This window comes from Marmota monax, unplaced genomic scaffold (assembly GCF_021218885.2).
Source record: "Marmota monax isolate L192 unplaced genomic scaffold, Marmota_monax_Labrador192_F-V1.1 WCK01_AAM20220418_F8-fsc00170, whole genome shotgun sequence".
In the NCBI taxonomy this organism is placed as follows: Eukaryota; Metazoa; Chordata; class Mammalia; order Rodentia; family Sciuridae; genus Marmota; species Marmota monax.
In genome coordinates this window covers 3,773,406-3,917,584 of record NW_026692395.1, presented here as the reverse complement: position 1 = coordinate 3,917,584, position 144,179 = coordinate 3,773,406, and the positions used below count along the sequence as shown (strand labels likewise).

At 39.8% G+C, this 144,179-nt stretch overlaps 3 protein-coding genes, 1 non-coding gene and 3 pseudogenes across 9 annotated transcripts; 3 read left to right on the top strand and 4 right to left on the bottom strand.

Moving 5' to 3' along the window:
* Positions 1–22,729: 22,729 nt before the first annotated feature.
* Positions 22,730–63,636, top strand: Znf157 (zinc finger protein 157). 3 transcript variants are annotated; one of them, XR_009226646.1, is made up of 6 exons: positions 22,800–22,905; positions 25,209–25,396; positions 51,224–51,350; positions 51,630–51,725; positions 52,651–54,598; positions 58,091–63,636. XR_009226646.1 is itself a non-coding variant. In XM_046442578.2 (5 exons), the coding sequence occupies exons 2-5, from the start codon at positions 25,319–25,321 to the stop codon at positions 53,874–53,876; spliced, it is 1,527 nt and encodes a 508-aa protein (XP_046298534.1). In that variant the 5' UTR covers positions 22,730–22,831; positions 25,209–25,318; the 3' UTR covers positions 53,877–56,530. The 3 variants fall into 3 exon arrangements, 2 of the variants coding, with proteins under 2 accessions (XP_046298534.1, XP_058434697.1); XM_046442578.2 differs by lacking the exon at positions 58,091–63,636 and having other exon boundaries at positions 22,730–22,831; positions 52,651–56,530; XM_058578714.1 differs by lacking the exon at positions 58,091–63,636 and having other exon boundaries at positions 52,651–56,530.
* LOC124091509 (eukaryotic translation initiation factor 1-like) lies at positions 56,482–57,057 on the bottom strand (annotated as a pseudogene).
* A 17,624-nt stretch (positions 63,637–81,260) lies between the features above and the next one.
* On the bottom strand, positions 81,261–130,435 carry Znf41 (zinc finger protein 41). 4 transcript variants are annotated; one of them, XM_046442573.1, is made up of 6 exons: positions 130,299–130,435; positions 109,778–110,022; positions 97,406–97,495; positions 92,657–92,783; positions 92,301–92,396; positions 81,261–85,359 (listed from the first exon to the last, which is right to left on the bottom strand). In XM_046442573.1, exons 2-6 carry the CDS (start codon positions 109,853–109,855, stop codon positions 83,306–83,308), a joined length of 2,445 nt encoding a protein of 814 aa, XP_046298529.1. In that variant the 5' UTR covers positions 109,856–110,022; positions 130,299–130,435; the 3' UTR covers positions 81,261–83,305. The 4 variants fall into 4 exon arrangements, with proteins under 4 accessions (XP_046298529.1, XP_046298530.1, XP_046298532.1 ...); XM_046442574.2 differs by lacking the exon at positions 130,299–130,435 and adding an exon at positions 129,530–130,031; XM_046442576.1 differs by lacking the exon at positions 92,301–92,396.
* Positions 94,660–94,730, top strand: Trnaa-cgc (transfer RNA alanine (anticodon CGC)). Its single transcript has one exon. It is a non-coding gene; the product is annotated as a tRNA-Ala (tRNA).
* On the bottom strand, positions 114,614–115,061 carry LOC131424125 (thymosin beta-15A-like; annotated as a pseudogene).
* On the top strand, positions 130,225–141,429 carry LOC124091486 (PRELI domain containing protein 3B-like). Its single transcript, XM_058578713.1, has 4 exons — positions 130,225–130,378; positions 132,692–132,783; positions 138,661–138,769; positions 139,495–141,429. The coding sequence occupies exon 4, from the start codon at positions 139,609–139,611 to the stop codon at positions 140,200–140,202; it is 594 nt and encodes a 197-aa protein (XP_058434696.1). The 5' UTR covers positions 130,225–130,378; positions 132,692–132,783; positions 138,661–138,769; positions 139,495–139,608; the 3' UTR covers positions 140,203–141,429.
* Positions 141,430–142,095: 666 nt separating this feature from the next.
* LOC124091508 (developmental pluripotency-associated 5 protein-like) lies at positions 142,096–142,441 on the bottom strand (annotated as a pseudogene).
* Between the last annotated feature and the right edge of the window lie 1,738 nt (positions 142,442–144,179).

Here is a 144,179-nt window from a genome sequence, read left to right as displayed (position 1 = left end):
TTGTAACCAGTCATTGTTAAGTGTGCCTATAGCTAGTGCCCCTTACAGCTCCTTATCAATTGCAACCAGACAAGACTAAGAATGCCTATGGCTGCTGTTCCTTATGGCCAGTGAGTCAGTGAGTCCCAGCATGTCTATGGCAGATGATCCTTACAGGCTGGCTTTGAAGTCCTGATCCTCCTGCCTCAGCCTCCTGAGCTGCTGGGATTATAGGCGTGTACCACTAGGCCTGCACCATATTGTATTTTAAATTTCAGTTTCCATATGTTTATTGTTAGTATATAGAAATGTGATTGGTTTTGCTTGTTGGGTTTATACCCAGCAACCTCACTGAATCCTGGTTACTTCTAGGATTTTTTTGGGGGGTGTTGGGGATAGAATTTAGGATTGCTTGTGTATGCTACGCAAGTACTCTATCACTGAGCTACACCCCCAGCCTCCAGGAATTTTTTGCATTGCTGGGCTTTGCATATGCTAAGCAGTGCTATGCCACTAAGCCAAGTCTCCAGCCCTCTAGAGATTTTTGGGTCATTTTAACATAGACATGTCATTTACAAATAGGGACAGTTTTATTTCTTCCTTTATAATCTGTATGATGTCTCTTTGACATACTGATTTTATTTTGCTTGGCTATATATTGTTGGACTACATGATAATTCTCTTTTTAATTTTTAAGATATATCCTTATCATTTTGTCTATTATGTTAGGAAACTTGGGGTCCTATTTATTAATTTTCAGTGCTGGATTGAACCCAGGGCCTCACACATGCTAGGCAAGTGTTCTACCACATGCTATATCCCCAGCCCTTCTGGGTCCTATTTAAATTCCTAATTTTAGCAGGCAGTCATCCTGTTTAGGTTTAGCATGCAGGTTTTGGCCTAGTTTTTTGTGCTGTGGTTCCAATGGCAGTTTCCGTCTTAGAGACTTTGTGGGGTTATTTTTGTCGGCCTGGTCTATCTGGTGTCTTTCTGACTCCCACTTGCTGAGTGGTTGGGGGGAATTTCTACAGGCCAGGCCTTCAGGTGCTTCTTGATGGTGGAGGGTTGTGATAGGATCCTTCTACCATGGCCTTCCTGCTACCCATGTGTCTAGGCAGACATCAAGAGTCTCAGCCACACAAGGTCAAAGAGACTTCCTGTCAGGATGTTTGTTTGTAGCTGGGTCCCTTCAGTTGGTCCTTCCTATCTCTCCCAGTATCTCTTGGCAAGTTTTCTAAATCAGTCCATCTGCTGAGGTTGGGTCATTTCTTTCACCCCAGCCCTGTGCCTCCCATTGGGATAAGGAAGTCTCAAAAGTCTCATGTCTTCAAGGCTTTGAAAGTAAGAGATTTTCCAGGCCTGGCCTCTTGCTGTGGTTGAGTTCCTCCTACAGGTTCTGTCTGGCTGCCTGGGAACCCCTGCTGGGAGAGGAGAGTTTTGAGCCTCTGCGGGAAAGCAGACCACTTCCTCATGGCCATTTCTGTTTTGGGCTCCTGTTCCATCTCCCTCCCTGTTGGTGTTGGATTTGTCTCCTGCTGTCAGAGGGACCTCTACTTGACCTAGGGGAGAATGGGCCTTTTGGGCTGCTCTCTGTTGCTAGGATCAGGGTTGGCAAATGCTGAGCTTGAGTTGCCCTCTTTGGTCAGTTGGTGGGGAGTGTAAGATAGCCTACAGTTTTAGTGTTCCCTCAGTCCTAGGATACTAAATGAGTTCACATGTTGCTATTTTTGTGGGTCCTTTAGCTCATGCAGGATAAAAATTAAACAGAGACAGGTGTGGCAGCACACATCTGGAATCCCAGGGACTCAGGAGGCTGAGGCAGGATAGCAAGTTAGAAGCCAGCCTGCATAACCTGTCTCAAAATTAGAAAAAAAAAAAATTAAAAGGGCTGGGGATGTAGTTCAGGGGTGCAGAACCCATGGGTTCAATCTGCAGTATAAAAAAATAATTAAACAGAGCTAAAAAAGAGAGGCTTATAAAGAATCACTTATTGAGGGCTGGGGTTGGGGCTCAGTGGTAGGGTGCTTGTCTTGCATGCATGTGGCACTGGGTTTGATTCTCAGCACCACATAAATAAATAAAAGAAAGAATCACTTATTGAATTGATTAAGGTGACAAGGTGGCTATGCCATAAGGCAGAGTAGCAGGGAAGTCAGGGATGAATAGCACACACATGTTTGGGGGCTAGACATTAACATATTCATAAGTATGGGGTTACCTCTTACTTTGCCTGCAGTCTGCATCAACTTACACACTCAAAAATGTTTACAGATTTCAAAATGTGCCTAAAATTGTACTGGGTCTCCCCCTTGGGCATATCTTTTAACATGGAAATAAATGCATTTAAATGAAAGTGCCGGGCTGGGGATGTGGCTTAAGCGGTAGCACGCTCGCCTGGTGTGCGTGCGGCCCGGGTTCGATCCTCAGCACCACATACAAAGATGCCTCAGCACCACATACAAAGATGTTGTGTCCGCCGAAAACTAAAAAATAAATATTAAAATTCTCTCTCTCTCTTTAAAAATAAATAAATAAAAAAATAATAATAAATGAAAGTGCCCATTACTTTCTCTCAGGGGTTGTGGTCAGATCTACTTGCATCTGCTTAATGTTTTCTTGTTGTTTATCTTGAATAATAGATATAGTCAGAGGCCTTTTTACCATTCATCTTAAGTACAAAGCATGCAGGGCTTTCTTTTAAACATCTCCAACTTAAACTTTATACTCCTGTCTCTAACAATTATCTTTTTTTTTTTTTTTTTGGTACCAGGGATTTGTGAGAAACACATTCACCTACCCAAATCCAAAGAATGGGCTCGGAGACATAGGTACAGGGGGAAAAAAAATGAGACTTTAATGACGGTGTTGCAAAATAGAATGCCAGGTGGTCACAGACCCCAGAATGGTTACAATCAGCACGTTGTCCCCCAGTGCACAAGGTCCCTGCCTTGGTTCCTCATTGCCTAAGTATTATGGGGTGCACAGTCTTCCCCAACATAACTTAGATTTTACTGTCTTCTATTGGGTTATTTATAGAAATATACCTTTGGAGCTGGGGCTGTAGCTCAGGGGTAGAGTGCTCACCTAGCATGTGTGAGGAACTGGGTTTGATCCTCAGCACCACATAAAAACAAAGAAATAAAACAAAAGGTATGTGTCCATCTACAACTAAACAATAAAAAGAATATACCTTAAGTTGTTCCCAACTTCCTTTGTTCTTTTGTGACAGGAAAGCCTACTTGGGGGAAAGCTTTCTTGGGGTGAATGTATTTGGACATGTACACAGCTCTACTTTACCAAAGTTACTGTTTCTTAACAGATATTTCTGTCTGTTGGTTAGGCCAACTCCTTCCCCCACCTCTTATTTGTCAAGGAGCTATTCAGGTGCATGGACTTTGGATCTGCCACATCTATAGATTTTAGTGCTATTGTGTGAGTTAACTGCTTACAACATTTCATTCTGCTCTATTTCCCCTCCAGGCTCCTTCCTTACCATCCTAGTTTTATGTGTTTTTTTTTTTTTTTTTTTTTTGGAGGGGGAAGGGTGTACTGGGGATTGAACTCAGGTGCACTTGACCACTGAGCCACATCCCCAGCCCTATTTTTTTTTTTAATATTTATACTTAAGTTTTAGGTGGACACAATATCTTTATTTTACATTTATGTGGTGCTGAAGCTTGAACCCAGTGCCTTGTGCATGCTAGGCGAGCATTCTACCACTGAGCCACAACCCCAGTCCCCTATTTTGTATTTTATGTAGAGACAGGGTCTCACTGAGTTGCTTAGCGCCTTGGTTTTGCTGAGGCTGGCTTTGAACTCGTGATCCCCCTGCCTCAGTCTCCTGATCCTTGAGATTACAGTCATGTGCCACCGCAACCAGCTTCTGCTAATTATCTTAAGCACAGCATATGTAGTGCATTTCTGTTAAACATCACCAACTTGTTTTTTTCTTTTTAGTATTAGGGGTTGAACCCAGGGTGCTCTATCATTGAGCTACACCCGCAGCCCTTTTTATTTGAGACAGGGTCTTGTTGAGATCCATCCATGGGCTGTGTGTGGACTATATCATGCATCACAGCCTAATGAATAGGAGAATCTGGTGTCTGGGAACTTCCAGTAGACATTTCCTCTGGATGACCGCCCAGATGCATTATGAGCCCTATTTAGCTCTGCCTGATCCCACACAGCACTGGAGATGGGGTGACCTGCTATAGCTGCACAGTCCCTCAGAGATGGGTGTGACCTGCCAAGATGCCAATAAACTTGCTGACTACAAGACCTCATGAAGCAAGACTCTACCCCTGAAACATTATCCCTGCCTTTGATGTATCCCCTTAAATAAACCACAGGAGCCATTTTCTTTTTCTTTTTTTTTTTTTAATTTTTTTTAAACAGGGAGAGAGAGAGAGAGAGAGAGAGAGAGAGAGAGAGAGAGAGAGAATTTTTAATATTTATTTTTTAGTTTTCGGTGGACACAACAACTTTGTTTCTGTGTGGTGCTGAGGATCAAACCTGGGCCGCACACATGCCTGGCAAGCATGCTACCGCTTGAGCCACATCCCCAGCCCACAGGAGCCATTTTCTAATTGTCTAGCTCCAGCTCCTTTGTGGACTGAACCTATCAGGCACTCCATTCTTTAAACCTAATTCTGACTTTGTCTTTTGTTCTTCACTAATTATTCTAGACTTAAATTTCTTAGGTGGCTTACACCCTCCTTGGCAGGAAGAACTCCCTAATAAGGCGCTGGCTGCCTCGCCCTAGGGTCTTGCTAATTTGCTTAAGGCCAAGTTGTAGAGGCTGGCCTCACATATACAATCCTCCTGCCTCAGCCTCCGCAGCTGCTGTGATTACAGGCATGTACCACCACGCCTGGTACCATCACCAACTTTCAACCCCATATATCCTGCCTCACACCATCTTCTTGCCACTTGCCGCAGTCTGGCTGGGCACAATTCACAAGCCACTTGTCAAGCAGAAACGAACTTTATTTTTAGAACACACATGCAGCACCACAGGAGCTCTTCAGGAATTCCCCCAGAGCCCAACTGCCACCACCGGCTTCCAGCGAGCCTCTCAACCCCCACTCCTCCCGCTCTTGAGGCCAATTGGCTGGGTCATGTGGGCGGAGCCAAAAGAGTATCCCAATGAGCAGCTCCGTGGTCTGAAAGGGCGGGGAAACAGCCCAATGAGCATCACCGCAGAGGAGCCAATCAGCTGGTAGCTGGAAGTTTGCTGGGGCCACGGTGAGCCAATCAGCTGGAAGTTTGCTGGGGCCGCTTCAGCTGTGGCTCTCAACAGCCACTTTTCATAATGTTCCTTTGTGTGGGAAGCCATCCTGACACGTGACTGGGCGACTCCCGTTAAGGGTCTGAGGCTTCTGGCTGTGTCGGAATTTTCCCGGCCCTTTCCTGATGAGAGAACCTGTCTGTGTGGGGGTGTGATTGACCACTGACCCCGGGGGCCCAATCACTGACCCTGACCTTGGAGTGCAGTCCACCCTCAACCTTCATTGGATGGAATTATCCCCTGAATTTCTTGTTCCCCAATAAAAGGCTACTCCCTGGCGTGTTCACTCTCTCTCTCCTGCTAGCCCTGAGTAATCCTTGCTGCCCTGCTGGGCGGTTAGAGGTTGGAGCCAGAGAGGGGAGCCGTCTTGGACCTGGCAATAGAAATAAGGTAACTGAGTCTGTGTGTTTTATTTCGATCTCTTCTAACTAACTTTATGCCAAGAACCTCATTAATGAAACCATTGGGCAGGCCGCGTGGTAGAATTGGCGCCCAACGTGGGGCATTCTAGATTAGTTAGATTGAGTGGGAGCGCGCTATAAAGATAAGGATAAAGATAAAGATAAAGGAAGAGGTGACAATTTGGGTCACAAAAGTACCTGGAGCTATTGAAGGAAAGAGACGTTAAATTAATTAAAATGGGAAATTCAACTTCTACGGATAAGGAAATATATCTGACTATTTTAGACAGTATAATTAATCAGAAAGGAAAACAGATAAAGAAAGCTCAGTTATTACAATTCTTAAAGATTGTAGGTGAATATTGTCCTTGGTTTTGTGAACAAGAGTCTCCAAATTTATCTACTTGGGAGAAATTAGGAAGAAAGTTACAAAAGGTTTATTTTTCTAATGAACTACCTGGAGGCATAGAAAGTATTCAGAAAACTTGGACAGCTCTAGAAATTTGTCTTTTTGAATATATGGGTCAAAGTTCGTGGCCCCCTGAAGACCTGTTAAAAGGCTTGCAAAGGGCTATTAAGTCTATTCAAATGGAAAATTCGCCTGAGGCTAAGTTAATTCCTTTTCCCTTAGGCCGTTTAAAAACAAAGATGCTAGGGGCCAAACCCAAGGTTAGGAATGTGACTTTAAACTCGCAGGACTATACTAGCCCGCAGGGAGATTCTAGGGACGGATATCATAGAGAAGAAACCTCCAAAAGCCCTCTGGAAGAAGTAGAGGATCTTCCCACAGAGGAAAATCCGGAAGAGATTCCTAGAGGGGCTCAGAGTTCTTCTCCGCCACGTGGTTTAGAAACCCAAATTCAAAATGGCGATAGTACAGAGTCTGACCATGATTTGCAATCTGAGGGAGAAGAATCAGACATGGAAATTCAGGACTTACAGAGGAATCTTAACAGGCTGCGTTTAACACCGCCTGTCCAGGCTATTCGAATTCGGCCGGTACCTGCTAAAAGGACAAAATTTAACAGGTACGCTGGGTTAACAATGCCTTTTCTTACCCCGTTCCAGCGAGGTATTAAGAAAGCACAGGAAGATGGGGAGGATACTAGCGGTTTTCAACTTTTTCCAGTTTTTGAGCAAGTTAATGAACAAGATCAGAGAGTTAGAGTTCATGCTGTAATCCCATTTAAAACCATTAAGGAACTAAAAAGTGCATGTGAGACATATGGTCCAAATTCCCCTTTTGTACAGAGCCTGATAGAAAATATTTGCTCACAACTCCTTCCTCCTAGTGATTGGATTTCTTTAGCCAGATCTTGTCTGAGCGGGGGAGATTTCTTACTTTGGAGGACTTACTGGACTGATTTCTGTACTGAACAGGCAGAAAAGAACAAAAGACAGGATATAGAAACGCCAGTAGAAATGTTTCTTGGGACAGGTGAATTTACTGACCTAGAAAGACAGTTAAATTATGATTTTGTAGTGTACAATCAAATAACTGATTGTGCGAAACGCGCCTGGAGACAAATTGTCTCCAAGGACCAGTCCAATTTAGTTCTTACCAAAATCAGGCAAGGTGCGAGTGAACCTTACTCAGATTTTGTAGCCCGGTTGTACCAGGCTGCAAACAGGTCAATCGGGGACTCGGGAGCGAGTGAATTCATTGTTAGGCAATTGGCATTCGAAAACGCAAATAAATACTGTCAGGATATTCTTAGACCGCACCGTAAAAAAGGGACAGTTTCTGAGTTTATTCGCTTATGTTCTGACATAGACTCTACTCATTTACAAACAGTGGCCCTAGCTGCAGCAATAAAAGAAACCTTGAAAACCCCGGATTTAGTATGAAAACCCCGCGGAAAATGTTACATTTGTGGGAGAAATAATCATTTTGCGCGGGAGTGTCGCATGCGCAATTCTAAGTTCAGGGCTCCATCTACTGACGATAATAGATATTGCAGGGCTCAGCCCCATGCGGCGGATCAAGATGGCGCGGATGAGCCCGCCTTCTTGTCATCATTTCCGCCTGGCCGGAACACAAACTTCCGGTCAGCCCGCCCCCGGGCCGAGAATGAGGAAGTAGGTAGTCGCGCAATGTGACGTCATCGCGCCGACCATGGGGGCCGCCATCTTTAATTTTACCGGAGCGAAACGAACAGTTTCCGTACAAACCCCTAATGATTTTCAAGGCTTTTAAAAGATATTAATTGGCTGAAGCCATCCCTAAAACTAACTACTTCTGAGTTAAGTCCTCTATTTCAGATATTACAAGGAAATCCCTCTCCAACCTCTCCACGTCAGCTAACCTTAGAGGCTAGAATGGCTTTAAGGAGAGTTGAACATGCAATTAAAAATGCACAGCTTACTAGAGTTGATCCTAAAAAAATAGTGTATTTATTAATATTTCCAACTGAGCATACCCCAACAGGAGCCATATGGCAAAGATTAGGAGTTATTGAGTGGATTTATTTATCCCACTCTCCTCAAAAGGCATTAATTCCTTTTCATGATTCTATAGCTCAATTTGTAATTAAAGGTAGAACTAGGATTTTACAATTAATTGGATCTGATCCTGATATCATAATTATTCCATTTTCTATTCAACAGACTAATTGGCTTTTTCAAACTTCTAGCTCATGGCAGATAGCTTTTGCTGATTTTCCTAGCCAGATAGATAGCCATTATCCTCGTGATAAGATTATACAATTTGCATCATTAACGTCACTTATTTTTCCAAAGATTGTACGTGCACATCCTATAGATGAAGCTTTATCAGTGTTCACGGATGGTTCTAACTCAGGTAAAGCAGGTTTTTATAGTCGTGTTCACACAGAGGTAATACAAACTTCTTATACTTCTGCCCAAAGAGCAGAGCTTCAAGCTCTGATTTGTGCCTTAAATTACTTTTCAAATGAGCCTATTAATATTTATTCTGACAGCTTATATGCAGTCGGAGTTACTAAAAATATTGAAACTTCAGTTATTGGGTATACTTCATCACAAGAGTTATTTGAGTTATTTCATAATTTACAAAAGACAGTGCTAATGCGAAAGTACCCATGTTTCATAGGGCACATACGGGCTCATACTAATCTTCCAGGACCCTTAGTTTCTGGTAATGACAAGATTGATAAATTAGTAGCTTTTTGTCAACAGATGTCTTCATATGACTGTGCACTAGCTTCCCATTCCTTGCATCATCAAAATGCTTCTAGCTTACGTAAAAAATTTAATATTACTAGAGAACAAGCTCGTCAAATTGTAAGCCAATGCCCTAAATGTGTTATTCACACTCCATCTCTGCCATCAGGGGTAAATCCCCATGGATTAAAACCAAATCAAATATGGCAAATAGATGTAACTCATATTCCTCAATTTGGTAAACAATGTTATGTACATGTCATAGTGGACACTTATTCTAGATTTATTTTTGCCATAACACGTACTAAGGAAAATACTCAACATGTAATTTCTCATTGCTTAGCAGCCTTTTCTGTTTTAGGGTGCCCTATGCAGATTAAAACAGATAATGCTCCAGCTTATGTAAGCTCTTCTTTTCAACAAATTTGCCAAAAGTTTAAAATTAATCATAAAACAGGAATTCCTTATAACCCTCAAGGCCAAGCCATTGTGGAACGAGCTCATTTATCTATTAAGCTTCAATTACAAAAATTAAAGGGGGGGAATAGGTTTATGACTCCCCAAAATAGCCTTAATCATGCCTTGTTCGTTTTAAATTTTTTAAACTGTGACGCAGAAGGTCACACTGCTGCTGAGAGACAAATGTCTCCCTCAGTAACAGGCCCTTTAGGCAAAGTTTTGTGGAAAGATTTACAGACTGGTCAGTGGAAGGGTCCAGACCCAGTGATTATGTGGGGGTGGAGGTCATGCTTGTATTTTCCCAGAAAGCTCTTTTCGTCCTATTTGGGTGCCTGAATGTGCTATGAGACATGGAAGAGATAGAACCCAGATTCAAGCGACTGAGGATCGACCCGGAGGAGCCCCTATCCAGAAGGAGGAGATATCGGAAAAGGATGAAGAAAGACCGGATTGACCCAGCCAAAAAGCTGATTTCATGGGAAGACGTGAAGAAGCTAACAACCCAGGCTTCCCGAATACTTCGACACCTAGGAGAAAACAGGACCCCAGTGATGATGGTAGCAACAGTAATTGCCCTGTTGGGCTGTCAGGTAAAGGGGGATCAAGTAGACACTTACTGGACATATTTCCCAGATCCACCCCTGGTACACCCAGCTGTGTGGACTGGAGAATCTATTCCAGTATTTACTAATGACTCATTCATGATGGGAGGATTTACAGATACTCATATTACTCCCAATCATGTGACTAGATTTAATTATTCTGGCTACAGTGCCCAATTACCTTTGTGTTGGTCACACGATAAACATGCTGGCTGTCTGAAAGTATCATTCGAAGAAAAGACAGCGATTGGTAGACATAGACTGACAAATAATTCTTTTTATGGGGACTTAAGACCTTATACTAGATCAGTAATTAAGATGGGACTTTCCCATAACAAGCCAGTCATTTCTGCAAAACCTCCACGGATGCCCCACTGTCCAAATAGTTCTACAATTGAGATTGGCACCTTTCCTAGATGGATGGATTGTGTAAATACCTTTCCTGTACAACATAAGGTGTCTAAAGATAGTGGGTATATTTTAGACTGGTCTCCAAAAATTGATAAAAGACAATTACAAAGAAATTCTGCTATGACACCTGCAGGATTTGTTAGTAATATTTTGACTTATAGTAAAGGAGGTGTTCAGAAAGATGTTTGGCGTTTAATTGCTGCCTCAGAATTCTTACATTTTACAGATAAACCTTTACCAAAATTTGTTGGCAAGAACTGTAAAGAGGGATCTTGCTATGGCTTACGAGCCTGTGTCCAATCTCCTTATGTTTTAATTATTGGAAATGTAAAAGTTAAATGGATAGATGACAGATATATTGTTACTTGTAATAAATGCAACCTAACCAATTGTATTACTAGGTATAATGGAGGAAAAGGAGTGCTGATACTTCATCAGCCCTCTTTCGTTTTATTACCTGCTAATATTTCAGAGCCATGGTATGCTGATACTGGTTTACAAGTCTTACAGCAAATTCATGCCCAGTTAGCAAGACCTAAACGTGCTATTGGAGTTATAATTGTTGGTGTTTTGGCGCTAGGCTCCTTTATTGCCTCAACTGTCTCTGCGTCTCTGACATTGTCTCAGAATATTCAGCATGCAAAATTTCTTAATAATTTAGCTCAAAATACTTCCAAGGCTCTGCGTAATCAAGTAAATATTGATGAAAGGATTGAGACTAAATTAAACGCCTTAGAGGCGACTGTTATAGACATAGGTAATGAACTTTCAGCCTTAAAATTTAAGGAAAGGCTTAAATGCCATGCCAATTATAAGTATGTTTGTGTTACAGCTGCCAAGTACAATGCTTCTCTCTGGGATTGGGAGAAGGTTAAAAACCATTTATTAGGTATTTGGCAAAATAGTAATAATAGCTTGGATATTCTGGAACTTCATCACCATATCCAAGACATTCAAAATAATAGAGCTGAATTTTCAGATCCTTCTTCTCTGGCAAACCAAATATTAAAGGAGTTGAATGGATTCAACCCTGGAAATATTCTTAAACACTTGGCCTGGTACATTATTGGATTATTCTCTTTGCTGTTAATTCTCTTTTGTGTTGTAATTATAGGATGGCGAGTCTTCGGGACAAGAATACAGAAACTCCAAAGAGTGAACCGCCGCCTCTTTTTTAAGAATAGAAAGGGGGACCTTTGGTTGTCCCTTGTATTATTTCCACAGTTGATACTTGTGCTTAGCAGGAAGGAAGAGGGAGAAATGGGTCCATGCTATCTTTTTTGCATTGCTGGAGAATGAACACAGGGCCTTGTGCATGCCAGGCAAAAGTTCTTCCATTGAGCTACACCCCTAGCCTGGGTCTGTGCTATATTGTTTGAACTACAGGCCTCTATTTTTAAACCATTGATGCCTCTTAGGTCTGACCTCATACCCACACCTCTCTCAATTCTTTCACCATTAACAATATTCTGGTCTGCCCTTGAATATAGGCTTCCGTCAACAGTTTACTACCAGTTCCCAACTCTTATATTTCTTTTAACTCTGGCCTCTATTAACTCTTCTACCATCATGGCCCTCTGGTCTGCAACTGAAGACTATGCCCCTCTCAGTCTGATGTGATATAGGAAAAGCCAAAAGCACATTTCCTACTCTCTCTTCTCTACTCCCACACAGTCACTAAATACTTCTCTGCAGAAGGTTCTCCAGTGAACAATTGCTACATGTCCTCCAATTGAATCCAATTCTGACACCATCTACCTGGAGAGAGCATAACATCCCATAGGTTGATGGCTCAGTTCCACAAGACTGGCCCCTGACTTTAGATGTCAATCACAAGCCCCATATTATTTTATTTATCTATCTATTTATTTATTTGCCATACTGGGGATTGAACTCAGGGGTGCTTTACCACGGAGCCACACACCTAGCACTTTTTAAATTTTATTTAGAGAGAGGTCTCACAATGTTGGTGAGGGCCTTGCTAAGTTGCTGAGGCTGGCCTTGAACTTGAGATCCTCCTGCCTCAGTCTCCCAAGTCTCTGGAATTACAAGAAAGTACCACTGTGCCTGCTTCTCATATTGTTTTTTTTTTTTAATATTTATTTTTTTTTTTTAGTTGTAGGTGAACACAATATCTTTACTTCATTTTTATGTGGTGCTGAGGATTGAACCCAGGGCCTCACGTGTGCTAGGCAAGCACTCTACCACTGAGTCACAACCCCAGCCCTCATATTGTTTTTTTTTTTTTTTTTTTGAGAGAGAGAGAGAGAGAGAGAAAGAGAGAGAGTTTTTTGATGTTTATTTTTTAGTTTTCAGCAGACACAACATCTTTGTATGTGGTGCTGAGGATCGAACCTGGGCCGCACACATGCCAGGTGAGCGCGCTACCACTTGAGCCATATCCCCAGCCCCCTCATATTGTTTTAACTGTGCTTCTGACTGACCAGGTACAAATCTGGTTTCCAGGATGCCCTCCTAGCATTCATTTAATCTTTTAGAGCAAGGGGGTGGGGTGGCATACATCTGTTAGTCAGTGACTTGGGAGGCTGAGACAAGATGATTGCAAGTTGGAGGTCAGCCTGGGCAACTTAGCAAGAACCTGTCTCAAAATAAATAAGAAAAAGTCTGGGGATGCAGCTCAGTGGTAGATGCCTCTGGGTTCAATCCCTAGGACTGAAAAATAAATGAATGAGTGAATAAATGAATAAATAAAATAGCTAGAGTATCTCACAAAACTCAGGGAAATACTTATGCTTACTCATTTATTCATTTAAAAAAAATTTTTTTGTGGTGCTGGAGACTGAACCCAGGGACTTGTGTATGTGAGGCAAGCACTCTACCAACTGAACTACATTCCCAGCCCCATTTTTATTTTTTTTTTAAATAATGTTATTGTATTTTTTATACCTTTATTTTATTTATTTAGTTTTACGTGGTGCTGAGGATTGAACCCAGTGCCTCAAAAATGCTAGGAAAGTGCTCTACCACTGAGCCACAACTGCAGCCCATCATTTTAAGATTTTTATTCTTTGTGGTACTGGGAATTGAACCCAGGGGTGTTTTACCACTGAGCTACATCCCCAGCCCTTTTTATTTTTTATTAGGGTCTCAGTGAGTTGATGAGGCTGGTCTTGAGCTTGTGATTCTCCTGCCTCAGTTTCCTGAGTTGCTGGAATTAAAGGTGTGGTCTATGGTACCTGGCTTGCTTACTCATTCGTTATAAGGGATATTACAAAGATACAGATGGGGCTGCGGATGTAGCTTAGTAGTAGAGTACTTGAGTGGTATCCAAAAAGCTCTGAGTTTAAATCCCAACGCGATACACACCAAGAAATTATATAAATAAACACCAGATTAAAGAGATGCACCTAGCAAGACACAGAGCTTCTGTGTTTGCTCTAGAAACCTCTATGTGTGCAGCTATCTGGAGGCTCCTGGAACTCAGTCCTTTTGTGTTTTTATGGAGGCTTCATTATATAAGCACAGTCAATAAATCTTTGGCCAGGGCTGGGGATGTGGCTCAAGTGGTAGCGCGCTTGCCTAGCATGCATGAGGCACTGGATTCAATTCTCAGCACTACATTAAAAATAAATAAATAAAGATATTGTGTCCACCTAAACAAAACTAAAAAATAAATCTTTGGCCATTGGTGACCAATTTATCCTTCAGTTCCTTTCATCTCCTAGGAAGGTAGGGAGGGGTTGAAAGTCTCAACCCCCTAATCCTGCCTACATCTTTCTGGTGACCAGCCCCTATCTGAAACAGAGCTAGTGCCCCCAGCCTCCAGTCATCCCATTGGCATACAAAAGATACTTTCACTAATTTGGAGAATCCACAGGTTTTAGGAGCTGTGTGTCAGGAAATAGGGAAAAGTCTGTCTCTCCCTCTGGGTATAGTCTGCATTCTCCTGTGAATGATTTTCTTCACTTTACCCCAAAGGTGTCTGTGTCTTGAGACTGCCCCAATTCTTCCTTGTATATGTATTACTTTCCTAAATAAACCTCTGTCTGTGCCTTTGACTGGTGCATACTGAAATTATTTTCCATCACGTCTGCCAAGTATTAGGTCCTTAGGCCAAAGTAAGTAACTCCATTTTGAAAATCAGCACCTGCCCACCCAGGCATGACCTTCTCATTTGGCCGCCCCCAAAGAGTCCCTAACTACCTAAACTATTTTTTAACTGCTCCATTGTACATGACTATATAGTTAAGAGGCTTTTTTTCCCAAGCAGGCTGCTGCGCCTTGCAAAAGGGCAGCCTGGCAGATATTCTGTCAGTAAACCTTTGATGAACTCAGAGCTGTGTCTCATGGGGCTATTTGCACCATCTACCCTAACACCAAGATCCCTGCAGGTCCAGAGTCAGGTTCCCCCCTCTCTCCAGGAACTCCTCGGGACCAGACCCTTCTTTGGAGACATCTCTTCTCTTCCGATATTACCACCGGTTACCAGTGTCGAGTTCTGCTTCCCTGGAAATGCTGAGGAAAGTGGAGAAAACAAGTTTCTTTTGTTTTGGTTTTTACCTTTTTAAATTTTATTTATCAATTTTTTAAAATGTGGTGCTGAGGATCTAACCCAGTGCCTCACACTTGCAAGGCAAGTGCTCTCCCACTGAGCCACAGCCCCAGCCCAAAAAGTTTTATTTAAAGAATAGTAACACAGACTTCCCCACAGAGCTGAGTGTCCATGGGAGTGGGTGAATCTTGTCCTTCTTATAATTTCCAGTTTTTTTTTTTTTACTTCTCACGATCCCTCCCTTTATCCTCGCCCAGGTGGGCAATTCAGGGAAAGCTGTCTGGGGAAAACGCATTAAGGGACAATTTCCCCAGAAGGTGACTTTCTGGTTAGTGGTTGCGGGAGGGTGAAGGGTCAGGAAGGTATTAACATTCCAATACCCCAGAAGCGGGTGACTTTGGCCAAGAGTGAGGGGGATGTGTCCGGAAGGTATTAACATTCCATTCCTCTTCCTTTTTCCCAACCCTATTCAACTTCCTTCTTCCTGAGCTGACCCCATTCATCTATCTACAACTGCCTGACCTTTGTTCTTGCTTTACTGACTTGCTGTTTGTAAGAGGAAAAGACTAGAAACAACATAGAAATCAGATCTGTCTTTGGGGGAATTGTATGGAAACATTGTATTAAGGCCATTCTGTGAAATGTCTTCCAGGATTTAAAATAAATGAACTGGAACCCTGTGCGTGGATGTGGACAAGTTGTTCAAACTGAGAAAATGTCCAGTTGGAAAAGAATAAGTGTATGCTATGTGCTGTTCTGTGTATTAAGGTTTATTTTATTGATTGATTGATTGATTGATTGATACTGGGGATTGAACTCAGGGGCACTCAACTACTAAGCCACATCCCCAGCCCTATTTTGTATTTTATTTAGAGATGGGGTCTCACTGAGTTGCTAAGTGCCTCGCTTTTGCTGAGGCTGGCTTTGAACTCCCAATCCTCCTGCCTCAGCCTCCCGAGCCGTTGGGATTATAGGTGACCACCACGGCACCCGACTAAATTTTTAAGCCTGTAAAGGAATACTTTCCCAAATATTGGGTAGTAAAAAATTAAAAGATGCCTTAGAATATGAACTGTAAAGTGGTAGTTACTCCACTAGAGGAGGAGAATATATATATGTATGTATGTATATATATATATATATAAGAAAATAGGGACAAAAACTAAATACATATTTCACAGTAGCATATATGACCAACATCCATGGCATATTGTCATGAATTGTATTATGGAATCCAGCAGACACAGCATCATATGTGACTGTTGAACATTTGAAATGAGGCTATTGAGATGGAAGAATTTAATTTAAATGTTCATTTGTTTTAATAAATTTTAAATACTCAATTCAATTATTGCAAAACTTTTAAAGTATATTTGGATCAATTTTTGAATGTAAATTTTCATTTTCAACTGTAAATTTTATGAAATTTAAGTACAGATGAAGTATTTCTGATGAAAATTATGCATGCAAATTGGGGTTCACCACCAGTGAAAAACATACATCTAATTTCACAGACTCATTACCACAAAATTAATGTGAGGTATCTATGAATTAATTTTGAAATAATGTGTTGGTTATGTAGCTTAAGCAAAATATATTAATTTCACTTGGTTCTTTATCTGTTTCTCTTTAATGTATCATCTGTCTGCAGCCCCACATTGAATCTCTTCCAGCTCCTCTACCTGGGTTGAAAATGGAGGCTGCTGCTCTGCGTCAAAGCAATTTAGAGTCTCCAGGCAGGAGATGTTTCATTTTTACTGATGTACAGTTTTCCCTTGGTGACTGCAGAGTTCATTCCAGGAACTCACCCCCCCCCCTCACAACTCACTCCCCCATACCAGAATCCCCGGATGCTCAGGTCCCTTACAGAAAATGTGGCAGTAATTTCTTTTCTTTTTGCATTTTCTTTCTTTTTTTTTAACTTTATTTTATTAATTTTTTATGTGGTGCTGAGGATCAAATCCAGTGCCTCCCGCATGCGAGGCAACTGCTCTACCACTGAGCCACAAACTCAACCCGTTGGTAGTACTTTCAAATAATCTACATGCATCTTCCTAGATATTTTGTCATCTATAAATTACTTATAATGCCTAATCAGTGTAAACACTATGATTAGTTGTTAAACTGTATCATTTAGGGAATGATAGCAAGAAAAATATGGTACAGATGCAGCATTTTTTTTCCTCAAATATTTGATCCGAGGTTGGTTGAATCCATGGTTGCAAAATCCATGGCTACAGGAGGGGAGACTAATTTGGAACAGCAAAATTATTTCTGCCCAGTGATAGGGATGTCAGCACTTCATTGGTCCTAGAGACTACAACCTCTCTCCTACATAGAGCCATTGGCCAGCTGTGCCATCCATCCAATGCAACTTTAGGCTTTACCCCACCCACTTACCCTTCCCTCACCCTGGGCTTGGCTAACTGGGCTATCTATCTGTGCCCCTTCAGGCAATGTCCTGCCCCATCCCTGCATGTGACAATGGGGACCTCTGCCGATTTATAGAGCAGGGAACTTCATATTTATTGTGAAGACAAGAATCAGATTTCTATACTCAGCCACTAGCAGCTGCGCCTTCTGTCTACAGCTTCTCAGGCTACATTCTGGCTGCCTCACTTCACATGGCAACAGGGGTTAGTTTCTACTAATAGCCAGCTATTACCTACTATAGGCTGAAGAGAATGAAGCCCAACTTCTGCAGTCATTGGCTATTTGTAGCAACTCAGGCCCCTCCACATAGCAACAGGGGCTTCTCCCTAGTAACAGACTGCTGCTTCATCTCATTGGCCACCAGAAACCAGATCCCACCTCCCATACACAGCCATTGGTCAACTGCATCATCTGTCCTCAACCCTTTAGGGTCTAGACATCAGATCTCAAATTGCTGGTTTCTATTAACTCTTCCATAACCTCTGCTCACCTGGTTAGCCCTTGAACTTGACCATTTATTACCTAATCCACTATCAATGACTTCCTTGTCAAAATCTAAAATCTGGGTCCCTGTTAACATTTCTACCACCTTTGGACCAACTTTAAATCCCATGTTGCTTTAGTCTGACCTCAAATCTAGAACTGCTCCAATAACATTTCCACCATCACATAATTTCTGGTATGACTTAGCACTCAACTTTCAATTAACTATTCCCTCACCAATGTCTCTCTAATACAGAATCAGATCCAGATGTGTTAATTTTTCTACCATCAATGTATACCAGGAGTGATCTCAAAATTGACCTCTATTGCCAGGGTTCAATCCTCAGTATATATTTTTAAAAAAGACTCATAAAAGAAAAACTGAAATAATCATAATAATAATAAAAATGAGGTCAGTGGCACATACCTGTAATCCTAGCTACTTGGGAGGCTGAGGTAGGAGGATTGCAAATTCAAGGCCAACCTCAGCAACTTAGAACCTAAACAATTTAGTGAGGCCCTGTCTCAAAATATAAAATAAAAAGGTTGGGGATGTAGCTCAGTGGTAGAACACCCCTCAGTTCAATCCCAGATACCACATACACATAAAAAAAGACAATGATAAAAAAAATGTTGACCTTTGTGAGTTTTTCCAACATTAATGACCTTGATACCACCAGGGTCACATACATAGAATAAATAAAATGGGCTTATTGGTCTGCTGCAGCAAGGGAGACCAAACCTCACAAAACTGGGATGTCTCATCTAGGATGACTAATTTTTTTCCAGTTTGCCCAAGACTTTCCTGTTTTTAGCATTGAAACTGACCTTGTCCAAGTAAACCCCTCAGTCCTAGGCAAATAGAGATGGTTCATACCTTAGTGTCACCAAAAAGAAATGGGATTACTATAGAGTGTAGGAGTGCTTTAAGCAGATATAGAGTTTAGGTAACACTTAACTGAAGCAATATTTTCAATGAGCCCAAAATAAAACAGTTTGGTATGTAAAAGTGTCAATATTAGGTCTAGGATGTGAAGTAGACTCAAGGTCACTTCTCTTTAGAAATACCAAAGTAGCCAGGCATGGTGGCACATACCTGTAATCCCAGTAGCTCAAGAGGCTGAGACAGGAGGATTGCAAGTTCAAAGCCAGCCTCAGCAAAGGCAAGGCACTGAGCAACTGAGTGAGACCCTGTCTCTAAATAAAAATACAAAATAGGGCTGGGGATGGGGCTCAGTGGTCAAGTGCCTGAGTTCAATCCCTGGTACAAAAAGAAAAAAAAAGAAAGAAAGAAAGAAAAAAGAAATACCAAAGTAAAGCCAGATATGAAATATTGGCTTCAGTTATCCATTACCAGAAGCTCTGTACCTGGGTTGAAAATCAAGGCTGTTTCTCTATATCAAAGTGGATTAAATCCTCCAGGCAAGAGTGGGATTTTTTTATTTTTACCAATCATTTCACACAGGACAATATATAGTCTGTGATTTTAGACAGCAAGTGTCCTGTGCTAGGCTCACTAAGACTAGAGAGAGAGAGGAAAGTGAATTTATGAGTGCAAAATTTAAAGATATTTGAAGCAATATTTTCAAAAGTCAAAATTAATGCAGTAAATTCTTTTTTAATAATTCTTTTTTTTGGTACTGGGGATTGAATTAAGGGGTGCTTTACCACTGAGCTACATCCCCAGTCCTTTATTTATTTATACCTTTATTTTATTTATTTATATATGGCGTTGAGGATCGAATCAAGCACCTTGCACGTGCTAGACGAGCACTCTACCACTGAGCCAAAACCCCAGCCCCAGCAATAAATTCTTAATGAACAAAATACCAAGACTTTAATGAAACAAATACCTATACTAGCTATCTATTGCTGCATAACAAACAATCCCCAAACATAGAAACTTAAAACAACAAATATTATTATCTGTTTCTGTGGTATAAAGAATTTGGCTTACCTGGGTGGTTCTGTCTTAGGGTCTCTCATAAGGTTTTTCACTTCTAAGCTGCTTTATTTGACTAGCTATTGGTGGCTGGGTGTGGAGACTGAGACAGGAGGACCAAAAGTTCAAAGCCAGCCTCAGCAACTTAGCAAGACCCTAAGCAACTCAGAGAGACCCTGTCTCAAAAAAATAAAAAAGGCTGGGGCTGTTGCTCAGTGGTTAAGGGCCCCTGGGTTCAGTAGCTGTTATAAAAAAAATGCTGTTGGCTAAGGGCCTCAGTTCCCTACTGGCTATTAACAGGAATGTTTGGTACAAGGGCCTCTCCAAAGGCCCTTTGAGGTCTGGGAATGTAGTTTGGTGGCAGAACGCTTGCTTAGCATACACATGGCCTTAGATTATATCCCTACCACAGAACAAAAAAGCCATCTGAATGGCCTTATGACACAGTGGCTGGTTTACCCTGGAATGGGGATATGAGAGAGAGAGAGAAAGAGAGATACAGACCTAGGCTGATGTATCATAATTTCTGACCTTGAGACCTGGGGCCTCCAGTAACTATGCCAAGTCTATATTCTAAGAAAATATTAATTTTTCACCAGGTGCCTTGGCACACACCTGTAATCCCAGTGACTCGGGAGGCTGAGATAGAAGGACCACAAGTTCAAAGCCAGCCTCAGCAACAGAGAGGTACTAAGCAACTCAGTAAGACCCTGTCTCTAAATAAAATACAAAATAGGGCTGGGGATACGGTTCAGTTGTTGAGTGTCCCTGAGTTCAATTCCCAGTACCAAAACAGAAAAGAAAATATTAATTTTTCCATCATCAGTCTCCCTGGTTTTGTCTATAAATTTCTGTTAATGATTTTTCCAGAAACCATCTTGTTTCATAGGTAGCAAACATAGACCTGTAAGAAGTCTTCTAGTATGAATACATTTTTACTGTTAATGGCTCTCTGGGCCAGTTCCTTACCCTGAGCTTCTGTTAGTTTAAAAACATCATTGTCCCTCTGGTTTGAACTTTAACTCAGGCATTTGTTAAAGTGATGGGTTTGGATATCTAATCAGAAGGACTTTGATGGCAGAAGAATTAACCCTGGCTCCATAGTTGAGATTTAGAACACAGAGGCTTTGAGAAGGATTGTTAGTGGAAAATTAATAGATATCTAGTCTCTCAATCTATAAAAGAAGAGTTAGCAAGCAGAAGTGTGGTAGTCAGCCTTTTGTTGCTTTGGCAAATATTTAGAAAAACAACTTAGAGGAGGAAAGATATATTTTGGCTCACAGGTATAAAGGTTTCAGGGGTGAGAGAGAAGATAAATCTTTCCAGGGCACGACCCAAGTGACCTGATTCCTTCAACTAGTTTCCACTTCACAGTAGTCCATTCAGCCATCAATGGATTAATCCACTAATGAGGTCAGAACTCTCATGATCTTGTTATTCCCCCAAAGCCTCACTTCTGAGCACATGCAAATTTGGATGGCCATTCCAGATTCAAACCATAACAAGAAGCTTGGATTTGGCTTGTTACAGTGATACAAGCCTGTAATCCCAGCAACTCAGGAGGCTGAGGCAGGAGGATCACAATTTGTGGCCAATCTGAGGAATTTAAGTGATACCCTGTCAGAGAATAAAAAATAAAATGGCCTGGGGGCATAGCTTAGTGGTAGAGTGCTTATGAATTCAATCCTGACATACATACACACACACACACACACACACACACACACACACACACAGACAAGTTTGGATTCAAAATGAAAATGCAGGAATCATTGATAGACATAGGTGTTGGGGAGTTAATACATTTTTTTTTTCTTGTACTGGGGATTGGACCCAGGGCACTTAACCACTAAGCCACATCCCTCCCCTTTTTAAAAATACTTTATTTTGAGACAGGGTCTCTCTGAGTTGCTTAGGGTCTTGCTAATTTGCTGAGGCTGGCTTTAAACTCACTATCCTCCTCCTTCAGCCTCCAGAGCCTCTGGGATTACAGGCATGTGCCACTGTGCCTAGCCTGATCCATGTTTAAGATCAGTTTACAGAGGCATTGGTGGTGGATGAGTTAACAGAGTCCAGGGTTTGAGATGTTGAGCAGAAGTCACAACAACAATGAATTTGGGGAATTTTTGTAGAAGTGTATGCCTTATAGCAGTATTCTCACAGATGTCATTGTCTTTCTTTCAACTCACCAATACTGCTAGACGGACAAAGAAAGTGGGGGTAATGATGAGCTACGGCCCAGAGAGAGGATTTAGATGTCTTTAGGGTGCCAGTTATCCATACCCAAGCTAAGCCATAACCTACCTGCTGGTTCTGAAACAACTTCAGCAGGGAAAATATCCCCCTACCTCTAATCAGGGAAGGCTTCCTGGAGGAGTATATATTTGGACTAGGTTTGGAAGAATGTGTAGGAGTTCACATATAAAGAACATCCATAATTCATTAGCAGCTTCTGAATTTACATACAGGAGATGCTAATCAGCTGTATCTTGTTGGCAGCAAGAGGAGGAGATATGTCCTTGGAGGTACATTTCACCAAAAGTATTCTTATAACGTTTTCTAAACATTTTTCTATTGAGAGTTTGTTGAAAAACCTTAGTTGTCCATGTGGAAGACTATTATTTTTATCATTCCTGGCTACCATCCTCTTATCTGGATAATGGAAATTGAGGGGGATTCAAGTCCCCTCTACGGCAATTGTGGCACATTAAGAGGAGACTTATCACCCTGATTCTTCCCCCCTGTTCTCCAATGGTATCGCCCATGAGGGAACCTGTACCGCTTTAACCTGACTTCTCCTCCTCATCCCAGTGGTAGCGCCAAGAAGAGGATTGTACCATTCTGAGTCCTTTCCCCTCTTGCTCAATGTATCTACTTGGGAGCTAAGGGTACACACCTCCCTATGCTCCCGGAAGGGAAGGCAACTTTGTTTTGCTAAACTTTGTAGCGATCTACAGAATCCATTTCCAAAGTCTAGCGTCTACCGGAAGCTTGCCTTCGCCAGGCTTCTACACCTGAACACCCCCCTTGATCCCGCCTTCTGTGGAACAGCCCGCTGTACGGAATTGGGCGCGAATATGGCGGCCCTCATGGAGAGAAGACTTAGCGCGGCCATGTTGATCTCCTGATAACGCCATTCATGGCCAAAGTCTCTGCCGATCCGTAACACCTTGTTCAAGTGTGAGTAGACTGCAACCTCTCAGCCCTTATGATTGGGTGCAAAACCAACAGTCCTAGAAGCTGCAGTGTCTGGGGTGAGGACAGGAAACGGAAATGGTCCTCAGAGGCCATTTAAGTCTCGGCGCGCGGCACTAAAGCCAGTGCATGAGGGTATATGGCGTGACAGTCTCTCAGGTGGTTTTGAGGTGATGGCTTTGTTGTATTTTGAGAAGGATAAATTGGAAGGTTTTGTGTGCCAGTTGCTGGTGAATTAAAGAATCCAGTGAATGGGAGTCTGTGGGGGTCAAGGTTAGGAGCCTCTGGGGTAGTCTGCTTTCAGCTCCCTTGAAGCATCATTTTTTAAAATTGTCTTTTCTCTTCCTGGAGATTGAACCCAGGGTGCTTTACCACTGAGCTACGTCCCCAGCCCTTTTTATTTTTATTTATTTATTTTTTAAATTTTGAGCTACTGCCTCACCATCTTGTAGATACTGGTCTTAAAATTTTGATCTTCCTGCCTCAGTCTCCCCCATATCTGGGATAACAGATGTGCAGCCATATTTGTCCAGGTTTCTAAACCATTTTAATTGTATAGGCCCAGCTCCTCTAACAAGTTTATTCTTAGATGTTTTATATGTTTCCTGCTATCATAATTATTAATAGATTTTTCTTCCATTTCCATTTGCTCATTGCTATTATAGGGAAAAAGTATCTGCTGTTATCATTTTATCTCGAATCCAGCCCCTTTTCACTGTACCTTGTGAATCCTAGTAACCCTTTAGCAGTCTGGTAAGTTTTCTATGTATAAAATCAAATCACTGGCAAAGAAAGCTACATTTTCATTTCTTCTCAATGTTTACTCTATTTCATCTAGAGCTCACAAAACAATTTTTGAGACATAGCGGGAATCTATTTTTTTTGTGTGTGTGTGTGTGTGTGCACATGCACGTGCTAGGGATTGAATTCCATGGTGCTTTACCACTGAGCTACATTCCCAGCCTCTTTTATTTTTTGAGACACGTTCTAAGTGGCTGAGGCTGGCCTCCTGCTTGTGATCCTCCGGCCTCAGTCTCCTCAGTTGCTGGGATTACCTGTTTTTCTTTTTTGTTTTTGTGATGCAGGAGTGGAACCCAGAGTCTCACATATGCTAAGCATGAACTCTTCTACACCCTCTGCCCTTTTTACTAATTTCAATGGCAATAGTTCCATTTACTTTTTGGTATAATATTTCAGGGCTATGTTTCAATTTCATAAGTAATTTTTGTGATATTTAACTTATTTTCTTCTTCCCTAATTTTGAGCTTTTATTAGTAATGGTTGTTGAACTGTGCTAGATGCCTTTGGGGTATAAATTAGTAGCAGCATGTCACCCCTAATTTGCTGATGTAATAAATAACAGTATTAATGTTTATCATCTTCTGGAAAGGAGAGACTCAGACTCCCCTGTAGAAGAATTTTTTTTAAAGAGAGAGAGAGAGAGAGAGAGGAGAGAATTTTTAATATTTATTTTTTAGTTTTCGGCGGACACAACATCTTTGTATGTGGTGCTGAGGATCCAACCCAGGCTGCACGCATGCCAGGCGAGCGTGCTACCGCTTGAGCCACATCCCCAGCCCTGTAGAAGAATTTTTAAGAGAGTTTTTAAAACATTTTTTTTCCAGTTGGTGTGGTGATGCACACTTGGAATTCTAGTAATATGGGGGGCTGAGGCAGGAGGATTTCAAATTTGAGGCCAACCCCAGCAATTTAGCAAGACCTTGTCTCAAAATAAAATAAAAAGTCTGGGGATGCACATGTAATCTCAGCAGTTTGGGAGGCTGAAGCAGAAGGATCATGAGTTCAATGCCAGCCTCAGCAGTGGCAAGTTGCTAAGCAACTGAGTGAGACCCTGTCTCTAAATAAAATACAAAATAGGGCTGGGATGTGGCTCAGTGGTTGATTGCCCCTGAGTTCAACCCCTGATACAAAAAAAGAAAAAATAGAAAGAAAGAGAGAAGGAGAAAGATTTTAAATGTTAAAATGGAAAAATAATAAAAAGTGGCAGAAGAGACTACCCATTCATTTTCACTGAGATTGCTAAGTCTCCTGTCTTCAGTCACCTACCAGGTCCCCAGGAACAAGTCCCTTCTCTACCTACCCTTTGGAGTTTCACCATTCTCTGGCCCACTTCTACCCTCCCTTCAAACCCAGATCTGGAATTGAAGAGTAGGCTGGCTTGTAGAGTGTGAAGCACCCTGTGGAGCCACTCAAGGATAAGGGACTCCAAGTCCATTAATTTGATCCCAGATTTCATTATCATTTTCATAATCCATGCTGAATAATACTCAGAATAGAGGTTGTTGAATTTTGTGGGGTGAATGTGGAACAACACTGATGACATGGATACTGTCCCTTTTAGGATTTCTTGATGTCTCTGTGGAGCCATTGAGCCTTGTACCTTACTGGAGGCTGCAGAATTGTCTGCATACGGACATCTCCCCAGCTTTGGAAGGGGGACTGAGGTCCAGGATGAACATGCCAGCTAATGGGAAATCACCACAGAGGTTCCCTGCACAGATTCCAGGAGAACTTGGAAGACCATTTGAGGTAAGGAGGAAGAGCCTACTTTTTTCTTAATTTATTTTTTAGTTCTCAGCGGACACAACATCTTTGTTTGTATGTGGTGCTGAGGATCGAACCCGGGCCGCACGCATGCCAGGCGAACGGGTTACCGCTTGAGCCACATCCCCAGCCCCTACTTTTTTCTATGAAAGAAATTTCATTATTTCTCTAGTTCGTTTTTATTTTGAAATAATTATAGATTCAATTGCAATGTACTGTTTACCTAGTTTCCCCTAATGGTAACATCTTATTAAACTTTGGTACAAGATCGTTACCAGGATATTGACATCCATCCCACAAGGATATCTCATGTTACACTTTAATAGCCGAGACCACTCCCCTCCCATCCCCACTCCCTCCTTAACCTCCGGCAACTACTAAACTGTCTCCTAATACAATAAATAATTTTGCCATTTCAAGAATGTTATAAAAGGCTGGGTACAGTGGTGCATGCCTGTAATCCCAGGGGCTTGGAAGGCTGAGGCAGGAGGACCACTAGTTCAAAGCCAGCCTCAGCAAAAGCGAGGTGTTAAGCAACTCTGAGACCCTATCTCTAAATAATATACAAATTAGGGCTGGGGATGTGGCTCAGTGGTCAAGTGGCCCTGAGTTCAATCTCCCGTACCAAAAAAAAAAAAAAAAAGTTAATGACATATATCCCCAGCATTCCAGTTTCTTTTTTTAAAAAAATTTTTAGTTATGTGTGGACACAATATCATTATTTTGTTTATTTATTTTCATGTGTTGCTGAGGATTGAACCCAGTGCCTCACATGTGGGAGGCAAGCATTCTGCCACTGAGCCACAAACCCAGCCCAGCATTCCAGTTTCGTTTTTTTTTTTTTTTTTTTAGAGAGAGAGAGTGAGAGAAAGAAAGAGAGAATTTTTTTAATATTTATTTTTTAGTTTTCGGCGGACACAACATCTTTGTTTGTATGTGGTGCTGAGGATCGAACCCGGGCCGCACGCATGCCAGGCGAGCGCGCTACCGCTTGAGCCACATCCCCAGCCCCTCCAGTTTCATATAAGCAGTGTCACCTGTGCTTCAGCTTTTCCTCTTTCTGCCCAAATATCTTCCGGCAATTACAGATGATGATGATAATGATGATGATGGTGGTGGTGGTGGTGGTGATGGTGATGATAATTTGGTACAGGGGCTATATCCCCAGATGTTTTTACTTTTTTAATTTTGAGACAGGGATTCACTATGTTGTTTAGGGTCTCACTAAGCTCAGTAAGTTGCTGAGGCTGCCCTCGAACTCATAATCCTCTTCACTTAGCCTCTCAAGTCACTGGGATTACAGGTGTGCACCATCACACTGGGTCAGATTATTTGTTTGTCTATAGTTTTTTTTTTTTTGTGTGTGTGTGTGTGTACTAGGGATTGAACTCAGGGGCACTCGACCACTGAGCCCCATCCACAGCCCTATTTTGTATGTTATTTAGAGACAGGGTCTCACTGAGCTGCTTAGCGCCTCACTGTTGCTGAGGCTGACTTTGAATTCTTGATCCTTCTACCTCAGCCTCCCGAGCCACTGGGATTACAGGCGCACCTGATTGTCTGTAGTTTTTACCTTTTCTAAAATGTCAATGTAGTTGGAACTATATACTATTTAGCTTTCTCAGACTGGGTTCTTTTTTGTTGTTGTTGTTTATTGATTTTTTAAAAAAATAAGTGACAGTGGAATGCATTACAATTCTTATTACACATATATAGCACAATTTTTCATATCCCTGGTGTATATAAGGTATGTTGACACCAATTTGTGTCTTCATACATGTACTTTGGATAATGATGTCTATCACATTCCACCGTCCTTGCTAATCCCTTGCTCCCTCTCTTTCCTTCCCGCCTCTAAGACTGGGTTCTTTCACTTAGTAATTTATATTTAAGGTTCCTTCATATGTTTTTGTGACCTGATAGTTCATTTCTTCTTACCACTAAGTAGTACTCCATGGTATATATGTACCACAGTTTGTTTATCCATTCCCGTATTGAAGAGCTTCTTGGTTGTTTCTAGGTTTTGGAGATTTATGAATAAAACTTCTCTGATAATTCATGTGCATGTTTTTGTGGACCTAAGTTTTCAACTTAACTGGTTACACAAGTAGGAACATAATTGCTGAGTTATATGGTAAGATTGTATTTATTTATTTGTTTGTTTGCTTGTTTATTTATTTATTTATTTATTTTGGTGCTGGGATTGAACCCAGGGCTTTGTGCATGCTATACAAGCACTCTACCAACTGAGCTATATCCTCAGCCCTATGGTAAGATTTTGTTTACTTTTGTAAGAGTATTGCCAAACTGTCTTCCAGGGGTTTTCAGCATTTTGAATCCCTTCCAACCACAAATGAGAGTTCCTGTTCCTGAATATTCTCATGAGCATTTGGTATAGTTGGTATTCTGGATTTTAACTGCCCTAATACGTGTGTAGTTGTACCTTACTTTTTAAAATGTTTTTCAGTATTGGGGATGGAACCCAGGGCCTCATATATGCTGGAAACTGCTCTACCACTGAGCTACCTCTCCAACTCTCTTTAAATTTTATTTCAAGTTTCTGAGACTGGCCTTGAATTTATGATCCTCTTGCCTCATCCTTCCCAGCAGCTGGTATTGTAAGCATATGCCACCATACTCAACTATATCTTATTGTTTTAATTTGAAATTTTCTAATGATATAGTACATAATATCGAGCACATTTTTACATGCTTATTTGCTATCTGAATGTCTTCTTTGGTGAGATATCTGTTCAGACCTTTGCTTATTTGTGTGTGTGTGTGTGTGTGTGTGTGTGCGTGCGTGCGCTGTTTGTAGTACTGGGGATTAAATCTAGGGCCTTGTGCATGCCAGGTTTGCTCATTTCTTAATTATTATTATTTTCTTGGTACTGGGGATTGAACTCAGGGATGCTTAACCACTGAGCCACATCCTTAGCCCTTTCTTATATTTTAGTTAGAGACAAGATCTTGCTAAGCTGCTGAGGCTGTCTTTGAACTCAAAATCCTCCTGCCTCAGCCTTCCAAGCCATTGGGATTATAGGCATGTATTACTGCACCCAGACTTAATTGTTTTTTTACCCCCTCAAATTTATTCAATTAAAGGACAAGACACAGTTTGTTTGCCTTCTTATTGTTGAGGTTTTTTAAAATATTATTTTAGTTGTTGTTGACCTTTATTTAATTAATTTATTTGTATGTTGTGCTGAGAATTGAACCTAGTACCTCACACATTCTAGGCAAGTGCTAAGAGTCCTTAATTTTTAAATTTTTAGGCAGTGCTAGAGATTAAACCCAGGGCCTTGTGCATGCTAGGCAAGCACTCTACCAATGAGCCACATCCCAAGCCCTTAAGAGATTTTTTAAAATATATTTTGGGTAAGACTTGCTGGATAAATGTTTTACAGACATTTCTCACAGTCTGTGCCTTATTGCTTCATTTTATTAATACTGTGTTTCACAAAGCAGAAGCTTTCTTTTTATTTATTTTTTTATTGATGCCAGGGATTGAACCTAGGGGTGCTTTACCACTGAGCCACATTTCCAACCCTTTTTATTTTTTATTTTGAGACAGGATCTTGCTATGTTGCTGAGGCTGGCCTTGAATTTGTGATCCTTCTGCCTCAGCTTTCCAAGTCACTGGGATATGGGCATGTGCTATCACACCTGGCATGAAGTTTTCAATTTTAATAAAGTCTCATTTATCAAATTCTCCTTTTGTGGATCATAGTTTTGGTGTTGTATTTAAAAAGTCATTGCCAAGCTCAAGATCACATGATTTTCTCCTATGTTACCTTCTAGAAGTTTTATACACACAGGTCTATGATCCTTTTTTTTTTTTTTTTTCGGTGGTGGTGCTGGGGATTGAACCCAGGGCCTTGTGCATATGAGGCAAGCACTCTACCAACTGAGCTATGTCTCCAGCTCTAAAAATCCATTTTTGAGTTAATCATTATGAAATGTATAATGTCTGTGCTAGATTCTTTTTTAATTTTTGCATATCACGTTGTTCCAGCATAATTTGTTGAAAAGACTATTATTTCTTAGCTAAGCATGTAGCTCAGTGGTACAGCATTTGCCTAGAATGGGCAAGGCCCTGGGTTTGGTCATCCCAAGCATGGCAAAACAAACAAAAACTCATTATTTCTTCATTTCTTTTCTTTTCTGTTTTCTTTTTCTTTTTTTGGCACTGGGGATTGAACCCAGGGACACTTTGCCACTGAGCTGCATCTTCAGATCTTTCTTATAATATTTTTTTTATTTTGAGACACAGTCTCACTAAATTTCTTAGGGCCTCACTGATTTGCTGAAGCTTGCCTCGAACTTGTGATCCTCCTACCTCACTTTCCTGAGTCACTGGAATTACAGGTATGCACCACTGTGCCTGGCTTGCTCTTGCTTTTTTGTCAAAGATCAGTTGGGTATATTTGTGTGGGCCTATTTTGGGGCTCTTTACCATGTTACATTGATCTATTCATCTATTCTTTCACCAGTAATGTTACCAGAGTTTTAGGAAGAAGGCCCTGGCTCTGGGGGTCCCAACAGACTAGGCTCAGTCACATATCTCAAGATAACAATTGAAAAAACAAGCAATAGTGAAGGCAGGAAAGCAGCTTTTTTTAAATGGTATTGGATATTGATCCCAGAGTCTCACACATGCTAGGCAAGTGTTCTATCACTGAGCTACATCCCCAGCCCTTTTTAATTTTTTAAACATTTTTAGATATAGAGGGACATAATACTTTTATTTAATTAATTTATTTTTTATGTGGTGCTGAGGATTGACCCAGTGCCTCATACATATGAGGCAAGTGCTCCACCACTGACTGAGCTAAAACCCCAATTCCCTTTTTAAATTTTGAGATGAGGTCTCACTAAGTTGCCCAGCTGGCCTGGAGCTTGCAATCCTTCTGCCTCAGCCTTGGAGTACCTGGGGTTACAAGAATGCATCATGCTTTCCTAGGAAAGGAGTTTTTTAAATTAATTTTTTTTTGCAGTAGTGGGGATTGAACCCAGGGGTATTTTACCATTAAGCTACATCCCTAGCCGTGTGTGTGTGTGTGTGTGTGTTGCTGGAGATTGAACCCAGGGCTTCATGGGCAAGCACTCCACCACTGAGCAACATCCCTAGCCCCAGAACTTTTAATTTTTATTTTGGAACAGGGTCTTGGTAATTTATTTGCCCAGGCTGACCTCAAACTTGCAATCCTTCTGCGTCAGCCTCCTGAATGGTTGAATTCATGCCCAGCAGGAAAGGAGTTTTAATCAGTGTGGTCTCATTGAGAAGAACAGAAAAAAACCAAAGATCTGTCTATGAGGGACTGAGAAGAATTTTGAGGTTTTTCTAGAAAGAGAAATGAAGGGAAGGGTTAGGATTTGCCTAGCTAGGGGCAAAGCTAGATAATCTGTTCAGGTCTTGGTCTGGTTGATTATTATCTCAAGATGATCAGGCAGGGTCTTGATGAAGATAAGAAAATTGCTGTTGCCTGGATTATAGTTACTATTCTTGTAATAAGATATTTATCCATCGGACTTGTTTTTCCTGGTGTCCAAGAAGAAAATGACTGAGGAGAACTCAGAAGGAAAAAATAAACATGTCAGAGAGGCAAGATGGAGTCAGGGAGACAAATTGGAGTTAGTTAGGACAGTGACTAGAGGCCCTCTTTCAATACTGATGTCTTTATTATTTAATTGAGCATTATAGTAATTTTTTAATACTATGTCATTTATTCTTTTACTTTTCTGATACTGTGGAAGTGAAGCCATGGGTGCTTTACTACTGAGTTCCCAGTCCTTTTATCTCACTAAGTTGCTGAGTTCCTTGCTAAATTGCTGAGATTGGCTTTGAACTTTCAATCCTCTTGCCTCAGCATCCCAAGTCAATGGGATTACAGGCATGCACCACCACAGTGGCTGTAGTAAGTCTTAACGCTGGCTAGCATCTGTACTGTGAGTTATAGATGTATGTGGTTTGGGAAGAAAAAGGCTGAAAAAGCAGGGATGAGGAATCTTTGATTCTTGGTTGGTATCATGGCAAAATTATTCAGACTCTTGTTAAAAACAGCAAGGAAGACTTTATTCAGGACTTTTGGAATAGAAAAGATAAATCAAACTCAACTCTGTATGCAGTAGAGACAAACGGGGATTCATGGCCAATGGTCAGTGTGGTGAAGGAATAGATAGAAAACTCTTTTTTGAAAAATTTTTAAGTTGCAGTTGGACACAATACCTTTGTTTTCTTTATTTATTTTTATGTGTGCTGAGAATCAAACCCAGTGCTTCACACATGCTAGGCAAGTTCTCTACTACTGAGCCACAACCCCAGTCCCAGAAAATTCTTGAGAAGAACTGGGTTAGGTATCAAAGATGGAGGAAGAGGAATTTGGTTTGATTATCAATGATAGGAGAAGAAAAACTTGATTGGGTGGGCAATCGTTTCTAAATTGGTTTGTCAATATTCTTGGTAAAACTGGGTTTGTGAGTCCAGGGATGAGGCCTAGTCCAGAAGAGGGCTGTGAGGATCCTGACTAAAGTTTGGTTAAAGAGTTTGTCCTTGACAGTGGTCATGTAATCACCTATGATATTATTAGTCTGCCCTAATCTTGTATTGTGTAGGTGACCTGGCTGCATTTCTACCCTTCTCTAATTTTGTCTTTGAGGGTACCCGAAGGCCAGAATTTCCTCTTTAGGTGGGTTAACTGAAAGTAATTAGATCTAAGACATGGGAGCCTCATTCACTCAGGTACCAAAATCCATTGGTGAAATCCTAACTTGGGCTACAATTGGATTGAGAGAATATAGAAATACAAGGGTTGATAGGATTAAGGGGGACTTTATGATGAAAATTGACATGCTCAAATGGGCTTTACCTGAATGATCTATGGATATGGATATTATGTCTGATTGGGGAACACTTGCCCTACCTGGCATCCTAAAACCAAAACCTGTTTCAGCAATCCTAATGGAGCTACACATAGGAATGTAAAGGTTAATGGGATCAAGGTAAAAATGTGGGGAAGAATTGCTCTATTTGAACAGGCTTGATGACAAGTAGTGGCATCTCTTTTACCTAAATGTATTATGGAGATGGATATCATATCTGATTATGGAATGTTTCCCTTCCTTGGTATTGTTAATTCACCCTTTAAGCAGTATTACTTGAAGATAATTACTTGGAGATACTAAATGGGAACCTGTAAAATTGTTCAAGCCCACAATGTATAGAATAGAACCGGGGTACTGGTATAGACAAATTCTCTGCACAATAGCCCTGTGTAGAATATGGTCTGGTGCTTATGATAAAAGCCCATGAGCGCCTCCCAGTGGTAACTACTAGGATTTTGGGCTAGAGAATTTCCATTTGAGGGATAGTTACTAATTTGCTATCAGATAGATATTAACTGAAACTGTCCCTATGACTGAAGGACATTAAGTAATTTTGAGACCTAAAATATCCGTGATGTCTTGACTGATGGAGAAATGCACTACTTCCAGAGGAATTCCATAATAAAATGGAAATGGTTTGTATAGGCATATGCTGCCAGGGGAATGGAGTTAGCATATTTATGAGCATCAGAAAACTCTTTTTTTCTTGGAATTGATATATGATGAGGTGGCAGATTCTGTTGTCACTTGGACAGTGTCCTAGTTTTCAGCTGACCAACAAAGAGCTGCTTGGTTTGTGGGTCGTAGTTCCAAGGTAAATGGACAGTATCCTGACTTGGAACAGTACCACTGTGACTGAATAAAGTAAATGCAAATTACCTGAGTTGGGTGAAGTGCTTTATTACTTGCTAGCAATGATGAAAGAATTGAACAAAATTGAGAGCTGGCCATATAGTCAGGCAGAAGGGCAATGAAATACTGGCCATTAATGTCCCTGTGGAAATCACTATAGGAATTTGAGGGAGGCATGAAAGTGAGACACATTGATGCCCATCAGAAGATTCCCCTTCAGCATTAGAAGGTGAATAGAATCAACAAACAGATATCCTTATATGTCTGTTTGTAGTAGCCACTTGGGTCCATGAAATGAGTGGATATGGGAGTATTGCAGCAATTCAGAGATGGGAGAGAATCTACCTAGAGGAGTTGGTCCTGTGTGTACCACACATGTATGGAATCATGCATGGAAAATATTTGGAAAAAAATACATCTATACTAAACATGTATAGACTTTTTTCTTGTCATTATTCACCAAACAATACAGCATGACAACTATTTACATGGCACTTACATTGTATTAGGAATTATAAGTAACCTAGAGATGATTTCAAGAGGCATTGTATATAGCTCAGCTAGCATGTGCAAGGCCCTGACCTTGATCCTCAGCACTGCAGAAAACAAAAACACAATGGAGGCATATAAAGGATTTTTGTAAATGCTATACCATTTTGTAGAGGGATTGAGTTTATGTGGATTTTGGTATTTGCAGGGGTACTATAACAAATCCTCTAGGAATACCAAGGGACAGTTATAATTCTTTGTGTACCCCCAAAGAAAAAAACACCAATAAGAACTGTTCTGTTTGCCAACAAAAGAGACAGAGACAGTAGATATCTATGTGGCAGATTCCCCAGGGGGACGATCCTGAACATAGTTAGTTGTCAAGTCAGACCATTGCTGGTAGCCCCAAGGGCCACAAATGGGTGCAGACAAGAATAGACACTGCCTCTTGATTTGTCTTTGCTTACTCAGTGGTATGTTTAGTGCTCTCAGTGCTATAAAAGATGCACAACAGAAGATATTGCACCAGTTTGGGCCCCCGAGTCACATTTCTTCTGACCCAGGAATGCATGTATTCCTGTGCAGTGAACTGCAGCAAGCAATTGAAGCCCTGGATCTTTACAACAGGAGTGGGAGGGGGGAGATACAAACATGAAGGACTGATTTTACACTTTTTCTCAAATGTTTGCTCATCTTCAATGTAAGAGGGGGAAAGGAAGTATCCCCATTAAATAGATTCTGTTTTTTTTTTTTTTTTTTTTTGATGGATGCAGGAAAGAGGATGGTGGTATGATGACTATGCTTTTCTGTTTCTTCCCCATATCACCTTGACTCTTTCTTCCTACCTGATGCAATGTAGCAGGACTAGGGCTACAACTAGGAGTGCCACAAGCAGGGACGAATCCTAAGCAAGGAACTGTAACTATTTTTTCTAAATATTTATTTTTTATTTGTAGTTGGACACAATACCTTTATTTTATTTATTTAGTTTTATGTGGTGCTGAGGATTGAACCCAGTGCCTCATGTGTGCCAGGCAAGTGCTCTACTGCTGAGCTACAGTGCCTTTGATGGTGTTTTGATGAATAGATTTTGTTTTAATAGTTTGTATTTGAAACTATTTTAAGCTTATGTAGAAGTTGCAAGTACAGTAAAAATGCCTTTTTTTCCCCCTGAACCAGTGGGTGTGGGGGTGGGTGTCCCTAGTCCTAGCTGCTGCTTGGGAGGCTGAGGCAGGAGGATCCGTTGAACCCAGGAATTTTAGACCAGCATGGGCAACATAGTGAAACCTGACTCAAAAAAGACAGACAAAGGACTGGAGAGGTAGCTCCGTGCTAAGGCTAAACATACTTAAGTTCCTGGGTTTGATTCAGCACTGCAAACAATTTTTCTTTCTGAATATTTGAAAGTAAGTTGGCAGCCTGCTGCCCCATCATTTCTGAATGCTTCAGTGTTTTCTACGTGCAAAGACCTTCTGCATAACCCCAGGACACCAGCAAAATCAAGAAACCTACACGACTACCAGCCAGACCCCAGTCAGGTTCCACCTGTGGTCCCACTAGAGTCCAGTATAGCTAAGGATCCTGGTCAGGATTCCATTTAGCCTTCAGCAGGCATCACATTAGTGTTCCTCAATAGCTAGAGTTCCTCTGTCATTCTTGGTCTTTTGTAACTTTTTGGAGATTACAGGGCAGTTATTTTATAGAATGTCCTTTGATTTGGACATGCCTGGTACTTCCTCAGGATTAGATTCTGGGTATTTATATTTGTCAGAGATGTCACAGAAGCCATGCTGTATCCTCAGTGCATCTGGTCAGGTGGCCTCTGATCTCAGTTTGTCCCACTAGCAATGACGTTCACTGTGGTTACCTGATGAAAGCCGGTATGCTAGGCTTCTCCACCATTAAGTTGCTCTTTTTCCCTTTTAATTCACAAGTAGTTTGTGAAGAGGCTTTGAGGTCAGATAAATATCCTCTTCCTCATTAAATTTTCAATTTACTCTTTTGTTTATATTAGTATGGACTCATGGTTCCTTCCTTTCTTCTATGGATTAAAATCTTTTGTTATTATTCTGATTTTTCCCATATTGGGGATTGAACTCAATGGCAGTCTACCATGGAGCTGCACCCCAGCCCTTTTAGTTAATTAATTAATTAATTAATATTTTGAGACAGAATCTCACTATGTTGCTGAGGCTGGCTTCAACATGTGATCCTCCTGCCTCAGCCTCCGAAGTCACTGGGATTACAGGTATGTGCTACCACACCTGGCTGGTTGCTTTTTCACTGTTAAGATTCATTCATTCATTCATTTTGGGGATTTAACACAGGGGTGCTTTGCCACTGAGCTACATCCCAGTCCTTTTTATTTTTTATTTTGATAGGATCTTTCTTAAGTTGCTTAGAGTCACACTAAGTTACTGGCCATGAATTTGTGATTCTCCTGCCTCAGCCTCACAAATTGCTAAGATTACAGGCATGTGCCACCACACCTGGCATCTGTTAAGTTTGTTTTTATTTTATAAAAGTTTTAAAAATTGAAGCCAGACCAGGTGGTGCATGCCTGTAATCTCAGTGACTTCGGAAGCTGAGGCAGGAGGATGGCAAGTTCAAAGCCAGCTTTGGTAACTTAGACCCTGTCTCAAAATGCAAATAAAAAAATGTCTGGAGGTTGTAAAGCACACCTGGGGTTCAATCCTCAATATTAGAAAAGATTTTAAATTAATAAATAATAATTGTACATTTTATTGGACACCAGGTGATAGTTCAATAAATCAATACAATGTGCAATGATCAGATGAAGGTAATAGGCATATCCATCACCTCAAATATTTATCATTTCTTTTCAGTGAGTTTTTTTTTTTTGTGGTACTGGGGATTGAACCCATGGCTTATGTGCATGTGAGGCAAGCACTCTACCAACTGGGTATTTCTCCGGCCCAGACATTTATCATTTCTTTGTGTTGCAACCATCTAAAATCTTCTATACTGTCTACTTTAAAATATATAATTAATTGTTGTGTTATTGAACATGAAAAGTTATTCCTCTTTCCAGGTGTGGTGGTGCACTTCTGTAATCTCAGTGACTCGGGAGGTTGAAGCAGAAGGATTGCAAGTTTAAGGCTATCCTTGGCAGCTCAGTGAGACCCTGTCTCAAAATAAAAAATAAATATGGGAGCTGGATACAGCTGGGTACAGATGTACATTTGTAATCCCAGTGACTTGGGAGGCTGAGGCAGGAGGATCACAAGTTTGAAGTCAGCCTCAGCAACTTACTGAGGCCCTAAGCAGCTTAGCTAGACTCTGTTTCAGAATTAAAAAAAAAAAAAAATTGAAAAAAGGGCTGCGATGTAGATCAGTGGTTAGGTGCCCCTGGGTTTAATCCCTGGTACAAATAAATAAATGGATAAAATAAAATAATAAAAAGCAGGGGTTGTAGCTCAGTGGTGGAGCACCTCTGGCTCCCTGAGTTTAATCCCCAGTACCACAAAAAAAGTTATTCCTCTATTCCTTTTATCCAAATGTACCCCTATATTCATTAACCATCCTGTCTCCACCTATCCCCTACCTTCCCAGGCTCTGGTCACCACTATTTTACTCTTTCCTATGAGATAAAAAAAATTTTTTGGCACTAGGGATTGAACCCAGGGGCACTTAACCACTGAGCTACATCCCCAGTCTTTTAAAATTTTGAGGCAGGGTCTTGCTAAGGTGCTTACAGCCTCATTAAGTTGCTGAGCCTGGCTTTGAATTTTTAGTCCTCCTGCCTCAGCCTCCTGAGTTGCTGTGGGATTATAGGTGTGTGCCACAATGTCTGGCTAGGTCAACTATTTTTTAGCTTCCCCAGATATGTGAGAACATGGGGTATTTGTCTTTCTGTGCCTGCCTTATTTCACTTAACATAATTAATGTCTTCTAGTTCCACCCATATTTCTTTTCTTTGTTTTTATCTTTTTACTTTTGGTACCAGGGATTAAAGCCAGGAGTGCTTAACCATTGAGCCATATCCCCAGCCCTTTTTATTTTTTATTTTGAGACAGAGTCTTGCTGAGTCACTTAGGGCCTCACTAAATTGATGCTGGCTTTGAACTTGTGATCCTCCTGCCTCGACCTCATGAGCCAGTGGGATTATAGGTGTGCACCACCGCACCTGGCTCTAGGTTTTATTTCTGAAAAAAAAAAAAAGATTTTGGTAGCTTTTTTCTTGTTTTGATGGTACTGGAGATTGAAACTGGGTCATTCTACCGTGGAGCAACACTATATATATATATATATATATATATATATATATATATATATATATAATTTTTTTTTTGAGACAGCTTAGTTGCTGAGGCTGCCCTTCAATTTTTGATCTTCTTATCTCCTGAGTCAGGATTACAGGTGTGGGCCACTGCACCTGGATTTTGGTAGGTATTGAATCCAGGGCCTCAAAAGTGCTAGGCAAGTGCTCTGCCACTGAGCTATGTCCCTAAGTCTTCTTATTTTATTTTTATTCTTTTCTTCTTTCTTTATTGGTGCATTATAATAATACATAATAATGGAATTCATTGTACTGCTTAGCTGATTCCTCTGATCAGAGTGTCACAAAGATGAAAGGATATTGGCCAGACTGTGATCTTTTTCCAGAGCCAGGACTATTCTTCCAAGTTCTTTCAGGTTGTTGGCAGAATTGGGTTCCTCGGAGTTGTAAGACTGAGGCCATCAACTCCTAGAGGCTGCACTTCTGCATTGAAGTTCACAACTTACTTGTTTGCTTCTTCTTGATAAAATACATAATAAAATATACTTTATAGGTAGTTCAGTGCTTTTAAACACATTCACAATGTTGTGAAACTATTACTACCATCCATCCTCAGAACTCTCTTCATCTTGTAAGAGCGCCACCATGCCCGGCTGTGTATCTTCTTTGGAGAAAAATTGATCAAGTACTTTGCACATTTTTGAATTGGTTTGTTTTATTTATATCTTTATTTTTATTTATTTATTTTTATGTGGTGCTAAGGATCAAACCCAGTGCTTCATGATTGTAAGGCAAGCACTCTACCACTGAGCTATAACCCCAACCCGGGTTGTTTGTCTTTTGTTCTCAGTTTTGGGGAGGAGTACTGGGAATGAACCCAGAGGCTCTTTACCACTGAGCTACATCCCCAAACCTTAAATTTTTTTTTTAAATAGTAACACAGATTTAATTAGGGCAAGCCTGTGGAGGTGGTTCTAGTGAAGACTCTTTTTACTTATTTTTATATTATTTAAATTTTCATATGGGTTTTATTGTGTTGCCAAGGCTGGCCTCAAACTTATAATCCTCCTGTCTTAGCCTCTTGAGTAGCTAGGATTATAGGCATGCCCCACCTTGCCCAGCCCCACTCAGTTTTCATTTGATAATTTATTTACTTATTGCTTTAGTTTTTCTATGGATTTTAGGAAGACTCTAAGTTTAAATAGATTAATGTTAGGATTAAAGGAATAAAGAGGGAAGAAAGTGGAAACACAAGTTTTAGAAGGTAAGCATGCCCTACACAACTAGAAACTGTTATTATTATTATTTTTTTGTACTGGGTATTGAACCCAAGAGTACTGAGTTACATCCCCAGACCTTATTTATGTTTCACTTTGAAGTGAACATAGATTTCACTAAGTTACTGAGGCTGGCCTTAAACTTGTGATCCTCCCCATCTCAGCTTCCTGGGTAGATGGGATTATAGGCATGCACCACCATGCTTAGTTCACAGCCAGAAACTTTGAAATCTAGATTTGTCTTTTGTTCTGAGAAGACATGACAGAACAGGAAGTGCATTCAGGCACATGAATGATAATTTTCCCTTGGAGAACTCAATTTATAGTAGGCTGCTGAAATATATGATTTTTATGATTTATCAAATTATTTCTTGGGAGGCAAAAAACATGTCTACACTAAAAACAGTTCCTGGTACTGGAGGATCAAGAAATCTTTCACTAAATCATCAAATGGATGATGGAGACAATATCTTTTTTTTTGATGGTATTTTTTTATTAGAGCTTTATGGTTATACATGTAGTTGGGTTCATCCTGAGGAAATAGTATCTTTAATTAAAACTTTGTCATAAATGCTAATATAGGTATTCTGTGGCTGTTTTTCTTTTAGAAAAGATTAAAAAAATTTAGTGGTAGAGGGACATAGTACGTTTATTTATTTACTTTTATGTGGTGCTGAGGATGGAACCCAGTGCCTCACACATGCTAGAAAAAGGTTCTACCACTGAACTACAACCACAGCCATAGAAGATTTTTAATTCCATATTTAAGATTAAAAACAAGATTTTGATGAGTGTGGTGGTGCACACCTGTAATTCCAGCAACTTGGGAGGTTGAAGCAGGAGGATCACAAGTTCAAGGCCAGCTTCAGCAACTTAGTGAGTTCTTGTCTCAAAATAAAAAAGTGTAAAAGGCCTGGGATGTAACTCAGTGGTAAAGTGCCCAAATTCAATCCTTAGTACCAAAATAAATAAATAAATAAAAGAAAAAAAATTTTCTGGCAGTTGGTGAGTGATAAGAGAAGAGATGAGCATAAATTAACATATCTAAAAAAATCTGATGGGTCAACAAAAATTGCTTTGGATCTACAAATTATTCAGTGATATACCTGAATAATTAGAATTTTACAGCAAACCAGGCACACTGGTGCACGTCTGTAATCCCAGCAATTTGGGAGGCTGAGGCAGGAGAATTGCAGGTTCAAAGCCAGCCTTAGCAATTTAGTGAGGCCTTATGCAACTCAGCGAGACCCTTCTCATAATAAAACAAGGCTGGGTGCGATGGTGCACACCTGTAATCCCAGAGTTTCGAGAGGTTTAGGCAGGAGGATGGAGGTTCAAAGCCAGCCTCAGCAAAAGCAAGGCACTAAGCAACTCAGTGAGATACTGTCTCTAAATAAAATATAAAATAGGGCTGGGGGTGTGGCTTAGTGGTCCAGTGCCCCTGAGTTTAATCCCTTGTACCCTGCCAAAAAATCATAAGAGGGGCTGTAGATATGGCTTAGTGGAAAAGTGACCCTGGGTTAAATTCCCCCCGCCCCCATCAAAAAAAAGTTTTAGAGCAAACTACCTCTAAACAAAATCCAAGAACTATGGACAATGGATGTATGAAATACTGCATAAAGAAGCCCATGGAGGAAAGTTGTGTCAGGCTTTTTGATTTTGTAGCCTTCTAGCAGTGGGTATGTGAGGACTTAGTTATTTCACCTTAGATTTTTCTGAGTTGGACCATTTTATTTTATTTTGATAGCAGGGATTGAACCCAGGGATGCTTAACCACTGAGCTACATCCCCAGCCCCTCCCCCTCTTTTGTATTTCATTTAGAGACATGGTCTTGCTGAGTTGCTTTGGACCTCACTAAGTTGCTGAGACTGGCTTTGAACTCACAATTCTCCTGTCTCAGCCTTCCGAGCCCCTGGGATTACAGGCGTGAGCCACGATGCCTGGCTGAGTTAGACCATTTTAACCTAACTGAGCAGGATTAAAGAGATACTTTAGGGCTGGGGGTGTAGTTCAGTGGTAGAGCACTTGTCTAGCATGCCCTAGGCCCTGGTTTCCATCCCCAGCACTACAAAAAAGACATTTTTTAATATAGATATTATATGTTTATTGCATACACTGTACTTGTTTGTATCTAAGCAGAATTTGTATTGCCGCAGTCTGGCTGGACACAATCAGGAGCCACTTGTCAAAAGAAACTAACTTTACTTTTAGAACCACACACGCCAAACAAAACAGCTCCTCAGGAAAAACCCTCAGAGCCCCAACTGCCACCACCGGCTTCCCACAAGCCTCTCCCTCTACCACAAGCCTCACTACCTCCCCCCATCCTCCTGCTCTTGAGGCCGATTGGCTGGGTCGCATGGGCGGAGCCAAAAAAGTCCCCCAATGAGCAGCTCCGTGGTCTGAAAGGGCAGGGAAACAGCCCAATGAGCATCACCGCAGAGGAGCCAATCAGCTAGATGTTGCTGGGGCCGCTGTGAGCCAATCATCAGCTGGCAGTCTGAAAGGGCGGGGAAACAGCTCAATGAGCATCTCCAATGAGCATCACCACAGAGGAGCCAATCAGCTAGATGTTGCTGGGCCGCTGTGAGCCAATCATCAGCCAGCAGCTGGAAGTTTGCTGGGGCCCTTTCGGCTGTGGCTCTCAACATTGTATAATTTGTACTCCCAGCAATTTCATTCATCCTCACTATCATCTTTCATTATCTTGAGTCTTCTGTCCCTTATCTTATCTTCCCTCCCTTTTTGAAGTCTTCCTGTGCTTTTCCAGGAGTTTTGTCTAGCTGTTCTGTTTTTTTTTTTCTGTGTTGCTAGATTGTGCACACTTTGTATTCTTATGTTGTTCTTAAAAGAGTCAGTGTGGAAGAAGTATTACTCACTTCCCTGGTTCAATCTGGTGAACCTCCACTGCTCCCCATCCCCTCTTATTGTGAGTTAGCATTCGCATATCAGAGAACATTTGGCCTTTGGTGTTTTGGGATTGGTTTATTTCACTTAGCATGACAGTCTCCAGTTCCATCCATTGACTGGAAAATATCATAATTTCATTCTTTTTTATGGCTGAGTAATATTCCATTATGTATTTGTATCCTATTTTCTTTATCCATTCATCTCCAACCAGGTAGTTTTAATGGCCCATTTCCTGCCAGTGAAATTTTGGAAGTCTGACAGTCACTTGTCCTGTTTCTGTCCCTTTAAGTTTAAGCTGGCATTGTTTTTGCTGATGTTAACATTCTTGAAAGCCTGTGATTCTCTTGTGTACCATCCCCATTTGACAAAAAGTTCCTCCACAGATCTTTCCTGGATATTCCCATCTCTGTTCCTGTCTTCTGATAAGATAATTTAGTAGATTTGTGAGTTACATACCTAATCTTTGCAGGAAAATAAGAGTTTCCTGACACTGTGACCTTATTCTCTGCTGGTGTAGAGGTCTTATTTCCAATGAAAGGAATGTTTCTACCATGTTACACAACAGTGATTTCACTGAATTGGAAGCTAAGACTTCTGGAAGGCCACTTTGGTTTCCTCATGCCTCAAATCGACAGGTGAGGAAGGGAGCAATTTTTCTAATTTTAGCATCTTTTATAATCTGTCAAGATCTCCAAAGCTACCAGCATCAGTCTAACTTGACCTCCAAGTTTAAGGCCTTTGCATCTGGGAATCTGCCATATAGCCATCTGCAGTCTTTTTTGCTGGGAGTCAGAACAGTTCTTATTGTCATTTTATACCTGAGAGAGTGTAAGAAGAACATATCTAGATTCAGCCCATCTTTGCAATTCCCCATATCCACTCATCTCATGGACCCAGGTGGCCACCTCCAGTGAGCAATGGGATTTCTGCTTATCTATTGTAATCAGATTGAAACAGGAAACAAAAGCATGCCCAACAGTCACACAAGGTCAAATCATCATCTCCTTGACCAAAAGAACCCACATGAAACCCTTGCCCAGTCAGCAGAGAAGATCAGCATCTTGTGCTCAGGCAGACTCCAAGCTCAGTGGTGGAAGACATCTCTGCACTTTACAGAAAGCATTGAAGGGATGGGGAATCTGCTTTCATGGGACAATGGACACTTTTTTTTTTTTTGGTACCAGGGATTGCCACATCCCCATCCCTATGTTGTATTTTATTTAGAGACAGGGTCTCACTGAGTTGCTTAGTGTTTTGTCATTGCTGAGGTTGGCTTTGAACTTGCGATTCTCCTGCCTCAGCCTCCTAAGTCACTGGGATTATAGGCATGTGCCAATGCACCCAGCACAATGGACACTTCTAAAGGAAAGGATGGCATTTGACTATCAAAAATGAAATTAAAAATTAAGCAGAACCTAGTGAAGGATAATGCATGAAATGATTATAGTGTAATCTTGAGATCCCAGTGGGTACAATTTAAAAATGCAAGAATTTAAGAGCATCCCAAAATTATGATACAGAAGAGCAATCCTAAAATAACTTGACCTAAATGAGAATTTCAGTGGCTTGCACTGACTGTCTGCTGCTGCCTGGAGCTGGCCTGCAGTGGATGGGACTCACAGTCTAAAGACCCGGAAGTGGGTTCTTTTGATAGGCATTGACATGTCCTACTTGGATGCATCCCTCAAATTCCTGTAGTATGTACCCCACTTGGGTATCCATCCCTTTCATAACCAGGTTTCTATTGCCTCCCTACTTGAGTATTTGGTCAGGCCATTCACCATTGCTCATGAATAAGTAAGAGCCCAAACACAAGGGGCTTTTTAAGCACTGTTCAGTTCTTCCATCACTTCTAGGTAAACAGCATGCAGTTCAGTCCACCAAGTTGATTTATTTTTACCTTCTTCAATCACAGTGGTGACCTTCCAATATCCAGGATGTTGTCCATTCCCTTGGAACTGCCATCCATGAACCCAGCAGCTCTTTGTCAGTCAGTTGATGGCTGATTATAGGACACTGTTCTAGAATCTTGCCATTCCTCATGCTATAAATCAGTCTTAGGACAAAAGATTCTTTCATTCCCCCTGGTTGCATGTTCCTATGTAAATCATTTCCATTTTACTATGAAACTCTTTTATTTTTTTGGAGGTAGTGGGGATTAAACTCAGGGCCTTGCACATGCTAGGCAAGGGCTCTATTACTGAGCTGCGTCCCCAACCCTTCTCTTTTTTTTTTTTTGAGACAGGGTCTCATTAAGTTGCTGAGGCTAGCCTCAAACTTGCAGTCTTCATGCATCAACCTTTCAAGTTTCTGGGATTATGCCCAGAAACTTGTAACTCTTCTGGGCACTTCCCTTCTCATTAGAATTTCTCTGACATCACCCAAGACAGTGGGCATTTCACATTTTAAAATCATTTTGTGTCCTTCCATCACAGAGGTAGCTTCAATTAATGTTCCATAGCAAAGTAAGAAACATCCCTTAAGTGGAAAAACTCCAAAGTCTCAGTAGCCATCACTGGGAGGTCCTGACAGGCTCCACATTTTTTTCTGAACCAGCACTCCACTCCTTCTATTGTACATCATGTGGGCTTGGGTAATCTTACTGGTTCTCATTTAGCATGTTTAATTCATATTGTTTGTCTGATTTCTTTTGTTGTGTTGTTCTGGTGTGTGTGTGTGTGTGTGTGTGTGTGTGTGTGTGTGTGTGTTTCTGGGGATCAAACCTAGGGCCTCATGCATGCTAGGCAAGCATTGTACCCTGGACCAACCATACCCTAGCCCCCTTGTTTGAAGGGTGGGTTTACATATTTTCTGTTTTACAGTACAGATAGGGGAAACATTTTCACATTAGTCAATGTTTGGTTACTATGGCCAAAATACCTGACAAGAACCACTTAGAGAAAGAAAAGTTTATTTTGGCTCATGGTTTCAGGAGTTTAGTCCATGGTGAAGCAAATTCATTGCTCTGGGCCTAGGGTGAAGCAAAACATCATGGCAGACAGACATGGTGGAGAAGCACTGCTCCACTTATGGCCACCTGAAAGCAGAGAAAAAAAGAGGAAGGGGCCATAGGGAAGGTGCATCCTTCAAAGGTACGTCCCCAGTGTCCCACCTGCCTATAGATACCACCCAGTTAGTCCATTCAAGCTAGGATGGACTAATTAAGTTAAGATTTCACAATCCAGTCCTTTCATCTCTGAATATTCCTACATTAATACAGGAGCCTCTCTGCCACGGCCTGTGTGGGAAGGGAGTATGTACCCGTTGGAGGTATGGGCCAGCTGCAAATAAAAGCTAGGAAAGTAAGATTAATAAATGAACACAAGGGCTGGGCTTGTGGCTCAGTGGTAGATTGCTCACCTAGCATGCATGAGGCACTGGGTTTGATCCTCAACACCACATAAATGTAAAATGAAGATATTGTGTCCACCTATAATTAAAAAATAAATATTTTACAAAAGAAATAAACACAAAAGATGAGAATTATATGTATTCAAAGCAGAGGCTTGACCAGTGGAAGAAACCTGATGGGTCTGATCCTAACAAAGGGAAAAGCAGACAAATGCTTTATTTATAGTGAAACACACCAAAGGAATTTATTGTGAGGAAGGGTTCTTCAAAGGTAACAAGGAACTGAGGCTGTGGGGAAGTTGGCTTGATTGGGGACTTATCACTTGAGCAGTAATTCTTCCTCCTCCAGGCAGCTGGCACCACAGGGCCAGTTAGGCATGGGTATCTCTTTCTCCTAGGGAAGCAGGCATCTGCATTCAAAGCTATTGAACCCATAAATTCCACACCACGCATGGAATCTGCCTCATTAACAGCAGCTGCTTGCAAATGGGTGTGTCTTTCTGCACTGTTGCACTGAGAGAAGCCCAAAAGGGCAGTCTAGCTGTCCAAGGCTGCGGAGTTCAAAGCAATGATTCCTTTGTTGTTCCCAACAGGAGCCTTTGGGGGACATCTCATACCCAAATCATAACAATTTCCCAGTGAGATACAATGTTCATCCCCCCTAACAATCAGATGAAGGTGATAAAGCTACTTCACATGAAGTCTGTTCAAATATACCAACTCTCTCATTCACTGTAACCTCAACTCCATCAACCCTTACTTTCTAACTATAGCATCCATTGGGACTTTTTGTAATTCTTTGTTATGATGCTGGGTATTGAACCTAGGCCCATGAACATCCTAAATAAGTGCTGTACTGATGAGTTACTTCTCTAGTCCCTGGTTCCAGCTTTCTAATACCCTTCTTTTTTTTTCTAATACCCTTTTAAGACTAAATATCATATGTTTATGGGGTGACTAGGGGCCCTCAGCCACCAGTCACCCCATAAACATATATAAAAAAAACTCTTATCACTCTAGAAATTCCAAGGATTTTGGGAGTTATATGTCAGAAGCCAGGGACTGGAGACCAAATCTATATTTGACAATATCACAGCATCTAGTAATAGTCAAGCAAGTAATACTAAAAATAGAGTTATACAGAAGTCTTTGAGAGGTGCAAAACTATTGGATGAAAGTTTAATAAAGAACAAAATATATACATAATCTCAATATATCTCCACTGATTACTCATTTTAATTATATAGGGAGAAATGGTAACTTTATAGTGGAAAAACCTGATGGACACTATCTTTTTTTCCAAATATTTATTCTTAAGTTTTAGGTGGACACAAGATCTTTATTTTACGTTTATGTGGTGCTGAGGATTGAACCCAGTGCCTCGTGCATGCTAGGCGAGCACTCTGCCACTGAGCCACAACCCCAGCCCCTGATGGCCACTATCTTAACCAAATGATTAGAATTAGAAAACTTTTAATTTGAAAATTTCTCATAATCTCACTTTATGGAATTAACCAATCTCCTCCCACTGGGAATTGAACCAAGGGCCTTGTAAATGCTAGCCAAGCCCTCTACCACTGAGTTACACCCCAAGCCTTTCTTAATATGGTGGGTCATATTGTTTTTTTTTTTTTTTAAACGCCAGGGGTATTTAAGACCTGAGCCACATCCCCAACCCTTTTTATTTTTTATTTCGAGAGAGAGTCTCACCAAGTTTCTTAGGGCCTCCTTAAGTTAATGAGGCTACACTCGAAGAACTTGTAATTCTCCTGCCTCTCCTATTGGTTTTTAAAATTTCTGCCAGCCTTATACTCTTTGGTTAAACTTCAACTGATCAGACAGTATGTTTTTACATGTTTCTGGATTTGATTTGCTATTTGTTGAGGTTTCTTCTGTGTTTATGAGGGATATTAGACTGTAATTTTCTTGTCATGTCTTTGGTTTTACAATCAGGATAATGTTGACCTCCCCCAAAATGAGTTGACAATTGAGGGCTGGGGATGTGGCTCTGTGTTAGTAGATTGCCTACCTGGCATGTGTGAGGCCCTGGTTTCAATCCCTAGCAGAGAGAGAGAGAGAGAGAGAGAGAGAGAGAGGGGGGGGGAGGGAGGGGAAGAGGAGTTGAGAAGTGTTCTCTTCTAGAAAGTAAAAAAAAGAGGGATTGTGTAGAATTGATATATTCCTTAAATGGCTGGTAGAAATGACCAGTTAACCCATCTGGGCCTGTGAATTTCTTTTTTCAGAGGCTTTCAAGTAAGAATTCAATTTTTAGTAGATAGTTCTTTAGGTTATCTATTTCTTCTTGAGTGAGTTTTGGTATTTTATGGATTTCATAGAAATCGTCCATTTCATCTAAGTTGTTAAATTTATGTGAACAAAGGTGTTCATTTTTTTCCTCATTTCAGTGTCTAGGGAGTATACAGTGATATCTCCTACTTCTGCTATGAATAAGTGATCTCTTTTTTTTTTCTTTCTTAGTCCATCAAGAAGTTAATCAATTTCATCAATCTTTTTAAAAAATGAACTTTTGGTGTCATTTATTTCTCAATTCTTTCCCATATATTTAGTTTTGCTTGTCTTTTTATCATTTCCTTTCTTCTGCTTGCATTGAGTTTATGTTACTCTCATTTCTAGTTTTGTAAGAAGCTTAGATTGTTGATTTCAGATTTTTTTACTGTAAGTATTTCTTGTTATAAATTTCTATCTTGGGGCTGGAGATGTGGCTCAAGCGGTAGCGCGCTCACCTGGCATGCGTGCGGCCCGGGTTCGATCCTCAGCACCACATACAAAGAAAGATGTTGTGTCTGCCGAAAACTAAAAAATAAATAAAAATTCTCTCTCTCACACACTCTCTCTCTCTCTCTCTCTCTCTCTCTCTCTCTTTAAAAAAAAAAATAAATAAATAAATTTCTATCTTGGGCTGCGTTTGTGGCTCAGAAGTAGAGTGCTTGCTTAGCACGTGTGGGACCCGGTTTGATTCTCAGCACCACATTAAAAAAAATAAAAAGGCATTGTGTTGTGTCCATCTACATAAAAAAAGATTCATTCTCTCTCTCTCTCTCTCTCTCTCTCTCTCTCTCTCTCTCTTTCTCCTTTTAAAAAAATTCTATCTCAGCACTACTTTAGCTATACCCCACAAATACTAATATGTTGTTAATTTTTAAAATATTTTTTTAGTTATACATGGATGCAGTATCTTTGTTTATTTACTTTTATGTGGTGCTGAGGATCAAACCCAGTGCCTCCCTCTACTGCTGAGCCACACCCCAGCTGCCTGATATGTTGTATTTTAATCTTCTTTCAGTACAAAGTATTTTTTATTTACCTTGAGTCTTTTTTTTTTTTTTTGGACCATGCATTATGTGGAAATGTGTTTTTTTGTTTGTTGTTAGTTGTCTAGGCTGGTCTCAAACTCCTGGGCTCAAGTAGTCCTCTTGCCTCAGCCTCCTGAGTAGCACACTACCACAACCAGTGGAAAGCGTTTTTGTTTGTTTGTTTTTTTCCCAGTACTGGGGATTGAGCCCAGGGCCTTGTGCATGGACAATATCTTCTTCAGTTTCTGAATATTTAGGAATTTTCCAGGCATCTTTCTATTATTGGTTTCTAGTTTAATTCCCTTATTATCAGAGAATACTTGGAATGTTTTCAATTCTTTTAAATTTATTGAGGATTGTTTTATGATCCTGAATATGGTCTATGTTGGTAAATATTCCATGTGTACTTGAAGGACCCATCTTTTCTTTGGAGTAGAGTGTAAAGTTATTTGGTTGATTGATGGTGTTCAATTTCCCTATATCCTTGCTGATTTTCTGTCTACTAGTTCTTACTCCTAGAGAGCTGTTGAAGTCTCTAGTCATTGTTGTAGATTTGTCCATTTTTCTGTTCAGTTCTTTTCATTATTTAATTATCATGTTGCTGGGGATTGAACCCAGGGCCTTGTGCATGTGAGGCAAGCACTCTACCAATTGAGCTATTCCCCAGCCCTCACTTTTGATTGTTTTTTTTTTTTTAATTTCTAGGGCCTCTTATGTGCTAGGTGAGCACTCTACTGCTGAGCCCCAGCCCCAGCCCATCCACAAGCTTTTCCTCCTCCCACTGTAGCTCCCTGAGCTGACTACAGAGCTGGAGATATAGCGTTTCCACTATGGCACTCAGGGTTTCCCAAGTAGGTTTGCCTTCAGAACCAGCCTTTGATAGGATAGGATAAAAGTGGCAGGGGTCCTTCCCACTGTCTCTGGTCAGAGAGTAGGACTCCCTTTCCTTCAAGGTGACTGCTGTTGCTGGATTGCAGTGTTGGCACTAGGCTTTGTTGGGGGCAGCACTGCATGAAGAAAAAAAATAGGATTTCTCCTAGTGTCTTTGTCTCACAGGGGCCTTCCATTTTTCTCCGAAGATTATAAATATTTTTTTGGTGGTGCAGGATGGAACCAGGGCCTCATTTATGCTAGGCAAGCTCTCTACCACTCGGCTGCGCCTCAGCCCAAAGGTCTTCTTTTAGCTTTTAAAGATAGGCGAGATGAATGGGTGTGTTATTATTCACTATCCTTTTCTTATGGAGGTGCTGATGGTGGAACCCAGGACCTTGTGCTAGGCAAGCCCTCTACCACTGAGTCACACTATCTTAAACTGGAAATGGCACAGTTATCTGAGACTGTCTCCTGGCTTATGTTCCAAAACATCATACTTTCCTGGTTCTGTCCCTACCATTCAAAAATTTGCCTTGTAATCTTCATGGCACATTGGTGCCTCTCAGACTCTGTACTCAGTTCTTGCCGCAGTCCGGCTGGGCATGAATAACTGAGCCGCCACAAAGCCTTGTAGGTTCAAACAGCAACTACTTTATTTAAACTCTCACCAGCACTGCACCTGCGCTTTTCTGCCAACGCCACCCACGTGGCCTTCTCCCGGGACACACCACACACCAACCGGAAATCCCTCCTCCGGCACTTCCCCAACCAATGGGAACTCTCCGGGAATCCCCGCGAGAACTCCAAAGTAGCAGGCCCAGGCGGACAGCAGGGGTCTAATATACACAGCTTAACATAACCATTATCATCTCAATGGCTTGCGTCACCTCTCAACCACTCCTTCTGGCAAAAATGCCATGCGTCATTTGGACTCGGCTATGACTCTCGGCAGGTTCTCCTCTCAAACCCATGTTGTCTCTTAGCTTCCCAATTCATTGTAGTAGCTTCAGATAGTAGTGAAATAATCTCGCCTCCCAAGCCTTGCTCTATGCCAGCCTTCTGTCCTGAATTCCAGCTGGACATTTCCATTGGAATATTCCATAGACACTCCTGCTGGGTCTCAAGATCTACCTCACTTTCTCCTCCCTTGACTCATTGTCTCTCATTTTGCTGTTCTCAGCAACCCCCCCCCCTTTTATGAGGTATTGAGGATTGAAACCAGGGACACTTAACCACTGAGCCACATCTCCAGCCCTTTTTTGCATTTTATTTAGAGACAGGGTCTCACTGAGTTGCTTGTGTGAACTTGTTAAGTGCAGATCCCATGGCTTCTTCATTTTCATTTCCCCAGAAACTTGCCGAGGACCAGGCACACAGTCTCAATTCAGTAGTTTAGTAATCTTTTCTTCATGAATTAATGCATGAACACAGTAGCGTGACTTTTCAGGTTTCCTTTGCCCAAAAAAGTGTAATATCAAGTAAGATACTGGATGGGGTATCTGGTGTGCCTCTTTCTAGTGTGCTCTCAATAAGACTCCATTGAAAGGATCAGTTCTCAAACATCTTTTTTTTTTTTTAATTTATGCATCCAATTCTGATCACTGGAGATTGTTGTTGTAGGGGTCCGTGTCATTCGAGGATGTGGCTGTGGATTTCACCCGACAAGAGTGGCACAGACTGGACCCTGCTCAGAGGACCATGCACAAGGATGTGATGCTGGAGACCTACAGCAACCTGGCATCCGTGGGTGAGGATATTTGTTTTTGTAACTCCTGGGAGCATGTGTTCACTAGACCACATGCAGCCTCTGTAGAGTTTAGTGATATTTTATTTTCAGATTCAAGGGTCACACTGGCTGAACAGTTTATGGCACCAGGAAGAACTGTGTGTATTCTCACCTCCCCAGTGAAAGGTTTAAATGGGCCCCCTTCCTTGTGCAGCTCATGAAGATGCACCTTCCTCCTTCATCAGAGGCCCCAAAGCTCAGACATCTTGGCCCACGTCCTGTGCCATTTCCCATTAACAGGCCTCTGCGTGGCCAAACCAGAGATGATCTTCAAATTGGAGCGAGGAGAAGAACTGTGGATATTAGAGGAGGAATCTTCAGATCATGGTTACTCAGGTGAGTAACCAGGTGAGTTACTCAGGTGAGTAACAGACATATGGAACACAGGGGGAGTGAGATCCCAGGAATTCAGGTCAGAGGGTATCCTTGTACAATATGTTCTAGGAATCTCTTTTGCTAGGCCTAACTCTTTGAAAATAAGGACAGAAGGTTTAACTGCTTTCAATACCTAAATTCCATACCCCAACATCATGCTCACAATTCACTGTTGTTTTATCTTGATTTTTGTCAAGTTATCCAGTACTCTTTTTCTTTTTTTGTACCAGGGATTGAATCTAGGGACACTTACCACTGAGCCACATCCATAGCCCTTTTTTGGGGGGTGCCAGGGATTGAACTCAGGAGCACTAGGTCACTGAGCCACATCCCCAGCCCTATTTTGTATTTTATTTAGAGACAGGAACTGAATTGCTAAGTGCCCAGTTTTTGCTGAGGCTGGCTTTGAACTCATAATCTTCCTGCCTCAGCCTCCTGAGCCACTGGGATTATAGGCATGTGTCACCATGCCCAGCTCCCCAGCCCTTTTTATATTTTATTTAGAGACAGGGTCTTGCCAAGTTGCTGAGGACCTCACTAAATTGCTGAGGCTGGCTTTGAACTCACAATCCTCCTGCCTCAGCCTCCCAAGTTGCTGGGATTACAAGTGTACACCACCACACCTGGCTGAGCCATATGAATTTTGAATATTGTGGGCAGATTGAACCCAGTGCCTAAGCCTAGTCTAAGTGACATCTCCTGGGACTTGCAAAAAGGCCAGGGCAAAAGAGGGAAAAATGTTGAGAGGTAGTATCAGTGAGTCATCAGGGGGCCAAAATGATATAAATTATAAAGGCTCTGGTGGAGTTTAATTTTACACTATGAAAGAAGCCATTTGAAGGTGTTAGTACCTCAAAGAGTGACAGACTCTGGTTTGTTTTTAAAGGATCTCTCTCGCTACTGTGTGGCAACAGCTCTGTTGGGGCTAATGCCCTCAGGCTGGATAACAGCCTGCTTCAGCATCAGAGTCTTCACAGTTTGAATCAAAACGTTGAATATAATGGATGTGGGAAAGGCTTCCACCAGGAAACCGGCTTCCTTCAACAGAAAAGAACACACACTGGAGATAAAAGCTTTGAATGTCACGAATGTGGGAAGGCATACTGCAGGAAATCAAACCTGGTTGAACATCTGCGAATACACACAGGGGAAAAACCTTATGAATGTGGCGACTGTGCCAAAACCTTCAGTGCCAGATCATACCTCATTGCCCATCAGAAAACTCACACGGGGGAGAAGCCTTTCGAATGCCCTGAATGTGGGAAATCTTTTGGCCGGAAGTCACAACTCATTTTACACAGGAGAACCCACACAGGAGAGAGACCCTATGAATGTACAGAATGTGGGAAAACCTTTTCCGAGAAGGCAACTCTCACCATCCACCAGAGGACCCACACGGGGGAGAAACCCTACAAGTGTAGTGAATGTGGGAAACCATTTCGTGTCAAGATAGCCCTCACCCAGCACCAGAGAACTCACACGGGGGAGAAACCCTATGAATGTGGGGAATGCGGGAAAAATTTCAGGGCAAAGAAATCCTTAAATCAACATCAGAGCATTCACACAGGGGAGAAACCTTATGAATGTGCAGAATGTGGGAAGTTCTTCCGAATGAAGATGACTCTCAATAATCATCAGAGGATCCACACGGGTGAGAAACCCTATCAGTGCAATGAATGTGGGAAAGCTTTCAGTGTGCACTCCTCTCTTGGGGTCCATCAGAGAATTCACACGGGAGAGAAGCCTTACCAATGCAACAAATGTGGTTATGCCTTCTACGTGAAAGCACGTCTCATCGAGCATCAGCGAAGGCATTCAGGAGAGAAACCCTATGAATGCACTGAGTGTGGGAAGATCTTTAGCATGAGGAAGTCCCTTCGCCAGCACCGGAGAACGCACACAGGAGAGAAACCATATGAATGCAGCGAGTGTGGAAATGCCTTCTATGTGAAAGCCCGTCTCATTGAGCATCAGCGAATTCACACGGGGGAGAGACCCTTTGAATGTCAAGAGTGTGGGAAGGCTTTCTGCCGGAAGGCACACCTCACAGAACACCGGAGAACTCACTTAGGCCGGCCCTTGCCATGTGCAATAGAAAAAGCCCCTCCCTAAAGACCCTCCCCACCCCTGGATCAAGCTCCTTGGGGCATCTGATTACCAGAGCACTCAGAATACCCCTATCATGGTGTGGCACCTAGCTTGGTGGAAAGCTAGTTCCTGACCCCCTTAGGGGGCAGCTCCTTGTTATTTTCATTTGTATTTCCCCAGTTGGTGGTGAAGCTGAATATCTTATCCGTTTGGCCCTTCAGGTTTTTCCTTCCATGTATTGACTGTTCACACTCTTTCCTCAATGATTATTTGGTACTGAGAATTGAACCCATGGGCACTTTACCACTGAGCCACAGCCACAGTCCTTTTTTATTTTGAGACTGTGTTTCACTATGCTTCTAAGGCTGGCCTTGAACTTGCCTCAGCCTCCAAAGTAGCTGGTGCTCACTGTTTTCTTTTGTCTTTTTTAAAAAAATTTTTAGTTGTTGATGGATCTTTATTTTATTTATTTGAATGTGGTGCTGAGAATTGAATCCAGTGTGTCATGCGTGCTAGGCAAGCATGCTACCACTGAGTCACAACCCCAGCCCCTCTTTTGTCTTTCTTTTTTTCTGTACCAGAGAATGACCCCAGGGGTGCTTAACCACTAAGCCACATCCCAAGTCTTTTTTATTTTTTATTTTGACACAGGACCTCACTAAGTTACTGAAGGTGGCTTCAAATTGTGATCCTCCTGCCTCAGCCTCATGAGTTGCTGGGATTACATGCAGGTGCCCCTGTGCTTGGTATGCTCACTGTTTTCTAATAGGCTGTTCATGTTTTACTTCCTGGTTGAAATGGTGTTTAATATATGAGATTATAAAAATCCTTTTTCGTGTGTTATGTAATGTGTTCTCTCAATCCATGACTGATTCATTTTGTTCATTCTTCTGCTAAAGTTTTTTTTTTCTATACTTTTCTCTGCAGTTAAAGTTTCTACCAACATTTAGAATTTCAATCCACTTTGAGATTTCTTTTTGTATAGAATGAAGTCTGCAATGTATAATACTACATGGTCTTGTTAATGTTACACAGATGCTGTCACACTATAGATAAAATTTGGTGGGCTGGGGATATAGCTCAGTAGGTATAGTGCTTGCCTAGCATGCACAAGGCCCTGGGTTCAATCTGTAGTTCCACCAAAAAATAAAATAAAATAAAATTTGGTAGCTGGCTTTTTTTTTATGTGATGCTACCTTCTCAATATCTATCCATGTTGATAAAAGTCTAATTTATTTATTCCCCTCTCCATTCCCCTTGTGAAGGACATTGTATTGTTTCTGTGTTTTGTGACCTAGAAGTGGAACTGCTGATTCATAGGGTGTAGTGATGTGCCAGTTACTAAGCTCTTTTTTTTTTTTTTTTGGTATTGGAGATTGAACCCAGGGGCACTTTACAACTGAGCTACATCCCCAGTCCTTTTTATGTCTTATTTTGAGGCAAGGTCTCTCAAAGCTGCCTGGATTGCTCTCAAACTTGTGATTTTCCTGCCTCAGCCTCCCAAGCAGCTGGGATTACAGGTGTGTGCCACCTCAGCCAGCAGTTATTAAGCTCTTGTGTCCCAGCTCCAAACCCACCTTTCTAGATTATACTTTGTGAGTCTAAAAACCACATTTCTGAATTGCCAGCTTCTCTCTGCCAAGAAGAGATACTAGATGTAAATTTTAGGACTGGAGAGAGAGGGGGGAAAAAAGGGACTCGGTCCTTTTGCCCCTTCCTGTTAGCTCCTCCTTCATCTGTGTGTCCAGCCAACACTGCGTTTTCACTAGGCAGCAGAATTCCTTGTCATAGAAGCAGTTTTGTGCACTTCGAGATTTCCCAGTCCCCCCAGATTCAGCTTTATGGGACTCCACCTGCTTTGAGACATAGGCATCAGCTGGCTGATAAAACCTCCTTAGAGGCATGAGTCCCAGTCACATGGGACCCCTCTTCCACCTTTCTAATTTTTAATAATTCCAATGGTATCCTTTTGTTACTACCTAGCCTAGCTGCTTTCTACAGTTGCTACCTCCCTGAAAACTTAAATTTGTTTTCTTTTTGTCTCTTAAGTTATATGTGGGAATTCTCCAATTTTATAAGCAATTGTTATTTAAAATAACTTTTCTCTGTGAAAATAATGAGTGTGGTTTCTGTGTCTTACCTGGGCCCTGATTAATCTGCGTCAAAGTTTGTCAACTTCATTGTTTTTTTTCTCTTCTGAATTTGATTACTTTATACTGTCAGAAGTTTGAGAAGTTCCTATCATCACCAGCACTTAATATTCGTCTTCTAAAAAATTTTTTTGGTACTGAGGATTGAACCCAGGGGTACTTAACAGTGAGCCACATCCCCAGCCCTTTTGATATTTTATTTAGAGACAGGTCTCTTTTACTTACACAAGGTACTCTTGCTAAGTGCCTCGCTAAGTTACTGAGGCTGGCTTTGAACTCAAGGTCCTCCTGTCTCAGCCTCTCCAGATGCTGGGATAACAGGTGTTGCACCACTGTGTCCAGCTAGTCCTCTAAAATTTTAACAGCAACTTTGCTCATATGTGTGTGTGTGTGTGTGTGTATGTATATGTGTATATATATATATATATATATATATATATATATATATATATACACATACACACACACATACACCCACATATACACACATGTGTATAACCAAATGGTTACATTATACAAGCTGTGAGGTTTTTAAACTTATGACAAGGGACAGAAGGGAAATTCTACTTATTGCAAGGAAATTTTCACTTAAGCTTCAGTGAGCCACAAGCACTTCAAACCCATGAACCTTCAGCTGATTGCCCTTAGCCAGTCCAATCTCTACCAGGAACTGGCATGTTCTTGCGCTGGTCGCCCTGTAGCTGAATTACTTCTCCATATTCTGGATGCTCAATTACAGTACCATTGCAGGCAAATTTCTTCCTAAACACCTCCATTAGTTTCTTTTAATCGTAATCACCAGCGACTCCTTGGACAGTAGTAAGGGTCTTCCAGACGTTTCTCTGTTGAATTCTTATGTGGATCTAATCCTCAGTGCCAGCAGGAAGCAGGTCATAACCCTTGCTTGCATCAGCAAAAGAGTGGAGGTTCTGGATAGCAGAAATATGGGAAATAGGGTAGGATTCCTTTTCTACAGTGGAAATGGCCTGCAGAAGGCGGCTGCGCTGCGGGAGAAGGCGGGCGGGGGGTGGGGCCTCTGGAAGCGCAGGGGGCATGGAGCGGGAGGCTGCTGAGTCCTTGGCAGCGACTCAGTGACTGGGGATTCACGAACATTTTTATCTTATATTGGCAAGATTTTTTTTTTTTTTTTTTTTTTTTTACTCACATATTTGCCATCTTGGTTCCTCTTCTTTACTTTCTGCACTCCATCCAGGGATCATTTTCCTCTTTTCCTGAAAAATACCCAGTAGAGTGTGCTCTAGTGGGTGTCTGTGGTGAACTTCTCAATTTTGTGTGGGTTTTGTTTTGAGAAAAAACCCAGGGGTACTCTACCACCGAGCTACATCCCCAGTCCTTTTTTATTATTTTGAGAAATGGTCTCTTACATTGCTGAGGCTGTCCTCAAATTTGTGACCTTCCTGCTTAAGCCTCCTGAGCTGCTAGGATTACAGGCATGAGCCATCGCATCCAGTCTGAGAATGTTTCCTTATGATACGTTTTTTAAAGAGTTAATCCTTTACCTTTTAGTATTGGGTGGCATTATGCCAGAGTAAATAAATGCTTTGCTTTTCCCCTGAATCTCCCATGCTTATGATACACAGGGCATTTCAATTAATCCTCAGACACCCACACTACAGCATATATTGAATATATATACTATCCTTCCTGTATTTTCTATACAGCATGCCCTTACTCTGGTTTACTAAGTATTAAATGTATCAAAAAGCCATTTCATCAACTCTTCCAATCTTTATCTCACCCATTTAAAAGAAAATCAGATTTGATGTTTTAAAAATTTTGTGTTTCAATAGTTTATTATGGAAAATGTCAAACCTAAATACAGGGCATCTATAGTAACAAAACAGACCAGTGGTTGCCTCTGGAGGTGGATATTAACTCATAAAGGGTAGGAAAGAACTTCTTGGGTTGATGAAAATATTTCATATCTTGATTGGAGTGTGTGTTGATGGGTGTATACAATAGTCATCAAATGGGCAGCTTAAAATGTATGCATTGTATTGTATATAAGTTATGTCTCAATTAAAATGTGAAAACAAAACAATAAAAAGTGTTCTGTTCTCATTCCAGGAGTCAAGACTTGGGTTTCCTGAGGAAAAAAAATCAGGAATACTGGCCACTAAAGCAGATGAAAAACTTGGACAGTGGAAAACCCCCCATCCTCTTAAGGCTTTAGAAATTGTCTTTACCCCTGAATATGACCTTTTCTGAGGCCCCTGCTGGGATATGCTGACCCTCCTTTAACTATCATCATGACCAGGGCATTCCTCCACTCCACAGTGTAGATTTGATCCTCAGAAGTCTAACCACAGTCTCTTCCCAACTTAACATTAGTCTCCACCCCACTAGTTTTTACCTCCATGACTTACCATCCCATGTCTACTAACTCCCCATTAGCTCACAGCTCTGCAGACCAGAGCACAATGTCTGCCGACTGACAACTAGCCCACAAAACCTTGTTTGATCACACCCTTATCCCCAGCAGAGTCTGCCAAACTCCCATTAGCTCACAGCACCATGTCTTGCCATCCCCATGAGCTGCCATTACAATTCTTGCTGACCCCATTAGCTGACATCAAGTTTGATCAGCCCCCTGATAAGACTGGTGATTCTCCTTCAGGTTGGTTTTGTAGCTTACTGTCCTTTACATTGAGCATGGGGACAGTGACCTCCCATCACAGCCACGTGTCTTACCACCTTCCTTCAGACTAATGTAGTGTCTGTTGACCTCACCATTTTGTCCTCTGGTGCCCCATTGGCTACCAGTATGATGTAATTAACCCACTGAGTTGTCATCATGGTGTCTGCTCACCCATCATTAGATCACATCTGCACAGTGTGTCTTCCACAGTACACTTTCGTCAAGGTCTGTCTGCTGTTCCCCAGTTAGCCACCAGTATGGTGAATCTGATCCTTCTGAGTCCTGGTGTCTTCAGAACTCATTTGACCTTGTCCTTCTGTCTTCTGATTTCTCACTTGCCAAGTTTCAAGGTTTCTTAACCTTGAGGACACAGTGGTATCCATGTTCCCTATAATAGGCCCCATTACTGTGTCTTCCAACCATATATTACAGCCTATCAATGTTTCTGCTGACATTAATGTCTTTAGACTTATTTGCTATCAGTACATAGTATGACCCCCTTTAGGGCCTATCACCATAGTTTTTGTCCACATGGTAGTCCAGTCATTGTGTCTGATGGGTCTCCCCATTAACTATGGGGATTGTATCATTCGCTTCTTAAGGCCTCATCAGTACAGTCTACTGATCCCATATTAGCCACTTTCATAGTTCTGTTGATCCTCCAGTAAATAGCTATCTAGATTCTTTGATACCCATGATGCTCCAGCAATGTATTTGCTGATTGTACCCTAGCTTACCATCACTCTGTCAGCTGATTCCCAATTAATTACAAGAGCACAGACTTTAACCTCCATGAATTCCCAGCACAGTATTTGCTGAGTCCACATTAACCTCACCTTGCTGGTCATTCAGCAGTCATGAAGAATGTCTTTGACCCTTACAAAGCCCAATCACGGTGTTTGCTGACAATGCAATGATCTCCATCACTGTGCACGTTGATTCTCCATTAGCTGCTGTTAGAGTGTCTGGATGCAATGATGCCCCAGCAGAGTGATTCTGCCCTACTTCAGAGCCGGTCACTATTAGACTCAATGCTATGACTACTAGCCACTGTCTTTGCCTCATGTTTCTCAGTCACAATACCTGTCTACCCTACATTAATGCCATCACGGTGTCTGATAATCTTGGTGATAACTACAGGGTCTTTGAGCTTCATAAAAAATCAGCTGAGGCAGGAGGATTGCAAGTTCCAAGCTAGCTTTAGCAACTTAGTGAGATCCTAAGCAACTTAGTGAGACCCTGTCTACAAATAAAATATTTTTAAAAAAGGGCTGGGGATGGACTGGGATTGTAGTTCAGTGGTAGAGCACTTGCCTAGCATGTTGTGAGGCACTGGGTTTGATTCTCAGCACCGCACATAAATGAATAAATAAATAAATAAAGGTCCATCAACATCTAAAAAAACAGGGGGAGTTGGGGATGTGGCTTCATGGTTAAGCGCCCCCAGGTTCAATCCCTGGTACCAAGAACAAAATGCAAAACAAAACAAAAAAAAAACACAACAAAAAATGAAACCAGTGTCTGCTGACCCCACTTTAGCCCTTAATCACTTTGCTGATTAGCTCTCAAGCACCACTAAAAAGTAGTTTAGTCTCCATCACAGCATCATCCCATTCACTGGCCCCATCCCCATGTAGGTTGATGCTTCATTGTCCCCTGGTGCAGTGTACTGACCTCATGTGCTCCAGCATAATGCCAGAGGTGCATTGGAGGCTCTCCTTCATTAAAGCCCTTTAGGGTTTTAAATGACACCACATTAGCCACCATGACAATGTTTTGGACCCCAATGATTTCCCATAGCCATGTGTGCTGATGCTATGTCAGTTCCTATCATTCTATTAAATCCTCACTGGTCACCAGAACTGGCTTTGATCTCTATGGTGATGCCACACACTTCTGGTGACCGTATCTTAGGACCAATCAGTGTTGCCTGATCTCTTTAGGCTGGTTTATTGGCTGTTCTTTCCATCACTGTAATTGTTCCTGAAGAATTGGTAGTTCCCCAGTTCTTCAGGCTATTGTCTTGTTTCTCTGAATGTTCACTGAGCTTCAGGGAGGGTTCCTTGGTCTTGTTGGCTGTGGGGTCTATCCTCTCTGCCTCTGTCTATTTTGTAGGCCTTTGGACTGTTTTCCAAATAGAAGGACTCTTGTGGTCTCTCCAGATGTTTGACAGTCCTGCTGTTCCCCAGATCTGAAGGCTTTGCCTGTACCTCTAGCTATTTTCTTGCTTCTCTGGTGTCCCCTGAGTGCTAGAGATAGATCCTTGTTCTCTCTGGCTGCCTGCTTAGGTATTTCTCACTGTTACATAACATTTGGGGATGGTTTCCTCTTCCATTTGGTTGTTGTTATATTCTCTTTGCCTGTCCACTAACTATAAGGACTGATCTCTGGCCCTGCTGGCTATTTGATAATCATTCTGACTGTTTATATCACTACAGGACTGGTCTTTGAACCCGGTGGCTATTTTTCAGTTTCTTGGGATGTGTTCTCAGTCCTGGATTCTTCTGCCTCTTTCTAGCTGCTCCCTAATACCTAGAATAGGTTACCTTACTCTTGTTACCCCAATCCAGCAATGTTCAGATTTCATACTGATGTTTTCTGGTCTCTTCAACTATTTTTCAACCCCAAGGACTGTTGTACAATAGTCCTCTGTTATGTGCAGAGGATACAACATGCCACAATCCCTAACAGATGCCTGAAACTGTAGACCATATCAAACTCTCTATATACTGTTTTCTATTATACATACATATGATAAAGTTTAATTCATAAATTAAACACAGTAAGAGATTAACAATAACAATAAAATAGGACACATAACAATAAACTGTAACAAGCAGTACAGTGTAATATTTCATCATTCTACTCAAAATGGCATGCAATTTAAAACTTACAAATTATTTATTTCTGGAATTTTCTATGTACTATTTCCATGTACTATAGATAACTGAAAATGTGGAAAGTAAAACCATGGATAAAGGGGACTACTGTACCCACTGGATGCAACTGAGGACGTTAAACAGCAACTGAGAATTGCAGGCTGTAGAGGGAACACCTTTTTCCCAGTAAGATCCTTGCCACAGGGGAGCAATTTCTATAGAGAGGCTGCCTGCTTCAGAGCCCTGGTGTGGACTCATGGCAGGACATCTGGTGCCCTGGGGTCACTGTTTCCTTCCATTACCCTTTTAGAAAATCCATTAAAGTGAGCGCTCCCCAGCATTCACTGTGTCAGTGTTGAATCTCTGTGATAGCTGAGAGGATGTGCATGGTGGGGATCACAGGCATAAAAGGTGTGTAGCATAGGATCCATCTCAGTGGGTAACTTCTGTACCAGTCCTCCTTTAATGGGAATCACATCTCTACCCAGTATCCTTCAGATGTCTGTGCTAAGATTGAAGGATGACTATGGGATGTCTTTGCTCCTTGGAGATTTTTATTTTTATTTTTAAAAAAATATTTATTTTTTAGTTTTAGGTGGTGACAATATCTTTATTTTATATTGGTGCTGAGAATTGAACCCAATGCCTCATGCATGCTAGGTGAACACTTTACCTCTGAGCTACAACCCCAGCCCTCCATGGGTATTTTTAAAACCGAAATATGAAACTCTCATGATAAGAACTTAAACTACAATATTATTAACAGTGATTTAATTTCTAGATACTCAGTGTGGTGTAACACATAAGAATACTAAAGCCAGATCAACATTTCAATGCTGGCCCTGAATGGCTTCTTAGATGTGATAGCAAAAACACATAAAACAAAAAGTAGGTAAATGGGACTTTATCACAAAAACTTTTCTGCTATAAATTTGCAAATCCCATATCTGGTTAAAGATTTGTATCCAGTATACATAAAGAACTCTTAAACTTGGATATAAAAGCATAAATAACCCAATTAAAAATGGGCAAAGGTTTTAAGTTGATAATTTCCCAAAGACATACAAATGCCCAATAAACACATGAATAGATATGGAACATCACTAGCCATTAGGGGTCATGGCTCGGGATGTAGCTCAGTGTAGAGCACTTGCCTTGCGTTCCATTCCCAGCACCACAAAAACAAACAAACCAAAACAAAATAAAATGAGATATCACTTTATATCCTCTAGAAATGGATAGAATAAAAAAATGAGACAATAACAAGTGTTGCCAAGGATTGGAACACTTTAAAAATTTTTTTTTTGTAGTTGCAGATGGACAGAATGCCTTTATTTGTTATCTGATGCTGAGGCTCAAACCTGCCACTGAGTCACAACCCCAGCCCTTTAACACTTTTACATTGTTGATGGGATGTAAAGCAGTGCAGCCTTTTTGGAAAACAGTGTGGCAGTTTTTTTCAGAATGCTAATCATACAGTTGCCATGTGATCTAGGAATTCCACTCTTTGGTATCTATCTGAGAGAAAGGAAAACACACACTCAACAAAAACTTGTACACAGATATTCACAGCAGCATTATTCATAGTTGCCAAAAAGTAGAAACCACACAAATTCCCATTAACTGATGAATAGATAAACAGAATGTGGTGTGTGCATACAATAGAATATTAATTAGTGCTATAAAGGAATGATGGCCAGGCATGGAGGTGCAAACCTGGAATACCAGCAACTCAGGAGGCTGAGGCAGGAGGAAGTTCAAGGCCAGCCTTGGCAACATAGTGAGACCCTGTCGCAAAATAAAATAAAGGGTTGGGGATGTAGCTGAGTGATACAGCACTTGTCTAGCATGCATGAGATACTTAGTCCCCAGTACCACACACACATGAACAAGGAATGATATATAAGCATGGATGATCTTTGAAACATGTTAACTGAAAGAAGCAAAAGACTGCATATTATATGATTACATTTATATGAAATGTCCAGAATAAGCAAATCTATAAAGTCAAAATGTAGATTAGTGGTTGTCTAGGGCTGGGGTGGGGAGCAATATAAAAATGGAGAGTGATAGTGGAGAGTGTTTAAGCACCCCTGCGTTCAATCCCCAGTACCAAAAAAAAAAAAAAAAAAAAAAAAATGAAGAGTGACTTCTAATGGGTAAGAGGTTTCCTTTTGGGATGATGAAAATATTCTAAAATTCTATTGTGATGTTTGTACAACTTTGTGAATATACTAAAACTAATGTAATTGTTACGTTATAAGTGAATTTCATTGTGTGTGAATTATGTCTCAATAAAACTGTTTACAAAGAAAGATTATAAAAATAAATATCTAAACTAAGTCAGTATTTTTAAAATTTGAATCTTTGCAAGATTTTTTTGCATTTACTTAATTGTTAATAATGTTGAAAATTTTTTCATGTTTCTTGCCTATTTGTGTTTTTTTTTGGTGTGTGTATATGTATGTGTGTGTGTGTGTGTGTGTGTGTGTGATGCCAGGGATTGAACCCTGGGTCTTGTGCATCTTGCCTATTTGTATTTTTTCAGAGGTATCTATTCATTCATTTGTTAATTTATTGGGTTACTTGGCCCTTTGGGTGTTTTTTTTTAAAGTTCTTTATATATTCTGGATTAATCCTCTGTAAGAAAAGTAGCTAGCAAAGATTTTCTTCCATTCTGTAGGTTCTCTCTTCACATTATTATTCCCTTTGCTGTGAAGAAGCTTTTTAATTTAATGCCATCCCATTTATTAACTGTTGGTATTATTTCCTGAGCTTTAGGTTTTCTATTGAGAAAGTTGTTTCTTGTGACTCTATGTTGAAATGTTTACCCTACATTTACTTCTGGGAATCGTGAAAGATTTTTTTTTAAACTTTCATTAGTGCCTGCTTAAAATTTTGGGGAAAATCCTGCCCTGGCCTTGTCCTAGTTCTGTGTCTTTGGAAATCATATTAGTGTTCTATGCCTCAGTTTTTGCATCTATAAAATGGGAACAAAAATAATACCTAACTCATAGGGACAATGTGAATATTTTTTTCAGTTTATTTATTTATTGAAGTACAAAGGATCAAATCCAGGGGTAGTTTACCACTGAGTTACATCCCAAGTCCTTCGTTTTTAAAAATTTGAGACAGGGTCTGGCTAAGTTGCTGAGGCTGGCCTTGAAATTACAATCCTCCTGACTCAGCCTCCCAAGTTGCTAGGATTACAGGTGTGCACCACCACACTGGTGACAATATGAATATTATATAAAATCATATATGTGAAGAGCTTATAATAGTGCTAGACACATAAGCCAGCCCTCTGTATTAATTATTATTAGTAGTAGTAATCATAAATATAATTTAATTATTAGTTATAAATCTTATCATTAATGATTCTTTTCAGGATTTTAAATCATGTTTAAGACTAGGAATGGTATTTTACAATATCAGAATAATGTATAGTATTAGCAGCAATAATTTCATGCAGCAATTTCAATTTGACTCATGATTCTGACAATCTCTCCTAGAGGCGTTACAAACAGAATATGCTCATTTATAAAGTTTTTATTCTCATTATGAGACTTGTACACTGTTTTATAGTGTGAAAACCCCTCACACTGGCAAATACCAACATTTCAAAGACTTCCATGGACAATCACCCCTCAAGTAATAATGTTCCTCTTCCTATTTCCAAGTAAGGTCATGTTTGGAAGCCTGGTGGTTAGGACTTCAATGCCTGTTTGGTGGTAGTGGGAGAAAGCAAGCCAACCCATAACAGTTTTCCATTATGCAGTCCTCACTGAGAAAGTCCCCACATTTATAAATATTGATTGTCACCTAGACAATAGATAGCATATCCCTAAACCCTTGTTAATAAATTCCCTTGAAGAGTCCTCTGTCTTGACCCAGTTATCCTACTCCTCTGTTTATACCCAAAGGACTTAAAATCAGCATACTACAGTGATGCAGCCACATCGATGTTTATAGCAGCTCAATTCACAATAGCTAAACTATGGGACCAACACAGGTGCCCTTCAACAGATGAATGGATAAAGAAAATATGGTACATATACACAATAGAATATTACTCAGCCTTAAAGAAGAATGAGATTATGGCATTTGCTGGTAAATGGATGGAACTGGAGACTATCATGCTAAGTGAAATAAGCCAGCTCCAAAAAACCAATGGTTGAATGTACTCTCAGATATATGGATGCTAATCTATAACAAGGGAGTATAAGGAGGGGAAGTATTAAAGTTCTTTGGATTAAACAAACAGAATGAAGGGAAGGGAGGGGAGATGGGAATAGAAAAGACAAGTAGAATGAATGGGACATAACTTTCCTATGCTCATATAAGAATACATGACCAGTGTAACTCCATATCATGTTCAACCACAAGAATGAGATCAAATTTATAATGAATTGCACCCTATGCATGCGCAATAAGTCAAAATGCACCCTACTGTTATGCATATCTAAAAACAGCAAACAAAAAGTCCTCTGTCTATAATGTGCCATATGCTATCTTTCACAAATACCCACTGGCAAATACTAATGTATTGCTGGGCGCAGTGGCACACACCTATAATCCCAGCAATTTGGGAGGCTGGGGCATGAGGATTGCCAGTTTGAGGCCAGCCTTATCAACTTAGAAAGGCCCTAAGCAACTCAGCAAGACCCTGTCTCGAAATAAAATATAAAAAAGGGCTGGGGATATGGTTCAGTGGTTAAGAGCCCCAGGGTTCAATCCCTGTTACAAACAATAAAAAAAATGTATTCATTTTCTATTGACAGAGAGAGATCTATAACAAATTGCCACAAAATTAGCTTAACATAAATCATCACCTGGGCCTCTTCATCTTCAAAGCCAGCTAGGACATGCGAAATGATTCTCATGCTTCCAATCTCCCTGACTTCCTCTTCTGCCATCAGCAGGAGAAAACTGTCTTTTTAAAAGGTTCCTGTATTTAGATTAGGCTCACCTGAATAATCTCCCTATTTTAAAATCAACTAATTCATAACCTTAATTAGATCTGCATGATCCCTTTTGCCATATAATGTACTGTAATCACAGCATGAAATCTCATCATACTCAGGTTTTTACTCACACTCAAGGAGTTCATACAAGGGCAAAACATATTGTGATTCATTCTTAGGATTCTGCAAACTGTGATCACTTCTGAGCTATTTCCTCTATTCATGAATATCTTACTGACATTCCCATTGATGACTCCCATTGGGCAATCTCCCTTTTATAGATATTTACTGTTTTAGTTAACATTTTTTATTTGGTGCTGTGACCAAAAGTCCTGATGAGAACAATTTAAGGAGGAAAAAGTTTATTTTGGGGGCTCACAGTTTCAGAGGTCTCAGTCCATAGATGGCTGACCCCATTCCTCGGGGCCTGAGATGAGCCAAAGAGTGTGGCGGAGGAAAGCATTTGGGGACATAGCACTAGGAAGCAGAGAAAGCCTCCCCTCACCATAGACAAAATATACACCACAACAGACACCCTTAATGACCTACCTCCTCCAGCCACACAGTATCTGCCTTCAGTTACCACCCAGTTAATTCCAATCAGGGGATTAATTCACTGGTTAGTTTAAAACTCTCATAACCCAATCATTTCACCTCTAAACTTTCTTGCATTGTCTCATATATGAGCTTTCTGGGGACACCTCATAACTAAACCATAACACCTACCCACTGGCAAATCTTTCATTCATGAGCCTGTTTGGAGAAAAAAACCACTCCATCCAAAAATATCCTCAAAAACTTCTGATCCATGACCCCTCTGAATCTTTCTATTTAGAAATAAACACCATTGACAGAGTACCTACAGCTTTCTCTCATGAAAAATCCTGTTCACAAACACTCACTGGCATTATAACCCCTGTCAAAAATTCTTTTTATAAGTATCTCATATAACACTGTCTTAGTCTGTTAGGGTTGCTATAAAAATACCATAATTTGGGTGGCTTATAAATAGCAGAAATGTATTTTTCACAATTCAAAAGTCTGAGAAGTCCAAGATCAAGACACCAACAGATTCATTATCTGGTAGGCCCTGTTTCCTGGTTCACAGATGGAGCCTTTTATCTGTGTTCTCACATGGTAAAATGGCAGCAGCGATTTTTTATTTTGTTTTGTTTTTCTACTGGGGATTAAAACCAGGGGCACTTAATCACTGATCCCCCTCCCCAGTCGTTTTTTTTTATTATTATTTTTTATTTTGAGACAGGGCTTGCTAAGTTACTTAGGGCCTCACTAAGTTGCTGAGGCTGTTCTACAACTTGGAATTTTCCTGTCTCAGCCTCCCAGGTTGCTAGGATTACAGGTGCCTTCTGGGTCTGGGGCTTCTTTCCAAAGGACACTAATTTCTTTTATGAGGCTCTGCCATAATGATGTAATCATGTTTCAAAGGCCCCATCTCCTACTGCCAGCACATTTTAGATTACGTTTTTGTAAAGCAGAAAAGGGCACAAGAGGCCAGGAACCATGGAACAAGAATAAGCTACCATGGGGCTGGGGTTGTGGCTCAGCGGTAGAGCACTCGCCTAGCATATGCGAAGCCCTGGGTTCGATTCTCAGCATGACATAAAAAAATTAAATAAAGAATGTGTCCAACTACAACTGAAAAATAGAAAAACAAAAAGAATAAGCCACGAAAAGGAGTTTTATTGGGAAGTGGGAGCTGGGGGCACTCTCAGGCAGTTTGGCTGAGCAGGGTTTAGGGGCCAAGTTTAAGGGCTGAGTCTCTTTAGCCTGGTGAAAAGTTCCTGCCCATGGCCTCGATGGGAAGGGGAAGGGAAAGCTGCCAGCCCAACAGTTTCAACATATGAATTTTGAGGGGACATAAACATTCAGATTGTAACAAATACATATGCCATTGCTGCTTGCCATTTAAAAATCTCTACATTCTTAAATAATCAGCTAATGCCATAATCCATTTTTTTTAGTGGTACTGGGATTGAACCAGGGCCTTGTGCATGCTAGGCAAGCACCCTGCCAACTGAGCTATATCCTCAGCCATTCTATAACCAATTTATGACCTTCAATGACAAATTGCTTTTTTATTCTTTCTACATTTTTAAAAGGTGCATTATAGTTGTACATAATGATGGGATTTGTTGTTACATATTCATACATGCACACAATATAACAATGTAATTTGGCCAATATTGTAGGGTCAGGCACTGGTGATCAAAGGAGGCAGATTAAAAGCAGCTAAACAAGGCTTTATTGAGATTCACTTCCGGTCCACCCTCCAGTCCAACAGAGTGGGTCAGGGAATCACACTCAGGCTCAGCTAGATTAGAATTTTATTGGGCTTGGGACAGGAAAGTGAGGTTTTTAGAGTCCCTTCTCCTGCTGGGGTTGGTTGGGGGATCTTGATGAGCTTCATGTCCTTCCAGGATTAGTCAGGAGACCCTGCTGATTGATAGGTGGTTATGAGGCACCATCACTGCTTGTCTGTTGATGTCTGATTGGTTGTTCTTTCGTGCATCCAGGTTGCCTGGTGCTTTGTTCCCTTAGCACCTCAAACCCACCTAACAAATATTACTCCCCAGTACTTCCCACCTCTCACCTCCTGGTCCTTTTCCTCCACTCTCTTTAATTTTCATGAGATCTCCGCCACATCACCTTTCTTTTCCTTTTTCCTCTTTAGCTTCCACACATGAGAAAACATGACTTTCTGAGTTTAGCTTATTTCACTTCCACCCATTTTCCTGTAAATAATATGATTTTATTTTTCTTATGGCCAAATAAAACGTCTGTGTGTACACACACACACACACACACACACACTTTTTAAAATCCATTCATCAATTGATGGATAGCCTGGTTCCATAGTTTGGCTATTGTGAATTGTGCTGCTATAAACATGGGTGTGCATGTATCACTAAAATATGATGACTTTAATTCTTTTTTTCTCGTGCTTTTTTTTTTTTGGTACCAGGGATTGAATCCAGAGGTGCTTCTTCACCACCGAGCCTCATCCCCAGCCCTTTCATAATTATTTATTGTTTTGAGACATGGTCTTGCCAAGTTGCTTAGGGCTTTGTTAGGTTGCTGAAGATGGTTTTGAACTTGTGATCCTCCTGCCTTAGCCTCCCAAACCACTGGGATTACAGGCATGTACCGCTGCACCCAGGTACTTTTTTTAGGAAAAATACTGGGGAGTGATATATCTGGGTCACATGGTGGTTCCATGCCTAGTCTTTTTTTTTTTTTGAGGGGGGGGGACCAGGAATTGAACTCGGGGCACTCAACCACTGAGCCACATCCTTAGCCCTATTTTGTATTCTACTTAGAGACAGGGTCTCATTGAGTTGCTTAGCACCTCACTTTTGCGGAGGCTGGCTTTGAACTCACGATTCTCCTGCCTCAGCCTCCCCAGACACTGGGATTACCGGTGTGCATCACCACACCTGGCACCATGCCTAGTCTTTTGAGGAACCTCCATACTGATTTCCACAGTGGTTGTACCAATTTAGAGTTTCACCAACAGTGTAAAAGCATTCCTTTTTCTTCACATCATCTTAAGCAACAAATTGCTTTATTTTTAAAGTATCTGCCTACTGGCATCTCTCCTATTGTTCATCTCAATTTGCAACATGTGGACATCACCAAAGAAAGTCTTTATTGGCTGCTTTTTCCCTTTCCCCAGAGACTCACAACTCCTCTGTGTGTTTGTGGATTGCTTTGCATGTCTCATAATTGTTAAATTATGTTAAATTGTCTCATTGGTAGCGAATGCCAAGTTTTAGCAAATCTGCATTTCTGGATTATGATCCCTCTTTCGTTATTAATGTTGCTCTTGTCTTTCTTTCTTTCTTCCTCTCCTCCTCCTCCTCCTCCCCCTCCCCCCCCCTCCTCCTCCTCCTCTTGGTGTGTGTTTGTTTAGGGACTTGTGGGAACTATTTTGATAGGATTTATCTTCAGTGTGCAGCTGACTGATGTCTCTTGTCCATTTTATTTTATTTTGGTACTGGGATTTTGAATCCGGGGTGCCTTTTACTGAGCTACATCCCCAGCCACTTAAACAATATTTTTTGGTGGGGGGCACAGGGTCTTGCCAAGTTACTGAGGCTGGCCTTCAACTTGTGATACTCTTGCCTCAGCCTCCTTAGTTCTGGTTCTTTTTGAGTCAGGGATTGAATCCAGGAGTACTCAACCACTGAACTAGATCCCCAGCCCTTTTTTATATTTTATTTATAGACAGGGTCTTTCTGCATTGCTTATGGCCTCACTAAGTTGCTGATGCTGGCTTTGAACTCATGATCCTCCTGCCTCAGCTTCCTGGGCTGCTGGAATTACATGCATGTGCCACTGAGCCTCACTCTTTGCTCAGAATTCTTTTAATTTTTATCCCTAGCTTCCTTGCAGTCACTGGTGGGTCAGCATAGTTTAGTGTCAATCAGAGATTCAGAAGCTGTGGTTATACATGTTGAATCAGTTTGGCTTCCATTAAGGAAGTAAATGTATGAGTTTGGGAACAGAAGTTCAGGCTGTTTATAAGTCTGTGCTGACACACATTTCCGCTTGTGTAGGTCTCATATTCATCCAGGAATGAGTCAACATCAGGCCCTGTTGAGAGCCACAGCCGAAGGGGCCCCAGCAAACTTCCAGCTGCCAGCAAACTTCCAGCTGCCGGCTGATGATTGGCTCACAGCGGCCCCAGCAACATCTAGCTGATTGGCTCCTCTGCGGTGATGCTCATTGGGCTGTTTCCCTGCCCTTTCAGACCATGGAGCTGCTCATTGGGGGACTTTTTTGGCTCCGCCCACGTGACCCAGCCAATCGGCCTCAAGAGCAGGAGGATTGTGGGAGGTGGAGAGAAGCTTGTGTGGGAGAGAGAGGCTTGTGGAAAGCCGGTGGTGGCAGTTGAGGCTCTGAGGGTTTTTCCTGAGAGGCTGTTTTGTTTGGCGTGTGTGGTTCTAAAAATAAAGTTAGTTTCTTTTGACAAGTGGCTCCTGATTGTGCCCAGCCAGACTGCAGCATTTGGTGGCTCGCACGGGGAGCGACTGAGGGTAAGTGAAACTGCTCGCCCCTGAGGGCAGGGTGAGAGGATGGGTAGCCATTTTAAGATTCCTCTTTTATTTTGCTTCACTTTTGTTTTAAGTTGCCTGTCCCTGGAGATGAGTGAGACGGAAGAAAAACCGCTCACATCTGAGGAAAAACTATTTACGTCTGAGGAACAGATAGGGAGAAAGGACGGATGCACATGTCAGGAGGATAGAAAGGCTATAATGACTTTTTGTTGTTCCCTTTTTATTTCATTCTGTCTCGGTTTTGTTTGCTGTTATCTTGTTGGGTTGTATTATAGTAGAAATACGGGATCAGAAACTAGCAAAAAACAAACTGAAAGAGTGTTAAGTAAATTGTTAGAGGAAGGAGGCATCTCAGTAAAATCAAGAACAGTCAGGGCATAAGTTGATACAATACAAAAATGTAGCCCATGGCTTTTTAAGGAGGAGTTGTTAAATATATCACAATGGAACCATCATGGTGAAGATTTAAAAAGAATAGAAAAGAAAAGCCCAGGGACTCTGCCAGTTGGCACATTGCCATTGTGGACGTTCGTACCTTGTTTGCTTAGTCCAAAGCCTTCAGTTCAGACAATGGTAGAGGAAGGAGAAGACATAATGATTCAAGTAAAAGAGAAGGTCTCTCAAGTTAGTCAGACAGAGGAAAAGATTCAAGTAAAAGAGAAGGCCTCTCAAGCTAGTCAGACAGAGAAAGAAAGTGTAAAACAGAAAAAGCCATCAGGGGGAAAGTTACAACAGGAGACTGCTACTAACACCTTTCTATCACCAGAGGGTGTAAGTGTCCAACCAACAGCACCACCTCTACAGGAGACTGCTACTAACACCTTTCTATCACCAGAGGACGTAAGTGTCCAACTAACAAGGCCACCTCCATATGCTGGGAGGTCCCCAACCCCCACAGTTGATAGTTGGGATCCTGAGACAAGATCTCAAATATTAACATGCCCTGTATTTGAGGTAGGAGGGCAGCGATTTTATCAAGTTTTAAATTTCAAAACAGTGAAGCAGCTAAAAGAGGCTGTAACAACCTATGGTCCTCAAGCACCCTTCACTGTAAGCATGGTCGAATCCATTAACAACTTGAACATGACGCCAGCAGATTGGGCTAATATGTGTAAAGCTGTGCTAAATGGAGGACAATACCTGTTATGGAAGGTTGCCAATGAGGAATTTTGCAAGGAGACAGCTAGGCAAAATGCAGCAGCTGGTTATCCTCAGAGAAATCTAGATATGTTGTTAGGAAAGGGACCTTATGAGGATCAGCAGCAACGAATTGCATATGATCCTGGTGTATATGCACAAATTGCTGTAGATGCAATTAAGGCATGGAAGACTTTACAAGGACATGGAGGTTTACAAGGTCAATTATCTAAGGTAATACAAGGAGCTAATGAACCTTATGCTGAATTTGTAGATAGGCTTATTCAAACAGCTACCAGAGTTTTTGGAAATACAGAACAAGCAATGCCATTACTAAAACACCTGGCTTATGAGCAAGCGAATCGTTGGTGCAGAGATATCATTAGACCATGGAAACATGAAGATTTAAACACATATAGTAAATTATGTAGAGACATTAATGAACAAGAGCAAGTCGTGGCAGCTGCAGTAAAACAGGCTTTAGATGCCAGGCCAAGAACATGCTACAATTGTGAACAAACAGGACATTTTAAAAGGAATTGCCCCATTGGAGGAGGGTTTAACAAAACTAGGTATCAAAGGAGTAGAATACCAGGTATTTGCCCACGATGCCGTAGAGGGAGACATTGGGCTAATGAATGCCGTTCTCAAACCACCATAGAGGGTACTCCATTATCAAAAAACGAACAAGGACCAGGTGTTTATCCACGATATTGTGGAGAAAGGCATCGGGCTCCATTGCCAAAAAATGGACAGGGGGGCCCAATGCTCCGGGGCCCAAAACCACAAATATACGGAGCACTGGAGGAACCCAGCAACCCCATCAGGGTAGTGCCCAGGACACATTGTCCATCAGATCCCTCATCAGACAAACCAGAGGGAGCGCAGGGTTGGACATCTGCGCCTCCGCCAGAGCAGTACTAACTCCAGAGATGGGAGTTCAAATCATTCCCACAGGGGTGAAAGGACCTCTTCCCAAAGGAACAGTAGGCTTATTATTGGGACGCAGCTCTTCTACTCTAAAAGGACTTATGATAAGTCCTGGGGTAATTGATCCCGATTATGAAGGTGAAATAAAAATTATAGCCAGTTCTCCAAAGGGTATATCAGTAATTTCACCAGGAGATAGAATAGCACAGTTACTAATAATACCCAGCCTACATGATAAATTTTCCAGTCGTACTGTAGAAAGAGGTTCCAAGGGATTAGGCTCCACAGGTGTAGATTGGGCTATGCTTTCTTTAAATTTAGATTCTCGCCCCATGCTAAAACTAAATATTCAAGGACATGAATTTAATGGGCTACTGGATACAGGTGCAGACCTTAGCATCATCTCTCGTCAAGAATGGCCAAAACATTGGCCATTACAACAAGCCACTCAAACGCTTCGAGGCCTAGGAGTGGCAACTAATCCCCATAGAAGTGCAATGGTATTAGATTGGAAGGATCCTGAAGGATGTGAAGGAACTATACAGCCATATGTATTGGATCATCTTCCCGTAAATTTATAGGGACGAGATGTCCTAGATCAATTAGGTTTGACATTAACAAATAACATCAACCAAAATGCACCCACTATTATGACTAGACAAGGTTTTAGGAAAGGAAAAAGATTAGAAAAACAAGAACAAGGTATAGCAGCACCAATACAAATAGATCAAGGAACAGACAGACATGGGTTGGATTTTCAGAAAGGGCCACTGAGACAATAAAAATTACTTGGAAATCAGAAAGACCAGTATGGGTTCCTCAGTGGCCCCTGACTAAAGAAAAGATACAAGCAGCCCATGACCTGGTCAAACAACAATTAGCAGAAGGACATATACAACCTTCTGTATCTCCCCATAATACTCCCATTTTTGTCATCAAAAAGAAATCTGGTAAATGGAGATTATTGCAAGATTTAAGAGCCATTAATAATGAGATGGTTATTATGGGACCTGCTCAATCAGGGATTCCTCAATTGTCTGCTTTGCCAAAAACCTGGTATGTTTTAGTTATAGATATTAAAGATTGTTTTTTTTCAATTCCAATTCATCCTGAGGATTGTCCACGTTTTGCATTTACTATCCCTGCACTGAATCATGAAGGTCCTGATCAGAGATATGAATGGAAAGTACTCCCTCAAGGGATGGCTAACAGCCCAACTATGTGTCAAATTTATGTTAACAAAGTAATCCAGCCACTTAGAAATCAAAATCCTGAACTACAAATATTTCACTATATGGATGATGTATTATTAGCACACAAAGATAAAAACACATTGCTAGAATGTTATGCCACACTTACAAACTTATTAAAAAATTATAATCTAGAGATAGCAATAGATAAAGTACAATTAAATTTTCCAATTAATTATTTAGGAGTTCTATTATCCTCAACCATGGTCCGTCCACCAAAAATTCAAATACGAGTAGATCAACTCAAATCACTTAATGACTTTCAAAAGTTATTAGGAGACATAAATTGGATAAGGCCTTATTTAGGTATACCAACAGGAGAGTTGGGACCTTTATTTGATATCCTAAAAGGTCCATCAGATCCAAATTCACCCCGAATGTTAACGCCTGAAGCAAGAAAGGCATTAAAAATCATTGAAACATATATGGAAAATATGCATTTGGATAGAATTGATATAAGTTTGCCTTTATTATTTATTGTACTACCAACAAAAAATATTCCTACGGGAGTATTTTGGCAAGAAGGTCCATTATTATGGATACATTTATCTTATTCTCCTAACACTATTCTTACTAGGTATCCTGAGGCTGTAGGACAATTAATACTCAAAGGAATAAAAGCAGCAAAGGGAGTGTTTGGAATTTCTCCCAATAAAATTATTACTCCATATACTATGAATCAAATTGATGAGTTAGCTAATGAGTTAAATACTTGGGCAATAATCATGTGCAAATCTAATGTTTCATTTGATAACCACTTACCATCTAATCCTTTATTGTCTTTTTGGTCATCGCATCCTGTAATTTTTCCAAAAATGACAAGAAAAACACCTATCATGAATGCTCCAAATATATTCACCGATGGATCAAATAATGGTACAGCAGCAATAGTTACACCTGATCAAACTTTTACATTTTTAGTACCCAAACAATCAGCTCAAAAGGTACAGCTTAATGCAGTATTACAAGCTTTTGTGATGTTTAAAGATTCTGTATTTAATTTATTTTCCGATAGTCAGTATATAGTTAACGCTATAGTATCCCTTGAAGATGCTGGTAGGATTTCCCCTTCTTCTACTGTTTTCTCTTTGCTTTCCACTATACAAAGTCTAATCTGGGACAGAAAAGATCCATTCTTTATAGGACATATGAGGGCACATACAGGATTGCCTGGAGCCCTTAGTTTGGGCAATGATTTAGCAGATAAAACTACACATGACATACATATTTTCTCTACACTAGAAGAAGCTATAAATTTTCATAAAAGGTTCCATGTCAATGCTAATACTTTACAAAAGCGTTTTAAAATAACTAAGGAACAAGCTAGACAAATAATGAAACAATGTCAAAATTGTGTGACCTTTTTACCACAAGTTAATCTTGGAGTCAATCCTAGAGGATTGATACCTAACCATATTTGGCAGATGGACGTCACACACTTGCCAGAATTTGGAAAATTAAAATATTTGCATGTTACAGTTGATACTTCTTCTGGATTTTTGATGGGCTCCCTTCATGCCGGAGAAAAAACTAAAGATGTTATAGCTCATTGCTTACAAAATTTTGCCACTGTGGGTGTTCCAAAACAGTTAAAAACAGATAATGCCCCTGGTTATACTTCTACCTCTTTTAAACAATTTTGCTCAACATTTGGCATTACTCATATAACAGGAATCCCATACAATCCACAGGGACAAGGCATAGTTGAAAGAGCTCATCAAACTATTAAAATGTACTTATTAAAGCAAAAAGAAGGAATTGGGAAGGGGTATATATTCCCCAAAGATAAACTTAAAATAACCCTTTTTACTCTAAACTTTTTAAATTTGGATTCATCAGGACTTAGTGCTGCGGAAAGGCATATGTGTCCAAAAAATGTGCATAAGCCCAAGGTACTTTGGAAGGATATTCTAACAGGACAATGGAAAGGTCCTGACCCAGTAATTGTCTGGAGTCGGGGGTCTGTTTGTGTGTTTCCACAGGGAGAACAGCAGCCGATTTGGATTCCAGAAAGATTAACTAAAGCGATTTCTACAGACCAAAAAGAAGATGATTTGGCTCAAATCCATAACAACTGATATCCAAAACTCCAGTTTGGCTATTCTTACATCTGCAACAGAACCAGGATGCTTTTTTCAATATCTATTTTATTATTGCCCTTTGCCATATCATGAAGTTCTATTTTGTTTTTTGAGCTCATACAGACCTAGGTTAATGTTTTGCTGATCAGTTCTATTTTTTGACTATAGAGTTTTTAAACATTGCAATGGAGATTTCACCTGTAAAAAGTTATAAGGCCTTTACTATAATGTTATGTGTTGTATGTATTATATTATGTGTGCACACTTGTGTTTTGTGTTATATGTTTGAATGTATGTATGTCCATATATCATATATGATGAGCGCTCATGATAAAATGGATCCAAATATTTTGTTTTTTCACGTGATTTATATGGTTTAATTTAAATTGGGTAAACAACTGTTGAGGATTGTTTTAATATGTAAACAAAAAAGAAGGTTAACAGATCTGTTTGTTTACTTTCACCTTTCCTTTTCATTATATTTAATAATTCTCTTAAAGATAATGTAAATTGTTAAGAAAATTGTTTTCTTTTAGTGCCTTCTGTAATGTTACATAATTTTTTCTTTAGCCATTATTGCCAGAATTCCTATCTTCATCCCAGTGCCGGTGAAGACAATGTAAATTGTTAAGAAAATTGTTTTCTTTTAGTGCCTTCTGTAATGTTACATAATTTTTTCTTTAGCCATTATTGCCAGAATTCCTATCTTCATCCCAGTGCTGGTGAAGTCAAAGATAAAACCAATCTACAGCTTCTACAATAGCCATCACTAAACTGCTTGCAGAACTTGCCTGGACACATTGTGAGCTCACCTGTATGCATTGTGAACTATCTGTTGGTGCAGCGACTTGTGGTAGTGTTGGGGTATTTTTGCTGATGATGTCATTGGTGGTACAATTTTTCTAAAAGGAGCCGTCAATCGGCTTGGTGTATCTTCCTCCCTTCTGCTTGTCATGATCGTCCAGCTAAAATTTGGGGGCCAACAGAGGTGAGGCAAAGAACCTCACCCCCCCGCTGGTACAAAGACCTCTCCACAGGTGTGGCTGTATACTGGACCAGTAGTCAGTGACGGGTAAGATCCAATTGCAATGGTACCAACCTAAGGACCATATGTACTATTGGACAACCTAAGGCAGGCACGGTCCCTAAGCCACATGCTTGTTGTTTAAACAGAGAGGGGGAGATGTTGAGAGCCACAGCTGAAGGGGCCCCAGCAAACTTCCAGCTGCCAGCAAACTTCCAGCTGCCAGCAAACTTCCAGCTGCCGGCTGATGATTGGCTCACAGCGGCCCCAGCAACATCTAGCTGATTGGCTCCTCTGTGGTGATGCTCATTGGGCTGTTTCCCTGCCCTTTCAGACCACGGAGCTGCTCATTGGGGGACTTTTTTGGCTCCGCCCACGTGACCCAGCCAATCGGCCTCAAGAGCAGGAGGATTGTGGGAGGTGGAGAGAAGCTTGTGTGGGAGAGAGAGGCTTGTGGAAAGCCGGTGGTGGCAGTTGAGGCTCTGAGGGTTTTTCCTGAGAGGCTGTTTTGTTTGGCGTGTGTGGTTCTAAAAATAAAGTTAGTTTCTTTTGACAAGTGGCTCCTGATTGTGCCCAGCCAGACTGCGGCAAGGCCCCTTCTATATTTTGTGGTCATGCCCATGGCCTTCCACATTCCCAGAGACAGGGAAGCTTATCAATACTCACCTTTGCTGTCTCATTTTCCATATCTCCCTGTTAAGTTTTGTCTGGTGTGCTTATCCAAACAGTGTTGCAGTTCCAGGAAGCTCTGATTGTGGCCTTCCCCAAATAATTGCTCCCATTTTTGTTACTGTCTTTGACAATATCCCTAAACATAGAGCTTTTCTATAGTGCTCCGAGTCAGGCCAACCCTCTCCAGTTTCAGTGAGGCTTCCATTTCTCATAGCTACTATTATGGTTTTGATCTTAAATATTCCTGAAAGGGCTGTGTCAAAAGATCTGGTTGCCAACCTGTGGTACTGGAAGGTGATGGAACCTGCAGGAGGTGGGGCCTGGTAGGAGGTTAAGTCATTGTGGTTGCAGTCTGGAAAGGGATATTAGGACCCTAGTCCCTTCATACCCCTCTGTTGCTTCCCAGCTGCCATGGTGAGAATGGGCCTGCTCAGCCATGCATTTCTGCCATGATGTACTATGCTGCCACAGGCCCAATAGTCAAATGACCATAAACTGGAACCTCTGAAACCAAGCCAAAATAAACCTTTCCTCTTTTAAGATTTTTTTTTTAATCTGAGATAGTTTGTCACATTGATAGAAAGATGACTTAACATAGGTACCATACCCACAGAGATGGGGATGGTAGCATTTCCAAGTTTAAATGCCACTGGTCTTACTAATATTTGGTTTTCCAATCAAACAGTTTCCAATTTGATATGCCTCTGGTGAATTTCCAGTGTTCTAAAATACTTTTACAGTTAAAAATTGCTTTTACAGTTCTGTAGCTGCTTTGGGGGGAGGAGATTTGATGAGTTTGTTATGGTTTGGATAAGAGATTTGATGAGTTTGTTATGGTTTAGATAATTAATACCTTCTGTATTAATTCAGGAGTGTTCAGAAATTAAATGATTAGATTACAAGTGCTGTGACCTAATCAGTCCATTCTAGATTTAATGGACTAACTGGGTGGTAAGTGTAGGCAGGTGGGACATGGCTGAAGGAGGTGGTCACTGGAGGCATTCTCTGGAAGGATTTATCTTCCATGCAGTCTCTTCCCCTCTCTCTGCTTCCTGGCCACCACGAGTGGAGCAGCTTTCCTCTGCCATACCTTTCTGCCATGATGTTCTGCCTCCGTTCAGGCCCAAAGCAATGAAATCAGCAGACTATGGACTGAACCTCTGGAACCATGAGCCAAAATAAACTTTTCTTCCTCTAAGTAGTCTTGCCAGGTATTGTAGTCACAGCAATGAAAAGCTAACACAAACTCCTTACTTCACCATTCCAGAACTTCTGTGAACAAGTGATTTTTTTGAAAAAGTGAAATATGGAGAAAGAATACTGTTTTTAAACAAATGCTGTGGAAACATTTGGTTTTATATTCACATGCAAAATAAAACATAAAAGAACTTGGATTCATATGTCATACTATATTACACATTAACTAAAAATGGATCATAGACCTAGATATAAAACCTAAAACTGTAAAACTTCTAGAAGAAAACACAGGAAAAAAGTCATTGTGATCTTTGTTTAGGCAAAGATTTCTTAGGTACAACACCAAAAGTGCAACTCATAAAAGAACAAATTGAAATGTAGGACTTCAACAAAATAAGAAGTTCTGACCTTTTGGGCTGGGGCTGGAGCTCAGTGGTAGAGTGCTTGCCTAGCATGTGTGGAGCACTGGGTTTGATCCTCAGCACCACATAAGAATAAGCAAATGAAACAAAGGCATTCTGTCCAAAAAAAGTTCTAGTCTTCAAAATACACCACCATTAAAAGAATGAAAAGGCAGTCCAGTGACTGAAAGAAAATTTTTGAAAGGATAATGGACTGATGATGGACTTATATGCAGAATATGTAAATGCTCCAAAAGAAGGAAAAAAAATTCACCAAATTAATAATAGGTAAAAGTTCTGAACAGACAATTATATGTGTTCAAAAAAGATATCCAACATTATTAATCATTAGAACAACATAAAATTAATATCACTTTGTTCTGTAATATCTATAATAAAAAGACTGATATGGCCTAAGAGAGTAGCTCAGTGGTTAGATCACTTGCTGAGAATGCACAAAGCCCTTGGATTGATTTTTTGATTTTGTGGTTACTACAAAAAAAAAAAACAAAAACAAAAAAAAAAAAAACGAATAAAAATAAGAGTTGATGATGATGTGGAGAAACTGGAACCCTCATGTATTAATATAGGAAATGTAAAATAGTGTAGTCAAATGAGGAATATACCAGGGTTTCAGGTCTGCATATACTGGGAAGGTACTATCATAATTTGGAGAATAATGAAATGAAAACTCAAATCATACTAAGATATCGCTATACGCCAACTGTAATGGCCACAGTAAAAAAAAAAAGGAAAAGAAAATGAAAAAAGAAAAAGAAAATATTAAGGGTTGGAGCACCTAAAACTCACATACTGTACTGGGGGTGTTGGAAACTGGTTTTATAATGTTGAATATATGAATACATACCTGGCAGTTCAACTTCTAAGTATATACCTAAAGGAAGTGCATACAAATGTTCACCAATAGATAGCAGTAGTATTCCTAAGAGCCCCAAGCTGAAAATAACTCAAATGTCTACCAACAGTAGAATGGATAAATATATTGAAGCATATTCACACAATAGAATACAACATGACAATGAGTTATTTACAAGTATATGCAACAATATGGATAAATCTCACATTCATAATGTTAATGATAAAAGAAAGACACTAAAGAGTCTATAACTCATATGAAATATCAATTTATATAAAATACAAAGCAGGTGAAATGAATCCATGCTGTTAAAGTCAGGATAGTGTTTACTCTTGGTATGTGTGGAGGTCCTGGGAGGAAGTACACAGAGAGTTTCTAGAGTGCTGGTCATGTTGCTTCTTGAGCTGAGTATGTTCCATATGTCAGAATTCATTGAGCTGTACTCTTATATATGTAAGTGCATTTTCTGTATGCATTATACTTTAATAAAAATATTTTAAAAATAAAATAATATGCTAAGAAGAAAGCCTTTTTTCTTATGAGTATTGTGAAAAATGTTAAAGGGAACGTGGGAAACTGTCTATATATCAGTGCTTAAAAAAAGCAGCACTTGCTCAGCACAGTAGCACACACCTGTAATCCCAGCAGCTTGGGAGACTGAGGCAGAATTGTGAGTTCAAAGCCAGCCTCAGCAATATACCATGGCCTTGTCTCAGAATAAAATTTTTTTAAAAGGCTAGGGATGTGGCTCAGTGGTTAAGCACCTGAGCTCAGTCTTCAATCCCCAGTTTAAAAAGAAAAAGAAAAAGCGGTGTTCTTTCTAGAGAAATCTCCCAGTTATTCAACAATAAGAAACTATATCTTGGAACAACCAATTGCAATGCAATATGACTTTATCACACAGTAATTTACACAAAACCACCCTTAATGTGCATGTAGGAAGTGAATATATATTAACCAAATTGGAAGGAAAATACAATTTTGTGTATTGAAATCCAGTTTCTCAACCATTCTTTTTCAAAAAGGAATTCTAAGGCAGGCAGGGACATCCATGGATGAGGCTGAAAATCCATAGTGCTGTGGCTCAGTTCCATTGTCTTGGGGTCAATTGGGTAATAAGAGGATAAGGAGTCTTTGTTCTGAAGCTTATATAGATGATAGCTTTGGGGGAATGGGTTAGAAAGCATGTAGGGTATGATTCACCTGTGGCCAGAGGAGAGAATTAATAAGGGAACAATTGCCATCTTTAGATGTCTATAACCTTTAATGACTATATTCTTGTAACACAGGACAAAGCTGTGCCAAATTTTCCAATTCTTTAGGGGTGGGTACTGGGGATTGAACTCAGGGGCACTTAACCACTGAGTCACATCCCCAGCCTTATTTTGTATTTTATTTAGAGACAGGGTCTCACTGAGTTGCTTAGCACCTCGCTTTTGCTGAGGCTGGCTTTGAACTCGCAATCTTCCTGTCTCAGCCTCCCAAGCTGCTGGGATTATAGGTGTGCACCAGCACACCCAGCTAATTTTCCAGTTCTTAAGGTCAAAATTTAAGTTTAAAAATTCTCTTTCATTTAGAAAGAGTAGTTCTTCATGGGAATCTTTTCTGTGTCTTAACTATCAAGGATCACAAACTCTTCTGGTTCTACTGACAAATCTGCATTTTCAATAAATTTTTGGCCTTAACTTCAGGGCCCTTCAACTGGACAATGGAAAACTTCTCCTCACCTAGAAATGTGAAACAATTTGGGCCAATATTGAGTACTTTTATGTCCCAGGATACAAAGAACTGAAATGTATAAGTCCTTCATCCTAAAAATGGAACATAAGAGATGATGAGTCATCTCGTGTCTTTATTTCTACCATTTTCAAGAGTTGACAGCCTCAGTATCAATCATGTAACCAAACATAACTGTTGCTCAGATGTTCTAAATGGTCTTTCTGTGCATTTAAGAGTCTGTCAATTGTGGTGATGCTGGAACTTTTATTTCTAGTTGAGTGAAGGCTATTTGGGTTTGCCTGGCTTCTGCTCCCTCAGGTCACTGCCTCTCATTTCTACTTCCCCCTGCACAGTGATTACAGTATCAGGCATTCCTCTTTACCACTAGGACCTATCTGATGGATGTGTTGTGATTTTCCAGTTCTGAAACAGCCTTCAGTCACTGGCTTTGTAGCATTTTTCTCCACTGTGTGTTTTTTGGTGTTTAATGAGATTTGATCTGTCAGTGAAGGCTCTTTGACATTCTGTACAAGCATAAGGTTTCTTTCCTGTATGAATTATCTGATGCATGCTGAGTGTTGCTTTTTGGATGAATGCTTTCCCACATTTACTGCACTCATAGTGTCTCTCTCCAGTATGGGATTTCTGATGTATATTGAGGCGTGACTTCCAGGTAAAGGTTTTTCCACAGTCACTGCATTTATAGGGTTTCTCCCTTGTATGGATTTTCTGGTGTGTTATGAGATTTGACCGATCTGTGAAGGCCTTTCCACATTCAGCACATATATTGGGTTTCTCGCCTGTGTGAATTTTCTGATGCACCCGGAGCTGTGACTTCTTGGTGAAGCATTTTCCACAGTCACCACATTCATAAGGTTTTTCTCCAGTATGAATTCTATGATGTGCAATGAAATGTGATTTCTGGATGAAGGCCTTCCCACATTCAGGACAAACATAGGGTTTCTCCCCTGTGTGGATTCTCTGATGCACTCTTAGTGTTGATTTCTGGATAAAGGCTTTCCCACATTCCTTGCACACATAGTGTCTCTCTCCAATATGAGATTTCTGATGGATTTTGAGGCGTGACTTCCATATGAAAGCTTTCCCACAGCCACTGCATTTATAGGGTTTCTCTCCAGTATGGGTTTTTTGGTGTTTGATGAGATTAGACTGATCAGTAAAAGCCTTCCCACATTCAGCACACATATAGGGCTTCTCTCCAGTGTGAGTCTTCTGATGTGTGGTGAGATTTGTCCTATGAGTGAAGACCTTTCCACACTCTGTACATATGTAGGGTTTCTCTCCTGTGTGAATTCGCTGATGCACATGGAGCTGCGACTTCTTAGTGAATGATTTCCCACAGTCTCTGCATTCATAAGGTTTCTCTCCAGTGTGAATTCTCTGATGTGTATTGAAGTGTGATTTCTGGATGAAGGCCTTCCCACATTCAGTACACACGTAAGGTTTCTCTCCTGTGTGAATTCTCTGATGCATCCTGAGGGCAGATTTTCTTGTGAAGGCTTTTCCACATTCGCTGCATTCATAGTGTTTCTCTCCGGTATGAGTTTTCTGATGTATACTGAGGTCTGAATTCTGGGAGAAGCCTTTTCCACACTCACTACATTCATAAGGTTTTTCTCCTGTATGAATTCGCAGATGTCTAAAGAGATCTGATTTCTGGAAAAAGGCTTTCCCACATTCACTGCATTTATAGGGCTTCTGCCCAGTATGAATTTTCTGGTGTGTAATGAGGTTTGACTTGAAGGTAAAGGCCTTCCCACATTGAGTACATACATAGGGTTTCTCTCCTATCTGAACACTCTGATGTCTATCAATTTTTGGCTTCTGAGTGAAGACTTTCTCACTTTTGTTGCATCCATGGGATTTTTCTCCAGCATGAATTTTCTGATGTCCAAAGAGATCCAACTTCTGACTGAAGCCCTTTACACATTTACTACATCCGTGAAGTTTCTCCCCAGTAGGAATTTTCTGATGATCGATGAGAGTTTGTTTGTGATTGACGTGTTCTTCACACTGATTATGTCCATGGGAATTCACTCTTGTGTTAGTATTCTCATTCTTAGTAGAGCAAGAGCTGTCAGCAAAATTGTTACTATTTCCAAATATCCTCTCAAGGCTCTTTGTTGCAGTGCTTCGGTTATAATTATGTAAGTTTAAAGTATGCTTCAAACTCTTTCCAAATGTGTCATATTTATGGAGTCTTTTAATTGAAGGAACAAGCTTGGTAGTCATGTGAATTATTCTTTCAAGGTTTTGACATTCATAGCCCCTCTCCTTAATTAATATTTTGACAAGACTTAAAGGGTTCATCTGGTTTTCCTGATATCTCTCTAGTTGGTCATTCTCTTGCCACAGTTCTTCCAAAATGGAACACAATGAATCTTCTCCTGTGGGTTGATCAAATCTCTCACAGTGGAATGCAACTTCTCCAGAAATTTCCTGTTGTTGAGTTTTCCTAATATTTTCACCTAAAAAGAAAAGTAAAAATGAGAATGACGGCTGGGGTTGTGGCTCAGTGGCAGAGTGCTTGCCTAGCACATGTGAGGCACTAGGTTTGATCCTCAGCACCACATAAAAATAAATAAATAAAATGAAGGTATTGTGTCCATCTACAACTAAAAATATTTTTTTTTAAATGAGAATGACACAAAGAACAATTAGCAAAGGATGGGAGAGGGTCAAAGTAGTTCAGAAAGGATGAACACACAGAAATGGAAGTGTCTATATGACAATAATAATAACAACAATGTAATAATAAAAAATCTTCAGGACACTTAAAAGATGCAAATGATTCTATATCATTTATGACACACCAGACTGTTCCAAGTGCTTTCCACACAGTAACTCATGGACTCTTCAATGAAGTCTATGAGGTGGTTGCCACTATGAATGGTGTTTTATAGAAAAGAAAATGGAGGCACACTGAAGTTATGTAACTTGCTGAAGATCAAATCACTAAGTGGGAGAGATGGGATTTGAACCTTCAGAATTTGGCTCTGCTAGGATATCTGGATAGTGAACAGAGTAAACAGAAGAAACTGAAGTCTGTTAAGAAGCCTGGGGGCTGGGGTTGTAGCTCAGTGGTAGCTTGGCTAGCATGTGTGGGTCACTGGGTTAGATTCTTAGCACCACATAAAATAAATGAATAAATAAAGGTATTGTTTCCATTTACAACTAAAAATATATTTTAAAAAAGAGGAAGCTAGGCTTGGAAGAAATATTCCAAAATGCGTGTTCTTATTACATATCAGCTCAAAACCTTTGTGAGATCTCTGCTCTCTCTTGCTTTTCCCGCTGAGCTATTAGCAGCAGCAATATTACATTTCTATGTGACAAACACCACCACCTTTATATCAGTAGGAAAACTGCAACCCTGCCATTCTGACAGCTCCAGCTCTAAAACCAGCTGCAAGTTTTTCTTGGATTCAGGAACACAGGCTTCTAATAAGAAGTATAAAATAGAAGAGGGAAAACCATATGAGGCAGAAACTGCAAGCCTTTCACCAAGATCTCTTCTTTCTTTAGTCATAACAGAATGTGGCTAGGCCTACATTCACCAGCCTCACTTTCTTCTTACCAATGGGATTTGAGCTGAAGCAATATATATTGCTTAGGAAGGCCTAGACAGTGGGCAAATCTCCTCTTTCCTCTTTCCCCTTCCTACTGGATTCCACAGTAATCAATGCAGCTGACAATGCCTAGGAAATGGCAGAGCAATGACTTTGAACGTAGTCCCTGATTGATGGATCAGGATCAGCATGATATTAAGCTTTGTCCATGGAAGTTGCTGGAGAGGCACTGCAAGCCAAGGTGGGTTTGCTTCCTGGTTCGAGGAGTTCACTCAGCAGAACTTGTTGAACTGAACCAATTCATCTCAGAATTCTAAGATAATTTTGTTTAGCTTGTAGTTTTGTTCTTCTGTGCATTTTCAAATATTATTCAAAATAATAGCTCCAATTTCACTACTCTAGGGATGTTATATTTGCTATTAATTTTTTTGGGAGGTACTAGGGATTGAACCTAAGGGTATTCTACCATCAAGTTATATTCCAACCCCCTCCCCCCCCCCCCGCCTTTTTGAGAAAGGGTGCTAAGTTGCTGAGGTTGACCTTGAACTTGTGATCCTCCGGCCTCAACCTCCCAAGTTACTGGGATTACAGATGTATGCCACCACACCCAGCTGCCAGCATTTAATAAAGCAGACACTGTGCCACTCATATTTTTTTGGTGTGTGTTTGTAGTACTGGGGATTATGTCTCTGAGCTACATCCCCACCCCTTTTTTGTTTTAATTTTGAGATAAGGTCTCACTAAATTGCCAAGACTGGTCTCAAACTTGTGATCCTCTTGCGTTACAGGTGTGTGCCAGTGCACCTGGCAGTACCACTCATATTGATACTTGATTTGTCACTGTTTAATGTTATAAGCAAAAGAACTATTACAAAAAGGCTGAGAGTGTTAATGTTCATGCAGTTATCTTCCCTTTTAAAATATAATGCACAGTCCTCTGTATTTTTCTGAAGACTTGCTTAAAAAAGTGCTTCTCAAAGAGCATATAATGTCTGCTTCTATCTCCCAAAATTCAATAAATTTAAGTTTACTACATATATTCTACATATTTCACTTCAGGAAAATGAAGAGTAAGGGTGCCAGTTATGAATCAATTGCCTCTCAGCTCCAGGTTCACCCTTCACAAAACATGGATCTGGGTTTCCTTAAGTACTTTTTTTCCCTTTCCAGCAACCATGATATTAAACTTTGTCCATGGAAGTTGCTGGAGAGGCACTGCAAGCCAAGGTGGGTTTCCTTCCTGGTTCCAGGAGTTTACTCAGTAGGCTCCTCCAGCCAGGGCAGCTTGTCTAGCATTCCTGCAGCATGGGTGGCTTTACCATCTGGCACCTGATGCACACACAACATCCCTGGATCCCAGGTCTTGCAGTATGGGTGGCTTCTCTGAGCTCAGTGCCTGCAGCATGGATGACTTTTTCAGCACCCAGTTCTAGCAGCTCATATGGCTTCCCAAGCAATCAGCTCACACAGCACCAATAGCTTCTCCAGCTCCAAGCTCATGCAGTGCGTTTTGGTCAGTAGCACCCAGCACCTAATACCTTACTCTGCACCCCTCTCAGATAATTTGTAGTAGACTCCCTCCAGTGAGACACCTCCCTATGAAGAGTTTTCTCTGGAACCTCAGAGTGAAGATTTCCAGCAAGTTCTGGCAGTGTGGTACTACAGCAATTCTTTCACCAGGCCATAAGCCACAGCTATACCCTCCTTACAAGGTCTGGATCTCATCCCTGGGAAGTAGAGGAGCCTCTTCCCTGGGCACTTTACCTCAGACTGCTATGGGCTTGGATACTGTTTATGTGGAAGGTGACTGGGTCTCTGGGAGCACTGACCTTGGAAGGGATTAATATAGTTTTTATGTGATCCAACTTAGTTCTCAAGAGAAGATTGGTATAAACAAGTGAGACTGGCCCCTGTCTGATCTTTCTCTGGCTTCCTGTCTTATCATGTGCTTTCTCTCTCTCACACATGCTCACATCCTGATGCTATCTGCCATGTGGTGATCCAGTGAAGGGGGCCCTGACCAGAGGTCAAATCCATCAGATTGCCTGATCTTGGACTTTGTCTCCAAAACTGTGAACTAAATAACATCTTTTCTTTCTAAATTATCCCACCTCAATATTTTGTTACAGGGCTGGGGATATAGCTCAGTTGGTAGAGTGCTTGTCTCGCATACACAAAGCCCTGGGTTCAATCCCCAGTATCACACACACACACAAAAAATTATTACAGTAACAGGAAATAGATTAACATACAGCCCTGGAGGAATTGGCTTTGCCTTGTATCTGCTATTCCTTTATTTTTAGGATTCTCTTTACTAGTTAATATCTCATTTTTTCAATTGCATTACAGTTAAAAATCTTCATGTTAAACTTTCTCTGTTCAAATTAGTGTGTGGTTTTTCTCTCTTGATCAGACCCTGCATCATACAATATGAACTAGGCTTCTAATGTACACAGATTTTAAAAATCATGCATATGATATAAACAATTTTTATTTGTCAATTTAAAATTTACTGCTTAAAAAACAACAATCATCCAGGCATGGTGGCACTGGGAATGCTGAGGCAGGAGGATTGCAAGTTCAATACTAGCTTTGATAGTGGAACCTTGTTTCAAAATCAAAAATAAAAAGAGATGGGAAGGTTTCTCAGTGATAAAGCACTTCTGGGTTCCATCCCTGGTACAAAAATAAAATAAATAAGGCAAAGCTGGCTCCTAAATCTGGATACTTTCTAAAACATAGAATTAAAAGCCTCATAGTCTAAAATTCTGTACTTTCCTCTGAGCTGCTGTGAAATAGGAGATGGAAAAAATGGAGTGAGACATACATGTGCTAGAGTAATTAAGAGCTACTGCCTGGCTGGGGTATGGCTTAGTGGGAGAATGTGCTTAGCATACATGAAATCTTGGGTTCGTTTCCCAGCACCACAAAAAAGTCATTACATGGGACAGGTGAACTCTGATCACAAGATGGAAAATGTGTCATTGGGATAGACAGAGTTCAGGATGAAGACTCAGATGTTCATGGAAGACTAACAAATATTGTTGGGAGCCACTCTGGATAGGAGCTATGTACACACCTTTAAGTCCTGAGTAAAGAGATATTGAACTGGTATTGCACCACTGCAATGCAATTGAACCTTTCCTCCACTCAGATAAGAGAAGTGCATCTCCAGGAGTGGGTGTCACCCAATGGGGTTGGATTGCACCCACTTGTTTGTTGTAACTCTACCCTTGCCTCAATTTAAATGGCTTCTCCCCAATAAAACCCGGGTTGGAGGCATGCTCCTTCTCTTTCTTGCCTGCCTTGCCCGCTTTGTGGGAGCTGTGGCTGAGGAGTAGTCACTGAGCCCAATGAAAACAATACTTTCTATGTCTGTGTCTTTATTTAGTTAGCCCAAATTCACTTGGAGTGTCCCTGATTGATTTAGTTGCATATCCCCACAAAATATGATAAACATTAAGAAAATATTAAAAGTGGATTTAAGCAAAGGTTATAAAAATATACAGATACAATTCTGAATTGGAAATATGTTGTTTATCTCTTTGGAAGAAGAGTTTCATTGTCACATACTAGACAAGAGGGAGAAACTGTAGCTTTGTCTTAGCTCATGACAAAATAAACAGAGTGTTTTAGGTAATGAAATCTGTCATTAGCATTTAAAATGAACTTATAAGAGAATGAAATCAAGCTGGTCACAGTGGCACATGCCATTAACTCCAGTGATTCAGGAGGCGGAGGCAGAAGGATTATAAGTTTGAGGCCAGCCTCAGCAATTTAGTGAGACCCTATTTCAATACAAAGAGTAAAAAGGTCTAGGGATGTAGCTCACCGGAAAAATGCCCCTAGGTTCCATCCATAATACTAATATTACTACTACCAGGACGACGACGACGACGACTACTACTACTACTACTAAAATAAGAAATAAAGCACCAGACTGAGGATATCAAAGGAGGAGCCATCAGAATATCAATATGTTTAGGCCACTGGATGAACATGAAGAAAAGCCTGATGAACATTAGACAGGGTTTCCAGGACAACCCAATTTATGGGAAAAAATTGTAGAAAAGGCTAGAGAAAAAGGCAAATAATGAACTGGATACAAATCAGTAAGAAACAGACAGTTGAAGATATTCAATTGAAACAATGAAAATATTATGAACATTCTCATAGAAAGCAAACTTGAAGAGATATCAGGTAAATTCTGAAATGCTCAAATGAGGTACTAGAAAAAATGCAAAATTTGAAAATGAGGTATCACACTGGATGTAGCAGCACATATCTACAATCCCAGCAACTGGGAAGGCTGAGGCAGGAGGATTGCAAATTTGATACTAGCTTCAGCAACTTAGTGAGACCCTGTCTTAAAATAAAAAATAAAAGGATTGGGGATGTAGCTTAGTGGTAAAGTGCCACTGGGTTTGATCTCAAGTACAGCAAAAAAAGGGGGTTGGGAAAAATACAGCTTAGTGGTAGAATGCTTGCCTAACAAGATTGAGGCCCTGGGTTCAATCCTAACTCCACAAAGACAGAAAGAGACATATGGGCCACTTTATACCCACTGTTGGACAAAAAAACAAGACACTATTAGTACTATTAGACACTATGGTTACTATTACTTGTTAGCAGATACACTGGGATAACAAGAGCCCTTGTACTCTGTTGTGGGGAGTATAAATTAGTGCAGACAATCTAAGAATAATATGTGGTACTTAGTCAAATTCAGGATGAGGGACTGGTAGTTTAGTTCAGTAGTATAGCACAAGCTTAATGTGCACAAAGCCCTGGGTTCCATCCCCAGCATCAAAAGAAAAAAAAAGACAAAGAAAGAAAGAAAGAAAAAGAAAAAAATTCAGGCTGAGCATACACAATATTTAGGCAAACTCTCTTTTTCACACATCCTTGAGAAATTTTCATACTCCATAAAGGAAAATTTGTATGTACATTTATCGTGGAATTTGCATTAACTGGAAGTTCAGTGTCCACTGGATGAATGGTTAAGTAACGTGTGTTCTTGGCGTACTGCAGAATACTGTGCAGCAATCTGTAGAACAAAGCCAGATGAACACACTACAGTTACGAACATCCCTTAGGGAGGAGTGGGAAAAAAGAATAGAATTAAGATATATAGTATAATATAATTTGTATATACTATAAATATATACTCATAAACCAATACTTCAGGGTTTATGAGAATATCACATAAATTCATGGATCATGTCATTAATTGCCATCATAGAATAAGGGATGGATATGGGGAATGGAAATAAAATAAAATAGAAATTTTAAAGCATCTGATGTACAAGGGAAGAATCTAAACTCGGGGATAGGAATGGAGTAAGAAGAGTGAAAAGGTCCTAGCTAGGTGCAGTGGCACATGCCTATAATCCCAGCAACTCAAGAAGCTGAGGCAAGAGAAGTTCAAAGCCAGCCTCAGCAACTTAGTGAGGCCCTAAGCAATTTAGTGAGATCCTGTCTCAAAAAAAAAAAAAAAAAAAAAAAAATATATATATATATATATATATATATATATATATGACTGGAGATGTAGCTCAGAGGTAAAGCACCACTAGGTTCAATTCTTAGCAACAAAAAGAAAATGTTGCTTAGGGTCTCACTAAATTGCTGAGGCTGGCCTCAAACTTGCAATCTTTCTCCCTCAGCCTCCCGAGTTGCTGGGATTACAGGCATGTGCCACCATACCCAGCCCCAAAATTTAGAACTTTCAAGATCAAATCATCTTCACAACCTTTCTCAGGCATTGGCCTCTTCTAAGAAAAGTGGGGTTTACTTTTATATACAAAATACATTATGCCCCCATCTGCTGGGTCACACACCTGAACAGCTTTGACATGGAGCTTCCCCCTCCAGTGTCCATGGCCTCTCTCCTTGCTCCAACTTGTAGATGGCTTCTAATTTGGGAACTTGATATCCTATTAACAGAATATAATACAGGGTTGGGTCTAGCCAATCAGGTTTCAGGGACCTTTCAATGAAGCTTCCCATTTGCTCTTCAGGAAAGTCCCCAGGTTTGATGGAACAAAGAAATAGACAGAGGTGAAAGGGACTGAAGAATCACAGTCAAATCAAGGGTGACACCATCACACACTTGGGATGCCTCAGAGCACTCAGTGGCTGAGAATAGAAATGTCATACTGAGGCCCCTAGCCGACTCATGAGCACCAGTGCTTACCCACTGAGATCAGATGATGGTAGTTCTCCAGTGTCACATCCCAGTACAGACGTCTCTGAACAGGGTCCAAATGCTGCCACTCCTCCCTGCTGAAGTTCACAGTCACATCCTCAAATGATATGGATACCTGTAACAACACAACCCTGTTCAAGGTGACATGGTCAGCACAGGGGGATGGCAGAAGATAGAGAAGAAATTGTTTTTTAATGCTCTTTTACCATAATGTAACATATAGGGTTTTTGCTAGATTTACCTTTTATGATATGAGAAGTAAAAACTTAACTAAAAGTATTTTGACATTCCTTGTGTACTACATTTATTCATTTATCCATTATGTCATTCTACTTTAAAAATGGAGATTTAAATGGGCTTTCTTTCTTTTTTTTTTTTTTTTGAATGCCAAGGATTAAACTCAGGGGCCTTCAACCACTGAGCTGCATGCCCAGTCCTATTTTGTATTTTATTTAGAGCAGGGTCTTACTGAGTTGCTTAGTGCCTTACTTTTGCTGAGACTAGCTTTGAACTCATGATCCTTCTGCCTCAGCCTCCCAAGTGGCTGGGATTAAATGTGTATGCCACCATGCCTGGATAAATGGGTCTTCTTTAAATTCTCTAGTTAACTTAGGAACTAGACACAATATATTTAATCATCAGTTATGTGCTGGATGTGTTAGGCAATGGCAATATAAAGTTGAATAAAATATAAAATGACTTAAAGAATTTGACTAACCAACAAAGGAAGACAGAAGAGGGTAATGGATGATTTAAGATTAGGTTACACAGAGATTTTATGGTTAGAGTTATCTAGAAAGGATATGAACAAAAGTATGAACAAAAGTATGGAATAAGGAAACAATTAAAATACATGATTTATTCAGGAAATTTCAAATAATTTTATAAAAGGAGAGGAATTTATGTAGTAGATTGAGAAGGCAGTTATGAGGAAAACTGTAGAGATATATTAGGGTTAGAACAAGGAACAATCCTTTTTTTCCTCATGGAGAATGGACTGCCATTTAAACACAGGAAAAGACAGAATCATAATAGTGTGCTTTAAAACAGTAGTCAAGGTACATCATAGGAATGTTTGAAATGGTTGAGACTTGATGATCAGTGTGGAGATGCACTATAGAGTTCATGTGAGAAAAAAGAAAAGCTGGACTTAACAATGGAATGGAGAAGTTGAGGATATAGAAGACAGTTTTAAAAATATATTTATTTTTTAGTTGTAGTTGGACACAATACCTTTGTTTTATTTATTTATTTTTATGTGGTGTTGAGGATCGAACCCAGGGCCTCCCATGCACTAGGCAAGTGCTCTACCACTGAGCCACAACCCAACCTCTAGAAGACAGTTTTTTTAGTTGCTGATGGACCTTTAATTAATTGATTAATTAATTTATATGTGGTACAACTCCAGCCCCTTAAAAGACAGTTTTGATGCAATGTTTTAAGGAGGCTGAATTGTGGGAGCAGGATGCAGTGGCACACATCTGCTGGGTCACACATCTCCCCGTGACATGGGAGGCTGAGGCACAGGATCACAAGTTAGAGGCCAGCCTCAGCAACTTAGTGAGACCCTGTCTCAAAATAAAAAATATAGTTCAGTGGTAAAGTTCCCTGGGTTCAATCCCAGTACCAAAAAAAAAAAAAAAAAAGAAGGAGGAGGCTGAATTTCAGGGTGAGAAAAATAATGAATCTAAGGCAATATTCAGTGATTGGTTTTACATAAACATGTAGATCATAAACTGAGAGGTTAACAGAATAGGAGGGGTGGGGAAGAGGATGAAACATAATGTCATATTTTGAAATTAAGGTGATAAAACTTACATGGGATTGTATGACATGGACTAGGATAGAAGTTCTGATTTGGAAGTTCTCACTACAGAGTAGGGAATCAGTTGAGACTGCTCAGGAGGAGCACACAGACAAGACACGAAAGCCTACCATACAGACCATCTTTAAACATAGTGCAACTAAGTCAAAAAACATTAATGGGCTCGGGATATGCTCAGTTGGTAGAGTGTTTGCCTCGCATGCACAAGGCCCTGGGTTCAATCCCCAGCATCACACACACACACACACACACACACACACACAAACATTAATAAGTGGGATCTTTTCAAAAACCACAATTTTAAAGTTTTAAAAACATAGTTCAGTTGGGCACAGAGGGGCATGTCTATAATCCCGTGACTCAAGAAGCTGAGGAAGGAAGATTGCAGATTGAGGCCAGCCTCAGCAACTTAGTGAGACCCTGTCTCAAAATTAAAAAAAAAAAAAACAAAAACATAAAAAGGCTGGGGATGTGGCTCAGTGAATAAGCACCCTGTGTTCAATACCCAGTACCAAAAATAAAACAAAACCCTAAAAAACATAGTTCAAAATAACTGATGGTCTTAAGAAGATACAGTTGACCCTCTCTATTAATGGCAAATTCCATTCCTGTGGATTCAACCACCTGTGGATTGAAAAAAAAATGCTTCTGTACTGAACATGTACAGATCTTTTGTCATTATTCCCTAAACAATGCAGCATATCTATTTATACAGAATTTATACTGAATCAGGTATTATAAGTCATTTGCATATGATTTAAAGAACACCAGAGGATGTGCAAAGGTTGACTCAAGCATCCAAGGATTTTGGTATCAGTAGTGGGTTCTAGAGTCAGTCTCCGGTGGATACTGAGAGACAACTATAGTATAGTCTAAGAAAATACACTAGATACACCTAGAGCCAACACTAATGAAATTAGTACTGTAAGAATTTAAAGGATAATGACATGGTAATTGGAGTGGAAACTAGTCTTTAATATTCATATTACAAATGAATACAGTCCAAACTTTGATGAATTAAGCATCTAAATCAAAACATTATAAAAATGACACAGTAAACCCCAAGACAGAAAGACTAAAAAAGCAAAAATTCAATCAATTCAATGCCATCCCAATCAATGTCACAATTCAATTTCATGGACTCTGACAAGTCATTTCTAAAATTTCTGTGGAAATGCAAATGGCCAAGACTAGCCATGAGACTCCTGATTAGTAAAAACAAGGTGGGAGGACAAGGTTTACAAGACTTTAAGATTTACAAAGCAATGGAAATTTATGATATTGTGGTACTGGTGCTCAGATAATCCACTGGAACAGAACAGAGAGGACAGAAACACACCCACGTATATGATCATGTGATTTAAGCCAAAGCTGTTCAAGCAGATAGTGAGAACATTTTCAATAAATGATGCCATGAAAAAACTTTGTGTACAATCAGTGACTTGAAAAATTGTGCTCTATATGTGTAATATGAAATTAATTGCATTCTGCCATAGTGTATAACAAATTAGAATAAACAAATAATTTAATTTAAAAAGTAAATGGTGCCATGACAGGTACATACAGGAAGAGATTAATTTTTTTTAATATTTATTTTTTAGTTTTAGGTAGACACAATATCTTTATTTTACATTTATGTGGTGCTGAGGCTTGAACCCAATGCCTCTGAGGATTGAACCTAGTGCCTCATGCATGTTAGGCGAGCACGCTACCACTGAGCCACAACCCCAGCTCAGGAAGAAGTACAATTTGATCCCTACTCCACATCATATGCAAAAAAAATCAACTCCAGATAAATTATACACCTAAAAGTGGAAGGCAAAAACTTTTAGAAGACTATCTTCATGATTGTAGATTAGAAAAATAATTCCCAATGGGAAGAAGAAAACATTAACCATAAAAAAAGACTGATGGGGCTGGTATGTAACTCAGGTCTAGAGTGTTGCTTAGCATGTGCAAGGCTCTGGGTTCAATTCCTAGTACCAAAATAAAAAGAAAGAATCCTGGCACAGTGGTACACACCCATACTCTCAGCTACTCAGGAGGTTGAGGCAAGAGATCAACTGGGACAACTTAGGCAAGACACTGTCTTAAAATAAAATAAAATAATAGGGCTCAGGATATAGCTTAGTGGTAGAGCATCACTGGGTTCAATCCCCAGTACCATACACAAAACATGACTGATGAGAGTATGTTTACAATGAAGTTTAGCACTTCTAGTCATTTAAAAGACAGTATTTAAAAAGGAAGAAAGGCCAGATGCAGTGGTGCATGCCTATAATTCTAGCAACTTGGGAGGCTGAGGCAGGAGGATCCACAAGTTCCAGGTCAGCCTCCATAATTTAGCAAGACCCTGTCTCACAATATAAACAAAAAGGGTCGAGAATATAGCGCAGTGGTAGAGAATTTCTGGGTTAAATCCCCAGTACCAAAAAATTAAAATTAAAAAAGAAGAAAAAAAGAAAGCTATCACATAAAAAGATAACCTGCAGCACATATTACTAATAAAAGGTGTACAGAATTTCAAACCAGTGAGAATAAGAGTTCACCTAGTACAAAAATGGACAAGGGATTTAACGGGCATTTTACAAAAGAGGAAATCCAAGGCTTCAATACACATAGGAAAAAGGTTTAACATTTTAGACATTAAGGAATACAAATTAAAACCATAATGAGATACCACTACATAACCCCTAGAATGCCTTAAATGAAAAAAAAAAACTGACAGTACCAAGTATTGAAGAAAACATGATGCAAAAAGAACTCTGTTATTGCTGATGGTGATATGAACTGCTGCAACCACTTTGGAAAGTACTTAAGATCTATCAGTTAATGCTGAAGACATATATACAATACAGTGCACTGCCCTAATCTTGTACTGACTAGGTGACCTAACTGAATTTCTACCTTACCTTAACTTTGTTTATCTTTGAGGAAAGGATGCCTGAAGGCCAGAAGTTCCTCTTCAGGTGGGCTGGCTGCAACTGGTGTACCTGTGATGGCTGACAGAGTGACCTCCAAATAATCACTAACTTCATTATAATAAAACACATTAATATTCCTCCCCTGCCCCTTTTTTTGGTACCAGGTATTGAACTCAGAGGCACTTAGCCACTCAGTGCATTCCCAGCCCTTTTTTTTTTTTATTTTGAGACAGGATCTCACCAAGTTGCTGAGGCAGTCTAGCTAAATTGCTGAGGCAGGCATTGAATTTGATCCTCCTGACTCAGCCTCCCAAATCACTGGGATTACAGGCATGTGCTACAGCGCCCAACAATATTTCTCATCTTTATTCATCTATCCCTCCTTCTCATTTTTTACCTTGTATCTATAATCTCCTGACCACGTGGGGGGTGGTGGGGAGTTCAGTTGATCTTCAAGTTTATTGTCCACTTCCATTCTTAGCCAAGAGTAAGTCTCTTTCACTACTCAATTGGTGTAGCATCTTGTTATGGTTCCACAGAGGGAAAGTAGTAACAATTCCACTCATGGAATATATGCATATGTACAGCAGGAGACACATTCAACAATATTATTCAAAATATGTGGAATATTTCATAACAAAAGATTAAAACACTAATTTTTAAAAATTTGTGTTCAACAAATGTACAGTATCTACTGTCTTTGTAGGAAAATACTAAGGATATTTTCTCAGCTGCTTTTATTTGCATAACCTCTGAGAATGTATCTAACCTATCCACAAACTAATGAAGATGTGTGTGTGTGTGTGTGTGTGTGTGTGTGTGTGTGGTAACAGGGATGCTCTATCACTGAGCTACATCCCCAGCCCTTTTTATTTTTTATTTTGAGACAGGGTATCTTATGTTGCTGAGGCTGGCTTCAAACTTGTGATTCTCCTGCCTCAGACTCCCATAGTAGCTGCAATTACAGGTGGGTGCCACTATACGCAGCTAGACTGATATTCCATGTTAGGGGGATTTGGGAATGTATTACCTATTCAAAAAGTTAAATTAAAAAAACGCCAATAGAAAAAATGGAATTGACACATTTCTTTCTATTTCTCCTGCTAAGTATAGCTAAAAATCCAAAACATTGAACAAAGATAAGAAGACTAAAAGTTGAAGAGAAGAAGGCATTCTGGGAAGGGGCTCTAGAACCTAAGGAATGATACAACAGTGAATTCCCTGAGTTTTCTTCTGGCCTCAGATATCCTGGACTAGTGCTGGATAAGTTGGAAACCCAGAAGGGCAATGGGCTTGGATAAAAGCCCCAAGGAAAGCTTGCTGTCTAGGCAAAGATCTGAGAAAAGAGCAACCTAGCAAATCAAGAAAAAACAAAACAAAACAGAAAAGCTCCCTAATCCAGCCAAGCATTGACCCTCACCCCCATCATCAAAGGCCCAGTGGGCAGCCTAGATTTTCATCCCTGCCCTGGGGGGAATGAGGAATCTCTCCCATGCTATCAGTTTAGGCCATGTGGGGATCTCAGACTCCCACCCACACCCACTTTTCCACCAATGTGGAGTTAGAAGAGATCTGGTGGGGAGCCTGAAATTGTGCCCCTAACTGACAATAACAAAGCACCCCTCACATGAGACACAGTGGTGCACACCTATAATACTGGTAGCCAAGGCAGGAGGATTGCCAGATCAAGGCCACCCTGGGCAATTTAGTGAGACCCTGTCTCAAAATAAAATAAAAAAGCCTGGAGATGTAGTTTGTGGTAAAGCATCCCTGGGTTCAATCCTCTGTACTGGAAAAAAAAAAGTGCTTGCCCTTGCCAGGGTGTTAAAAAAAGGTCAGTGGGGATTATTAACTCCCACCTCCACTTGGCAGTAAGGGGGGGAGAGTCCTGCTTTGTAGCAGAACAGTGTCAGAGGAGGTCTTCTATGAATTAGATTTAAATAATTTCCCAGATTCCCATAATTCTCCAAAACAACTAAGATGTACTGAAAATCAGGGATCTTATGAAGAACCAGGAAAATGTGAACTTGAATGAGAAAAGGCCATTAAGAGACACCAATATGAAGATGATATAGACATTAAAATAATCTGACAAATAAAGCTATTCCTATTACTAAGTGGAAATTTTAAAGCAGCCATCATAAAAAATATCAGTATCCTAAAAGAAATGCAAAACTAGAAAAGTCTCAGTAAAGAAATAGAAGATATAATAAAAAACTAAATGAAAATTTAATAACTGAAAAATAGAATAACTAAAATTAAAAACTCAGTGGATGGGCTCCACAGCAGAATAGAGAAAAGCATCAGAGAACTTGGGAGTAGAAGAATAGAAATTTCCCAATTTGAACAGAAAGCAAAAATGAACAGGGTCTCAGGAGCCTATGAGACTATAAAAAAAGATTTGATATTCATGTTCATCAGAGTCTCAGAAAGAGAGGAGAAAGAATATCAGATGAAAAAGAATATATTTGAAGAAACAATGGCTGAAAAATTTGGCAAAATATGCCAAACTAGAGATTTAAGAATTTGAGAAAATCCCAAAAGTGTAAACCAAAGAAATCTATGCCAGGGTGCAGCATAATCAAACTTCAGAAAACTAAAGACAAAGGAAAAATTATGAAATCAGCAAGAGAGAAGTGACACCTTACCTACAGGAGAAAGATAAAGTGACAGCTGATTTCTTATCAGAAACCATGAAGGTAAGAAAAGGAAGTTGCACATTTTTCAAGGGCTGAATGAAATGAATTGTCTATCCTAAATTCTGTATCTGGCAAAATTATCCTTCAGACATGAAGGTATAATGACCAACAAGCATTATGAAAAGATGTTTAACATCAAAAATTATCAGGAAAAATGTAAATCAAAACTACAAGGTACTACCTTTCACACTCATTAGAAAGGCTAGAATCAAAAAAATAAGAAAATAGCAAGTATTGGTGAGGATATAAAGAAATTGGGACTTTTATACACTAATAGGAGTGTAAAATGGTGCAGCAGATTTGGGAAAGAGTCTGGCAGTTCCTCAAAGAATAAACAGAGCTACTATTTGAACCAGCAATTCCACTCCTAGGAGTATATACGTGAATATTTAGAATGACAACAGATTCGTGGATAAAGGAAATGTGGTATATCTATATAGTGGAATAATGTTCAGACATAAAAAAAATGATGTTGCAACATGGATGGGCCTTCAAAACATTATTCTAAGTGAAAGAAGCTTAAAGACCACATATTATATGATTTCATTCATATGAAATGTCTAGAATAAAGAAGGATATAGTGATAGCAAGTAGATTAGTGGTTGTTTAGGGGTTGGGGGACATGAGGAAGGGTGGGGAGAAGAAGAGGATAGCTAAAGGGTGGGGTTTGTTTTTGAGGTGATGAAATGTTATAAAATGGATTTTGTAAAGCTGGATACAGTGGTACATGCCTAAAATCCCAGTTACTCAGGAGGCTGAGGCAGGAGGATCTCTTGAGCCCAGAATTCAGGGATAGCCTGGGCAACATAGCAAGATCCTGTTTCTTTAAAAAAAAAAAGGATTTTGCTACTTAAATTGTCCTAGCCTTGGCCAGAGGAAGCTCTTTCAAACTGGTTCCTGTGTCATTTGAACAGGTCCCATATTTTGAGCAGTTCCTTACTTTCTAGCAGTTCTTCAGTGATTATTTTGTACTTTGTCTGTATTAGCTCTGGAGTAAGCCATTTCTCCCCAAAGCTCTAGTTCCTGTTAGTAATTATAAATCAAGGTGCACTCATGCCTGGCATGTCATTGTCTTTTCAGGAGTCAGAGCTAGGAATATTTCTTCTTATAATACAATGCCAACTTATAAATGTAGAAATGACAGAATTAGAAAAACACCATTAGGGAAACAGCATAATAATTCATTGTCACAGGTAGGAATCACTGATGTGTGCTATAATAAGTGGGCAAAAATATGAGAAATGGGGTATTTACATAGTCTCAAACTAGTCCTCTATGAAACACTTATTAATTACATTGGAAAGTGCAGATGCTTGACAGTACTTTAACCAGGTAGTCAAAGTAAACATTTTCAGTAACAGGACAAATGGATATTGAATGCCTCTCAACACAAGGCACTGAGAACATGGCGTCAATTTTTGTTAACTTCCTCTCAAAAATTGAATAATCTGAATCTAATTGTTTGCTATTAGCAAACCCAAATTGAAAGATTGTTTTTGAAACTGTCCATGTCATAAAGTCCAGAGTAAAGACTGACGAGACATGGCCACTAAATCTAACTTATGAAATGTTTTGGATCTTGGATGGGGGGTGTTGTAAAGGACATAATTGTGACACCTGGAGAAACTGCATATAAACAGTCCCAATTGATGATGGTTCAACTTATGATTTTTCTACTTTATGATGGTACAAAAGCAATCCCCACACAACCAGTCTGTCTTTCACTGTCAGTATAGTATTCAATAAATTACATGAGATAGTCAATACTTTATTATTAAACACACTTTGTGTTTGATGATTTTTACCTAACTGTAGGCTAATATAAGGGTCTGAGCACATTTGAGTTAGGCTAGGCTAAGCTATGATATTCAACAGATTAGGTGTATTAAATGCATTTTTGATTTATGATATTTTCAATTTACCATAGGTTTTCAGGATGTAACCCCATAGGAAGTTGAGGAGCATCTGTTTTAGATATTGAATATTAAATAATTAGACAATATATACTATATATTAGATAATACTATATCAATATTAAATTTCTTGATTTTGATAGTTGTCCCATCCTTTTTTGTGTGTGGATTGGGGATTGAACCCAGGGCCTCATACATTCTAGGTAAGCATCCTACCACTGAACCACATGTCTGGCCCTTTTATTTTTTTATTTTGAGACAGGATCCCACTAAGTTGCTGAGGCTGGCTTCAAACTTGTGTACCTCTGGACTCAGCTTCCTGAGGCACTGGGATTCCAGCTTTGCACCACAACACCTGGCTGAGAATGTCCTCATTGTTTTTTTTAAAATTTTTTTTTAGTTGTAAATGGACACAAAACCTTTATTTTGTTTATTTATTTTTATGTGGTGCTAAGGATCGAACCCAGTGTCTCACATGTGCGAGGCAAGCACTCCACCGCTGAGCCAAAACCCCAGCCCCAGAATGTTCTCATTCTTAAGAGATAAACATAGAAGAATTTAGGAGTAAATGGAAATTATATCTGCAAATTACTTTCAAATGGTTTGAAAAGTAAAAGTCATTTATCTATCTATTTATTTTTATTGTGCTGGGATGGAATCCAGAGCCTGGTTCATGTTAGGCAAGCACTGTACCACTAAGCCATACCCCCAGAACCCAGAAAATTAAAAAAATATATATCTGGGTGTATACATACATACACATTCACACATAAATTGAGACAATGAAAGCAAAGTAGCAAAATGTTAATGATTATTGATTCTGGATAAAGGGCATATATAGTTACGTGTACTCTTTTCCCAAGTTCTCTTTAATCTTGACACTATTGCAAAATAAGTTACCAGAGAATCAAAGCTTTAAAATTCTTAGAAAATATAGGTGAATCCAGGCATGGCTGTTCCATGCCTGTAATCCCAGCTACTTGGGAGGCTGAGGCAGGAGGATTATAAGATCAAGGCTAGCCTCAGCAACTTAGTGAGACTCTATTTCAAAAAAAGGTGGGGGGTTGGGGATGTACCTTAGTGGTAGAGCACTGGCAAAGCATGTGTGAAGCCCTGGGTTTGATTCCCAGAACCACACACACACACACACACACATACACAAAAGTTGAGTATTGGTTTAGGCACTGGGGTAGGTGAAGATTTCCTAAACAAGACAGAAGATAGTACTAAGTAGCAAAGAAAAGCTCTAATGATTTGACATAATGAAATGATAAACCTTTATTCATTATGAACTATTGGACCTTCCAGAGCCCCAGGGGTCCTCTCTTTATTGGTGACTATTCATGGGTACAGAACAGGCAGAGAGTTCCCATAATTCCTCCCCCAATCTCTTCACTCACCAATACCCTGGAGCACAAGCCCTGAGGGTTGCTGGGAGCAGGACCTGAGCCTTGAACAACACACTTGAGTGCCCCCTTCATCAACTAAAGGTGAGAGCCTTGAGGGTCATGACTGGATGCATCCTCCTACTGACCCTTGCCGGTGTGGGTGCTATGGGGGAGGAGCCTCAGTGGAAGGAGAAGTGTTTATTTCCTACCCAATATGGACATGTTAAAATATTTTAATATCTATTAAATATATTTTGCTTTTTAAATTTGATTTTATTTATTTTGATTAACATTTATTAATTGTACTATTAAACAGTTTAACAACTGCCTCTGTCTACCTGTGGACTCATAGCCTGAGATGTTAGATGAAAGATCACCCTTATCTAACCCTCCTTCTTGGGAAGTCACTAAGGCCAAATACACAGAGATCATGTACAAAGATCATGCCAGGCATTACAAGCATTGATGGATGCAAAAGGAAAACAGGCAAGGTACACTCTCCATCAATGACCCCATTTGATTCCTTATCCTTTTAAGACAGAAGTTTTGAACTCCACTATGGCTGTGAAGGCAGATGTGGGGTGGTGGAAAAGGACTGTGGTAGGATTTGGGTATGAAGTTGATGGCACAGACCCACCAGATTTCAGCCTCACTTGCCACATATGAAAATGTTTAATTAGCCTGGGCAGTTTCTGCCATGGCGGATGGTATGTGTCCCTGCCATCACAAGGACTTTCTTGTCCTAGGTAAGGACTTACATCCTGGCTCGTCTCTGCTCTCCAGCTAATCACAGTGATATCTCTCTTCTGGATGATCTGAGTCCCACCATATTCTACACCCTCACCCTGGGGATGCTCTGGGCTGCCAGGAATGACCACTTATTGCCTACTCTGTCTCTGATCTACTGACCATCTGCTTTGGCTGGGGATGCAGGCCACCTGCCTAAGACTGCTCTCACTCCTGCTCTGGGACACTTGTATATCACCTCAGTGATGTGATCCTTCCCTTCCCCTTGGCCCCAGGCCCAGCAGAAGGGGTTCTAAGGAATTTCTGCTTCTCCAGACTTTCCCCTGCTCCTTCTTCTGGTTCTTGCTCCTCTGAGTGTTCCCCATCTATTTCTTATTCTTTTTGACTTCCTTGGTTCCTGTTTACTACTCCCTCTAGATGTTTTTTGTTCTTTGCGACTCCTCCCATTGTCTTATTTATTGCTTCCTTTGGCTGCACCTGGGCCCCTCTAACTATACATATATCCTGTTTCCTGTTTTGTGTTCCCTCAGACATTTGTCCCTCCAGCAGGTCCATTGTTCTGATGGAGCCCTAGTTGATCTTACTGGTCTCTGGTTCCTAAGAGCTTTTCTTGTTCCTTCCAGTGGTTCACAGACTAGTTGCTGTTGGATTCCCTTGATTGTTTTCTAATATCTAGATCATTTTCTGTGCCCTTGGACAGTTCTTTGCTTATATGCTCATGGTTTTGGCCCAAGGACTACTCTTTGAATAATGCCAGTCTGGCTGGTTCCTTAGCCTGGGCTCTTTACCACTAAAGTACACTGATTCTGCTGTATGTTCTCTACCATGACTAGATTCTGTACTTCTACCATCTTCATTATTCACATTACCTCTATTGGCTGGTTCTTCTGGTTGTTTCTTGGTCATCACAGTTTCCCCAGGAATTTTGCTGTTTTAACACAAAAATCCCATGTCCCCTTAGTCAGCTTATTCCTGGGAACTCTGGCTGCTCCCTAATCTTTCCCTGGCTTCTTCACTGTGCCTTAACCCTAGTGATTACTGCATGGAATCTCTGGCTCTTATCCCACTTTAGTAATTTATCTTATTCCTTGTAGTTCTTCTCTGGTTTCTTTAGCTCTTCCCAAGTTGGTCAGGCTGCTACCTACACCAGATAAACATTTATTATTTACTATGCCTGCTCTACTAGATCCTCTGGTTATTTCCTGGGGGTGCTGGCTGACACTCAGAGCCAAGTACTTTTGTGGCTCTCTCTGGCTGTTTCCCAACAGAATTGATCCTTGTGTCACAGGTTCCCTGCTATCCAATGCCATTCTGCAGCCTTGCAGGCTTTCCCACTATTCTGTTCTTTCCTTGATCCTCTGCAATTGTCTCCTATCTCTGCCTATATCCTCTGACTACTAACCATTCTCAGGGTCATATTTCCCATTTCTTGTTCCCTGTTCCTTTTTGTTCCTTTTCCCTATGCCCCCCTTGTTCTCTGAACCTAGGAACTGTTCTCTGGTTCCTCTGGAAGTTGTTGGACCCTCAGGCTCACACTCAGCTTCTTGAACGTTTGAACATTTTTGCCTTTTCCTTTTCATCTGGTTTGTCACCCCTCAGGGGCTACTATCTGCTTCCTCTTTTTCCTAGTCCCTCCTCCTATTTCATGATCCTTTCTGATTTTTGTTTATTTCTTTTTTCATACTGGAGATTGAAGCCAGGGATGCACTACCACTAAGTACATCCCAGTTCTTTTTATTTTTGAGAAAAGGCTTTTGATTGTTCTTAAAACTCATGTTCTTCCCTGCTCCATGACTACTTCTCCAGTCTCAAAGACTATTTTGTAGTCTGTCTCACTGTGTCTGGTTGTCCCAGTATGCCTCCATTTGTTGTCTGTAACCATAGTCTATAATCTATCTCCAGAAGTGCTCCATGCTCCCTCCAGCTGTTCCTTCTTCCTTCTTATCCTGCCTATTCCCAATGGCTATCCCTCTTTTTCTTCCTGGCTCCTCTCCTTAACCTCCAGTTTCAGCTGTTTCTTGGTCCAACTGGTTGCTCCCCAACCCCGGGGACATTTTTATTGGTTCCTTGGCATTTCCACCTATATCCTGCTCCCTGACATCTAATGAAAAAAAAAAAAAAAGAACCTAATGAATAAGTGAACAAGTAGCATTCACCAGAGACCTGGTCATTTTCCATCTCTTCTCAAGTAGGACCAGAGATCTGTGGTTGGGAAAGAAAGGAAATGAATGGAGAATGTACCTTGCAGATCCCAGAACCATTCATCTAGACACCCATACTGATTGGCTGGACAAGAGGCCATCTGCAGGACTCAGGAGGACCACACTGTCATAGTTTCAGCCAGTGTGTCAGTGATTATATGAATGAGCAGAGCTTAGAAAAAAGGGAAGTATAACTAATATCAATATTCATACACTTACCAACTAATGCTTCTATATATTTTACTCAAAAATATAATTTCAGTGACTTGCAGCAAAAAGATCCAAATGCAGAAATTTCACCATAGCAGTTTTAATCACATTAGAAAACCTAAACTCCCCTAAATACATATTACTAGTGGAACTGATTGTGAAGAGGAAGTTAAAGCATACAAAGTTAAAGCATACAAAGTTTTTGTTAGATAGAAGGAATAAATTTTTGAGATCTACTGCATAGCATGGTGACTACAGTTAATAACACAATGCATATAGTAGTCCCCCATTATCCGCCATTTTGCTTGTCATGGTTTTAGTTACCTGCGGTCAACTATGGTCCCCAAACATTAAATGACCAGATGTGGGGATGCATGCCTATAATCCCAGTGACTCAGGAGGCTGAGGCAGGAAGATTGCAAGTTTGAGACCAGCATCAGCAACTTAGCAAGGCCCTAAGAAACTTGGTGAGACCCTGTCTCAAAATAAAAAAATAAAAAGGGCTGGGGATATGACTCAGTGGTTAACAGTCCCTGGGTTCAATCCCCAGTACCAAAAAAAATTAAATGGAAAATTCCATATTTTGAGAAAGAGAGCCCAGTTACATACTTTTATTACAAGCATATTGTTATAATTATTGTTTTACATTATTTTTTGTTATTAGTTTCTTATTGTTTCTAATTTATAAGTTAAATTTTATCATTGGTATGTATGGAAAAAAACAGTGCAGTTATGTGTTGCTTAATGATGGGGACAAATTCTGACAAATATGTCATTAGGCAATTTTGCCACTGTGCAAATATTCAAGTGTACTTAAGAAAACTAAGATGGCTAGGACACCACTAGGCAATATAATCTTATGAGATCACTACTGTGTTTGTGGTCAATTGTAGAATGAAATGTCATTACGTGGTGCATGACCATATATATAGTGTTTGGTACTCAATAGTACCTCAGATAGTACCTTCATGCATCCAGTGGGGGTCTTGGAACAAATCTCTCAAGAATAAGACGAGGCAGGCATAGTGGCATAGCCCTGTAATCCTAGCAACTTGGGAGGCTGAGGCAGGAGGATTGCAAATTCAAGGCCAAGAAACTTAGTGAGACCCTGACTCAAAATAAAATTTTTAAAAGGGCTGGGGACACAATTAAGTGATAAACAACACTGGGTTCAATCCCCATCACTGGAAAAAATAAGAAGGGACTGCCATATTTCAAAATTGCTGAGAAATTAAAACAAAGGCAAGTATGTGAGGTGACAGATGTTAATCAGCTTGACTTAATCATTCCTTAATGTGTGTGTGTGTGTGTGTATATATATATATTATATATATATAATATATATATAATATATATATGTATATATATAATATATATATATACAATTAGTATTTATTAAAAATTAAAATTAGGAGCTGGGGTTGTAGCTCAGTGGTAGAGCGCTTGCCTCGCATGCATGAGGCCTTGGGTTTGATCCTCAGTACCACATAAGAATAAATAAATAAAAATAAACATAAAAAATTAAAATTAAAAAATAGCAGACTAGAGGCTGGAGTTGTGGCTCAGTGGTGGAGGGCTTGCCTAATACATGTGAGGCACTGGGTTCAATCCTCAGCACCACATAAAAAATAAATAAATAAAATAAAGGTATTATGTCCATCTACAACTAAAAATATTTTTTAAAATGGTAGACTGGTTAAATTATGGACATCACATATGTATGAAAAAAAATTACTGCCTAGAAACTTTAAACTGCTGAGTTAAAAAGGAGGTAGCCATGGTCTGGGGGTGTAGCTCAGTGGTAGAATACTTGCCTAGCATGCACAAGGCCCTGGATTCAATCCCCAGCACAAAAGAAGAAAATAACTAAAATAGTATGATTCCATTTTTAAACCTTGGCACTATGTATGTGTGTATATATGTGTATGTGTGTGTGTGTGTGTGTGAGTGTGTGTGTGTGTGTATGGTACACATACATATTTATGGTTCCACACATATACTCACACACATACATACATGCTCATGCAAAAGAAAAAACAACACAAAGAAAATATATAGTTCAGTGTTAATGATGGTTAACTTTGGGTTAACTTTTGGATGGTTAACTTTGAAAAATAACAAGTAATTTTCTATTCTATTTGTTAACTTGTATTTTCTACAATTTTATTATAAAATAATGAAATGAGGGGCTGGAATTATGGCTCAGTGGTAGAGCGCTCGCCTAGCACACATGGGGCGCTGGGTTCGATCCTCAGCACCACGTAAAAATGAAATAAAGATATTGTGTCCACCTACAACTAAAAAATAAAAATATTAAAAAAATGAAATGACATAAACCAAAATAATTTTTTAAAGTTTAATATTATCCCAATGACCATATAACCCTGAGTCCCTGTGGCAGCAATCCCTTTCCCTAAGTGACATTATAGGTAGGTGTGAAAGGAGGGCATTACGGGCAGGGTCTCTTGTTTACACAATCTTAAAGGGACTCCAAATGGGAAACTTGGTCTCTGCTGCAGTTCTCTGAGGGGGGTGGGTATACATTCAGGGAACCTGGCTACAGGCCAGTGCTGTCACTGCCAACTTGAGAGGCCTGCATTAATCTTAAACCTCCTCAAGCCATTTTACTTATATCTGAAAGAAGAAGGAAGAACTGGAAGGTCTCTAGAGACTGTGGTAGCCTTATTACCCTGCTAGTCTCAGTTTCAAGAAAAAAGATTTTTCTTCACCTAAATCAGGATAGACAAGTCAGCACTTCCTCAGAAGCCAGGGGAACTGAGGGCTCAGGTGGGGATTAGCTGAGTACCTGTAAAGAACCAATATAGAGGAAAGGGCTGTACTGGGTTGGGGGTTATGTTTCCTTGGTCATGGCCGGTGGCTGCTCCCACCCAGACCTCAGCCTCAGATAGCCTGCGAGAGTTTCCTGACCCTCTCCCCCAGGATATGGGGTGGGCCTTCCATATCTCCTTCTCCATCAGCCACATGGCCTTTTCCACTGAAACCCATAGGGCTCTGGATGTAGTGACTTCAGACATGTGGTGCTTACTCTCAGCAGGAGGATCTAGATCTGTCTATGGGTCAGCAAGTATTAAATCTGTGACTTCCTATGACTCACCTGCCCTGACCCTGAGGCCCTGGGGAAAGGTCAGGGGTATTTCCTCACTGAATGAATTCCTACCCATGGTGTCCTTTCCCTCCTCACCTCAAGTGAGCTGCCATGTTTCTCTGCAGCCAGGGCCACGGACGACTGGACAGAATCTCCATTGGCTGGCATGTTCATGCTGGGCCTGGGCCCTGATGACTAGACTCTTCCCAGGAGCTTGAAGCTGGGCTGGCATCTGTGGGCTCACCCAGGTCTGGCGGCACAGTTGAGCCTGGTTAGAAGGAAGATCCTGCAGTCCCCACTAACCGTTCTGGTCCAGGGACTCTGCAGAGGCTCCAAGAAAGCTGCAAAGACAAGTGTGCACATGGTTAGCCACTCCCTGGTCACTCATGAATGCTTCCTGTAGGCACCAAGGGGAAGCTCACTATGCTGGATCTTTCAGAAGAGAAAAGTTCAGTAGAACCAATACCCACCAAATGATAGTATAGGATGTGGGAAAGATTCACAAAATTTGGTGTAAGATGAATGGGTGCCCGGTGGAGTGGCACATGCCTGTAATCTCAGCATTTTGGGAGTCTGAGGTAGAAAGATTGTGAGTTCAAAGCCAGCTTCAGCAAAAGCAAAGCACTAAGGAATTCAATGAGACCCTGTCTCTAAATAAAATAGGGCTGGGGATGTGGCTCAGTGTTCTGGTGCCCCTGAGTTCAATCCCTGGTACCCCCTGCAAAAAAAAAAAAAAAAAAGAATGAGTGTTGGAGTTCCAGCTTTTCTACATTCTAGCTGAAATTTGAGGAAATCATTCTAAGCTGAGTTTGCTTGTCTTAAAAAAAGATGAAAATACCTATCTTATAGGGTGTTAGAATTAAATGGAATATGTCTTTGAAGCACTCTTCGCTACCTAGCCCCTGGAATACATTCAATTATTGTTAAATATTGCTATTATTATAAAGTACAAGTCATGTTTTATTAACTACCTAATTTCACACTCATCTTAAGAGATAGGCATTACTTTTATTATCATTCCCATTTGCCATCTGATAGAGCTATTCATATAAATAAAGAAATCCTCCCCTCAAATCACCCAGGTTGAAGGGAAGGAGAGGGAGTCAAACCCAGGTATGCCTGGTTCCAAAGTACCTTTTCTTTTGGTAGTCTTGGGGATTGAAATCAGGGGTACTTTACCCTGAGCTAGATCCTCAGTACATTTTATTTCAGGAAAGGATCTCAATAAGTTGCTGAGGCTAGCCTTGAACTTGTGATCCTCCTGCTTTAGCCTCCAGAGTCACTGGGATTACAGGTGTGTGCCACAGCATCTGACTCCAAAGTGCTGTTTTTAAACTATTGAGCCATGTGGTAGTCTATATGTGGTACAGTCACAATAAACATTATTTCTGTTTCCAGTTGCCTTCAAAGTGCTCTGGCTGAGAGGTGACCATGTCACGAATGCATAAACTGAGATTCTATTATAATTCAGTATACATTTTGGGCAACTTATATAGCCCACTATCTTTTGTCAAAGATGAAAGCTTAAACTTACACTCCTACCTCACTATTCCCATCTGGGTTCTGAAAAAAAGCAGGTCTACACAGGTTCCTAAAACATCAGCCCAAACTGTCTGACAAAAACTGTCATGAATCGTGTGATCAACTGGTGTCCACAGGCTCCTTAAGTGAACACCAATATAGGCAATACATCCTCAATACAAAATTAACATTGATTTGCTCTAAGAATCAATTGAGCTTCTTGGGGACAAACCTGGCCTCCAGTAGGACCCTATAATTCACAGCCCACATATATAATCAATGATCTTCATAAAAGCCTTAGTAGATCTTCCTGTCCATCACATACCAACTTACACAGTCCTTCAATAACCAATGTGCACAGGCCCCAATCCACGACTCATATTGGTCCACCCCAAAATGACTCCCAAGACTTGTAATACCTTGATGATCCCAGGCTTGAAATCGATCACTCACCACCTTAGTGCCCTAATCAATAAACTCATGGACTGAATCAATGACTTTAGATATTTAGATCTCTAATTCTTATTAAATCTCAAGAATTTCTACAGAGGTCCCAATCACTTAACCATATATGTCTCCAATTGTTCCCTTCTAGGATTCTTCCCACTTGTCACTTACTACCCCCAGATGAATGGCAGATATAGGCCTTGGATTATCTTTTGGATCCTAACTCATTGATCCTCCCCCATAGAAATCTCCCAATCTTTGACTCCCAGAAGAACCCAAACAACCAACTCCAAATTTGGATTGGTGTTGAATTTAAATGATAAAAACTTAAAACACTTTCAGGCAGAAACAACATGTTATTTGCAGCAAAAGAGGATTATAGAGCCACTAGACTTTGTATGGCAACACTAGAAGTCATTTAGAAGAAAACATCTACAGATTATTGAGAACTGAGATCCAAGAATTTGAAACTCACTCTGACTAGATATCATTCTTCTGTCAGAGCATAAGAAACACAACTTTAGACATAAAAGCATTTACTATATAATATGCTTATTTTTCCTAACTCAGAATGCTCAAGAGAATAGTCTAATTATAAAGAGAATAGTAACAGAATCTTCAAAATAGAAGGAAAGTAGTTTTGGAAAATGACTTGCAACTGACATATACTTATATCTGAATAAAGATGATGTCATAGAGTATTTATTTATTTTTGCAGTGCTGAGGATTGAAGCCAAGGCCTTGTGCATGCTCAGCAAATACTCTACTACTGAACTCCTAGGCTTAAGCAAGCCTCCTGCTTCAGTCTCCCAGGTAGCTGGGAATACAGGTAAGTACCACCAGGCCTGGCTTGAGGGCTTTATTTGTTTAAACTTTATTTATTTATTTTTATGTGGTGCTAAGGATGTAACCCAATAACTCACACATGCTAGGCAAGTGCTCTACTGCTGAGCCACAATCCCAGCCCCTAAACGGCTTTTGATATTGGTCTGGAGTATCACCAAGGCAACTTTTAAAAATACCCATGTAATCACAGGGTAATATGTAGCCAAAGTTTGGAGCCATTGCTTACAATTAACTCTTCACACAACCTCTCAATCCTCTTAAAATCCTGAGGCAAAGAAAATAAGTTGAGGTTACCCATCAGTTCAACTAGAGAAGCAACAAAATCCTCAGAGCCCTCTTTCCATAGCACCTTGTTATCAAACTCTAGAAAGGCTCATGCAGGCTTCCTGGACCTTCATTGGTGGGCCTTTCAACTTGACTATGCTTAAAAGTCACCCAGCTTGTTTGGTGGAGCAGGGTTTTTGTAATTGAGCATTTAGAATAAATAAAACTATTGCTATTACTGAGTGGAAATTTTATTTAATTTTTAAAAATATTTTTTAGTTGTAGTTGGACAAGTATTTATTTTTCATGTGGTGTTGAGAATCGAACCCAGTGTCTTGCACGTGCTAGACGAGTGCTCTATAGCTGAGCCACAACCCCAGCCCCTGAGTGGGATATTAAATTTAGTATAATATACTGGAGGAACATAATGTTCAGGATTAATGTGGAGGTTCATCCATGCTATTGTAAATGGCAATATCTTTTTTTTTTAAGGCTGAATGATATTATTTCATTTTATGTGTGCATTTTATATGCACACCGCACAATTTTATCCATTCATCTGTTGATGGACACTTAAGTTGAATTAAGGTTTTGGCTATTGTGAAGAGTGCTACAAAAAACATGGAAATTCAAGTATCTCTTCAAATGACTGAATCATTTTTTTGTATGTATATCCAGAAGAAAGATTGGTTGTTCATATAGTAGTGTTATTTTTAATTTATTGAGGTACCTCCACACTGTTTTCCATAATGGCTGTGCCAAATTACATTCCCACTAACATGTACAAGTGTTCCCTTTTCATATATATATATATATTCACTACACTTATCTCTTGTCTTTTTTATAAACAGCCCTATCGTGAAGTGATAGCTCATTGTAGGCTTGGGATTTTTTTTTTGGTATTGGGGATTGAACCTAGGGACCTTAATCATGGAGCCATATCCCCAGTCATTTTTTATTTTTTACTTAGAGACAGGGTCTCATTGGGTTGCTTAGAGTCTTAATAAGTTGCTGAGGCTGGCTTTGAATTGCAATCCTCCTTCCTCAGCCTCTTGAGCCACTGGGATTATAGATGTGCACCACCATGCCTGGCTTCATTGTAGTTTTGATTTGTATTTTCCTGATAAATGATGTTGACGTTGATGAGTGATGTTGAGTACTTTTGCATATACCTATTGACCTTTATTTTAAAAAGTGATATTCATTATTTTATTAATACATTAAAATGAAAATAAACCATGAGAAGCTACAAAGACATGAAACTTCATGAATATTAAGAAGCAATGGCCAGGCATGGTGGTGCATGCCTATAATCTCAGCGGCTTAGGAGGCTGAGGCAGGAGGATCACGAGTTCAGAGCCAGCTTCAACAAAAGCTAGGTATTAAGCAACTCAGTGAGACCGTCTCTACATAAAAATACAAACTAGGGCTGGGGATGTGGTTCTGTTGTCGAGTACCCTTGAGTTCAATTACCAGTATGCACCCCCCCCTCAAAAAAAAAACAAGCAATGGAGGGGGCTGGGCTTGTAGCTCAGTGGTAGTGTGCTTGCCTTACATGCATGAGGAACTGGGTTTGATTCTCAGCACCATAAATAAATAAATAAATAAAGGTCCACTGACAACTGAAAAAAAATCTTTTAAAAAAGAAGCAAGGGAGGCACCTATTCTAAGTTAAAATTGGCTTGCCTTGTAGGGGATGAAAGGACTACACACACAAAGATCATTAATGGTGAGATTACTGATAGTCCGTCATCTTTAATTTATTTATGTATCCATGGGAAGTTTAGAAATAAATTTAATGGAACATTTACTACTGTTAACCTCTAAGCCAGGGAGTACAGGTAATAAGTCATATGGTGCCTAAAATTTCTACAAACACACAGGTTTACAAAAACCCAAGCCTAAAATCAAAACTCTCTGGCAATGTTGAAATTTGCTCTTGGGAGAAGATCTCCATTTATGATGTTTGAACACACTCTTTTTTGTTGTTGGATAGTTTCTTTGAGGGGAGAGTATTTTTCCTTCAGTATAGTTTTCTTCAGTTTTGATTTGTCAAACCTCTCTACTTCAGACAAGTCTAGTTTATCACTCATCGTGACTAAATGAAAGACTGAAGATTTTAAGTCTAGCATAAAGCAGTCCCTGGGTTGATACCTTGCTCACTCTGGACCAGGTTGCTGTTCTGTGCAGAACCAGGTGCTTGTAATTCCTGCAGCGGGCCACCCCCAGACCACACCCCAGCTTTCTGATTAAATGAGGGATCCCAGGCTCACGTGCTGGCCCTCCCTCCACTTTAGCCCTACAGGCCTGCATCCACTGTCTTCTCTCTACATAGAACCTCACCCCCCCATTGGCCTTTTTCGTCTTCTTTGCACGTTTTTAAATGAGGTGGGTTTTTTAAAAGTATTTTTTTTTAGTTGTAGTTGGATACAATACCTTTATTTTATTTATTTTTATGTGGTGCTGAGGCTCGAACTCAGCATCTCACATGTGTTAGGCAAGCTCTCTACTGCTGAGCCACAACCCCAGCGCCCCCCCCCCCCGGTTTTTTGTTTTTTTTGCTACTGAGTTTTGTGAATTCACTATATATTCAGTATATTAACACTTTATTGGATATATGGTTCAAAAATATTTTCCCAATCCATAGGCTGCCTTTTCATTGTTTCCTTTGCTGTGTAGAGACTGGGGACATGAAGGAGAAGAAAATGGGGAGATGTAGGTCAAAGGGTACAAATTAATAGTGACATTTGATAAATAAGTCCTAGAGATTTAATGTACAGGAGGACTACAGTTAATATTAGCATATTGTATATTGAAAATTTACCAAACAAGTAGATTTTAGGTGCTCTTACCACACACGCACACATACACATGGATAGGTATGCAAAATTGCTTACCCATAGTAATCATTTATATATATAAATGTTCAAATTTTATATTTATAAAAACATCATGTTTTACATCCTTAAATTTATATGATAAAATATGCAAAAGTAGAGGAGAAGGCAAGTTATGCATCTCCATGGGTAGGTATTGCTATGATATAATACAGATCTAGTGATGTACAAAATATAGACAACCTTTTTTATTTTTTTGGTACTGGGGATTGAATTCAGGGGCATTCAACCACTGAGCCACATCCCCAGCCCTATTTTGTATTTTATTTAAAGACAGGGTCTCACTCAATTGCTTAGTGCCTCACCATTGCTGAGGCTGGCTTTGAACTCATGATCCTCCTGCCTCAGCCTCCTGGAGCTGCTGGGATTATAGGCGTGTGCCACTGTACCCAATGGCAATCATTTATTAATGAAGGTGAAAGTAACTACTAGCAGAAATTGACAAAAGTAATCAAAATTCCAAAGTATCAAAATTCTGAAATAATGGGAATCAGAAGTCGGATTAAGAAAAATATGAGTAAACCAAAAAAGCAGGAAAAGGGAAAGAAGAAATATCAACCAAGTACAATGAATAGTAAACATAGGGGGCATAAAATAAATAATATTAGAATTCAACTAAATTGAATGAGGTGAATTCTGCTATAAAAAATAAATACTATGAAACTGGAATCGTAAAAACTCTGAAACTACTAGAAGAAAACATGGGAAACACTTCAAGACATTGATACAGGCAATGATTTTCTGTATAGCACCCTAAAAACTGACTAATAGGATGACATCAAAATGAAGATTCTGCACAGCAAACAATCAATAGAGTGAAGAGACAACCTACAGACTGGGAGAAAATATTTACTAGTTATTCATCTGACAGTGGGCTGATATCCAGAATATATAAAGAACTAAAAACCTTAACAATAAAAAATAAGTTGTTATGGGCCAGGCTATATGGGCAATGACCAAACAGACTCCATTTTATCCTGAAACCTCGTATCATGTAAGAAATGCTTCTCCCATGGGAAAGCCCCATCTCTGTACCTGTTAATAGATACTTAGCATAACATACTTGGCAACACAAAATGGCAATTCTTATACAATGTAAAATTGTTCTCTTTGCTTTCCACTTTTCTTGGGCAATGTACCTTGTTAGAGATTGATTGTCTAGTAACACTTCTCTAACTTATACTCAACTAGGGTCATTTTGAACCACTTCCCTTCTGTTTGCTTCCTGCTATGCCAACCAGGAAAGTCCCGTGGGAAATACCAATATACCCACTGCATTATCTCGCTAACTGCCCAGTTCAGTTTCTGTACCTGCTGGCTTGCGGCTATGTCAACCCAGACGTGGTTTTTGCTTTTAAATATCCTAAAATGCTCAAGCTCAGGGATGTTCTTTGCAGAGACGTTATGGGTCCTGTGGGGAATAGTCACTGGCTGGCCGGCTAAATAAAGACTCTTCAATTTGGACAAAACTGGGACTTAATGTGTTTTCTGAATGACCTTCCCCACAACAAAGTAACCCAATTAAAATGGGCAAATAATCTGAATCGACACTGCTTAAAAGAAGAAATACAAATGGCCAATAAATATATGAAAAGATGAGCAATATCATTCCCTACAATGAGATACTGTCTTGACTCCAGTTAGAATGGTCTTTATTAAAAAATATAACAAATTCTGGGGAGGATACAGAGAAAAAGGAAGCATTATACACTGTGAGTGGAATGTAAATTAGTATAGGCACTATGGAGAACAACGTGGAGGTTCCTCAAAAAAATAAATATAGAATTATCATATGATACAACTCTCCCACTCTTGGGTAAACATCCAAAGGAAATGAAATCAGCATATCAGACGAGATGGGGCATTCAGGGTGGTATGGCCATAGGCTGAAATAAGCATATCAAAGAAATGCCTGCACATCCATGTTTACTGTGACAATTCATAATAGCTAAAATATGGAAACAGGGTACTGATCAAAAGATGAATGCATAAAGAAAATGTAGTATGTATACACAATGGAATATTATTTAGCCATAGAGAAATGAAATACTTTGATTTGCAGCAAAATGGATGGATCTAACGGACATTATATTAAGTGAAATAAGCCAAGACAGACAAGTACCCCATGTTCTCTCTCATTTGTTGAAACCAAAAAGAGTTGATCTGAAAGTAGAAGAGTGATTACTAGGGATTGGAAAATGTATGGGGGAAGCATGGAAGAAAGGTGGTTGGGTATGATCAATAGGCATTGTATGCATGTATGGAAATATCACACTGAACCTCATTAATATGTACAATTAATATGTATTAATAACATAGAAAAATTTAAAATGTAACAAAATACAGTTGTCACACATCTAAAACAAAATGTCAAAGATGTGAAACAAAGTATTGGGCAGAAATATTATTTATCATTCTTTCTTTTATATTTGGTACTCATTTCTTCATTGGAAATCTTTGCCTACCTTAGGGTCATAAAGTGTTTGTTTTCTTCAAAAAATTGTATTGTCTTAGCTTCCACATTTCAACCTACTGTCTATCTGGGAAGGATTTTGATGTGTGGTGTGTGTTAGGGTCAAGATTCATTTCTTTTATGAAGATAGCAAGATGGTCCAGCACCACTTAGTAAAAAGACCATCTTTTTCTCACAGCTCTGCAGTGTCTACTGGTGATCATGTATGTGGGGGTCCATTCTTAAACTCTTAAACCAAAAAACAATAAAATCAGATAAGTATGAAAAATGTGTACACTTTCTTATATGTAGTTATGTTACAAGAAGGGTTTATTTGTTTTTGGTACTAGGGGTTATGCCCAGGGGCACTTTTCCACCAAGCTACATCCCCAGCCCTTTTAACTTTTTGTTTTGAGACAGAGTCTCACTAAGTTGCTTAGGGCCTCACTAAATTACTGGGGCTGGCCTCAAACTTGTGATCCTACTGCCTCAGCCTCCCAAGTTGCTGAAATTAGAGATGTGTGCTCCCACTCCCAGCAACATTATCTTATGTAAAGTTGAAAATCAGAGTTCTTGTCTAGAAGGTGCAAGGCCCTGGATTCGATCCTCAGCACCACATGAAAATAAATAAATAAAATAAAGTTATTGTGTCCAACTACAACTAAAATAAATAAATAAATAAATGTTTTTTAAAAGGCCATATACTGTATGGTTTCATTTATATAACATTATCAAAATGACAAAATTTTAAACACAGAATACAAACAGTCACACATGATGGTGCATATCTGTAATCTCAGCAGCTCCGTAGACTGAGGCAGGAGGATCACAAGTTCAAAGCCAGTCTCAGCAACTTAGCAAGGCCCTAAGCAATTCAGTGAGACTCTGTCTCAATAAAAAATAAAAAAGGGCTGGGGACATGGCTTAGTGGTTAAGCACCCTGAGTTCAATCCCTGGTACCAAAAAAGAAAGAAAGGGGGGGGTGGGGGGAGGGAGGGAGAGAGAGAGGGAGAAAGAGAGCAAGCAAGAGCAAATGACTGGTTGGCAGGAGTTACGAATGATAGTGGGGGTAAAGACTCTAAAAGAGTGACAGTCCTATATCTTGATTGGGGGGTAATTTAAGCAAATTTACACACAATGACAAAATTACATAGAACTATGCACATATCTTGTAACAATGTCAAATTCTAAATTTTTATATTATGATATTGTAAAATGCAACCACTGGGGAAAACCAGATGAAGGTTTCACAGGATGTCTTTGTACTATGTTGAAACTTCCTATGAATCTAATAATTATTTCAAAGTAAAAACTTTGATGCTTGCCTAGCATGCACAAGGTCCAAGGTTCAATCCCGAGTACTGCAACAACAAAAAAGTTTAAGAAAGTCATAATTATGCTGAACAAATTTATTGTATCTTTCTGTAGTAAGATGTAACAGGTAGCAAAAGAAAAACCAAAGTGGATTTGAAAAATATAATCAATAAGGCTAGTTTTAATACACATAAACTTATTGTGCCTAATGAATATATAGTCATTCCTCTATATCTGTAGGCTCTCCATTCTAGATTCAACCAAATGTGTATTTAAAATATTTTTTTTATTCCAAAAAGTAAAACTTGAATTTGCTGCATGCTAAGCACTGTACTGAAACCATATGAATGAAGTGGAGTTATGTGGATTACAAAAGCAATCTGTAAGTATAAGAAGAAAGAAAATGCTACCTTGTTGTTGACACATATTATGTAGCTATGCCAACTGTGGTTCTGTCTGTATTAAACATGTATAATACAGTATAACAACTATTTACATAGCACTTACATTTTATCAGGTATTAAAAGTCATCTAAAGATGATTGAAAGTATACTGGAGATGTGTATTCATTATACACGAACACTACGCCATTATATATTTTATATAAGGAACACAGCATCAACAAATTTTGGTGTCTACAGGGGGTCCTGGAACCAATTCCTCATGGATAACACGGGACAACTGCACAGTCTTCTTAGACTCATGGCATAGCTTATAAGCATTTTTAAAATGGGTGACAAACGGTGCAGTGGTGCACTTCTGTAATCCTGGTGGCTCAGGAGGCTGAGGCAGGAGGATAGGGAGTTCAAAGCCAGCCTCAGCAAAGTTGAGGTGCTAAGCAACTCAGTGAGACCCTGTCTGTAAATAAAATACAAAAAATAGGGCTGGGAATGTGAGTCAGTGGCTGAGTGCCCCTGAGTTCAATCCCTGGACCCCATCCCTAGAAAAAGGGTGACTTGGACTCCAAGAAAAAATCTTGATAACTTTTAAAAATTAGAATTTTGGCAGACTGCATTGACTATAACTCTAGAAAATCAGAAACATACAATAAAAAGATAACCAAACTACCAATATAGATCAGAGGTAAAGTGCTTGACTAGTATGCATGAGGTCTGAGTTTAACCCCCAGCACTGGAAAGAGAAAGAAAGAGAGAGAGAGAGAAGGTAGGGGGAAGGGAGGAAGAAGAGGAGGAGGAGGAGGAGGAGGAGGAGGAGGAGGAGGAAGAAGGTGAGGAGGAGGAGGGGGAGGAGGAAAAGGAAACCATAAACACATTAGGATTGAAGATGAAATTTTATAATAAAATTACAGAACTCAAACCAAATTCTGAGACACAGCTAAAGCTATATTTAAAGGATATGATAGTTTGGAATGTTTTTTATATTTAAAAATAAAAGTCCAAGGTAAATAAACGATTAAACCTAAGAAATTAGAAAAAGACAACAAAATGTTCATGGGAAGTGTGATAAAGATAAAGAGGGGCTGGGGTTGTGACTCAGTGGTAGAGTGCTTGCCTAGCATGCACAAGGCACTGGGTTCGATCCTCAGTACCACATAAATGTAAAATAAAGATATTGTGTCTACCTAAAACTTAAGAATAAATATTTTCAAAAAAGATAAAGAAAAGATATATACACATACATACATGCACTTGTACATACCTAAATTCGTTCAATTTTATGAATGAAAAAGGATCAATTGCCATAGGTGGGAAAGTGATCAAAATAAATTAATAAAGCATTATGCATAGTGCCATGAAAATATAAAATTCCTAGAAAACATATATTACCTTTATTATTTGTCCCAAAGTAAAAATTTACAAAGATCAGTAATCAGAGAAAAATAGTTAAAATTTATACTTAAAAAAAACAGTTCTAAGTGTGTTTATAACTGAACTTTAAAGAATATAATATCTATGCCATTTTTGGAGGGGAGGTTCCAGGGGTTGAATTCAGAGGCACTCAACTACTGATCCACATCCCTAGCCCCTTTTAAAATTTTTATCTAGAGACAGGGTCTCATTTAGCTTAGGGCCTTGCTAAATTGCTAAGGCTGACTTTGAACACCTGATTCTCCTGCCTCAGCCTCCAGAGCCCCTAGGATTACAGGCATGTGCCACCCCACAGGGCCATGTCTATGCCATTTTAACACAAAGATAAAAATTTCCAATTTCCTTTAAAAAACTGGCTTAACCTTAATACCAACAATTGTTAAATATGGCACAAAACAAGAAGACAATGAATAATTGTCTCATGATGGCAAAAATTTTAAATAAAACATTATTAACTCAAATCCAATTGTGACTCACTATAAAATTGTGACTTTACCAAACAATTATTCCAGGAAAAAAAAAGGATAGATTTGGGGCTGGGATTGTGGCTCAGCGGTAGAGCACTCACCTAGCACGGGCGGGACCTGGGTTCGATCCTCAGCACCACATAAAAATAAAGGCATTGTGTTGTATCCATCTACACTTAAAAAATAAATTTAAAAAAGTAAAGGATAGATTCATATTACATATCAATGTAAATCATACAATGATCAATTAAAGAGATAAAACCATAAGAGTATTAATATCTAAAAGGTCTCTGACCCAATTAAGAACACATTCTTAAGAAAAATACAAATTAAAATATAAACATATAAAAACACAAAGTCACCATCAAGAACGTTAAAAGAGGGCTGAGGTTGTGGTTCAGCAGTAGAGCATTCGTCTAGCACATGTGAAGCCCTGGGTTCAATCCTCAGCTCCACATAAAAATAAATAAATAAAATAAAGGAATTGTGTCCAACTACAACTAAAAAATAAAAAAAGAAAGTGAAAAGAGCTGGGTATGGTCTATAATCCCAATACTGTACAGGCTGAGGCAAGAGGGTCATAAGTTTAAGGAATTTAGCAAGACCCTGTCTCAAAACAAAAAATCAAAAGGACTGGGGATGTAGCTCAGTGGTAAAGCACATGACTAGCATGTATGAGGCCCTGGCTTCCATCCCCAGGATCATCACAAAAAAGGTTATATGACACTCAAAGGATGGCACAAAATATATACAAACTGCATAAGGGACTTATATCTAGAATATATTAAAGAACACTTACAACTCAATAATACAAATAACTCAATTTTAAAACAAATTATTTGAACAGAAATTTCTCTTAATATAATAAACAGGGGCTGGGGATATGGATCAAGCGGTAGCGTTCTCACCTGGCATGTACAGGGCTCTGGGTTAGATCCTCAACACCCATAAAAATAAAATAAAGATGTTGTGTCCACTGAAAACTACAAAATAAATTTTAAAAAAAGATAATAAACAAATGACCCTAGGTATAGGAAAAGATACTCTGCATCAGTAGTCATTAGGGAAATGTAAATCAGAATCACAAGGAGACATCATTTCACATCTAGTAGAATGACAAGAATTTAAAAAAAAGATAATAAACATGTTTTAACAAGGATGCAACAAACTGGAATAATCATATATTGCTGATAGGATATAAACTGGAACAGCTATTTTGGAAAATAGTTTGGCAGCTCTTCTAAACATAGAGGCACCATGTGATTTAGTGAAAGATTTGAAAATATACCACTCTGGCCTTACATGCTCAAGACCTCAGGTTCAGAGGTTCAGCATGCACATGCGCGCGCGCACACACACACACACACACACACACACACCCTTTCTGCCATATTGATTATTTTGAGTTAAAGGCACTTGAAAAATAGCAGGTGCAAGATCATTCTGACCTTCATTCTGTTTCTTAAAATGTAGGAGATAAGGGCTGAGGTTGTGGCTCAGTGGTAGAACACTTGCGTAGCATGTGTGAGGCACTGAGTTCGAACCTCAGCACCACATATAAATAAATAAAATAGAGGTCATTGACAACTAAAAAAAAAGTATGGGATAAAATTTCATGTAAAAACTGGAAATTTACCCCAAGGAAAGCAATATTGTTATCAACAAAGACAAGAATTTGAGACGCACAGGGTGGCACAACTCTGTAATCCAGTGGCTCGGGGAGGCTGAGGCAGGAAGATGGAGAGTTCAAAGCCAGCCTCAGCAAAAGCAAGGCACTAAGCAACTCAGTGAGACCCTGTCTCTAAATAAAATATAAAATAGGGCTGGGGAAGTGGCTCAGTGGTCTAGTGCCCCTGAGTTCAATCCTCAGTACCAAAAAAAAAAAAAAAAAAAAAAAAAAACCAGAGAATTCTGTAGATTTTGTTAAAATAATTGTTTTAAGATTCCCCACATAATTTCATTGCTTTTTCACAATTTATTCTTTGTCCAACAGAGTATATAAGTGATTAACACTAACTACTTTTTTGAGTATATCATTTTCAGTGCTGGGGATTGACCCCAAGGTCTCTGCATGCTAGGTAAGTATTCCATCACTGAGTCACATCCCCAGCCCAAGTCTTCATTTTTTAATTGGTACATTATAATTATATTATGGTACATTAGAATAGTGAGATTCCCTGTTACATATTTTTAGACTCACACAGATCATCATTTCTTCATGATAGTTCCTATGCATTGTAAAACTTACACTTACTAGATCTGTATGTGTTCTCCCTGCTTGTCTTATGTCATTTTAATTCTCAAGAATAGGCAAAAAGAAATCCTAGAAGATAAGAGGTAAAATTCTGTTTCACTCCCCTACACCAACAAAGTTCATTTCTGGGTATCCATCCAAAAGAAAATTTATACAAACACTTGTAAAAAAATGCTCAGAGCAGCATTATTCATAATAGGTAAAAAGTTAGAAATAATTCTGAACATGTACAGAGATTCTTTTCTTGTCATCATTTTTTAAACAATATAGTATAACAACTTTTTATATAGCATTTACATTGTATTAGGTATTATAAGTAATCTAGAGATGATTTAAAGTATACAGGAGGACTATGAACATTATATGCAAATGCAATTTATGTAAGTGTTATGGTTTGGATGTGAGGTGTCCCCCAAAAGCTCACGTGTGAGACAATGCAAGAGGTTTGGAGGAGAAATGACTGGGTTGTGACAGTTTTAACACAATCAGTGAACTAATTCTTGATGGGATTAACTGAGTGGTAACTGGAGGCAGGTGGGGTGTGCCTGGCTAGTGTTTCACTGGGGGCGTAACTATGGGGTATATATTTTGTATCTGGAGAATGGAATCCCTCTCTCTGTTTTCTGATCACCATGTGAGCTGCTTCCCTTTGCCACACTCTTCTTCCATGATATTCTGTCTTCCCTTGAGCCCCAAGGAATGGAGCTGGCTTTCTGTGGACCAAGACCTCTGAAACTGTGAGGCCTTAAATAAACCTTTTCTCCTGTACAATTGTTCTGGCTGGGTCCTTTAGTCACAGCAGTGAAAAAGCTGAATAAAACAATAAGGGACTTAGGCATCTCAGGATATTGATATCTGCAGGAGGTCCTAGAACCAATCCCCCTAGATACTAAGGGAGACTGTAATTCTAAAATAGTCAAACTCATGAAAACAGTAGAATGGTGATCGTCAAGGACTGAGAGGAGGACAAAATAGGGAGTTGCTGTACAATAGGTATCTTACTCCATTTTCTGTTGTGATAACAAAATACCCAAGGCTGGAGAACATATAAACAAAAAAGGTTTATTCAGCTCACAGTTTTGGAGGCTTGAAATTCCAAGATCAGGTAGCACTATCAGTATGGTTTCTAGTGAGGGCCTCATGGCAGATGGCATCACAATTCTGAGTCCATGCAGAAGTGATCACATGTCGAGACAGGAAGCCAGAGGGATTCAGGGACCAGGCTTGATCTTTCATATCAACTTGTTCTTATGGGAACTGAGGTCCCTCAAGAACTACATTAACTTTCTGAGGATAGTACCCCCCAATGACCTAATTATCATTCACTAGGCCCCACCTTCTAAAGGTTCTACTATCTCAGTACTACCACACTGAGGACCCAGCTTCCAGCACATGAACCTTGGGGGGACACATTCAAACCATATCCAAATAATAGCAATGGAAATAGAGTTTCAGTTATACAAGATGAATAAGTTCTAAAAACCTGCTATACAACATTGTCCCTATAGTTAACAGTATTGTATGGAGCACTTAAAAATTTACAAAAAGGTAGATTTCAGTAGATTTCATTTTAAGTGTTCTTACCATAATAAAAATAAATAAAATGAATAAGGTACTGATACATCCTATAACATGGATGAACCTTGAAAATAATATGCTAAGTGAAAGAAGACAGTCATAAAAAGACCACATATTTTATTGTTGCATTATTATACAGTGTCTAAAATGTACAAAACTTATAGACAGGAAGTAAATTAGTGGTTGTCTGTGGCTGGTCTGAAGGTGAAAATACTAAAACCCACTAAACTGCAGCTTTAAATGGGTAAATTTTATGATAGGTGAATGATATCAGTAAGGTTGTTTGGGGAAAAACATCATTTAGCCAGTAAGAGGTCACGCTGGGTTTCAAACTCAGTATGTGGCATGAGATAAGTACTCTATAAATGTTTGTTAAATGAATAAATGAATAAACAAACACCTTTTACTCCCAAATAAAAATGTTCAACTGAACTGGGGTTGTGGCTCAGTGGTATAGTGATTGCCTAGCACGTGTGAGGCCCCGAATTTGATCCTCAGCACCACATAAAAATAAATAAAACATTCTGTACATATACAACTAAAAATATTTTTAAATGCTCAAGTTATTTTCATTAACATTAGCAACAAGATAGCAATACCCTCTATCAAGTATTACTCAACATTGTTCTGAAAGCTATAGCTAATGCAATAGAAGATAAGATGATCAGAATAGATATTTGAAAGGAAGAGTATCATTTTTAATTTGATGTGATATGTTATCTAGGAAAATTAAGACAGTATTAAAAAGCAACTACATCTCATATAAGAATTTGATAACTAGATTGGATAAGAAAATTACAAAAGTCAACAGACTTTATGGAAATAGAAAAAAATATGCTATTCACAATGATGACAAATACAAAGGTAAAATATCTAAGAATAAACATTTTTTTAAAACATGCTAGGAAATTCACAATATCCAAATTATGGAATAAATCCAGATGCCCATCAACAGATGAAAGGATTAAGAAAATGTGGTATATATACACAATGGAGTTTTACTCACCACAAAAAATGAATGAAATGATGGCATTTGCTGGTAAATGGATGGAACTGAGTAACACCATGCTAAGTGAAATAAGTCAGACTCAGATAATTGAGGGTCAAATGTTTTCTCTCATATGTGGAAGCTAGAGAAAAATAATGGAAAGAAGGTGGTTGGGGAGGGGATCGTATACCATAAAGATATAGGGAAAAACAGTAGAGTAGAAGGAAAGTGAGAGTGAGGGGGCAAAGAAGGGAAAGGGAAAGATAAATGGAATGAATTTTACAATATATCATGTTATATTTGTATATAAAGATACCAAAGGGAATTTAAACTTTATGTATATGTAGAAAAAAGGAAGTTTAATAGAGTAGAAGAGGAAGAATAGGGGAAGGGAGGAGGGAGGAAAAGGGGGGTGGGGCTTGAAATCAAATTCCTTGCATTGTAATTTTGTCAAAATGAACCAAATTACTATGGATAATTATGATATGCTCTAATAAAAAACAAATAAATAAAAAATGATTGACTCACAGTAAAAAAAGGTGCTAAACCTATTAAAAAACTACAAAATATTATAGTTTCAATTACTATTTTTGAAACTAGATTAAATAGTTTTAACATTCTTACAAAAGAATAATTGCTCAAGAATATTAAAGAAAACAACAAAAGCCAGGTGTGGTGGTGTAAACCTATAATTCCAGTGATTTGAGAGGCTGATGCAGGAGGATTGCAAGTTCAAGGCCAGCCTCAGCAATTTAGTGAGGCTCTAAGCAATTTAAAAAGACCCTATTTCTTTTTTTTTAAGAGAGAGAGAGATAAATTTTTTTAATATTTATTTTTCAGTTTTTCGGCAGACACAATATCTTTGTTTGTATGTGGTGCTGAGGATGGAACCCGGGCCACATGCATGCCAGGTGAGCGCGCTACAGCTTGAGCCACATCCCCAGCCCCAACAAGACCCTATTTTAAAATCAAAAATAAAAAGGGCTGGAGATGTAGCTCAGTGATAAAAACCTCTAGGTTCAAAACCTCCAAACCAGCAACAACAACAAAAAATAAAACAACAAAAAAAGAACAGTGAAGAGGCTGGGGTTGTAGCACAGTGGTAGAGTGCTTGCTTAGCATGTGTGAGGCACCGGGTTTGACACTTAGCACCACATATAAATAAATAAACAAATAAATAGATAAATAAATAAATAAAACAAAGATAAAAAAATCTTAAAAAAAAGAACAGTGAAGAAAACTAGCATTATTTGACATCAAAACTATTTCCAAAGTCAAAATAATCTTTAAAAGGGAGTAAAAATACATATTTCAGAAGAACAAATTAGAGTTCAGAAATAAAACAATATAGCCAGGCAGGTTGGTGTATTCCTGTAATTCCAGTGACTCAGGAGGATGAGGCAGGAGGATCATAAGTTAGAGGCCAGCCTGGGAAATTTAGTGAGAACTTGCCTCAAAATAAAATAAAAAGGCCTGGGGATGTAGCTCAGTAGTAGACAGTATCCCTGGGTTCAATCCCAGTACCATTTGAAAAAAAAGTAAAAAAGAAAGAAATATATATTTAGGAATTTGTGTGACAGAAGTAACATTTTACTGGGTTAGAAAAGAGTATTCATTTAATGATTGGTGCTGGCAAACTGGTTATCCAAATTAAAAATACAAACTGATCTCACTTCCTGCACATACCAGAAAAAAATTTCAATTAGAATAAAGTTTAATTCTAAAAGTTAAAACAATAAAAATTTTAATAACTTTAGGCCATATATTTATTTAAGCATGAAATAAGAACTATTGGGCAAGACAAGAAACTCAGAACCTGAAAAGGAAAAACACAGATACATCTAATCAGATCAAGTTTAACATTTTTCTGATTATACCTGAGGATAACTTTCAAAAATCAAGATAAAGAGATAAAGAAATATACTTATCATAAATGGCAGAAGGTAAATACAACACAAATTAATAAGAAAGACAAATCACTTGAAGGAAATAAAAGCAAAAGATAGGAAAAAATTTAAACATATTTCAATATATTTAAGCAATAGTTGTCAGGAAATTGCATATCAAAGTAAACTAGATACCTTTGTGTTTGCCTCTCAGAATTGGGAAAATAAAAAAAGCAACAATGTTCAGTTTGAGAGCTGATCTTGAAATAAGCCCTTTCATAGATTTCTGGTGGGAATTCCAATTTTACAAAAGTTTTGGAAAATGATTTGGTGGTATGTTTTGAACTTAAAAGCATCGATCCCTGCACCTAAAACTCACTCAAATGACAGTCTCTGACTACAATTTTGAAACCAATGACAGTTTTGGGAAATCAAAATCTCATATCTAAATAACAGGGGTCAAAGAAGAAATCAAAACAAATTAGAAAACATTAGAAGTAAACTATGGTCGAAATGCTACATAGCAAAACTTGCACATATAGCTAAAGTGTTCTTAGAGAAAAATAAATGTAGCTCAGTAGCAGAGAGCACTATTAGTAGAGTTCATAAATGTAATGCTTATAATTATAAAAGAAAATGATTGAATAGTAATGAGTAAACATGCAATTAGAACAAAATTCCAAAGAAAAATAAGGAAGACAATGGCAAAAATTAATGACAAAGAAAGCAAAGATACAAAAGGGCAATCAAAGTCAAAGTAGGTTTTTGAAACAATCTCAACTCAGACATAAAGATCTGTCATTGACCCCTAGAAACTGAGGAGCTAATTCCATAGGCCCCCATTAAATAGTTCCAAATAAATATTCCCTTATCCCACAGAAACCTTAGCCACCCACCCAATAAACCCAATTCTATACCCCAATGATCTCTATCACTCAACCTGCAGAGATCCCCCATGGACTCCTCATCACTCACAGATCTCCCATAATTTACTAGAGACTCCTGCATCACTCACTCCAGGGTTCCCATCACTCATCCCACAAATCCCAGTCACTCACTCTCTGCACCTCCCCATAAGTGGCCTTAGAGAAGCCCCATCACTCACCCTACAGAGTACCATCATTGATACGAAATCCGGTCATCACAACCTTGTAATAATCTCATCTCGATGTTTAACTGGCCTTTAATCTGCCTGTTAAACTCCTGCACTCTTTAAGACCTGAAACTGTTTTGAGGGAGCCTTGAGTTTCTGGATTTGTTCTGCACATGCTCACTGTCAGCTTCGAAGCAGCCGCTGCTCCAGCGGCCCACAATTACACCCGGCGCACTTATACGTTATCGGTGCGTGAGTGTGCGTGAGTGTGCGTGAGTGTCAGAGGAGAGGCGGGCTTTCCAATTTTCTTCAGTGACTCTGTCAGGCAAGGAACATGGCTGTCCCCTTGGGATTGCCTCTATGGGGGCCTCCATCTTGGAAGGCTGGTCGTTTTGGCCACAGAGGCCGCGCTTTCCCACCCTATCTTTCCCAGTGCAATTTCTTGGGGGCCAAGGCGAAGGACCGTGGACTGTACCACCGGGCTTCTCTTCCCTCCGCCACAGCCTATAGGAGTTAGTTGTCTCAGAGACCGCTGCTGCAGGGCGCTTCACCTTAAGCCATCAGGGTACCAAAGCCTTGGTTGTCCCCCTACCCACCCACGGGAAGCCAGGGCTCCTTTAAGCGTCGCCTAGCACCACCACCTCCCCTCCCCTCCGCGGGCCGGGGAGCTGACCAGCCCCCCCCCCCACGCCCCCGCCAAACTTCTCTGAGGGACCCGGCAGCCTTTCCTCTGTGCCGGCTTCTACCGGGGTAACCAACCCTGGCACCCTTTCGAGCCCACCTGGTGGTGTCTGTGTCACAAACTGACTCCGGTCTCAGAAAGGGTCGGTTGGTTGCAGCGTCTCGGCTGTCACTACACCTGTACGGTTGCCTGAGGCGGGTGTGTGTGTGTTGGCGGAGGTGGGATGGGGAGGCGGGGGTGGGGGGGTGGGGGTGGGGTCGTACATGTCAGACTTAGGCCAGGAAGCGGAAGTCGCCGGCAGCCAGAGTTTAACCTCTGTGGGCACTGGGTGTTGTGATTCCGCGCCGGGAACTGTGGATCTGTGGAGGGAGCAAGGGGATGTGGGTGACATCCGTAGTGGTGTATCTTAGCTCGCTTTCAAACTCCTTTCTGATTTTCTTATACTGTCATGAACACTGAGTCTGAATTTTCTTCTGAGGATCCAATAACTCCCCACCCCCTTTTGATCCCTGAATTATTTAGAAGGCCACTGTCATAACTTGCAAAAATTCCCCCCAAAACAAATGCCGAATGTTTTCTCTGATATAAGGGGGGTGACTCAAAGGGAAGGAGAGCATGGGAGGAAGATTATTTCTAGATAGGGAAGAGGGGTGGGAGGGAAAGGGAGGGGGAAGGAGATTATCAAGGAGAGTGGAATGTGATGGTCATTATTATACAAAATACATGTATGAAGATTTGAATTTGGTGTCAACATAACTTATATGCAAACAGAAGTATGAAAAATTGTGGCATATATGTGTATTAAGAATTGTAATGCAAAAAAAGAGTATATGTATAATGCCATAATTTTGGCATGAACATACTTTATATAGAGTTACGAAAAATTGTGCTGTAAATGGGTAATAATGAGTGTAAGGCATTCCATTATTGTCATGTATGTAAAAAATAAATAAATATTTTTAAAAATAACTTGCAAAAATTCTCTGAGACTCAAAGGGTAGAGGAATGGGTGCTTTTTATATTGGGTGCCAGCGGTGTCCCCTGGAACGTGGGGGAATGAGCAGAGTTTTACAGAAAGGAAACAAAGACGACTGAGTGCTGGCTGCACCTTACCTGGGATTTGGTCCACTGGGGTAGAAATGCTGCCCAAAGGAGCCTTTCATGATTTGACCTTACTCATTCTGTTGTGCTTTTTTTCTCAGAATTGATGTCTCAAAGAAAGCATGTAGAGGGAGTGTAGAAAATGTTAGTTTCCTGACACAATTTCATTTTACCAAACAGAAAGTTGAGCCTTATGTCAGTGATTTCTAACCCAATTGCTTTGTGGCCTCAGAATGCTCTTTGAGTGATGTCAAGTCTGAAACTTGATGAAACTTGCCCAAAGTCTCAATTACCTGGCCAGTTTTCAAAACTTTCATATTTTGATTGAGAACACCATCTTCCAATTGTTGGGTTTAGTGTACTCTGTGTGTCTGTTGGTTAAAACTTGGTAGTTGGGGTGTATAAAATATGTATATCTTTCCTGATGATTTTCTTCTGCTTGTTAATCATGAGTTACAGAGAAGGGGGAAAGAGAATGAGAATTTTCCACTGTATTGTTGATGCCAGGTTTTCATTGTGCCAATCAATTTGTAACTTCTTATATTTTGAAGTTTTATTATTAAATGCTGGTAAAGGTACTGTGTTATTGTTAAATAGATATAGCCAAATTCCTTCCTCCAAAGGCTGCAATGTTTCCCAGTCCCACTGTTACAAATGTGAAACTCAAAAAGGGACCCAATGAACAGAGGACAAGTTGTTGGGGCAAGAAAGAAGATTTATTTGATAAGCCAGCAAAACTGAAAAATGGTAAAATAGCATCCTAAAATAACCATTTTAACTCAGCATAAATTTTGAACTCCTTTTATCCTCAGTTAAGGGAGAAAGGAGGGGGCTTAGGTTAGGGGAGACTTCTAGGCACTACTCTGTTGATCTTGAATGGGATGTTGTAAAACATGGAGATTGATATGCACATAATAACAAGTCTGTGATGGCCTTCCTTGAAAATATCTTCATTATCCTCATCTTGGTGTGATCAGTCTAGAGGGGGGAAGAAAGATTAGGGCAAGTTTCACATACATAAATTTTGTGCTGCCAGTTCCAGATAAACATTGCCTAAATGACTAACATGTCTGTGTGCAGATTTGAACAGAAACAGCCTGAATCCAAGTTTAAGGTAGCAAAAGAAACAGACATAATATGAAGGTTGAGATGCTACACAATTTTGACCCTGCTTTAGTCACCCATAAGATACCAGCACAGGCCCAAGTGGAGTCAGTACTTTTGAGAATAGTAGCCTTCAAATCCCTGAATAGTAATTTAAGCAACCATTATCATCATGACCCAAGTTTCAAAGGAATAATCTAAGCAAAACTGGTGGGAAACTAATAAAATATTGCTCAGCTGTGTGACCTCCAAATTAATGGTATTGTTTTTGCCCCACCCCCTTTAAGGCAGAGTCTCACTATGTTGCCCAGACTGGACTTGAACTCCTTTGGCTCAAGAAATTTTCCTGCCTCAGCCTCTTGAGTAGCTGGGACTACAGGTGTGTACCATCATGCACGGCCAAAATTGGCAATTTTTAAAGTCAACTAAAACAAGTGAAGTTAGAACATATGCTTAGATTTTCCTTCCATTTCCCTCCAGCACTGGATGTTGATGCTTTCTTTAATTTTTGCCATTTCGAGGGCTATTAATATTTAATCAATTTAATTTGCATTTTCTCACTACTTGTACAATTGCAAATCTTTTTTTTCTGTTTTTCCCCTCTTCTTCCAGTTTTCATGTCCTTTTTCCCATTTTCTTTAAGGTAATTTGACTTTTTCATATCAATTTTTTTGTTGATGGACTTCTATTTTATTCATTTATTTATATGTGGTGCTGAGAATTGAATTCAGTGCCTCACACATGCTAGGTGAACACTCTACCTCTGAGCCACAACCCCAGTCCCTCATAGCAATTTTTGGAAGGCCCTTTGCACATTGGTGATATTAACACTCTGTCAGTTACGTTGAAATAGTTTTTCCCAACCCTGCCTGTACTTTGCATTTATAGGTATCTTTTAATAAATAATTATAAAAAATGTAGTTTCTGATCAGAAATGTCTAAGCTTTCCTTTATGACTTCTCTAATTCCATCTTGCATGGTTCACCTTCTCTATTCTAGATAGTTCTTTCTAGAAAGATAGTCTTAACATTTATTTCAATGATTGTTTTGGCTTTCTCCACTGAAACCTTTAATCTAATTGGAATATACTCTGTTGCATAGTATGAAATATGAGATCAAACTTTGTTTTTTGTGTCAAATATATACAAATCCAGACTCAGTTAGGAAGAAACTTTCACTAGAATGAGATTTTTGCAATAGGGAGACCATTCCCATCTCACAAATCTGCAAGCATTTCAAAACCAAACTGAAAAGGGCTTTTGAAAAATAGGGTAAGGGGAGGTAAACAGAGATACATCAAATCAGTGGAGAGGAGGTTGTACAAATAGGGGAAGTGACCAGTGGAATCTTACCATATATGGAATACGAACATAATCTGGAAAATATCTCTCTAATCTATTTCATTTCAAAGGATTTTTATTCTTGAAATTTTATTTTCTGGGAAGTCTCTGAAGTTTAAAATCATTTTATCACATTTCAAAGTGAATGCTAATCCCCACCCCACCGCCCCCCCCTCAAAAAAACAACAAAATGAAACTATTGTAATTCTGATTGGAGTTATATAACTTCAATATATTAGTTTGGGGAGATTTAATATTTTCATTACATTAAGCCTTTGTATCTACATTTGGTGTCTCTGATTATATCATATGACTCAATGATATTTTTGTATAAATCTGTCATCTCATGTTTAAATTTATTTTTAGGTATTTATAATATCTTTTGTCATAGTTAAGACTTATTTTTGCTGATCCCATCTGCTTATTGGTATAGAGGAAAAAAGCATCATTTTTATAACATCTATCTAGTACTGATTCAAAACTACAAATTCTGGTAGCCTCTTAGTATAGTTTATTAGGTTATCTTTTGTGTGTATGTGATGCTGGAGATTGAACCTATGGTCTATGCAGGCTAGGCAAGAACTCTATCACTGAGCTATATCTCCAGCTTCTAGGTTTTCAAACTATATAATCATATCAGATATAGATAATATTCTTTCTCTATCTGATATTTGATAATATTATTTATTCTTTTTTTCATGGTATTAGCTGTCCAGTACAGTAGCCACTAAGGCTACTGTTAAAATTTAAGCTAAACAAAATTTAAAATTCAGGGCTGAGCATGGAACTCAATAGTAGAGCACTTGCCTAAGCATATACAAGACCCTAGGTTCAATCCTGAGCACCACAAAAAAACTTTTTTTAAATTCAGTGTCTCAGTCACCTAGGTACTTTTCAAGTGCTCAGTAGCCACATAAGGCCAATGGCTACTGTATTGGATGGTGCTATATATGAAACATTACCATCATTGCAGAAAGTTGTATGGAAAATGCAGAGAAAGAGTATACAAAATAATATTGGATAATAGATATGGTAGAAAACATCCCTCTTTTGTTTCCCATGTTAATGAAATTGATTTAAACCTTCTACCATTTAGTATGAAGTTTTCTGGAAATGTTTGGAAGATGGTATTGTCAACTTTTTGGGTTTTTTTTGGGGGGGGGTACTATAGTTGAACCCAGGGGTACTCTGCAACTAAACTACATCTCCAGCCCTTTTATTTATTTATTCATATTTATTTTTTTCTTTAGTACCAGGGTTTGAATCCCAGGGCACTTAACCACTGAGCTACATCCCCAGTTGCCACAGTCTGGCTGGGCACAAATGCCGCAGTCTGGCTGGGCACACAATCACGAGCCACCACACAGCTTGTAGATTCAAACAGCAACTCTTTATTCCCGAACTCACACCAGCCGTCTAAAAACACGTTCTGGGGAAATCCACGTTCTCTGCCCAAATCCACCTCCACTGGGCTTCTATCTCCCAAAAAATACTGTCTGAATCCCGTGAGAACTCAAGGGGAACTCAGGCAGCAGGATACGCCCTATTCCCAGCAGGAATAATCTTAAACCTGGAATGCCCTAAACCCAATTATCCTAAACCGGGAATACCCTAATCCACCCTGGTCCTTGAGCAAGGTCACATACATGCAATGTCACTGCAAAATGTCCTATTTCCACGAGTCCTTCCACTAAGCAACATGGGGTACGCTGGCAAGGAAATTGTCATACCTACTTGGCTAATGGCTCCCAGCACCCAGTCCTTTTTAATTTTTTTAATTTTAAGACAGGGTCTTGCCAAGTTTCCCAGGTTGATGTCAAATTAATCATCTTCCTGCTTCATCCTCCCAAGTAGCTGGGATTTACAGGTATGCACCACTGCACCTGGTGGCATTGTCAAGTTTAAATGGTTTCCTTCTGTTGCTATTTTATCTCCAGTTTTTATCATGCATACAATGGCTATTGAGTTTTATACTATATACTTTTAATATTAGTTATATTTTATATTGATTTATACTTTTTATACTAATTATAATTATATTTACATTAATTTATATTTTCATGTTAATTGATAGCATTGTGTGACATTTCTAAAGTATTTGTATAAGAAATCATTATATAAGAAATTATGTTGATTGACTTACACATATTAAAACATACTAGCATTCCTGGAATCATCTTAATATTTATGGTATATTATTCTCTTGAGGTGCATCTGTATTTTATTTGCTGCTATTCTATTTAGAATTTTTTCATCCATATTGTGAATGAGAAGAATCTTAAAATATGTGATATGTTTGGATCAGTCCAATGTGTCTTTGGGATTCATCTAAAGTGGCAATCCCTTTCTCCACTGAAATGTCTTAACTGGGCCTCTCCAGGAATCTTCACCCAGACTGATTTTAGGACTGTCATCAAAAGAGTCTCTGCAAAAGAGTTCAATGTAGACAAATTTCCTATTTTCTTGTCACCCTGTTGACTTGGCCACTGGCCGAAAAGATACCAGTATGGTTCCCTCACCACCACATGAATCTAATGACTTGAAAGACAGAGTAGCTGGTAAAGAAAAAGCTTTATAGGCAACAAACCTGCAGGTGGAAGATGGGGGATGGTCACTCAAATTTCATCTTGCTGGGGGTTACAGGTGCAAAAACTTATATGTGGTTTCTGGATAGTGTAGTTTTTGCCATAGCTAGGTAGCACCAGAATGGTTATTAATTTTGGGAGATATCAGTTCCCTTGATATGGTTTGGTTGTTATCCACAGATCACCAGAAATGCCTAGAAGCCTAAAGAAAGATTAACTCAGGAGGTTGTATGACTGGTGGTGTCTATTTTTTTTTCAGACAAAGTTGGACTTATCAGTTAATTATGTGGGGAGTGAGGCATAGAGAAGTAAGGCAAATCAGAAACAATGAAACACAGATTTGCTAGTGCTCAGAGCAAGTTAACCCACTCACTGGCTTCAATATTAGTGAAAGATTATCTCCATCTTCTTTTTATAGCAGTATATTTTAGTGTCTTTTATAAAATGAATTTGGATCTTTATCTACAGACTGTAAGAGTTTATATAGTGTAGACTCATTTAGTACTGATTAGTTTAGTAAAGAGTTCCTTAATTTACAACCGGTTAAGATATTTTGGTAATATATTAATTTTTCTGATTTTGTTGAATTTTAAAGCATGTCAACTAGCAAAACCCTCTCCTCATTTTTTGAATTATTGGGGAGTTTTAGGAAGCTTTTTTCATTGCTGAGACCAAAAGACCTAGCAAAAACAATGTAGAGGAGAGGAAGTTTGTTTGTGGCTCAAGATTTTAGAGCTCTCAGTCATAGGTGGCCAACTCCATTGCTCTGTATCTACATGAAGCAGAACATCATGACAGAAGAGTATGGTGGAAGAAAGCAGCTCAGGAAATGGCAATCAGGAAACAGAGCTCTACTCCCCAGGGACAAAATATAACCCCAAAGTCATGTACCCAATGTCCTACCTCCTCTAGCTACACCCTACCTGCCTATAGTTATCACCCAGTTAACCTCTCAGTGATTAATGCACTGATTAGATTAAGGCTCTTATAACCCAACCATTTCACTTCTAAACTTTCTTGCATTGTCTCCCACATGAGATTTTGGGGGATATGTGCTTTTATGTCATATATATATATATATATATATATATATATATATATATATATATATATATATATATATATATAAAAACAAGCTCCTCCTATCAGTGGAGGGAATTGAACCCAGGGGTGCTCTACCACTGAGCTGAATCCCCAGCCCTATTTATTTTTTTAAGACAGGGTCTCCTTAATTTCCCTAGGCTGGCCTTGAATTTACAATCCTCTTGCCTCAGCCTTCTGAATAGCTACCATCTACAAAACTCTACTTTTTTAAATGTATCAATTATTTTTCTAAAGGAAAATTAGACAATTGAATGCTTTTTTAATGCTGGAAGGGCATAAGAATAGAAATTACATAATTGGCTTATGAGTTACAAAAAATTTTATATCTGTTATCAGTAGCTTATTGATTATAATTTTAATGTTTTTTTTGTATCAGGATTGAACGTAGGGGCACTTTACCACTGTGCACAGGCCCCAAGCCATGACTCCTATTGGTCCACCCAAAAAAGATTCCCAAAGACTTGTAATTCCTCGATGATCCCAGGCTTGCAATTGATCATTCATCACCTTAGTGCCCTAATCAATAAACTCATGGACTGAATCAATGACTTTAGATACTTAGATCTCTAATTCTTATTAAATCTCAAAAATTTCTACAGAGGTCCCAATCACTTAACCATATATGTCTCCAATTGTTCCCTTCTAGGATTCTTCCCACTTGTCACTTACTACCCCCAAATGAACGGCAGATATAGGCCCTGGATTATCCAATTCTGTTGGATCCTAACTCATTGATCCCCCCCTACAGAAATCCCCCAATCTTTGACTCCCAGAAGAACCCAAACAACCAACCACAAATTTGGATTGGTGTTGAACTTTAATGATAAAAACTTAAAACACTTTCAGGCAGAAACAACATGTTATATGCAACAAAAGGGGATTACAGAGCTACTCGACTTTGTATTGGCAACACTAGAAGTCATTTTAGAAGAAAACATCTACAGATTATTGAGAACTGAGATCCAAGAATTTGAAACTCACTCTGGTTAGATATCATTCTTCTGTCAGAGCATAAGAAACACAATTTTAGACATAAAGCATTTACTATATAATATGCTTATTTTTCCTAACTCAGAATGCTCAAGAGAATAGTCTAACTAATTGTAAACAGAATAGTAACAGAATCTTCAAAATAGAAGGAAAGTAGTTTTGGAAAATGACTTGCAACTGACATATACTTATATCTGAATAAAGATGATGTCATAGAGTATTTATTTGTTTTTGCAGTGCTGAGGATTGAAGCCAGGGCTTGTGCATACTCAGCAAGTACTTTACTACTGAACTCTTGGGCTTAAGCAAGCCTCCTGCCTCAGTCTCCCAGGTAGCTGGAATACAGGTAAGTACCACCAGGCCTGGCTTGAGGGCTTTTGATATTGGTCTGGGGTATGGCCAAGGCAACTTTTTAAAATACTGATATGATACTGGCACAGGATCTGACTTCCTGAACAAGACTCCTAAAGCACAAGAAATAAAATAAAAAATAAATAAATGGGATAGCATCAAACTAAAGATTCTTCATAGCAAAAGAAACAATTAAGAGCATGAAGAAAGCCTATAGAATGGGAGAAAATCTTTGCCACCTGAACCTTAGATAGGGCATTAATTTCCAGAATATATAAAGAACTCAAAACACCACTGATAAAGTGGCACTTTACCACTGAAGCACATCCCCACCCCTTTTCATTTTTAGTTTAAAACAGGGTCAGTTTTCATCTTGTTTATCTTTAATTGTTTTATTAACATGATCTAACATTCTGAAAAAGGTATATTCTTGCAGTATAAATTAAGATGATAAGATTTTATTACATTTTCATGAATTTTTGCTGATGATTGCATAAAGGTTTATGTGTATTACATCTAATTCATCTAACGTATACTTTGTTACTATGCAATATGTATTTTTATCTGTTGGGTGCTTTTAGCCTTGGATTTCAGCTTGAACATTATATTACCAGACCTGCTTTTATTTTTCATGCATTTGCCTGATTACTTTTGCCTCTTTATTTTCAATATATTTCTAGTAAATGACACATAACTTTAATTTTTTTTACTTATTTAAAGCTTTATTCTTGCCTGCTCGCTGTGCGGCCGCTGGGTGCGGATTGGCCTGGATAGTGTACCTCAGTGCCTCATTGTCCCCCAGAATCTCCAGACAAGACTCAAGCCACAGGCAGCATGAAGATCTGGACCTTGGAGCACGTCTTCGGCCACCTATGGGAAAATGTTACAACAGCTGCAATGCATAAATACCCAAACCCTATGAACCCGAGTGTGGTTGGAGTTGATGTGCTTGACAGGCATGTAGATCCCTCTGGAAGGCTGCACAGCCACAGACTTCTTAGCACAGAGTGGGGACTGCCTTCCATCGTGAAGTCTCTTATTGGTTCAGCAAGAACCAAAACATATGTGCAAGAACATTCTGTAGTTGATCCTGTAGATCTGCTGGCAGCTGGAAGTTTGCTGGGGCCCCTTTGGCTGTGGCTCTCAACAACAATGGAGCTTAAATCGACTAATATTTCCTTTACAAATATGGTTTCAGGGGATGAGAGACTTATCTACAAACCACACCCTCAAGACCCAGAAAAGACTATTTTGACTCAGGAAGCCATCATCTCTGTGCAGGGAGTCAGCCTTAGCAGTTACCTGGAAGGACTGATGGCGACCATGATATCTTCTAATGCTAGTAAAGGCCGAGAAGCAATGGAATGGGTAATACATAAATTAAATGCTGAGATTGAAGAGTTGACAGCTTCAGCAAGAGGAACATAAGGACCAATGGTGGCAGCAGCATTTGTAGAAAAATGATAAAGTCAGTATAGAATATCAAATCCCCAGGTCTCTCCAAGCAGACAGTGTATTTATTTGTTACTTAAAAAGTAAAACTGTATTTTAGGTAGAATTTTTTTTCTAATAACCTGGAGTAAGGCTATGTGACTTTTGATCAAAACAAAAAGATACAGGGCTTCTAAAATCCAAGGGATCATCTGAGGTTATTATGGCTTGAAATGACTAATTTCTAGGGTTTTAGTATTTATGTGAAATTTAACAAAGTTTTTTTAAAGTACTCGGGAGAAATGGGTATTGACGTTGAGTCTTCTTAAAATAGAATTTTAACACTTTTCAGGCATTGGAACTGTACCTGACTTTGGACCAACCCCAGAGCCGAGCAAGCAGAGCCTCTCCTCATACATACACACTCACCTTGCTAATACAGACTAGCACAGCCTGCAAGGGGGGACTGACTCTAAAATGAGAATTTGTATAGTTTTAAAAGACATTAAATTGTATAAAATAACTTGCTCTGCTAAAAACCACAGTGTTTTGATTTGGTATTTAAATGATATTTTTAGAGTAAAAATCATCACTAAGTCTATATGACTTCAACATAAATAATATTTTATTGTATTATAGAGTACTGTGCTGATTTGCCAAAGTTTTGTAACTTAGTAAAGGTATTACCTTCCTTGGACTTGTACTTTATGATTTAGCATGCTGTACCGTGGGCTGGTTATGTTAACTAAAAAAATAAAGTCATTACCTGAGTTTCGCAGCACTCTTAAATAGAACACTTATACAGAACAGCTGTTCACATCTTTTATCATTTCACATTTTCATAACATAAATTGCCATGTGTCAAAATCATGATTTTGTAATTGCTAAGGCTTGATGTGTCAGGTTATTTGAATATAATTACTTTTTGAGGTAATTGTGACCACAAAACATCTTTTTTACATGAAGAGCTATACATCATTTGAAATTACTCAAATGATGTCTTGATGTGAAGCATAAATCCCAGGAACTTAATGTTTTTAATAATATGGTGCCACTGTGGGGGCGTTTGGGGAGAAAAAAGAATAATGGAAGGTGGGGACAGAGTGGCCCAAACTAACCACTGAGCCAATTGCACTGCAGGTTTTATTAATGGAATGTCCTTATTTTTGATGCCAGAGGGTGGCTGAAAAGTGAAAAACAATCCAATAAATGTATTTTGTTTAATATTTTGTAGCAGGAAGTTTTAATCACTAAATGATATCTTTGATACTTGCAATTGTTGCATACAAAATATTTTTGTTAAAAGGTGATGAGCTCTTGCCTTTATTTTACAGTGCTTAATGAGATCATCTTCTAAAAAAGACAGTTAATATGTGTACATAAAACGACAGAAAGATACCAAACTTTTTAAAATTATGTTTTTCTATTGAAAATACTATTTAGCTAAAGAATTCTTAGGATATTTGTAAAAGCAAGTTAAATCTGATAAGGTTTCTGATTATGTTGTTTGGTAACCGGAGATGGTTTTTACAACTGAAATAATATTTCAGCTAAAGAAAACATTGCTAAATATTAATGTTTCACAAAAAGTGACTTGTATAATCTGTTATACTTTTTCTGAAAAAAGTTGTAATATCCTAATTAAAAACAATTTTTTAAATCTTTTTTTTTTTTAAAAAAAAAAGCTTTATTCTTTCATTAGCAACCTTGGAAAGAGAAATTCATATCAGGACTCAGAGCAAGAAAGAGACCCCAAAACATCTAGGTTTTCCTTAATTCCTTTGGCTGTAGAAGTTGTAGAAGAATTTAAACCAAGCCAGACCCATTCCATCTCTGGTCACAACCTCATCTCTATATCCTGGTCCTGGTCACTTTGGCTGGAAATTGGCTTCACTTCACCCAAAGACCTAGTTCAAGGGCATTCTTAGCTTCCTCGAGTTTGAGCATTCTCTCCTGCTACTGGTGGTGCCACTCAGCCATGGACTGAAGCATCGACTTGGTATGGAGCTAAAACAAGTAGGAGCCATAAACCATGACCTTGGTGAGATCTGAAGATTCCAGAGCCTTCAGTTGCAAGCATGGCCTTGCTTATGCTCAATGTAAGGGATGTGAGATCTGTGTGGGCTGAACAGGGCTTCCAGTAGTCACATCTGGACTCTAACACCTCTGGGTCTTTCAGGTCTTTGGGAACTTTCACCCATGGTGGGATATCTCTACCATCTAGGAGCTTATCCATCTTGAGTCCCTGGAAACCAGCTACTCTCCAGTGGAGGAGAGTCCTACTGTCATAGGAAAGCAGGGAGCTGAAACTCCAAACCTCAGTTCTTGTGTTCCAATGAAAGAAAATTTAAAGTCAGACACAAAAAGCCATGCAAAATAATTTTATTATAAGTGAAAGTGAGGTAAAAGTAAAGTAAAAGCAAACTGAGTCTTAAGCAGAGAGCACTCTCAAAAGAGAGAATGGGCCAAATCTGAGCAGAGAATGACAAAGGAGATAATGCTATCTCCAAATTTGTTACTGTTTAATGTTTGCCAGGAGAACTGGGGACCATCTTCTGTACTCTTTGCCAATCAGGTGTTCAACTCCTCCTTCACATTGGGTGGTGGAGTTTTTGACCTTAGTTGGTTGTCTCCGGAATGATCATAGTGGCCATCCTATTTAGTGGGGCTTCATTTACAAATCAATCTCATGTTAATGTGGGCATTGGGGTCAATAGCTTGTCAGAAGTTACCTTAGTGTGCTGCGCTGCTAAAGGAATCTTCCTTCCCAGACAAATGGAGACACCTATAGTCTGTGGGGAGCCATTCTCACACGTGACTGGGCAACTCCCGGTTTGGGTCTGAGGCTCTCTGGCTAAACTGTGTCGGAGCTTTCCCGGCCCTCTCCTGGTGCAAGAGCCTGTCCGTGTGGGGGTGTGACTGACCACTGACCCTGACCTTGGAGTGCGGCCCCCCTCAACCTTCATTGGATGGAGTTCTCCCCTGAATTTCTTGTTCCCCAATAAAAGGCTACTCCCTGGTGTGCTCCCTCTCTCTCTCTCCTGCGGCTGAGTAATCCTTGCTGCCCTACCGGGTGGTTCGAGGTGGGAACCAGAGGGGGAGCTGTCTCGGACCTGGTCATAGAAAAAGGTAACTGAGTCTGTGTGTTTTATTTCGATCTCACTAGCTAACTTTTATGCCAAGAACCTCTTTAATGAAACCAGTGCGCTGGTCGCATGGTGGAATTTGGCGCCCAACGTGGGGCATTCTAGATTAGCTAGATTGAGTGGGAGCGTGCTATAAAGATAAAGGAAGTGGTGACAATTTAGAGTCACAAAAGTACCTGGAGATATTGAAGGAAAGAGACGTTAAATTAATTAAAATGGGAAATTCAACTTCTATGGATAAGGAAATGTATCTATTTTAGACAGTATAATTAATCAGAAAGGAAAACAGATAAAGAAAACTCAGTTATTACAATTCTTAAAGATTGTAGGCGAATATTGTCCTTGGTTTTGTGAACAAGAGTCTCCAAATTTACTTACTTGGGAGAAACTAGGAAGGAAGTTACAAAAAGTTTGTCTTTCTAATGAATTACCTGCAGGCATAGAGAATATTCAGAAAACTTGGACGGCTCTGGAAGTTTGTCTTTTTGAATATATGGGCCAGAGTTCGTGGCCCCCTGAAGATCTATTAAAAGGCATTCAGAGAGCTATTAGGTCTATTCAAATGGAAAATCCGCCTGAGGCTAAGTTAATTCCCTTTCCCTTGAGCCGTTTAAAAACAAAGTCTCTAGGGGCTAAACTGAAGGTTAATAATGTGACTTTAAACTTGCAGGATCAGGCTAGCCCGCAGGGAGATTATAGAGAGGAACATCATAGAGGAAAAACCTCCGCAGTCCTAGAAAGTCCTCCGGAAGAGGTAGAGGATCTTCCTGGGGAGGAAAATCCAGAAGAGATTCTTAGAGGGGCACAGAGTTCTTCTCCACCACGTGG

Coding starts and splice junctions, on each gene's coding strand:
- Znf157 (XM_058578714.1), top strand. CDS start 22,860: ATGATTGGGTGCAAAACCAACAGTCCTAGAAGCTGCAGTGTCTGGG. Junction 51,351..51,629: donor CAGCAACCTGGCATCCGTGG/GTGAGGATATTT, acceptor TCCCATTAACAG/GCCTCTGCGTGGCCAAACCA. Junction 51,726..52,650: donor TTCAGATCATGGTTACTCAG/GTGAGTAACCAG, acceptor TTGTTTTTAAAG/GATCTCTCTCGCTACTGTGT.
- Znf41 (XM_046442573.1), bottom strand. CDS start 109,855: ATGAACATGCCAGCCAATGGAGATTCTGTCCAGTCGTCCGTGGCCCTG. Junction 97,496..109,777: donor AACATGGCAGCTCACTTGAG/GTGAGGAGGGAA, acceptor TCACTCTGTCAG/CCATCACAGGTACACCAGTT. Junction 92,397..92,656: donor CCATCATCTGATCTCAGTGG/GTAAGCACTGGT, acceptor TTCTGTTAATAG/GATATCAAGTTCCCAAATTA.
- LOC124091486 (XM_058578713.1), top strand. CDS start 139,609: ATGAAGATCTGGACCTTGGAGCACGTCTTCGGCCACCTATGGGAAAAT.